The sequence below is a fragment of the Colossoma macropomum genome, unplaced genomic scaffold, assembly GCF_904425465.1.
Source record: "Colossoma macropomum unplaced genomic scaffold, Colossoma_macropomum, whole genome shotgun sequence".
Lineage (NCBI taxonomy): Eukaryota > Metazoa > Chordata > Actinopteri > Characiformes > Serrasalmidae > Colossoma > Colossoma macropomum.
This window is the reverse complement of record NW_023494809.1, coordinates 617501-728131: the sequence shown is the minus strand read 5'-3', so window position 1 is coordinate 728131 and position 110631 is coordinate 617501. Positions and strand designations below refer to the sequence as shown.

The window sequence follows — 110631 nt, the reverse complement described above, 5'->3', positions numbered from 1 at the left end:
CATTTCTCAGCCTAACTACCAATATAGCTGAAGAAAATAAGCAGGAGTCTGATAGAAGTGTGCCTTCCTCAAGATGAGAAACTTCAGCAGGTCGGTTAGCTCTGCTCCTTCTTTCACATTTCTTTTGGAAAGACAACAGGCGCACACTGATGATGTCACAGCCGCTAAGAGATTTTGATTGGCTGATGTGTTTTGTTGGTCTGATGGCCTTATCACAGTTGTTGCCCTCAGGACATCGGTGACTTGGCAAAATCAGGAGTTGCTTTTATTTACACTTAAATATCACTGCTGTCAGAAGACAAACCTCATATCTCATATACATTTTTGATGTAGTTTTAAAATGCCTATTGTCCTTTACATCCTGTGTAAATTTCATGATGAATGGACCGAAACAAATGACCCAAAATGACTTGGAAAAACTCTGGTTCCATTGACTTACATTAAAAGTAAAGTATGTTGTTTCCCTTCTCCTGTAAAGTTAGTATTTTGGAGATACGAGCTTTTCTTCCGACGACAGTGATTTGCTAACCCTGCTGAAAAATCACAGAAACCATTAAAAGTGTCTGTTGGTTTTTGGTGGTGTCCAACAATCTGTAATGTTATTCTGTGTTTTCCTGATGGGTTGATATCACATTGTAATGGTTTAACAGATGTTCTGAATCCACTTGCATCTGATGGTTTCCTAACATAATCTAAACGTGTCCTATAGGAAACTATTGTCTCTACACTGCAAGAAATGGTATCTTGTCAAATAACATTATCTGAAATATAGTCAATAACTCTAACATTTTCCATTTTGAGATGGCTGTGCACTGATTATAAGATTATTTTCCTGATTTCTATTTTTTACTTGTTTTCAGTAACTTTATTAAGTAAAATTATCTCACTATACTGGCAGATGATTTTTCTGGTTTCAAGCAAATTTCTTACAACAAGCAAAATTATGTGCCAATATAGTGAGATAATTTTACTTAATAAAATGACAAAACTAGTAAAAATGTGTAGAAATAAGTTAAATAATCTTAAATTAAGTTTACAACAATTTTAACATTTTAATATTAGATTTATTGACTAATGTAAGATATTTTTACTTGACAAGACACCATTTTTTGCAGTGTAATAGTAATCTTTCATCCAATTCCCAAGTTTTAATCCTAGTCGCTGTTTTTTCAGCAGGGTTCACTTTTTTAATTTGTCACTACCAAACACCAACCGTCGTGTTATTATATTTAAGTCATTCAGTAATCAATTGACTGACTTTATAATAAGTTGAATTCAGCAAATAGACAGCACATTAAAACAGGAGGAGCATGTTCTCTGTACAGGATGTGTCCATAAAAACATTTGCATATGACTATATGCATATTTTTATGGGAGTCCAGTGAGGCTATGAGGTAGTTATAATTTTCTGGATTGTTGTCAGAAAATTCAATTGAAGCTGATTTAATAAATTGAACTGTACATCTTTGGGACTTGCAACTGCATACAGAAATATAAAATATACCCTCTCAGCACCAAGAGATAGTAGCACTAAGGTGAGGCAATGTTGACATTATCCACTGGTTTGATTGCAGCTCTGTTAAATGTATAACTTGTATTTAAACAATGCACATAGACAACGCCCTCATGTGATCAAACATTCTATGGATTGTTTCATAACCAATATAAAATATTAAAAATAACATTAAACCCTCTGCATTTTAATTTTATATACATAACATAAAAAAATGAACATCCAAGTAATCAAACATTATTCATGAAGATTTGCTGATATTTGAACAGCAAATTTGGTTCAAATGTCCAGCCTCACTTCCAGTGTGGTTCAGCTCACAGTCGTATACCATCACATTGAAGCAGATGTTCTGTGTAAATTTTATATCTTGTGTAAATTTGGTTTGGAATTCAGACGAAGTACAGATCACATTAAAAACAGTAAACATAGACAGAGCCCCCTCCCACATTACAGGATGGCTTTATAGCTCATATCCTATTTTGTGACTATGTGTATTCTATGAATTATTTAACAAGTCATGACCTGTTTTGAATATTAAGCCTTATATAAAGGCCTGAGTGCTGTTGGCATCCATTCTGCACCCTTCACTTACAGGTGAGTTCATCTCAGAATTGTGATGCAGCTGAATGTTTATAGTAATTTTGCTAGAAAATAGTGTTTTAGAATATTGTAATAAAGAATGAATATAGTACATTACAATAAATGTGCACAAATCAAAAGACTTAATGTAATATATGTAATTTTGTTTTTTAGAAAAATGGATCATCATATATTTTACCTGCTTGGGATCATTGCAGCGTCTGGTTTCATTGATGCATCTTCCACCAAAGGTACTCATCAGCTTTTCTTTTTAATTTCAGCGTGGTCAGCTCACATGTAAATGCCACCATATTAAACAGCCATTCTGAACTTTATCCTCACAGTCATGTCTTTTTTTCAGATGTGTTAAACCACAAAGCCACAACAATTTTAAAAAAGTTCTATATGTTTTTTTTTCAATTATTTATGGATAGCAGTCTTTCTTTTTCTGAAATTTTAAGGTTTTCTGCTATAAGACATTGTAGCTACACAAAATGCCAGATACATTTCTATCTGAACCCGACTGTAGTCCACAAATCTCTGTCTGAACCAACTGTAACTCACAAAATTCTGTCTGAATCCAAAAGTAGACAATGGTAAAAGCAAACTGACGTGTAAAACATGGATGAATTAAGCACAAAGCCCAGGATTCAGTAATGTAATGAAATGTAATGTGTTGTGACTTTCAATACAAAGAATATATAAAATGTAAAATAATTAATATATACAAATACACTTCATATTTACCTATTAAATTCATCGGAAGTGCAGCTGTAGGTACCTGGTAGTTTTTTGTGTAAATTATGCATGTGCAAAGTATGTACCAGAAAATGTACATATACGTACTACATATTTACCTGTTAAATACTCGTTACTTACCGCACCATAAAACAAAGCGCTACACCTTTACAGTATAGTAATAGCTGAAGCTTTACCTCCCCAGAGGTTCACCTCAACCTAGAACTTGCTTTCCTTTATCTCTTGCAGCAGGTTTAGGGCTTCCCCGGCTCATTAACGTTAATTAATACAGTAGTCGCAGATTTCACCAATCACTGAGAAATGTGAAGACACCCTCATATCTACAAAATAGTAACTTTACGGGAGAAAAAAAAAACTTACTGTTTTAATGTAAGTCAATTGAACCAGACTTTTACTTTCAGGCCGTTTCTTCTGTTCCATTCATCATTACATTTGCACACAATGTAAAGAGCAACAGGCATTTTCACTTTTTTTTAAATCTGAAAAACAACAAAAATGGAGATACGAGGTTTTGTTCTGACAGCAGCATTTATTCAAATTAATGAGTAGCAGAGGGTGGTAGAACAGAGAAGTCCATGATGACACAAAATCAAACAAGATCAACAAAAACAAGCAGCAGCGTAACATCAACAATGCAAGACCAAGCCTGAACAAACACAGGGGTATAAATACACTGAGGGGGTGGGCACAGACAGGTGGAGCAGATAATAAGGAGGCAGGACCAGGGAAGAGACATAGAACAACAACAAAAGCAAATGGCACAAGAAAACAAAAGTCACATGGCTACCATAGAGGGGGAGAAACAGACACACTCAGAGGGACAAAAGGGGGAATCTGTGACAATGTGCTATAATCCTGCCAGCATGTTTCCACTTAGTACCCATGATTCAACCCCAAATTGAACTGCAGGTACCAGCATTTATAGAAAAAAGTTATTATAAGCATATTTTTTTTTAAAAAATCAGTCCATTTGAATATTACCTAATATGATCATTCACTATTAAATTTTAGTATCATTAACCACATTCAAAGAATTACTAGTGCTTTGTGTTGCGCTCTGTTCTGTTTAATCCTGATATCTTCACTCTCTACAGCGAAGCCACACAGTCAACATTCACCCTGGTTACTTTACCTGTATCCTGGGTGCCAAACGATCATGCCTAGGATGCTATAGATGGAAATATACATTCAAACAATGGGCCTGGGTCTCAAAGCAACTAAAAAAAAATAACAACAAAAAAGAGTAATTGAACAGAATCATTTGCACTTGCATTGCTCTTTTCATTCTAGGCAAGAACCTCGCTCTCTATGGAAAAGCCACACAGTCAAGCTTGTATGGCAACCCTTGGGCTCCATTCGGTCACGCCTACAACGCTATAGATGGAAATACTGATTCGAATTACAACCATGGGTCGTGCACCGCCACCAACTCTCAACAAAACCCCTGGTGGACAGTGGACCTTCTGGACGAGTACACAGTGACCTCCGTCACCATCACTAACAGAGGAGACGGCTATTCAGAGAGGATCAACGGAGCTGAGATACACATCGGAAACTCTCTGCGCAACAACGGAAATGACAATCCACGGTGAGAGGACTCAAAGACACACTTTAGCTTGCAAGCTTCATGAGTTTCTGGCGAACTTTGATTTTGTTAATCCGGTAAAAAACCTACTGAAAGCATTAATATACCCTAAATAACAGACTTTATTTTATGATGTCAGCATTAAGTAGTGATTGGCAACTAATAATGATACAGATACCGATATTGAAACACGAAGTACCGCCCGATACCAATCCTATACTTTTCTTTTAAAAGCTACTGTTTTCAGTTCACGCACTTACACTGCAAAAAATAGCATCTTGTAGAGTAAATGATCTTAAATCTAGTCGATATATCCAATATTTCTCCTGTTGAGATTGGTATAAGCCCATTTTAAGATTATCTAACTTACTTACAAACATTTTTTACTTGTTTTTAGTAATTTTATTAAGTAAAATTCTCACAATATACTGGCAGATAATTGTGCTTGTTGTAAGAAATGTGCTTGAAACAAGCTAAGTTATCTGCCAGTGTAGTGAGATCATTTTACTTAATGAAATTACTTAAAACAAGTGAAAATGTTTGTAAATAAGCTAAGTAATCTTATAATCAGTGCACAACCATCTTAAAACAAGAAATTAGATATATCGACTAGAATTAAGATAATCTTTCTTGACAAGATGCTATTTTTTGCAGTGTAAGATGATCTGAAACATGATACTGAAACCCCACAGGAAGAAATACCTAGGTGGTCAATATACTGAGGCCTTTTCTGATTTTGCACTGCAAAAAATGGTGTCTTGTCAAGTAAAATTATCTTAAATATTGTCAATAAATCTAATATGTCTCCTGCCCTGCCCTGCCCTCCAGAGAGAGGTCGTTTTTAAGGGTGTCGGTGCTCAGCTCGCACCTGTGTGATGAGTGGTCACGGCAGCTCCATCTCTCTGCCGCCACACACTGTACGGACACAGCCAAGCAGCGTCAGGCGAAGGCAGCACCCTGATGCCGGCATGAAGTGGTGTGAAATGAAATGTTAAGATTCATCATGATTATCATGATTTTGCTGAAAGACAACATTCACTTTTGATCTGTATGTATTTTGTCGAGCAGGACAGAAGTTGTGGATGATTCCTAAATGGAGCTTAAATGTCTGTGTGTTTTCTACTTTTCAGAGCGGAGGTGATTTCTTCCATTCCTCCAGGAAGATCCTTCACCTTCCACTGGGATAAAAGGTTCTCAGGACGTTATGTAAACGTCATCATACCTGGAAACTACCGGATTCTGACTCTCTGTGAGGTTGAAGTCTATGGATATCCCACTCAGCGTGGTGAGAACAAAACATAACTACACACGTAGAGTCCATGTTTACTCAGAGCAAGAGCACTGATCGTCTACGTCTGTTTACAAATGTAAAATTCACATCTAATTCTGTGGGCATGAGAAGCTTCATCCTACATCAGAGCTTTTATCCTGAAATGGTTAATAAATATGGAACTGTACAAGCTACACTGTCAGATTCCAGTCTCTTCATGATGTGGTTGCAGTGTTAAGCCAAATATGTATCTGCAAGACAGTTAAAGAGTAACTACACCCCACTGTGTTCAGTAACACCACCCCTGGGTCAACTTTGAAAAATGCTCTAAAATGGGTGGGGCCAGCTGGGAGGGCACTGCAGTGATGTTTGGAGGTGGGGCTGCGAGGGAAGCCGGGTGGGCTGGGCTGCTGTGTTTTTAGAGCTAGCGTACGTAGCTACCAGAAAATATGGAGAGAGACAGAATCAAACGGCACTTTTGTATCTGAGAGTCTTATGAGGCGGACGATTTTTCTCCACTACCCTCCCCATCTTCAACGCGGGAAGGAGTTTCTGATCAGGCAGTGCGTCTTGAGCCTTAACAGTATGAGCCGCTGACTCAAACCACCAAAAACTCAATATAGGGCAGAAAATGACTGACAGTGAGCAGCAGAGGCGCTGAACGGTAGAACATTCCTTCTGGTTATCTGTTCAGCTGGTCCATATTCGATAAAATAAAGAAAAAAGTCCAAGAAAGGTTAACACAGTCGGTAACAACGGCCTTTTTACGTTAACCTTTCCTGAACAGTTTCTCTCTCTGTAGTTCCAGTGTTGTTTGCTGTTAATGTCTGTTTAGTGAGTCGCGCGCTGAGGGTCTGAGTTGTGAAGGGAAACGTGAATCGGATGCAACACCGGCAGCTTTATGGAGACTCCCAAGAATCCTCACTTAATCAGACCTTCAGATTATCTACTCATATGCTGAAAACTATCAGTAAATGTGCTAATCATAACATCTTTATTCCAAACTGAGCTCAGATTAACTGGGTTATGTACAGTTGGTACAGACAGCTGGCAGATCTCAGCCTTGTGAGGTGGTGCTGGGGGTGTTTAGCTCAGTGTGTGAGTGCGGTTCTCTCCTCGCTCTCAGCTCCTCTGCTTTCATATTTATGAGTGAGGCGCGAGTGGGGCGTCATCAGGGGCCGGTAACGTTGTTTGACTGATTTGCGTACTGTGCATCCATGCCTATAGCAGAGTTGAACCAGAGGGGGCGCTGCAGAGGTGGAACTGACCACGATAGAAATGATATTATTACAGTTTGGAAAGATGTGCTCACATTTTAAGCAAAGCTCATGTATATTATTATTACAGAGCAGCGCATTTCAGCTGTTAATGAAAAAAGGTCTTGGGGTGGAGTTACTCTTTAAAACAGACCTTCATAAGAAAAGAGTAACATTCAGAAAAGATAAGTGAGGGAATTAAATATTCAGACTTCGCTGTCAGAATGAACCGTGTCTACCTTCATATTCTGACTTTATCTTTTTTGTAAACTGTCTATGAATCAGGTATTTTGTTCTTTTAGATGTAATTAGTGATCTATTTGCTATAAATAAATCAAGAATTTTGACTGTGCTTCCTGTGCAGGAGAGAATTTAGCACTGACGGGAAGAGCTACACAGTCCAGCATTTATGGTACTGGTTTTCCTTTCAACGCCATTGACGGAAACCGAGATGGTGTGTTCTCTCACAGTTCCTGCACACACACGAACCACGACCTCAGTCCATGGTGGAGGCTGGACCTGCTGAAACGGCACAAAGTGTTTACCATCACCGTCTTTAACAGGCAGGAGGCCACTTCTGTGAGACTGAATGGAGCTGAAATCAGAATTGGAGACAGTCTGGACAACAACGGCAACAACAACCCAAGGTAAACTGTCTTCAGGTTTAAGTGACAAAACATTTTTTACTCTTGAGTTGTGATAATAAATGACAAGTTGTCTCAATAAAATGCCAGGTGAAAAATATATGCAACTGAAACACTGTTTTTTATTGTTATTAATTATCAGCTACTGGTGAGAAAACACAAACACAACACACCACTATTCAGGGATGGAATTGTATCACTAATTCAGATTAAATGAATATGTATTAAATTAAGAATAACAACATAAGTACAGGCTTACAGATAAACGCAGTGTCAATTCAAAGTGCTTTACAGAAAAATGAAAGCATTTGATAATAACACAGCTCATAACATCCCTGAGATCCAGCATCTCCGAAAGGCCTCGTGAGGACTGTTACAAAAGACATAAGAAGTGCATTAGAAGTAAGAAGTGCAAATGTGATCATAATCAAGTCATTTCCATACAGCTTTCACCGCTGAACAGCAGCCACAACTGAACTAAACCTCCAAAAGAGTCGATAAAGTTTAGGAAAATATTTAGAGGTCATATGAATCACATATTAAAATTTAGAAGCTGAAGATTAAAGATCTTGAGTGAAATACCAAATAAAATAAAATATATTTAAAGTTAAAATAGTGCTAAGATACAGGGCAGTTAAAGTAAGGGAGGTCATCACATCCTGAAATCTACAGCTTTGAAACACACTTCACGCAAGGACGCGATCACAGATGCTTCCTAACGCGACGCAAGTGCAATCTGAGTGTTACAGCAGGGGGCGCTATAACGACAGCCAAGCCTGTCCAAGTGGTCTTGTTCTGCCGGCACTCCACAGCAGATGAACAGCTGAGTCTCATTCCAAGACGACTTACATAAACAAAGTTAATAAGGTCCATTATGGCCTTTCAGTTCCAGCAGAAGAGCTGAAGCAGCTCACTCTCCTCTGCTGTCCACGTTCAGCTGCTGAGGCTCTTGGAATAACAGTAGATCCTCTCTGATGTGTCCTCTAGCGCCCCCTTCAGTACTGCCACACTAACATAACAATGCACAGTGAGTTTGTACATTTACAGCATTTGGCAGATGCTCTTATCTGGAGCGACTTACAATGTGATCAGTTTACACAGATGGGTGAAGGTAGTGTTAGGAGTCTTGCCCAAGGACTCTTATTGGTTACCCAGGCAGCGGACTGAACTGCAGTCTACAGCATAGAAGGCAGAGGGGGTACCCACTACACTACACCATCAGTTTGTACGGAAGGACCGAGCGTTTGCAGTGCGCTGGCCAAGTGTGGTCATTTGCATTCATGTCCTTGTGTAAAATATGTTTCAGGTCTCACAGCTCAAAATCTGCATCCCATTTATTCAAATTTGGATTTATTAACATTTCCTCTGTAAAATAACCTACTGTTGGTAATAATTCCATCTCTCTTTTCCTGCTTCTATAGGTGTGGTTTGGTCTCTAACGCAGGTCAGACCCCTTCCATATCCTTTGAGTGTAACGGGATGGAGGGACGGTACATCAACGTTGTGATTCCAGGAAGGAAGGAGTTTCTCACTCTGTGTGAGGTGGAGGTGTTTGGAGCTCCTCTGATCTGAAGAACCTCTTGGCCTTTATTTTGCTAATTCTCAGTCAGTTGTTAGCCGTGATTGCACTTCAACTGAAATTAAAGTCTGGAACTTGTTGGATTATTAATTCTTGTTGATTGTAAAGCTGAAGTTTGATTGAAAGCTGGTTGCAGCTCATAATCTCCCATTTGCAGCCTTGGAGACCTTGAGTTTCATCTCTTCCTTCTCTTGTCTCGTTCAGTTGCATCATATTGAAACCTGTAAAACTGTCTGTGAGCACAGCGGCAGAGTTTCACAGCTGCCCTGATTGGATTCTTTCAGCTGTGTCAAATTCTGACAAACTGTATATTATTATGTTTAAACTTATCCCTGTTGTCGGATGAAAACCTCATATCTCCAAATTGGTAACTTTACTTTTAAAGTAGGTTTTTTCCTTCTCCTTTAATGTAAGTCAACGGAACCAGACTTTTTTCCACATCGTTTTTGGGCTGTTTCTTTTGGTCCGTTCATCATAAAATTTACACACAATGTAAAGAACAACAGGCATTTTCAAATTAGGACAAAACCTGAAAAACAAGAAAAATGGAGATAAAGTTTTGTTCCGACAGCAGCGATATATAATATGCAATGATGAATGGCACTGATTGGATGCGATAGAGTAGGGCTGGGCAATATGATAATGATATATTATCATGATAAATTACGTCACATTGCAATATAATATGCTTATCTGAACATATAATGTATGTCGTCAGTACCTGTGGACACTGACCAGCTGCATGATTCATTATAAAGAGAGCAAAATTAGTCCAGTTTAACTGGATTTAGTGACAAATAGTTTTTGATAGTTTTTTTTAAAATGTATCTCTACTGAGTCATTTCTCTTTTTTTACTGGCCAGACATCTAAAAAGATAAATATTGTGTATCATAAAAAATTCTTAAAGTATTGTGATATTATATTTTTGTCATATCGCCCAGCTCTACATTAGAGCACAGGAAACAATACGATTAGATGGGGACACTGCTGTGTCAAAGTGTGTCATCAGTGTGTATGTTCTCTCTGCTTTATCACCACAGAGTCCTCTCACACAATTAACGGCACATTTGGTAAAGATCAGCCAATTTAAATAATGTCCGAACATATGAAAATATGTCTCTGACCTTCTAACGAGGCAAAATTGTTCACAAAAAAAAATTACGAAAAAAACATTTTTTTCCTGTTATGTATTAAGCAGAAGTGCAGCACACAGCAGTGCTAAGAGGCTTTAAAGCCTGCTGACGTGTCACTCTCTCTGAGTTTGGAAGGCTTTGTGGGGCAGATGGGCTGCAAACTCAACCCAACAGACCATATTCCTGAGGCTGATACCAGTGATGTTTGTGGAGGGAAATAAAATGATTCAGAATCTAAAAATCTAAAAAATCTGTACTTTGCATAATAAAATGTGCAGTAAATAAATCTGTTTTGCACAGAAAACAATATATGGACTGAATTCACTCTGATACAGCACAGTTTATCTAAGTCAATAATAAACACTTTTTATTTACCCTTAAATACACTGCTGATAAAATCACAGAAACCATTAAATCACATTAAACCATCTTGTGATTTCAAGGTAACAAAGTTGTCATCTTGATCACAACATAGTTATCATGGTGATTTCAAAATAACAAAAGTCGTTACATAGAAATCGCGAAACGAAATTAAGATGTGATCTCCATATAACAACTTTTGCTATCTCGAGATCACAAGATAATTAAATCGTCATATTGAGATCACAAAGAAATTAAATAACGATGATACAGAGCCCTGCTGGTATAGTATAAATAAAATAATGCATGGCCACAACTTAGTAGAGTGTGGGAATAAGATAATTAAGTCGTGGCCACAACTTAGTAAGGTGTGGGAACGAGATCCTAATGAGGGGCCACAACTTGATGGTGGGAATGAGGTAATTGAGCCTTGACCACAGCTTAATAAGGCATGATCTCTTTCCCACGCCTTACTAAGTCATGGCCACGCATTCGGATCTCGTTCCCACATGTTAATATGGCGTGACCACATGTTATTTTTATTTACATGGGATGTCACCAGCAGGGCTCCGTACAATCCAGCAAATTATAGCCACAGCTTTTGGCCTGTCTGGACCTCCGTAATATTTTACATAACAAGTAATGGTTTGGGAAGCGTTGGAGCTGGAAAACATGAGCCTCTGCACAGCGGGTGAACTATATTACTGCTGTTGTAGTGTAGGGACTACATTTCCCATAGTTCCGTTCGTGCGTGAACAGACCGGAAGCTGCCGGCGCTGGCGCAGCCGTTTGTCCCTGAATGAAATGGGCTGCAGGTATTAACGCCGATCCTCGGTTACTGACGAACAACTGCTTACAAAGGTATTTATGTGTATTAAGGTTCCTGATACGAGTCAGATAAACAAGTGATATAACTTTAGTGTTATGTAGGTTAGCTTCTCTTTCGAATTTCCCGTTCCACCTTAAATGCCGCAGCGGTTACATTCTGGCGCTGCACCATTTAAGGTGGAACGGGAAAATTCGAATAAGAACCCAACGTCAGCCTGGTGTGATCTAACAAGAGCTATTGCTTTAGTAGTCGTTGTAAGCGGTTGTTATATGTTGTTATTTCGTAGTTATTGTAATTATTATTGATGTTTTTACACATTTTGTACTAACAGAGGGTTTTTACTCCTAAGAATGAAGCAGGAATATCAAGACCTCATCTTGCAAGCCTCTTCTGCAGAGAGCCTACAGATCGGGGCCAAGATTCAGACGCTGTGGAGTGGCTATGGTCAGATAGTGAGGGTCCACTTGCAAGGCTGCGACCGTCCATCTGTAGTGGTCAAACATGTGATGTTTCCTCAGGAGTCTAAACACCACCCGGGAGGCTGGAACACAGACATCTCTCACCAGCGCAAGGTCAGGTCCTACCAGGTAGGGCCTCCTCACAGCAGCTCCATCAGGATTTTCTAATTCAGTGCATCATGACATCTCAAACTTCACGACTCATTTGATACAGTTTGGAATTATTTGTGAAGAAACCCTGAAAAAACAAATAACCCATACGCAGGAGTGAAGTAGTGAAATACAGACGATTACAGACGACCCATTAAGTTATTACACAAAATGGTTATGAATGCGTCGCTTGATCCCTGAGACATTGTTTTGTGATAGTTTTATTATAAAGTTTTGGCCAAAAATGTATTTATCACCATCCACTGCTCAGTCTAGACAGTCCACATATGGAAAAACGTCCCATTTTGAATTCACTGTTTTTGTGGGAGTTTTTGATAATGTAAAATATAAAAGATTTTTCAAAAGTAATAGATGAATTCAATCATAGTTATTCATATACAAGGAAAAAAAGGTGGATAAGCAGTTTGGCTGTGTGTGAGTGGCCTTGAGGTATCAGCTGTGACTTGGTGGGCCACACAGATACAGCTGGAGTCTGTTTATATCATGAGACATTAAAATTAGCATTGGGAAAAAAGGAAAAGTACAGTTGTACTAGAAATAAATAAAAGCAAATTCAAATACAATAGATGAAGCAAATAAAGCTTGAAGGCTTAGGCCTTTTATTTTTCTGTTAATCTTCAATAAAAGAGTTGTGCCATTTTTCCTGCCGAGCCTGGTACTGTGCTTTTTTGAGTTCTGTGTCGGGAGCAAAGCTGCGAAGATATTTTTTCCACGACAAGCTCCTGGAGAATCGCTTCAGATTGTGAAAATTTGTCGCAAGGGGTAAATCGAGGTTAAAATCAGGCAAAAAAAAAAAAGTTGTGTAGTTTAAGCCCAGCTTAAGGCAAGCAGCCACTTGGGCCTCAGGCTCAGCATTTTTAGTGATTAAAATGTGAATTGTGGCTGAGGCACTGGGCTATAAGCAGTGTGACCGCTGCTCTGACAATCCAAAAATCAAGGCATGAATCGTCACCTTTCTAATTTTGCCTCTTTCACCAGGTAGAAACTCACTGGTACCAGAACTACAGCACCAATGAGCGCTGCCGGATCCCCGAATGCCTCGCGGCGCAGTCGTTTGGTGACGAGCAGCTGATTGTTCTGGAAGACCTGGATGCTGCCGGTTTCCCGGAAAGGAGAACCAGCGTACGGGATGCAGAGATAAAAGCATGTCTCCGATGGCTCGCCAGCTTCCACGGCCTGTTCCTGGGTGTGTCTCCGCAGGGTCTTTGGCCGGTGGGCACGTACTGGCACTTGGAGACCCGTCCGGACGAGCTGGAGGTCATGAGAGACCAGAAGCTGAAGGCGGCTGCAGGAGAGATCGACGCGGTGCTGAACCGCTGCTGCTTTAAGACCATTTTACACGGTGACGCCAAACTGGCCAACTTCTGCTTCTCCAAGGACGGCACCCGCGTGGCCGCCGTGGACTTCCAGTACGTCGGGGGCGGCTGCGGGATGAAGGACGTGATCTATTTCCTCGGGAGCTGCATGGATGAGAGAGAGTGCGAGAAGAAAGTGCCAGGCTACCTGGACTTCTACTTCTCAGAGCTGAGAGGCGCCGCGAGCGAGAGGGTGAATTTCGCGGAGCTGGAGGACGAGTGGCGAGGTTTGTTCGCCTTTGCGTGGACCGACTTTCACCGCTTTCTTCTCGGCTGGATGCCGGGACACCACAAGATCAACAGGTACAGCAAGCGGCTCGCGCAGGACGTCCTCAGAAAACTCAGTCAGAGTTCGGACAGAGGGAAGTGAAGCATCAAGCAGCTCTACTAGAACATTTTCATCTTCACATAGTGTAAAATGTCTACACCTGTTTAAGGGTTCCTCCCAGGTTCTTTTAAACTTTAAAAGTGACCTCATGTCTCATCGACAATCATGGTTCTCTAAAGAGCCACCCATTAGTAGGGTTTTAAAAGTGCCATCCTGCGTGTGATACTGTATTTAAAAAAAACAAAATAATAAAAAAATTAACCTCAAAAAACAGAAAACTAAACTATAGGAACACTTCAACCTGCAACAGACATTAACTAAGAGTTTGTTAATGCCTATTATATAAATATTAAGTTACATATCCATTAATAAACGGTTTCATTTGAATTGTTAGCCCTTTACTTGGTGACATAAATAATCAATCATTTTGAATAGAAGAAACCTGATCATTACTTATAGTTTGTTAATAATAATTTAGTGATGATACTCAGCTTGAAATATTTAGTTGCAATGCCAACAATTCATGATCAATATGAATAACTGCTTAATAATTGTCCCGTTCTAAATTATGGAGTAGTTATTTTTAATCTTGCATTAAATTTTAATGCTTAATCATATTTTTTTCTTATAAAGTGGTGGACGTGACCTTTCTGAACATAAGTAATCATTAATTAGAACTCAGTGTAGGGACTTGACTTATGTCACCAAGTAAATGGTTAATAATTTAAATGGCAGCACTTATTAATGCACAAATATATAATTATTAACCGTCATTAACAAACTATTAGGTAAATTTCTATTCATAAAGGTCTGTTACTATAAACTATTCATTGCACGTTTCATACATTACAGTGTGTTTCGATGTGCTTTACAGTGCAGAGTTAAAATAACAGGCAAAAGAAGAAATAAATAGTAAAAAAATAACTGCACTTATACATATACCTGATATATATTAAAAACAATACATAAATACATGAAACAAATATACTGTGTATAAATGTAAGTATAACATAAATAACGACTGTTTTGACCAATCAAATTTAAGTTTCTTGCGTCAAATGAATGCACACAGAAACTTAACTAGAGCTGTGATTGGATAGGATGCTCACAGTACGTGGTAAAGAACACTGTGGTTGGTCAGAGGGCTTATTTACGTATTGGAGTCTTCTGCTGTATCACTATTGCATAAATGGTTAACAAGCGATACATTTTGCAGCCCTGACCATCATCACTGTGTGGAAAAGACACTGGACCAGCACTGGGGACTGTATTACTGTACTTTATTTAATAACATTCACTGTGACTCATAAGAAATCACTGTTTTTATTTGTGGTGCGTACTGTACAAATAAAAAAATAAAGCTATTTTAAAAGATGTGTGTTGCTCACATTAGTGAAAAATTTTACCATGGCTAGCCATCTATTATAAGGGTCACTGACACAGAAGGTTTCAAAAAAATATGACGCGTATTTTCTTATCTTAAATACAGTGAGAGTTCTTAAAGCTTTAGTTGCCTGTTTCAGTTATTAAACTATGCTGGTCTGGTTGCTCCATCTGACTGACTGGTTGCGCCGCCTGACTTTTCAGACTAATTTAAAATTAAACAGGATCTACTTTGACACCTGTAGAAATCTTTGTCCTTCAACTTGAGTTTATACTTACATTTTTTTCAAATAAATAAACATTATTATAATAATTGCACATGTTCATGGTTCTCCTGAGGTCAGACCACCTGACATGGTAAACAGAACCGTCCTAATCGCGACTCAAACATCACACTTTTACTAAATCTGTGACCTTGGCACCGCACCATGCAATATCCCGGGCCCTTTTTTGTAAAAGCATGTCAGAATAAGTTTTCAAACAAATTCATGTCAAACTATTTAATTAGAACTTTATATCACTAAATTACCTTTTTTTGATCATTTACTTAATCAGTATGCATGGTTGGACTGTTGCCCCACCTGCCATTTTTATACATTGAGGCAAAAAGTAACTAAATTAAGTTTTATATGGATGTAATGGGGGCGGCACGGTGGCGCAGTGGGTAGCGCTGTCGCCTCACAGCAAGAAGGGCCTGGGTTTGATTCCCGGCCGGGCGACCAGGTTCCTTTCTGTGTGGAGTTTGCCTGTTCTCCCCGTGTCTGCGTGGGTTTCCTCTGGGTACTCCGGTTTCCTCCCACAGTCCAAAAACATGCAGTCAGGCTGATTGGATGTGCTGAATTACCCCTAGGTGTGTGTATGAATGTGTATGTCTGTCTGTCTGCCCTGTGATAGACTGGCGACCTGTCCAGGGTGTATCCTGCCTTCCGCCCAATGACAGCTGGGATAGGCTCCAGCACCCACCGCGACCCAGAAGGATAAGCGGTTTAGATGATGTATGAATGTATGGATGGATGTAATGAAAATTCACAAAAAAGAGGCGTTGTTGAATAACTTGATATGTCATGTATTTATTAAATTATTTTTTGGGAAAATAATGGACACAAAATATGCACATCATGTCAATGACCCATTAACAAACTTGCATTCTACACAGTTATTACAGGTCACAGTTATTTAAGCTGACTACAAAAGTCGTTAGATTTCAGTGTGTTGGGTAAATATAAATAAAATACTTATTAGTTATGTAGCAAACTCACATTTTAGCATGTATGACAGAATAAACAACAAGCTAAAAGCTACAGTTAGCAAAGTAGCTACCTGGCTATCTAGATATCTTACTTTAGCTTGGCTCCTTTTCTCAATGAAAGGGTAAAATTCATCTCTAGTGTTTATTTAGTGCTAAATAAAGACAGAATAACTTTTCTTTATGGTATGTTATGACGACTGAGATACGATAATACTAAAGTTAGCTTGTAAATATTAGCCTGTAGCTCAGTGGGTAGGCCAGCAGTGAGGATTTGCATAATGCAAGCTGGGTATTTTACTGAGAGAATTGATAAATAATGCAAAATATGAAATATGAAAACAAAAGTTGTTAATTCTGTGAAACTGATGAACCTGAGAGATAAAATGCTGTGTAGAATACAAAAAAAAACAGCAAATAGCACATTAAGCTCTAGTTTTTAGGCTGAAAGCCCCGTTTAATATGCACTAGGGTGACCAGACGTCACAGTTCAGAGTTAAAAATGGGGACGTTTTTAACTGTGGATTAAAAAACAGAACCTGAAAGTCCTAAAAAAGACCTGCAGCAGAGCAGACAGGCAGACGTTTCGCGTTGTGGTTGTTTTGGCCAGCAGAGGGTGCTGCTGCTGTCTACTGACCACTTCTACCACTTGCTCGTCTGGTTTTGTGTAAAAGTCAGGCCGAAGCTGTGAAGTGTCAAGTGAGTCCACAACATCACCACAAACGTCTTTTTATAACACAAGGTGACCCAGGAGTTAAAGCAGGGGTGGAGCTACGGGACTGAATCACTATCAGCTGATCGGTGGGCTCTGATTCATACAGGCAGACAGTCTGCTTGAACGTAGCCACCATGAGATCCACAAACAGAGCACCAGTTTAAACTGCATCACTTTATCAGCCGTCCATATATGACATATGGTGTTTGCTGATAGCAGCGTCTCTGTCTGTCCAGAACTGGAGCTGCTCAGGGGGTGTTTAGGGTCTGGATATTGGCCTTTTCTTCACTCACCATAGTAGCTACTGTATGATTTTCTGACACAAAGTTAGTTAGTTCTCAGTTTGGTCAGTCAGCCTTCACCAGAGTTCATTACAGTACAGCAGTTATCATGGACAAAATGCAGGAAACTGGAACTGCCCCCTAAAATGTCCACTGGATATTTTAATGAAGTGTGGACTGCTGAACTGGAAGTGTCCCCATTTTTCATTTCAGAAATCTGATCACCTTTATATGCACACAGGTTCTTTTAATCTAAAAACAAATCTTCACATCATAACAGGCCATACAGCACAGTTATAAACTCAGATTCATTCTAATACCGAACTCACTTTTCTCAACTCTGTCTAGTTTTTGTGCATATAGTTTGTACTGGAATATAAAAAGGTTATGTTTTGGCACCACTAGATGTCGCTATAATGCAGGAAAACTGAAGAGCTTTAATGTGTTCCTGCTGAAGAGCACAGAGAGGTTTGTGATATCATTGGTAGTTGAGTGTGAAAGCTGGCTCAGTTTTGAGGATGGTTAAATAGTTCATTCTTTCATGCGGTTTGGTGTGAAACGTCTCCGTTCTAGATAGACTTACCGAGTCAGAACTGTTCACAGTGGTGGTGATAGGAACCAGACGTCCACCTCTAAAAGCTCCCTCTGTTACGGGGCGGCAGGGAGGCGGACCCAAGTGCAAAAATGAAAACCAGTGAAAAAGGGTGTTAAATAAATTTATTGAGGTAGTGGGATGTGAGTTGTCACGTTAGGGATCAGGTACCCAGAGCCAGGTGGAGTTACCACTGCGCCACCGGGAAGCACAGGTGACCAAGAAAAAAAGGCGGGAAAAACAGCAACAAACAAAGGAAACGCTGAAAGCAGCTCAAACAGAGGCTGAACTAGAAACGTGAAATAAAAGACAATGAGAAAATAAAAGACTCTTCCGCTGTAATTCTGAAGGGAAGGCAGACTTTATGTTTCACTTGTTTACTTTTAGTGCAGCAGACACCTTTAAATGGCTTGGAGCCGTTTGTAGCTCAAGCCTTCTTTTTTTTGAGTAGTTTTGGGGCAATTACTCTCTTTTGTTTCTTCCAGCCCTCTTTTCTTTTTTGTTTTTCTTTTCTTTTTGTTTAAATACCCACCTGGGCTGCGTACCGTACTGGTCACCACTCTACAAAAGTGGGACAAAGAGCTACTTTTTTGCCACAGCCTTAAGTAGAGGAGTCCACAGGTGTGTCAGGTTGGGCCTAATCAGCCCGTGGGCTTCTGGGAATTGGAGTTTCCTGAAGTTATGGCACTTCTGGCAGGCTGGGCACTTTGCCACCGTCGCCCTCTGCTGGTGGCCGGCAGCGCAGGCTGGACCCTTACACCCTCACAGAAACGTTCCTACATGAAATGGTTATGAATTCACTGCCTGATGACTGAGACACTGTTTTATGATAGTTTAGAGAACTTAAACTCCATTCATGGTGGAGGGATACATGCAGGGCGCTGTGAGGCAAAATAGTCCCCAAAGAAAACTGATTATTTCAGATTTTCCACTATTTTCCATCATCAACATTCCATATAGACTCAGAAGACTCGTGTAGGTTCACTGGTGGTTCTGGATAGTAAATAAAATGTCTATATCTGTGTTGTAGTCATGGCGACCCCTGGTTCCTATCACCACCACTGTAAAGACATCTGAACCATTTCACACCAAACCACTCTGAATCTCTCTGATTACACCTCACACTCTGAAATATGAAAATAAACTGACAAATCAGCCATGCAGAACCCTGAGAACCTTTTAGATCTCCAGAGAAGGCCTAATGATTTCTGTGAAATAAACACATGTGTAATGTTTAATTCTATTTCATTTAATAGAATCATTATGTTTCATGTAACCTTTGTAAGTATTGTAATATTACTCTTATGTCATTGTTTGGTTGGAAATACAAGAGCTGAAATCTTGAAACACCCAATGGTAAATAATCCAATCAGGATTGTTCTTTCTGTGGTCTCTATGTAGATACAGCTGAGCTGCTCTACCATTGGTTAGGACTTCAGGAGCTGTACTGAAGGCCTTACATGTTAGATTAACACATTACCAACATAATTAGGAAGCAAATCACCCAATCACACTCTGATTTACAATGGGTGAAGAGAAAATAGGTCACTCTAGTTCTTCTGGAGGTTCTAGATACTGACTGTGAATATGAGTTGTAGTCTAAGCAGGTTCCGGTTAGTTGTTAGGGATGAAAAACGGCGGCAGCAGCTCTATATTAGAACTCTTTACTTAAAGAGTCACTGTAAAACTAACACATACCAGCTCAGATATATGATACTGTCTGTTACAAGTTTCAGATAAAACATACGTAATAATTTTTACAAGCTTTAAATCTTTGTGTTTATTCTAGAATGGCTAACACAGTATAAGAAATCCCATAGGAGCAGAAATTAGCATTATTTCAGACCCAGTTTTGACACTTATGGTCCAAACTGAAGGCCGAGCTCTAATAGTCACAGTTCTGCACTGCAAGATCTGAACAGCATCATTCTGTGGAGGTAAAACATTCAAATGCACTAAAAGGCTTATATATTTACATTTACAGCCTGACTAAACATTCATCCTAAATCAGGGTAGTTTATTCTAAGTTTCTGAGAAGGCAGAAAGAAAACATTCCAATGGTTAAAGGTTATGTAAGTAATGGTTAAAGAGCTCGTTAAGGTAAGTCTGACTGTAGCTGGACTTGTGAGAACCTGTATAAAATAAGATCATTACACAAAACTGTGTGAAACAGACACATCTCAACTTTTGTGATCCACTTAAAGGCCCAACTAAAAGGAAAAATCATTTTCCTCACTTTATTTAATTTAAATAATAGATGTACCATGTAAACATTGTTAAAGTTGTAAAAAAAACTCCCAAATCCAGTCCTAATATGGAAACTAATAGTTTCTCTTGCATCACAAATCAATCCATCTATCAATCAATCAACCTTTATTAAAACTCTGAGTACCCTGAGGGTGACCCTCATTTGCAGTGTAGCCGAGCTTTAGAACAGAGAACAAAGGCATGAAAAGAGTAAAAATCATTGAATGAATCAAACCAGTAAAAAAAGTAAACTAGTAAACAACACTGTAAACAAATGTAAACAAAAAGCAGCACATATGTTACATATATCCACCTGTTCAGCCGTTTGGTGCAGTTTGGCACCGCCCAGTCAGAAAAGAGCTCATCTGCATATATCAGTCTTAAAGACAGAGTAAGAGGTTAGAAAATGTCATGTAGCAACGAATTATGACTGTTTTTGTATATGTACCAAAACAAACGTTATAAACCACATTCAGGAATTCATTATTATTTTTTCATGATATAAGTTGAGAGTGAGCTTTACACAAATATCAGTGCTATGTTATGATTAATATCACCTATATTAGAGAAATGAACACGTGTTTTCATGATACCTTCTTGCTACATCCAAAATGTTTGCAGATACAAAATATTTTTCAATTAAACTCTTTAATTGATCATAATCAGGTATAATATGCATCAATAAAACAGTATTTTTGTTTTTGTTTTAAAGAAAATTGGCAAAAATTATTATGGTATAATGTTTTTATTGTCTATGTCGCACTACTTTTACACACTGAGATGTAATCAGAGTGATTCAGAGCGGTTCGGTGTGAAATGGTTCAGATGTCTTTACAGTGGTGGTGATAGGAACCAGGGGTCGCCATGACTACAACACAAATATAGACATTTTATTTACTATCCAGAACCACCAGTGAACCTACACGAGTCTTCTGAGTTTATATGGAATGTTGATGATGGAAAATAGTGGAAAATCTAAAATAATCAGTTTTCTTTGGGGACTATTTTGCCTCACAGCGCCCTGCATGTATCCCTCCACCATGAATGGAGTTTAAGTTCTCTAAACTATCATAAAACAGTGTCTCAGTCATCAGGCAGTGAATTCATAACCATTTCATGTAGGAACTTTCTGTGAGGGAGCTTTTAGAGGTGGATGTCTGGTTCCTATCACCACCACTGTGAACAGTTCTGACTCAGTAAGTTTATCTAGAACAGAGCGTTTCACACCAAACCACTCTGAACCGCTCTGAACCGCTCTGAACCACTCTGAACCGCTCTGATTACATCTTAACCATGTAATTATGGGTGGAATGTCCCTTAACTGGACACAGATGTGTTTGAAAATAACATACTGCATATTGTTTGCAGCACATCTGTTCTGAGAGCAGATCCACAGGACGTGTCTGGACTCTTCTGAGTGGAAATATTCTGATTGTTTTGTTTTTTCTGGCCTTTGAGCTGAACTCTGGACCAGCGTCTTGGACACAAATTCCAGAAAACAAAGAAAAGGCAATAACGAGCTTAACATGCCGCTGCAGATTAGACTGGAGAAAAGAAAGTGGGCTCAGCAGCAGCTGGAGGTCCAGCAATTAAAAGCATTTTGTCTACACAGCCTTGACAATGAGACACGAGGGGAACAATGTACAGTCAGAAGAACCATGAAGATCAATCAGGAATGAGAACTTAGCTGAGATCCACTCACCATCAGCATTAGCCTGTGAAGATCTGACCATTCAGTTTTGGAATTTTAGTACAACTGAACTGAGTATAATAAAATTATGCACTCATTTCTGTACCAAATTGTAGAAATCTCCCAATAAGAATACATATTTACATATTAACGTGTTGTTTTTATTTTCTATAAAAGCTTTTTATTGCCTCTTTCTGTTATTCTGCTTCTACACTGTGAAACATCTGAAAACAAAACTCTTTAATTTAGCTTTTAATCAAAATTCTCTTTTTTGTATTTTCTGTCTCTTTTTTTGTTTAATTCTCTTATATTATATATATATATATATACATATATATATATATATATATATATATATATATATATATACACACATTGCTGTTAAAGAACAGGAACTGAGATAAAAGAAAAACTAACATTAGTTCTGTTACTGTTAGTAAAGCAGGTATGAAATTGCTCTATAAATACAATTATTATTATTATTATTATTATTATTATTATTATTTACTAATGTGTAACAGTTGCACATTTGTATATTTTGGTGTTTTTTAATGCTGATTCATGAATAAAGAAAATTGAATTGTATAAAAATTTGAGAATTCATCAATTTGTTCTGTCTTTAGCCATTCACGCCAAACAGCACTTACAGAAGATGGTTCTTCAAGGGTTCTTCAGTAAAGAAAATGGTTCTATATAGAACCATCTACAGTACATTCCCCATCATTTCACTATACAAAGAACCTAATATGTGTGCAAAGGGCTCTTTACTTGTTCATGGTTCTGTATAAAACCATTTTCTTTACTAAGAAACCTTGAAGAACCATCGTTTTTTAAGAGTGTAGTTTGATGAGGAAAACCCTCAGCACTTGTTCTGATTGGTCTAAAGTGATATTATTTTGCTTAACTATATCTTTGATGAACATCTAACAGAACCCGACCGATGACCCAATAACATTTTCATACTTTTATTCAAAATCAATTTTGGATTTTTTTATTTGTTTAGTTAAAAATGCAATCAAGAATGATACCAAAGTCCTTATTGGAAAGTCTGTCCACTCTGTGGCTGTCTTGGCAAAACAGCCGGGCAGTTCTTTCAGCCATACAAGACTAGACTCTCTCTCTGAATGAGGAGAGGCCGAAATACTCCAAACTGAAGATGAAATCACCATTTCACCATTTTAAAGTTACTGATAAAATATTATAACAACCTTATAAACAATTTGTAGCATTTGGCTTAATGACACACAAAAAATGTGATTTTCCTGCTGTTTTTATTAAAGGGTGGGACTTTCTATGCAAACAGACAGCACGTTGAATGTTACAAGTCTTCCCATTTATATTTTGACCAGTGACCGTCTCCTCCTCCTTTATAATTTATAACATATCTGGTGATGCAAAATTCATTTTTTTTTGCAGTAAAATTTGATGAATTTTTAAAAATATCCTCAAATTTGTGCTCAGAGCCCATTTAGACCACAGAACATTCACATATGCTTATTAATGAGTTCACCATCATAAGGGCACAAATCAGCAGCTAAACACACAACGACTACAAACTGAAACAGAGACTTTATTTTAAAGAGAGCAGCTTCACATTCAGTCCTGCTGTTATAATGCAGACTTTGGCAGTTTATAACTACTTAATAACAGAAGTTTATCACTAGTTTCATGGTTATGTAAATGAAAATCATTAAATCAGTAACAACAGAATAAAAATAAAAGTTAAACATTTCACACTATAGAATTTTAAGCTATATTTACAAAGTCTATTTTAAAAGCTATCTATTCTCTATAGACTCTAAAGGTCGGCTGTCGTGAAGTGCCAACAGATTCTTAATCACTATTATTAGAAAAAAACATTTAGAAAAACACATCAGTTTCATTCATTCATTCAACATCTGTACAAGCACAAACATGTGAACGTTGTTTTAAACCCAAAGCTTTGAGTGTGTTATGTCTGCATACAGTACTGTGTTCTGCTGTACTGAACAGGGTTCTCTTTTTCACAGTGTTCTCATATTTTCCCTCAGAATCACGTCTTTGGCCCCTGATGACTTTAGAAATATCAACCACTGTTTAACAGAAACAATCATATCTCATTAACAGCAAAGCATAACAATAATCTATCAGCCACAGGTACGGCAGAATGGTTTAGCTTGTAATCTGCAGCACTGGAATTATATTTTAGCATGTTAGCTGTAGAATACCATTGCTTTCCCAATGTTTTTTAATATGAGAAACAGTTTTGACAGTTGAATAAAATTCAAATTTAAAAATTTTATTTTCATTGTAAATTTTAATTTGAATTTTAATATGGTGGGCCAGTTTTCACAGGTGATAATAAAGTTAACATATTGACATTCTAATTATTATGTTTCAGATGTTTTCTCTTCTTGCATGTAATAATTAGAAGGTCAAAAGTGTCATTTGTACTTGTGAAAATGGGATTACCTTAAAATTCAATTCATAGTAGTAAAAATAACGTTCTTTGAATGAATTGGAGTTCTTACTAAATCTGACATGCTTCAATATAATTCTCACTAGAAAAATCTGAATGTTAGAATTAGATTAGTTTTGTTCCAGGTAATTAAAACTGAACTTGCTAGTGAATCATTTTGAAATCTCAGGCCTACTGATATAAATGACTACTAAAACATACATGACCAACTGTAAAAAAGGCAAATCTGAACAAATCAGTCTGTTTTTTCAGGTTGTTCAATATGGAGGATGCTAATGTGTTTCACTTCATTTCACTTCCAATAATTCTTTATTGTACTCAGATCACATTATTAGTATTATTATCAGTGTAAGTTGTGCTGTTGTGAAATAAAGTGGTCAATTTTAAAATACACCTGTATAATTACACAATAAAAGTAGTAACAATTCCATACAGTTGATTTTGAATGTATATTCAAGATGGACATTGTGGACACTTGGAAACCTTCATGGGCTGGACGCTGAGGAACCTGCATTTTAAAATGTGTTTTTAATAGATAGTTTTAATTATAGGAAAGCCTTGATTATTGTTCTTATTGTTTATCATATGTCTGCAGCATGTGTATCTTAAATCTTGGATATTCCAAACTTTTATTCATTACAACCTTAGCTCCACTGTGGAACTCTGGGATGTGTGTAAATACACTATGAGCTGGTTTCCTGGACATGGGTTAAGCCTACTTTTTGTTTAGGCTTAAACTTAATCTGGGTCTGGGAAACTGGCCCTATATGTCCAAAACTATCCAGACCCCTGCTCTTCCAACGATCCTGAAATAAAATGTATTAATAGTGAGTTTGTCTCCCATCTGCAACAGCCACATGAGCTCACCCCAAAGGTGTTCAGTGGAGCTTCATCACTCCAACTCATCCCAAAGGTGTTCAGTGGAGCTTCATCACTCCAACTCATCCCAAAGGTGTTCAGAGGAGCTTCATCACTCCAACTCATCCCAAAGGTGCTCAGTGGAGCTCCATCATTCCAACCTATCTCAAAGGTGTTCAGTGGAGCTCCATCACTCCAAGTCATCCCAAAGATGTTCAGAGGAGCTCCATCATTTAAACTCATCCTAAAGGCGCTCAGTGGAGCTCCATCATTCCAACTCATCCCCAAGGTGTTCAGTGGAGGTTCATCACTCCAACTCATCCAAAAGGTGTTCAGTGGAGGTTCAACACTCCAACTCATCCCCAAGGTGTTCAGTGGAGCTCCATCATTCCAACTCATCCGAAAGGTGTTCAGAGGAGCTCCATCACTCCAAGTCATCCGAAAGGTGTTCAGAGGAGCTCCATCACTCCAAGTCATCCCAAAGGTGTTCAGAGGAGCTCCATCACTCCAAGTCATCCCAAAGGTGCTCAGTGGAGCTCCATCATTCCAGTCCATCCCAAAGGTGTTCAATGGAGCTCCATCATCCCAATCCATCCCAAAGGTGTTCAGAGGAGCTCCATCACTCCAACTCATCCCAAAGGTGCTCAGTGGTGCTCCATCACCCCAAGTCATCACAAAGGCGCTTAATAGTGCATCATCATTCCAACTCATCTAGTGGTGTTCAGTGTCAAGTAGAGGTTTCTAGATACTTTTGGACATATAGTGTATGTGAAGGTGTTTGGTCTCTGAGCCACTCTGCTCTACAAAGGCAAACAAAGAGCAGGAAGTAGGTCAACAACGAAACTGAGAAAATCAACTTCAAAGTCCTGCTGTGGTCCAGCTTAATATGCTGTGTTATAGGTGTAAAAGAGGAAATTATATTTGCTGATACTGTACATTTGTGCTGTATAACAAAAGTACCTACAGCATATTTGGCTGGACAACAATAGATGTTTGAAGCTGCTTTTCCAGTTTCTCTGTTGGCCTAGTTACCGCTCTTTGCTTTTGTAGGGCAGCACTGCTCTCCTATACAGTGGACGTTACACTGCGGCCAGCGTGCTCGCGGACTGGAACTCCACGCTGATGTCTCGTACAAAAGGCGTAAAGAGCTGTGAGGGGAACGCAGCTGACTGAGGACATGAGGAGAAGAGCGATGAAGACCTGGCCGTACACCGGATACTCCTTCACTACTGACCTGCCCTACAGAGGACACAGAAGATCAGGATCAGAATCGTTTTATTAGCCACATACAGAGACTTTGTTCTGCCGAGTGCTCACACAAAAGCAGACAATGTATTTCAAGAAATAACTGCAATAAAATACATTAAAATGTGCAATACTGAACAGGATCAGGAGCAATAAGGAATTCCACCTGTTTGGTGGTACAGACTGGACTCTGGAAGCAACATCAGCAGAATAACTGAGCATCAAGAGGATGCTCAGTTGCCAAGCGTTGGCTGGAGTGGTGTAAAGCATCGCCACTGGACTGGCAGCCTGCTGAATGTTGGTCTAGGTGTCCACATAATTTTGGCCATATAGTTCGCCTCTTTTGAAATTATAGTGTCAAGTATGTGCCTCCTTTGGAATTTCCTGCATTTTTATATAAAGCCGTCCAAAAATATGGTCTGGTATTCATCCAATCTGTTTAAGTTAATAATATGAAAAATTAACGTATTGTTCTTGACCGTGCTGAATACAATATTCAAACATTCACAGTTTAGGTCAGAAAAAGTATGTGAACCCCTACACTAATGACTTCAACACAAAGCTAATTGGGGTCACGGAGTTGGCAAATCTGGAGTCTAATGAAAGGAATGAGGTTTGAGGTGCAGACTAGAGCTCAAACATGTTGAGTTTGCTATTCACAAGAAGCATCTGCTGCTGAAAACCATGCATTGCAAAAAAGAGAATGTTTATGACCAATAAGTGTTGATTTGCATAAAGCTGGAAAGGGTTGCAAAGGATTTAGGTACTGTGTCTATTCCAGAACTGGACACCATCCAAGATCACTCCAAAGGCACAATGTAGAATGCTCAGTGAAGTAAAAAAGAACCCGAGCGTAACAGCTAAAGGCACAGGAAACTGGTTAATATCTCTGTTCTGAATCTGAACAGTCCAAAAAGCTAGCGGAAAAATGTTTTGTGGACTGATGAAACTAAGATTTGCTCGCAAAGAACACACAGCGCTGCACATGGCATAGCAAGATGGAAGTATCATCCCAACAGTGAAACATGGTGGTGGGAGTGTCATGAGGCTGCTTTGGCATGATTGAGGAAAAGTGAATTCCCAGGTTTATCAAGGCATCCTACAGGATCATGTTGGGGTGGCTGTCCACCGGCTGGTGAGCAGGACAATGACCCTAAACATCGAAGGAAATCTACTACAGAATGGCTTAAAAAAGAAAATCCGCTTTCTTTCTGACCCAGTCAGAACCCAGACCCAATAAAGATGCAGTGGAATGACCTCAAGAGATTGTTACTGTTATAACAATTATTGTTATATTGTTTAAGCTTCAGCACATAATCTTGAGACTTGAAGATGACATTTCATGACAAATTAATGCAGAAATTTGGTTATTCCAAAACGTTCAAATACTTTTTCTTGTCACTGTCATCTAAATGTGTGAATATGGACGTAAGTTTACACAAGATATTTCTGAATCTGATCTGAGTCTGATCTGAGTGAGCTCCTCTCTTACCATGTCTTTATTCCAGGCCTGGTAGGTGGGCGTTCCTCCCTGGATGTAGTTCAGAATGTAGAAGACGAAGAGGCTGATGAGGAGCAGAGGGCTGACCGCCACCCACATGATCTTCCAGTACCAGTTCGGCCGCCGTCCCAGCATGTCCTCAATGTCTTTTTCAAACCTGAGAATCAACAGAGAAGAATGAAAAGTGTGCTTTTTTAGTCACTTTGTTATCATAATTGCACAGATGAGGAGATTTCCTCCTCAGATTTCAATGAAATGCCACAGAACAGGGATAAATCATAAAATATGAATAAAAGGTGCCATAGAACAATCTTCAAAAATCACTTTCATTATCTGTTCGTGGGCCCAGGTTTCAAGATCCAGCAAACCTGGCTGAACATCAACGGCACAACCTGCACTCCAGACCTAGAAGACTGAATCATCGGGATCATTTCAGTGAGTAAACCTGGTCGTTATTGCTGGTTGTTATACAAATAAATAATTTATAACTTAATCTTCGAAAGTAACAGATAAACAAAATATGAATTGCATTCAGAGAGAGTTAGTTCAGAAATAACTAATAGTAAGTTCTGTATAATTATGATTAATCGTACAATTTTATAATTAAAGGTGCAAAAAAAGTTGAGTGAGTGAGGAGAATAAAAACAGGCTAAAATATGGTGAGTGTGCGCTGCTGAGACTCGCCCTGTAAAGCCTGAAATAATCATTTAAAAGTCAGAGGCGTCGAGTTTTTCACACTTTATTAAGTTTAGTTAATTATTTATTTTATCGCTTTATTAACGTCACACACACAGACTCTAAAAGAAGGTCCTTCTCGGCGTTTAGACCTCAAATGATCTCAAAATCCACATTAAACTGAACTGTCTTCCAATTAGCAGATTCATCCGTTTGGGGAAGGGGGCCGAAGCGCAACCCATACTACACAATGTATACATAATGTGTTGCATGCAGTTACACATTGCCACCAGAGAGGTCTCCAAATCCCCAAAACTTACACAGTGTAGATTTAAATGAAATGCATTGTGTTCAGGTTGAAGGTGGGGTATTAATAATATTAGTATGAATATCCTTCTGTTTCTTATTATCGTTTACTATTATTCTACAGTTTCACTTAGTGAGCATAGACCTGTACACCTTTCGTTCTTTTGTCAATGTATGCTGTAGTGTTTGTTGAAAGTGCAGTAGTGTTGAATAAAAGTGGACTAAAGGCTGAAAGATCTTATTTTAGAAGAGTTTGTCTTATTTCATGTCGTAAAATAATTGGTGGGACAAACACTGCCTCTTCATGTGTCTTCTGGCATAACAAAGTGCCATATTCTGCCTTTATTTGCTGGGAGAAGACTGTGTAGGTCTGTATTACAGTACAGTAAAGGCTAAGTCAAATCAACTGTACCCAACACCTAACTGGGCTGGATTAGAGTAACGCCATGTTTACCTCTTCAGTCCATAGATGTAGGAAACAGTAACGATCTCTAGAAGCACGATGAAGAGCAGGGAGAACGTGGCTCCGTATTCATTAAACATGGTGAACCAGTAGTTTCCAGAGCGGGTGGTGAAGCCGAAGCCGAGCAGCAGACAGAACAGACATACCAAACCTGGCATATGGGAAATATGGGAATATGTTTTCATTGCATCCATAGACAAGCATTCATTTTACGGTGCATTGAAGGAGAATTAATATGGTGGCCAAGCATATACATATGTGTGCAAACAATGGAACACACTTGGTCAAATGATGTACTCTGTTGACTTTCTGTGTGTAAATAAGTTACCACATCGTCTACAAAGACGCACTTCACAATTTTGGTTTATTTACTGAGTTGAGTATATTAGCCTTAACTGTCACCCCATTTTTGCCTGAAGTTGCACACCCAACGTAAAGGGGGCACTGTTCCCACATACCCTGGGCTACAGTCATGATCTCAGTCTCATTTGAAAGTAAACACTCTCAGGTTTTCAGAATAAATGTATGAATTACTGACTCAGAGTAACAGAGTCCAGAATAGAGGACTTTATTTCCTCCTGACTCTCTGATCTCTAGACTGATCTCTGACTCTTGCCGTGTTATCAGACCACATGTTTTGGGTTATGGTGTTTGATCTGTGGAGAGCAGTGAGGCTCTGAAGGTGAGGACACACAGATTAGGTGGCGTTTGCTCGTTCGGTGCTCATGTTGCAAATGAGACGATCGAAACTGCTGTGAGTAACGGATCATAAAATGGTTTGTGGGCATTGAATCCATTTCAAGCTTTCTGATAGTATATTGCACCATGGGATTGCTAGACAATTTCAGGCATAAAAATGATGAATAAAAAAAAAAAACGGAAGTGATCACTCTGATGGAAGTGTGCCAGTACCAGTCCAGTGATTTTTAAAAAAATAACTAATAAAATATAAAATGTGCCTTAACTTTTCCACAGGCCACATTTTATGATTTACAATTTTCCCAATATGTTAAATTCAGTAAATAAACAGTAGTTGTTTATTAAAATGTGCAGATGTGTCTCTGCAGAAGCGTTTTAACTTATTTTCACTCAAAAAATCAACAACATGGAATATGAGCAGGGGCGCACAAACTTTTTCACACAACTGTATGTATATTGATGAGATGGGACGAGTTTCCAGACAGAAGAATTTGTGGTATGGATACCAATAAAGCCTCAGGGAAAGTGGAAGTAACTGGAACTACTTTCTCCACCACACTGATCCAGCGCCGTAAAGTTGGATACAACTTGTTACTTCATAAGAAGTTCAGAAGACGTTCTGGTAGGACGTCACAGCCTGTATGGTGTGAAGATGAGCCTCCACTCGTTCAGCATCTGCCCACTGACCTCTACTTTAAGGGTATTCTGAGTCCGAGAGCTCAGGCGAAAAAATATTGGAGTAATCATTTATTTGAGCTCCTCTCACCGTTGAGGGTTTCGTTGCTGAGGCTGCGAGCGAGCACTTTGAAGTCTCTGAGTGGAGTAATGATGGCCGTCACGTTTCCCAGCATGCTCCCCATCCCCAGCAGCAGCAGCATTACGAAGTAGAGCACTGACCACAGCTGGGCGGCTGGCATGTTCTTGATGGCCTCACTGTACACGATAAAGGCCAAACCGGTTCCTTCAACAGCCTGATTAACACACAGAACAACACGTTTCGTCTGTACATTAGTCCATAAATATTCTACTAATTCTACTAAACCATTCTAAATAGTCTACTGATGCTTTGATTCTGTTACAGATCTTTAGGAAATGCATCTCAAATTTCCACACAATTCAGCTGGATTTGGATTATTTTGATGTGATTCAGATTATTGAAATACACTAAATATAAACATGAAACAATGGCACAGTATTGGAGTACTGATAAAAGCTACTCAGCAAGCTGGTTTAAAAAAGGCATGAGTGTTATATTTTTGCAAAAAAATTGAGTACAAACACAATAAAATGTTCTCATATTTAATGATGATCAACTCTAGCATTCCAAGATCATCACCTTTTCCAGTTGAACGCATTATGATGCATTTCCACGAAACTCAGAAATCAGAAAATTGGTCTGATGGGTTAGACAAGATCCTTATTGTCGTTTATGTAACTCAACAGTAGTTGGTACATATATGCATATGTTTTGGACGTGGCCCCCCCTCAACTGCTCCCTGGGCACTGTGGACAGGGCTGCCCACCGCTCCGGGCAAGTGTGCTCACTGCCACCTAGTGTGTGTCCACTAGTGTGTATGTGGTGTTTCACTGCGTGGATGGGTTAGATTGCAGAGGTGAAATTTCCCCACTGTGGGACTAATAAGGGTCAATTAATAATAATAATAATAATAATAATAATAATAATAATCTGTGCCCGGACTTTCCTCTTACTTGATGACTCTGAATAATTGTTCTGTATTCGTCAAAAAAGATCTTTTGCCCGGTCTCACTACTCATTTTCGGGACGTTGCTCTTTTGGAATGTACAGTGGCCAGAATAAATAAGGCCAAAATAAGAACTATTGTGTCCTGGTCAAATACTGAGAAAATAACAGAAAACTATGAAAATAATGAGAGCATAACAATCTTTGCTAACTGATATAACTGATATATGTACCAGGTTTATTTATTTAAATTCAATCTATTTATTTATATTTTGCTTTAGTACGTATGTCTTCTCCTGATCATCACTAGCGTCATTATTGATGTTGCTGCTTTGATGTCTAGTAGTGATTTTTGATTCTATACTGTATCTACTGTGAAGATCTATCTTGGGCTTTTTGAACACAGTTCTTATGTTCTATGTGTTTACCTGTTAATAAAATACTGATCACTAAAGGAACATTTGGTCTGATATTGTGACAGTGACCAAATAGCGGATTTCTGGCAATAAAATCAAGTTTGAACAAATTCCTGATAAACAGTCACTCTATTTGTCAGCGTTTGGCTCCCAGCTTGTAGCACAGATTAAATTCGTCTGATTGTATCTCATTATGTCCCCTCATGTCTTTACAGAGGCTGAAAAAAAGACACTAACTAGACTTTCACCCATTGCTGAAATGTTCCTGTAAATCTTTGATTATTTCCAGTAAACTCTCTCTGTGTGAACACAGGCAGGAGGGAGATTCACGTGAAACTGAATTGTACTTGGTAATATATCATTTAAAGCCTCCTGTGGCTGAAACAGGTCGGATACTCGGCCACATAACATCAATCAACACGTCATGGACAGTAAATATTCATGCTATGACTAAGTAAGATGTGGGAATGAGATAATTAAGTCATGATCATGGCATAATAAGATGTGGCATGGCCATGACATAGTAAGGCACGCAATGAGATAATTATATCATAGTTACAACTTAGTAAGACGTGGGCACGAGATAAATTAATCATAGCCATGACTTCAAATCTTAGCAAGGCAACTTAGTAAAATGTAGGAATGAGATAATTAAATCATGGCCATGACTTAGTAAAACATGGGAATGAGATAATTCTGTGATGGTCATAACTTGGTAAAATGTGGGAACGAGATAGAAGTCATAGCCGTGACTTAGTAACACATGCAGCCCTTAAAGCCCACTGTGTTAGTACAGCCCTGCTGATGGTCCAGTGAATGTGATGCAGGAGGACTGCAGGTCTTCACCGTGTCTAGTTCTGCCTCCAGACTGCAGGTCTCTACTCTGGAGGCTATCGCTGCAAACTGCTCTGGCTGTGTGCGGTTCAGCTCTGTGATCCAGAAGCTGATGTTGTCTATATGGACTGCATCTTCAGCCAGGTCAAACGTGTTCAGCAGCAACAGCCTCGTCCTGCAGAGGAGGAAATGAACCACATCAGAAACCTTTCAAAACCAAGAATACAGACAGGAACAGTATGGGTTTCAAAAGAGGCTTCACAATACGAGCAACACCAGTGAGGTACACAGTAAAGGACACAATTCAGTACCTGAGTGGAAGTAGATCCTCTGAGTGAAATATTACTGAAGTCAAGTTATTTAGATTTCAACTTTAGCTAAAGTACAAAATGACTGGCTTTTAAATGAACGTTGAGAGACTTTTTTATAAGAAACTATTCTAGTTTTGTTTCCTGCTGGAGATGCGAGAAAAGCATCTTTAGCTGAGCTAAAGATTACAGCAGAGCAAAGTAAGTCTGAGTTTTTGTTTCTATTATATTTTTAGTCTATACTAGCACATCAGCACATAGATTTACAGCCAATATGGTAAAATAGCAGACATGGCATGTAGTATACTAAGCCATGTTTTTTGGTGTACAATCACCTGTAACTATGAATCTATGATCATATCTATGAAGATAACTAATAAAAATAAAAAGGTCATTAAGAGAAACCAAAATCATAAAGAATCTACAGTATTTATGTTACATTAAACTATGAGTTTCTACTGCTTATTTGAGTTTAAGAGAAGTGAGACTTTACATCCAACAATCATATCACAGTCCGAGTATGACATTACCTTAAAATATTAGTTTGAAATGAAATATTATCAGTCATTGTAATTTTCAGCTCATCAAAATCAACACAAGCCACAAAATTGTGACCCGGCCTCACAATAGAACCTGTCGAGTGCCTGTGCACTCACCTACACACACAAGTAGTTATGCTGTTGAGCAGCTTTCATGTGCATGTAAAAAAAGACGGTTCTTCAAGGGTTCTTTAGTAAATACAATGGTTCTGTGTATAAACATGAACACCCATTTGCATGCTTACAGAGTTCTCAGCATGGTGAAATGGTCCTTCAAGCTGATGGAGAATGTGCGTATATGGCTCTATATAGAACTTTTTAATCATGTAAATGGTTCTCTGAGTTTTCATGGTTCTACACAGAACCAGTCTTTACTAAAGAATGCTTGAAGAACCATCTAAAGAGTGTAGCTTAAGTACTTCAGTAGATGTTCTGTGTAAATAATCTGACTGATTAACTGGAAAAGGGAGGGTGCGTATTACTGTCTTTGTGAATATGTTATAAGAATTCCTTGCGTTTTTTAATCAGTTCCTGTTCAGACAGGAACAGGGACTTCAAAGTTGAATATAGGTGCATGTATGGAGAAGAAGAGGTGGCAGCCATCTTGGGGAGATCAAAGGCTGGAGGGAAAGTTTGCATGGAGCCTCAATGCCAGCCTGAAAGGAATGTAATGCTCCCTTTCCCCCAGTTTCCTTTCTCATTGTTGTTCTTGGATTCATTTTGATGTCTGGGATTAAGCTAAGAAGCCTGGTGAGACCTTTTTGGTGACTTTTTTTGTTGATGATTTTTTTTTTTGCCATTACAGTTTTACTGCTGAACTGCTCTCTATGGAACTGAAGTCTCTCTGAGAAAGTTATGGACGTCTTTCTGGATGTGATGTTTGGTTTTCTACTCATCTAAACCTAATCTGAATGTTTGGTGTGATTGTTTGTTTTTTTGTGGGTTTAAATGGTTATTCTACTCAGTAAAGGTCAAAACTGAGCTATTCTATTGGCTGTTCTGCTTAACTTCTTGATGTTTTTTGTTCTCTATCAGTTTAATAACATTGCAGTGTCTGAATTAGTAGTAACTGTTGTCATCAGTTCAAACTCCCTAATTTTGGGAGAACATCGTCAGCCTCTACTGATTCTCGTACCTCTCCAAACAGCTCTCGTAGTTGAACGTGGCCTTGAAGCCGTAGATGGAGAACGTGACGATGCTGGCGAAAATGGAAGTGCCGCTGTTGATGAGAGACACCACGATGGCCTGATTCTCGAAGTTGTTGTTGTGATGGTTGTAGCTGGCGAAGGCGATGAGGGAGCCGAAGCCCAGACCCAGAGAGAAGAAGATCTGAGTGGCAGCGTTGATCCACGTCTGAGGGTTCGCCAGCTGCTCCATCTACAGAGACGCCAGCAAATAAACAGACGCTTAGAAGAACTACAGTGTTTTCAAAGCTAATCTCTACCTGCTGCATCTGTAGCGAACAATCGATTACAGACAGTAACTCCAACACATTTCCCTCAAATTAGAAAAGAACAGAAAGCCTGTTGACTAGGAGGCTGACAGGTGTTCCAGGTGCTTGCTAGAGTATTCTTAGATGGTTGCAGTGGTATTCCAGGTGATTGCTAGGGTGTTGCTCTGTGGTTGCGGTGGTATTGAAGGTGATTTCTAAGGTGTTGTTAGCTGGTTGCTGTGGTGTCTCACATGGTTGCTCAATGGCTGCTAGGTGGTTGCTATGGTGCTCCAGGTGGTAACTAGATGGTTGCTAGGGTATTGTTGGGTATCTCTGATGGTTGCTTGGGAGTTGCTAGGTGATTGCTATGACATTCCAGGATGTTGCTGTTGCTAAGTGGTTGCTAGAGTATCCCAGGTGGTTGTTGGAGTGTTGCTAGTGTACTTCCATCATGCTGATATAAGAGGGGTGCACAAACTTCTGGCCACTTGTTGTTCAATGGCTGTGGTGTAATAAGATGTTTATATAAAAAAAGAATAATTCAGTTTCAGGATGTTGAACATTCTGCCATTCATTTCTATTTGGGGAAAATCAGACTGAATATTCTGGACTTGGTTTAGTGTCAATATCTTGAAAACTGCAGGATGAGTTCATGAACAAAAACTGAGAAGAAAAATAAGAGGAAAACGGAAGAAGAAGAAACGCTAGTGTTGGACATCGTAATATAATATTTCCAAAACCTTTCAAACCTTTCAGAAATGCAGGGTGGGTGGCGTTTGGGTCCTACCTTTGGTGTGAACATGTACTTCACTCCATTCAGAGCTCCATGCAAGGTCACTCCACGGATCAGGTAGATGATGAGGACCACGTAGGGAAACGTGGCGGTAAAATACACAACCTGAGGATCAGAGAGTCGTTACTTAGTGTCAATACGAAAATGACAACGTCCCCCAGTTTATTTCTACTTAGAGGTGTTTTACTAATGAAACACACTGTTCTTCTAGAACCACTTCCTGAGGAATTACTCCAGACTGTTTTGTGTCAATAGATGATCAAAAATATTAAGTCTGTTGTTTTAGTTTGGATGGGAATTAGATCTACTGGAACTGGAAACACTAAAATATTAGATTTGTATTGCCTTCTAGCTTATGGGGTTTCTTTGTCATTGATTAAATAATGAATTAAAGTTGGATTGAGATGAATTTAACTATAGTGACTGAAGGCAAAAGACCTACGTCACTGGAATTATCAGTTAATCACAAATATGTAGCATTACAAATATTTAACATCAGATGTTTTAGCTCTTTAAAATTGCCAATATCAATTATAAAATGCTAAAAATTGTGCCAATATACCTCCAATAACTCCAGTAGTTTTAAACAATGCTTTGCTTTTCAGATGTCAAATTGCGTTGTTTAGAGTTGAGTACTTTCCCTGATGAAAATGCAGAGTGATTGTGCAGTTTAAAGCAGCTTAAGCAATATTAGCATAGCATATTGCTATGACATTGCTTGTTGGTTGCTATGGTATTATAGGTGGTTGCTAGGAGATTGCTAGAGGGTTGCTAAGCTGTTTCAGGTGGTTGCCTGGGGATGGCTTGGTGGTTGCTATGGTATTGCAGGTGCTTGCTAGAGTATTGCTAGGTGACTCAGTCATCAAGGTCTATTAAATAAAAAAAAAGAGAGACTTATAAATAAGCAGGTTATTGACCTGGTTATAAAACATGAACTCGCACAACGTAAAAATTCTCAAATATGCCTGAATGTTTGGGTTGTTGTTCAAAATAGCATCACATTCCTGAATATGGTTTTAGGGTTAACATTTAACTTTTAACATTATTGGTGTTTTATTGTCAGAATTGGATCTGTGGAATCTTAATCATATGGAGCGATTTATCATTCGAGCCCTAACGAATGCAAACCTTAACATCTTTAATGTTTAGATGCTAATGCTAATGCTAATGATTCTGTGTCCACTGAACGCCGTGATCATGATTTAGACCTGACTAAAAAGGTTTCCTTACCTTTCCTGTGGATTTGACCCCTTTAACGATGAAGAGATAAACGATTAGCCAGGCTAGCAGCAGACACAGCGCCTGGCCCATGTGCACGCCGCCGTTTTCATCGATGGATGACGAGATGTTCAGCGTTTCACGGAAGAAGAAGTATTGCGTGGGTGTGGCCACCTCACACTCCTCCAAATAGGCTGTTTGGTTACTGTTTACAGGACAGTCTGACCATGGCAACACAGCCTGTAAACAAACCCATAGACAAAAGATGAAAAGTGTAATGAAAATATATTAAAATATCTGTTTACATTCTGGAACATACTGACAGAATACGATGTGTAATTTTCATAAGGAAAGCAAAACACATGAGGCAGCTGTTCCATGAGAAAAATAACAAAGTTTAAGAAACACAAATGTGATATATTGAAATTTCATTACAGTAACATTCTGTAAAATATTGACAGCATATTCCAGTGTATTATTTATGTCATGCAGAAATATTAACCTGAAATGAATGGAAAAGATACCAGAAGCTCCAGGCATTGATCACATTGTAATACAGACACAGATACAGTGAGGTTACAACACTGGCGATGCCTGCAGAGAGAGAAATAACTGGATAAAAAGGGCTCATATTTATAATAAAAAGGCATTTAATATTTCCACATTGCACCGTCACACGATTTTAACTTCTGAATCAGATATAAGAGTAAGTCCTTAACATAAACTCTAATGTTAACCTCTTAAATTCTATTTAAACATTCATAGGCAACACTGAATAATAAACAGTAGATATTACATAATAATTAATAGCAGTTACTGAATTTGTAGTAGATACTGAATAATTAATAGAATACTTTGAATAATTAATGGAAGATTCTGAATAATTCATTGTAGATACTGAATAATTCATTGTAGATACTGAATAATTCATAGTTGATTCTGAATAATTCATAGTTTGATTCTGAATAATTCATAGTTAATTCTGAATAATTCATAGTAGATACTGAATAAGGCAAAAATATAACATCACAATACTGAAGGCATTTTCACAACATACAATATTTAGTTTACTATGTCACCTTAATGATTCAGCGATGTGTATATATTATATGTCATATATAGCAACAATATGTAGCAATATAATAATGTGATATTATGTTCTATGTTCTAATAACGTTTATTATCTTTCAGCTTTATATGACGAGGCCGTAATGTCCTCTTTTAGAATGAATAAACACACCTAATCCGCCCAGGTAGGGACTGATGGTGCTCCAGGCTCCGATGCTGCCCAGACGCATCTTCTGCCCAATGGCCAGCTCCATGTAGAACAGAGGAATGCCCTCCACAAACAGCATGATGAGGTATGGGATCATAAAGCCCCCTACAGGCCGGAGAATAAAAACAAATCATCTATCACAATACCTACATTTAGAGTCAGTTATTCATTCAGCCTAATGAGAAACTGTAGAACAGACTCAGTTTATATCACAATACCTACATTTAGAGTCAGTTATTCATTCAGCCTAATGAGAAACTGTAGACAGACTCAGTTTATATCACATACCTACTTTAGAGTCAGTTATTCATTCAGCCTATGAGAAACTGTAGAACAGACTCAGTTTATATCACAATACCTACATTTAGAGTCAGTTATTCATTCAGCCTAATGAGAAACTGTAGAACAGCCTCAGTTTATATCACAATACCTACATTTAGAGTCAGTTATTGATTCAGCCTAATGAGAAACTGTAGAACAGACTCGGTTTATATCACAATACCTACATTTAGAGTCAGTAATTCATTCAGCCTAATGAGAAACTGTAGAACAGACTCGGTTTATATCACAATACCTACAATATACAGTGACCCTAGACTTTAAATGTAGGTATTGTCATATAAACTGAGTCTGTTCTACAGTTTCTCATTAGGTTAAATGGGATTTTTACCAGTCTTCTGTAAAACGTGTCCAACAGTAGCTATAAAAGGGCATGCTTGTGGGCGGAGCCTGGTCAAATTGGTTTAAATGAAGTGGTTTAATGACTGTCAAAGTTGTTCTGCTTGGCCACATCTGAATTATTGAGCAAGAACTTGGTGACCAGTCAACCTCATAAACATTCTGTGAAAACATCGCACAAGTTCAATCGCCCCAAAGAAAAGAGAGAGAGAGAGAGAGAGGAGGGCTGACACAGCCGCTGACCCAAAAAACAGCCTCCTACTGTTCCTGGGCAGTACAAACACTGAGGGCCAGTTTCTAGGACATGGATTAAGTCTAGCCTCGAAATGAATTGCAGAGCTAATGATAAAATGACCACTGAAAATAGTTCTTAGTATTTTTAAACACTTTTATTTTGCATAGTGAAATGGTTCCTCAGATTGATGGAGAATGTGTTGTATATGGTTCTATATAGCACCAAGAAGGGTTCTGCTATTGTTATGATGTCAAGCTTGAAACCATGGAAGAATCTCTTTTGATGCTGTATAGAACCATTTTTAAAAAGGTTCTATATAGAACCATTGGCTTATTCACAGGGCGGCTGGACCCACAGGGGCGAGTGGGAATTTGACCCATCACTTTTTGAAGTACAGGGGCGGCGACCCACCACTTTCACAGACTTCAGGACTTCAGCACTTTCCCTGACCTCCACGGAGCTCACAGCACATGGAACAACTGAAGTTTATTACAACTGTTATGACTGTGATACACATAGACCATAACACAGCACTGCTTCCCTGACAATGAACTGGGTTTGAATACAGCCAGAGGTTCTTCAGGGATGTGAACTGTCTGAGGATGAACCCAGTGGAACACAGGTCAAAACAAACACTAACGAATACATTTAAAGAGACATTCAGCATGACATTAATTACTATTATTATTATTATTATTATTGCTTGTTTTTTTTTCCTATGTTTGCCCTACCACTTTTAGAGATGTGGCACCACCCCTGCATATACAACACGTTCTCCATCAATCTGAAGAACCATTTCACCATGCAAAGAATGTAAACATGAAATGGTTCTATATGGATGACTCTAAATAGAGCTACTCCCTATACTGAAGAACCCTTAAGGAACCATCTATATGAGTGTAAACATCAGTGAGTTTGTGCTGCAGTAACAGCCTCTATTCTTCTGGGAAGGCTTTACACTAGATGTTGAACATTGCTGTGAGGATTTGATTGAGCATTAGTGAGGTCAGGTACTGATGTTGGATGATTAGTTCTGGATCACTCCAACTCATCCCAAAGGTACTGGATGAATGGATCAGAATTGTATGGCTATGTCTGAATAAATGAATATATCTGTGGACATTTTGAATAATGTATCTATCGTAAAATAGTCATTATAGAGTTTTGCTTTCATAGCCAAAATATAGCCAAGATGCAGTGGTTTTGAAAAATCAACAAAATCTACATTTTCAGCCAGTTGTATACAGTGTATTGATATGCAGTTGTGTTGCTCACAGCTTGCTGCATCCTGAGTTGTAATTATGGAGCTTTAACAAAATAAAGAGTAAGATTATATAACCTTTGGAACATTTCAATGTAGTAACAGGCTCCGTTGAGGCAAATGAGAGACCTACACAAGTCTCAAAATGTTCACCGGTGCTTCTGCCCCAACCCACATCCTATCTAGTCAGTGGTGGTCCTGTGGTGGGGGGCTGCTTAAATGTGCAGAAACAGATGAGCTACAGTCTCTAACTCTAAACCTACAGACTGCACCTGTATGGTAGGTGTTAATAAAGTGGAAGGTCGACGTGTTAGTGTTCTCACAAAAACAGCAGATTACAGCACGGGACTGAGTCCGCATTTACTGCTAATCTTATTAAAGAAAGAGGCTTGGAACAATGTTTTTCACCCACCGTCTGCACAAACTGCAGTTTAAAAATAGGGAAAAGAGTGAAAAAGAGTGAACAGTGGCGGCACAGTAAGCAGTCGAGATATTTCCCATCCTCTCCCCCTTTAAAATGATGTTTTTCTTTACTTACAACAAATGTAGTCAAAAAGCCAAGACCTATCTGGTGTGTGAAGTTTGCTTCTTTAGTTTTAGCCCTGAAGCTACAAGGCTAACGTTGCTAACAAGCAATGGAAATCTATGCCACCCAAAAATCGAACACAGGTACTTAACAGATGTACTTCTATTTTTTAGCTGTACTTTTGTCCATGGTTGTAGATAACTGTGAGTCAAACAGTGTCAGAAACCAAATAATCGAGATTATTAGAGATACTGGGCGCAGTTAGCACCATGCTAACCCATGTACATAAGCTTCCATTGCTTGTTAGCTACATTAGCCTCGTAGCTTCAGCCCTAAAACTACATCAGCAAACTTCAGACACCAAACATGTTTTGGCTGATCAGCTACATGTGTTGTAAGGCTGGATGGGAAGAGGTGATTTCACTATTTTTGCCAAATTATCGCTTTAAGCAATTAGAAACCCAAGGCAGCAGCCTCATCCCACAACAGGACAACAAACCATGCCAACATGGATAGTTCTGTCCACCTAATAACAGGTGTACAGGTGACTGTGTTACCTGAGGAACATCAGGAGACAGTTTGGCCTCCATGTCCTGCTTTACTGTTCATCACATGCTACACTAAACTGCTTCTTGAAGAGACACAACAGCAACAAACAGCAAATAGCAAAGCATATCCGACTCTATTACTAGTATTATTGAGTATTAGCAATTTCCAGTGTTATCTATTATATTATCACCCTCTCGACCGTGTGCCACCAGGAGAAATCTGAAAACATGCATTTAACAGAAAATTTCCCAGAAGCCTCAACAGCTAAATCTACTCTCAGCTGTGTGAGTCAGTGAGTCACTCTCCCTTTATTCCAGCTTCCATTCTGTTCAGGAGACTCACTTTCAGTTCCTCAAAGAATCTGCAGACACACCTCCAAAGTTCAGTCTCAGAAGCTGGTTGATGATTTTCTAAAGTAATCAAACACATTCAGTGGTGTTGAGGTCTGGACTCTGGGGTGGTCAGTCCATTGTCCAGCTTCTTTGTTTGATGTGTCCGTCTCCTTTTCTCAGTGAGGTTCTTCTTGATCAGCTACACATCCTTTCAGACCCACAGCGCTGAGTCGTCTTCTCACAGTGGAAGGATGGACAGAAACACCTGTGGATGTTTTCTGATCAGCTTGATTTTCTCCTCTCTCTCAGAGATGAAAGCTTTAAGTGCTGTTTATCTGATGGGGGCAGTTTTGGGGTCTAACAGGTCTTCCAGGTGGTTGCTAGGAGACACATTTTCTCTGGAGCTTTTCTCCAGTTTTGGAAACTTCTGTTTTTTTACTTCATGCAAGTGGGTTGTCTTATATCTAATCTCCTCACAAATATCTCCTGAAAAATTAATAACTTGTACTTAATGGCCATTTTGATTGTAGATGAAATAAATAAAGTCTCTGACTTTTGCACAGTACTGTATATACCTTATTATTGTTTGTGTCAGTCATTGAGATATTATCAGAAATATTAGATGACATTCTTGTTGGCTTTTCTTCTATATTTGTATTTTTACTTTACTGGTACATATTATGTTTATTATGTATCAATATTTATATTGACCAATTTAGCAATTTAAAGGTTCAGTTTCAATTGTATTAGTTATTATTAAGTGCTGGCAAGTCTTTTCCGACTCCTGGTAAAAGTATGGATGGTGTTTCTCCACAACATCTGTCTTCTGTTTGGATCTTCAGGCTCTGAATGGCTGGTTCATGATTCCTCTGGTCGTCTCCATCTATCTTGTAGCTGTTGGTCCTCTTTTATCTTCAACTCTTCCGAGCATAACTATGTTTTCCAGTGAGCTGGTTCTTCTCAGAATGTGTCCAAAGTAAGATCTTCAGTTTGGTTCTCTGGGCTTCGAGTGAGGGGAGAGGCTTGATTTGTTCAGGATCCATTCATTTGTTCTCTTTGCCGTCTGAGGTTCTCTCAAAAGTCTCCACCAACGCTAACATTCAAAGCATCTATATTTTCCTGTCTTGCTTGTTTACTGTCCAGTTATCACATCCATAAAGAACCACAGAGAACCACAGTCTGGACAGTTCTGAACTTTATCTGTAGAGACAAATCCATGCATTTAAAGATCTTTTCAAGCTCCTTCGTCCTCGTTTGGCCGATTTGCGTCCTTTTTCTGAGTGCTGGATCCTCAGTTGTTAATAATTGTATATGTAGTTAACGATTTCTTTCCAGAATAAAATGAATGATGTATTAATTCTTTCTCATTCTTTTAAACAAAATAACATGATTGGGATTGTCTGGTCTACAGGGAACACACTCTAATATGGCATTTTCTGTTTATTTGCTTTTTTAACACTTTAACATGTTGGAGAAAATGTAAAATAAAACATTAAATGTGCCATTTGCCATATTTTGTTTTATTTTGTGTTAAATTCTGTAAACAATCAGTAATTATGTATTAAAACATGCAGAGGTTGTTTTCACTTATTCACACAATCAACAAAAGTTTGCAGGCAGCTCTTCTAATTAGTGTCTGACACACTGTTTTATGATAGTTTTGAGAAGATTTTGGCCTTAAACTCCATTCATGGTGGAGGGATACATGCAGGGAGCTGTGAGGCAAAATAGTCCCCAAAGAAAACTGATTATTCCAGATTTTCCACTATTTTCCATCATCAACATTCCATATAAACTCAGAAGACTTGTGTAGGTTCACTGGTGGTTCTGGATAGTAAATAAAATGTCTATATCTGTGTTGTAGTCATGGTGACCCCTGGTTCCTATCACCACCACTGTAAAGACATCTGAACCATTTCACACCAAACCACTCTGAATCTCTCTGATTACATCTCACACTCTGAATTATGTAGGAAATTTGAAATATTGGAATTCTCCTTTAGTAACCCTGCTGACATGTGGCTTGTATAATCTCCATAGAAAAGCACTGACCAATAGAATGTCTCTAGAGCAGCTGTACATGAGCCTAAGGTCACCATGTCCAATGACCAGCGTGGGCTAGAGGGGTATAAAGCCCCCAGCATTGGGCTGTGGAGCAGTGGAGCTGTGTTCTCTGGAGTGATGGAGCTCCATCCAATACCTTTGGGATGAGTTGGAGTGACCCAGAACTGACCATCCAACATCAGTACCTGACCTCACTAATGCTCAATCAAATCTTCACAGCAATGTTCAACATCTAGAACCCTTCCCAGAAGAGTAGAGGCTGTTACTGCAGCACAAACTCACTATTAACACTTCATTTCAGAAGAAACACTGGAGTCTACAGACTTCTGGACCCATAGTTACTCTTCCAGTATTGGAGTGTTTAGGCTGGTCTTACCTCCTCCATGCATTTGACAGAGATACGGAAAACGCCAGACGTTTCCAAGTCCAACAGCGTAAGAAACACATGCCAGAACAAACTGCATGGGGTTGTCCCACGATGGTCTGCTCTCTTTCTCCATGTTAGTGTCCGGTTAACTCAGGCGCAGGTTCAGGAGGAAACAGAAGCCTGTTGGGACGATCCGGTCAATAAACTGACAAATCCACACAAATCCTGCTGAAAACCTGGCCAGTGTTTAGAAGTCCGAGGCAGAAGGGTCAGTCAGCTAACTCTCAGTGCAGTTAGAGTTTACCAGCCTGAGAGTATTATACTGCTCCAGCACAGGGGGCGGGGCCTCCGCTTTAATTGGCCGAATTTACGCAATTCAGGTGAATGTGTACCCGAGGAAGCTCAGATCACAATTTCTGCAGACGTTGCCATAGATAAGATAAGATAATGCTTTATTATCCATCGTCACGGAAATCTGTCTCACACCGCAATCTCCAAAAATCATCAGGCAAAGGCCATAAATAATAAGAAATAACCAGGCCCTAGTAAAAATAAATCCAGGCCCAAATAAATCCACTTCAGAATAAATAGGTAAATAATTAACTAACTAATAAACGAAATAAATAACTATTAAACCAAATTCACCAAGCAATAAAGAAATAAATCCACTATTATTTACATACGTCTATATATGTGTCAATATATGTGTATGTGTTCATGTGTATATGTGTGTCTATGTGTATATCTTTGTCTGTGTACATATTTGTGTGTACTTATATATGTGTGTGTATATAAGTGTATATATGTGTATATGTGGGTATGTGTGTGTACATGTGTGTGTCTATATGTGTGTATATGTATGTGTCTATATGTGTATATCTTTGTGTACTTGTATATGTGTGTGTGTGTGTGTTTACATGTCTATATATGTGTGTGTGTATATATGTGTGTATAAGTGTGTGTGATAGTGTATCAGTGCCCTCCAGTTCTGTACTGTGTATGAATTGGACCAATAACACTGATAGCAGCAGCTCCATAAACATGGGGAGGTGTGTAGAAGGGAAACAGGAAATCTTATGATTAAACCCTTTATTCACTGACGCCACTGAACTCTTCTCCTCTTTTCTCCTCTGACCTGTGACCTTTGAAACTGTCAAAGCAGACATTTGTTGTGGAGAAATAGTGGAGGCTCAGTACCTGTAACAAACTGAGAAATGATTCTGTGTGTGCTACTTTAGTCACAAATTAGTTTTTATATTTATATTTTATGAGTCATGTTTGTTTGATTTTAACACTGATTTCAGACGCACTTCTGAAATATCAGCTTGGCATTCAGTTCGGAGTTTACAGGTCTCCAAACCTGGATTAATTACAGTCGGAGTATCTAAACCTGGATTAATCACAGTCTGAGTATCTAAACCTGGATTAATCACAACCTGAGTATCTAAACCTGGATTAATCACAATTCAGAGTATCTAAACCTGGATTAATCACAGTCTGAGTATCTAAACCTGGATTAATCACAGTCTGAGTATCTAAACCTGGATTAATCACAACCTGAGTATCTAAACCTGGATTAATCACAATTCAGAGTATCTAAACCTGGATTAATCACAATTCAGAGTATCTAAACCTGGATTAATCACAACATGAGCATTTAAACCTGGAATAATCACAGCCTATGTAAACCTGGATTAATCACAATTCTTAGTATATGAACCTGGATTAATCACAATCTGAGTATCTAAATCTGGATTAGTCATAGCCTGAGTATCCAAACCTGGATTAAGTACAATTCTTAGTATCTAAACCCAGATTAATCACAATTCAGGGTATCTAAACCTGGATTAATCACAGCCTTCACTCTGAGTGATGATGTTGTGATACTGTCAGTGGAGGACTAGGTCAAACATTCCACCTGGACCCCCGATCCTAATCTGAACCCTCACTGTAACCCAGCTGTCTCAGGAGAACCAGGTCAGACTGGACTGGTCAGCAGCAGTGCAGGTTGGTGGGGGGCGTCGCAGTGAGAAACGCAGCTGTATAATTGCGTCAGATCTTGTTTTTGAGAGCGTCCCGCTGACAGAACACCCAAATGCAGCCGTTTGTTCCAGAAGTGTCCCACTGATCCTCCAGAGGTGTTTATCTGAAGCCTCTGCACTCTCCTAATTGTTGCAGTCTGGCTGTTCTGCCCCCTGCTGAGCGGCTGGACCAAAGACTGATGTTATTCTTTTTTTTTTTCCTTTTTTTTTGGACAGATGTGGAATTCAGTGCAAAGGCTCTCAATTTGAGGTCAGCGTCTATGACAGTTCTATTCAGACTCGCTCAAAGCAGTTTGGACTGGTCCACCACTCCGCAGGCCAGAACGACTGAATCTGTTACAGTAAACGTTTTAACAGGTTTTGACATCCTGCTGCTACGGGTGGGAGGGGGAAGAGGGGGTGCAGGCACCGCATGTACAGTGGAATGAGACCCCAGCTGCCCGAAAACATCCACTATCAACAAAGAGCAATTAACTTCTGCTTCATTTCACCGAACTTACTGACCTGACACAGGTCCAGTTAACTGTGGTCCACTGTTTCGGCTACAAACCATGCTTGTACCTTCTGTATTACTGGTTCTCATGCAAACCTTGTTTAGACTTTTCATTTCCACTTATATTATAGAAATTTCAGAAATTTAGTTAGGACAAGTAAACATGTTAAGTTTATCTAGTTTTTGAATGTAAGTATTCCGTAATCACAGCAGAACCCAGAACGTTCTTCAGGTCATTTTAACAGGAAGAACAGCTGCTACTGGAGTCAGGTTATTGTAACTGGTGTTGCTATGATGATATTATAATTTGAGTTTTCTAATGGCTTTAAAATTCATTACTCTTTTACATTTTTACTACTACACTGTAAAAATGATTCAGCGTTTATCTTCAAAGGTTGCGTAACCTGGTTGCCTTAAAATTTTGAGTTCATTGAACTTCTAATAGTAAATTATCAAAACAATAATGTGTTTCACATTCTTTACATTGAAGTTCAATAAACTCAATTTTAAGGCAACCAGGTTACTTAACCTTTAAAGTTAAACACTGAATCATTTTTACAGTGTATTAATAAAGAATTTATTGTTTTAATGTGAATCATTTTTTAGTGGGGTGAATAATTGAACACTTTTTCAATAGAAGATAAATTGACATTTCTAATTGAAATTGAAATTCTAATTATTGAAATTCTAATTCATGTGTTCAAATTGATTGAAAATTCGAATATTACCTGTAACAATGTAGTTCTTAAATAAAAGTGTACTTACATGTAAGAACTACATTTGAACATGTAATTTCAAATTTCACTTAGAAATTCAAATTTCAATCAAGATTTTTTTTTTTATTTGTAAACTTTGAAATGTGAAGTTTGAAATAAGTGTTTAGTGTTTACTTGAATTCAAATAATTATTATTATTAATTCACATTTTTACTGAAGGTAAAAAAAAAAAGAATCCAAACATGTCAAAAGGCAACTTTTCTGAGCAGGAATTACATTTTTGCGTGATTTCACTTTTCACCAGAATTGCAATTTTGATGGGAGGAACATTTTTTTAAGGTGGAAAGAGCCACTTCACCTTTAAAATCACTTTTCTATCTATATAAGCCTGTGTAAATGAGGTGATGAAGTGAGCTGAGTGATCCTTATTTAATCACATTATGCTGGTGGATTTGATCTGTCACGCCTAACTGAAGCTGATGATAATGTTGACCAAATCAAACTGAGCTGCTCAAGACTTTTCCCTAAAAAGTCTCACTCTGTGTGGAGACTAAATCACATGACCTGAAACCTGAAACACTAAATTAGCTGTGGGGGAGTTTTTCCCTCCAGCATCAAACCAGAAACAAAACAGGAGGATCCCAGTCTGCTCCTCTTTATGTGCAGACGAGCTGAGGAGCGCGATGGTGGCTCGGGGTGAACGCTGCAGCTTTAGCAGCATGCTGCTGTTTACCGGACTCGTCCTCCTGTCCGTGCTGGGTGAGTGACCAGAACAGACACAACACAGATCACTGAATAATCGTGTGGATAATTAAACTGTAAATAAGGGCAGATTATGACTCTCAATCTCTTTTTTCCTTCATATCACGCTGATGCAGTTTGATAGAGGTCATGCTCCTTTCAGCTGAGCAGGGCTAGAGGATGTTGCTGTTTGTTTGTTTTCTTTCTTTGGTGGATTTTGTGGTATTTGGTTGCAAACCAAAGTTTGTGTTTCACAAATCTATTGCTGCCTTTTATTGTTTATCTGTGGAGTCAAGAGCCAAGTGCTGCTTAAAGTTGTGCTTTTATGCCAGTGTTGCCTTTGAGTCCACATGATTCCTGCTTACAATTACATTTTAAAAGTCTAAACAGCAAAATATTTTGTGAAAAAAACAAATAAGCAGCTTTTTACTGTCCCCCAGTGGACAATCTGGAATGTGTGTAATTTGAGAAACACACAGCTGTTGCAATGGTACAAAGCTGTGTAGCAGTTTCAGAGAGAAAAATGTTAAACAGTATAAAATGTTTAATATTAAAGAGTCTCTGAAAAAACATGCAAATGATCAAATGAGCTCAGTGAAACTGCTTGTGAATATGAACTATTAACCAATCACAGCGCAGGAGGCAGAGCACTAATAACAAATCACAGTGCAGAAGGCAGAGCACTAATAACGAATCACAGTGCAGGAGGCAGGACATTACTGACAGGAGGTAGGACAGCACTGACCAATCACAGCACAGGAGGCAGGACAATACTGACCAATCATAGCACAGGTGGCAGGACAATAATAGCTAATCACAACGCAGGAGGCAGGACAGCACTGACCAATCACAGCACAGGAGGCAGGACACTACTGACCAATCATAGCACAGGAGACAGGACAGTACTTTTTTTCTGTAAAGCTGCTTTGTGACAACACCTGTTGTAAAAAGTGCTATATAAATAAACTTTGACTTGACTTGACAATCCCAGCACAGGAGCCAGGACAGTACTGACCAATCACAGCGCAGGAGCCATCTATCTATCTATCTATCTATCTATCTATAGTGGCCAGTAAGTGCTTTAGTAGACACTGTAGTGTGCAGTGCCCTCTTGTGGCCACTAGATGGAGTCGCCATTGAGATCTAGCCCCAGCGGTCAGTTGAACGTGTGTTGTTTGGATGAGTGTGAGCAGGTAGCGTGTGAGCTGGATTAGCATGAGAATGGAGTGATGGTCAGCTGCTGTATAAAAGAGAGAGGGGGAGGTTTTTGCCCTCCGTCACTCACTCCAGTGCTCGTGTATCTGTCTCCTGAGCGCGCTCTCTATGCCCTTCTGACTGCGGCTCTGCTGTACTCTCGCCCTCCTTTTCCAAACCCTGCCCCTTCTCCCTCTCCCCACAGACGCTTTGGATGCCATGGACAACCAGGCCACCTTCCTCTACTTCGCCTACGGGAGCAACCTGCTTAAGGAGCGGCTACAGCTGAAAAACCCCTCAGCCCGAGTTCACTGTGTGGCCAGGCTTCAGGTACGGCCTTCACTGTTAGAGACATCACCTCTAAGACTTGTTACATGACTGTTACAGCACCACCCCATGTAAAACAGTAATATATTGAACATATAATAGAACATATTGTGTGTATATATGGATTTTATAATATACTATCAACATATAACAATGCGTTTCATTTCTACAGCAGACTGGCTCTTCTGGGAGAGCATTAATGACAGTTTATTCCAAAGAATATAATAAAATATGTGATGTTTCTTATATAGGAGGTGGAACAGAATGGAAAGGAAGGCTGTTCTCTCCGAAGTGTTTTTACAGGACAAGGAAAAACGTTCTTAACTTTGAATGGCAGTTAAAGGAACCAGATTTCTTTCAGTCAGTTTGGACCATTACTTTTGCTCCCTTCATCATGAAATTTTAACACAATGTAGACACCAGCTGGCACATTCACATTCTGTAAAAAATACACACAAAAAATGACCTACATTGGTTTTTTGCTGTCCAACCCCCCACCCCCCCCCCCCCCGCCTTAAGATTTGAACACAGCAGCTGTTCTTTATTAAATTTCATGCTGAATGGACTGATAGAAATGCTACAAACTGACTAAGAAAAACACCTTTTTGCATGAATTTACATTAAAAGTTCCTGAAACGCAAGTGTACAGTTATATGTATAAATCTCCTCCTTAGCATATTTACTCATATGGCAAACATTACAAGGTCATATTACAAGTTTAATTGATTTTCTACGTGAAAATAATACCATTCTACTGGTTTTATTGGTACATTTTTGTTTTGGATGGCGATTATTCACTTTCTAATATGTTTATTTTGTGTACAGCTCTTGAACAGCTGTAATATACCACCTCCTTTAATGTCCTGCAATGTCTTTGTCCTCTTCAGGACTATAAGCTGGTGTTTGGGAACCATAAGGGTTTGGCGAGTGACCGCTGGCACGGCGGCGTGGCCACTATCGAGCACAGCCCAGGGGACGAGGTGTGGGGGGTGGTGTGGAAGATGAACGTGGCCGACCTGGAGAGTCTGGACAGGTACGAACCCTCGAACTCATTGAGAGACCAATTCAGCTCATTCACATCATCACTACACACAGAGTGGAAGCAGCGTGACTGAGGAGGAGTGCAGTTTATTATGGAAAGATAAATCATGTCTGTATGACTGATCTATGATCTTACACAGATGGTTAATACATTTATAATGTTAATTCTCAGGTGTTTTGTTGCCTTTCAAAAGATGGAACATTATATCAAATGAAAATAATAAGCAATTAAACCTGTTCAAGCGCAAATTTACAGTTATATAAATAATAATATCTTCTCCATAGCATATTTACTCATATGGCAAACATTATAAGGTCAAATTACATGTGATAATAATAATCATTTTCTAAGAATATAGTAACACTTTCTCTACAGGAAGCATTTGTCTGCTAATTTTGGAGCCTAATTTCTATTTGATTGCTAAGTTTAACAGTTTGGAAAACATAAAAGCAAAATAAAACAAAAATAAAATATCAAATGTGCCATAACTTTTATACAGGCCATGTTTTATGTCTTATTGTCTTCCCCGGGACGTTAAATTCAGTATATAAACAGCAACTGTGTATTAAAATGTGCAGTCTGTGTAGAGGATGTGTTCACTTATTTACACTTATTTTACACAAAATCAAGAAAATGTGAAATTTGACGTCCAAACTTTTGCACACGACTGTATTTCAGACACTGAAACAAAAACAAAAATATGTTTGGTCATTTATTTGATACATATACTTTTTTCCTTATGGATCTGTATGTGCACACTGTTGTATTTACATTCCTTCATCTGTTTGTACTGTTTGATTGCTTTTTTTTTTCAATTAAAACAAAAGTCAGTCTGAAGTGATGGGAAAATATCTCTGGAGACACAGTTGACCATTATTTGAAAACTCTGCACCACTGGATGTGCAGAATGCTGCAGGATGGAATGCTCTTCATTATCATTACATTAAATTTACACAATGAAATGAAATAAAAACTGTGTGATTATGACTCAGCCAAATGAGACAAGTAGCTATAAAATCTGTTAAATTTGCTGTAGTGAGTTAGCAAACTGCTTTTAGCGCTAGTTGAACGATAATGGAATATATGGTCACACTTTACTTGAACTCTGCTGCATAACATTGACATAACCGTGCCATAAACATGTCATGGCAGATCACATCCAATGATATAACAGCATCATGCCACTGTTATCAGTAGCTGCCATGACATATGTTTGATGGCTAACTGGAGGTCACCAAAATTAGCACGTGACACAATACTGTTATATTACTGGACATAATCTGTTATGACAGCATGTAACGTCTGCTATGTTTAGAGCATGTTTATGTCAATGTTATGTAGCAGCGTTCAAGTAAAGCACATATATATGTCCACATATACTTCATGTATATGTATATATGTATAGAACGGGTTTCTGTATGTATTTGTGTGTTCAGGCAGGAGAACGTGAGGTTGGGAGCCTACAGCCCAGTGGAAGTGTCCGTGTGGACCCGTGGTCAGGAGTTAAGCTGTCGGACGTACATCATGAACAGCTGCGTCTACGCGCCGCCGTCGCCGCAGTACCTGAAGGTAGAGTCCTTTTTAACGTTGGGTAAATGTTAGCATTTCAGATGTTTCTCCTTCAAAACTGTGTTTTCATCAGCTAAACGCTACCACTATAATATCGGTAGCAGATGTTTAATTGACAATTATTGTTAATTGTATTGAATAATATCTTAAAATGTAGATTTTAAGGTAATATAGATCATCTACAGCTACATTATTGCCAAAAATCTACAGCCTTATGAATGCTAACACTTCTGGGTTAACATTCATAAGGCTGTATGACATAAGCCTTTCATGACAACTGACATAATCTTACATAAACGTTTATAATGGCTAATCAAAGCAACTCAGGTGTCATACTGGCTGCTTTAGTGACAGTTTTTGGAATAAGCCTTTATAGATGTCTATATACTTTAGCATTTACGGCCTTAAAAGCTTGTGCAGGTGTTGTACAGCCTTATAAATGATAAACTTATTTATTTTTTCCCCACTTCTAATTATAATCAGTGAAGTTGTAGGGTGTTATATTCACTTACGCATGATATTATAATCAGTTCATACATTTTCTGCTCCTTATTTGATTCATGTTGAAAACATCGATTCCAGTCTGTTGGTCCAGACAGTCTAGCTTTTTAAGAACAATTTCACACATGATGTCATCGAGTAAAGAGCTCTCCGTTCGGTGACGTTGCGAGCTCCCTCACTCCCACTGCTGCCCAGGAACAATGTTGTGGTGTTTTTTCTGGCGTTTGCCGCTGCTCCCTTTGTGTGGGAAGCACAATGGGCTGCGAGCAGTAACTCGGTCAGTGACTGTTGGGCTCATTCAGTGAAGCTGCCCTCCAAAACCGGTTCTGCATTAAAGTGAAGCATCTGGAATACACATTTCCCTCTCATTTCCCGCAGTGTTCACAGCAGAGGAAGTGATCCTGTCCAGCAAACTGTACATACTCGGCCCAATTGCGCTAAATCAAGCGGAGGACACCATCGTTTCTGTAGGATTCCTCTTGCGTGGCCTTTTATTTCATGTTAAAGGGCCAAATAACTCTAAAAAACACATCCATGTGTGTGTGTGTGAGCGTGTGTGTGTGTGTGTGTGGGGCTTTGTGCGTGAAGCTTTGTGTGTGTATCATGTGCGACGCATGCCATGCAGTGGAGCGCATTGTTCCGCTGTGTGTGGCTGAATGCACATGTTGGTACGTTTCAGCTCTTCCAGTTGGATCCGCTAACAGACTTCAGGTTAAAGGAAGAGTTTGAATAATATTCAGCCCAGACATGTTCAGTGTCTGGAGTTTGCTTCTGTAGTTTTAGCACTGAAGCTACGAGGCTAATGTAGCAAGTAGAAGCTTAAATGGAAGCGAATGTTGATTAATTAGCATGGTGCTAACTGCATGGCCGAATTACTACATACTTTCCTCAAAGCATATAAAGATGTTCAGATCTCTAACACACCTGATTATGTGGTTTCTAACTCTGAATGACTCACTGTTATCTATAAGGACTGCAGTAAAGACACAATCCAGGCTGCAGGATAACTGATGCTACACACTTTTGTCCAGGCTAATCAGGCCTGATATTTGTGATATTGATTATTTTGACTCTGATGATGTAACAGTAATGACGGACTTAACTGTTTAATAACTGATAAGTTAGAACAGTGTAAGAAAACTAAGCCAAAATGCTATAAATATTATCAAAAACTATGAATTCAATTATTTGTATTCAATGTTTCACGCACTGCTGCACTTATTTCTACGATATTCTCAGAGAAGCATATTGACACATTGTGAAGTCATTTATCACAGTAAGTATTGTCATATTACCTAGCTCCACCTTTTAACGTTTCTAAAATAGAATTTATTTGATAATATATGAACCTCAGTGGTTGGGACAGCGTGTGAAATGCTAATAAAAACAGAAAGCAGTGGTCTGTGAATCCACATTTTTAAACATATTTAAACAGGAGCAGAACAAAGACAAGACGTGTAACGTTTTGCCTTGTCAACTTTTTGTAAACATACAATCAACACATTCCATAAAGTTGTTGCAGGAGCAATTTAAGACTAGACACTTCTTAAACATGTGATGTAATCATGCTTGGGTATAAAAGGAGACAGTCCTTTATGAGTGAGGATGGGTCGCCAAGAAAATTTTGCTCTACAATTTCCAAAAAAATGTTTTCTCTATGATTACTATTACTTTTTAGCACTTGCAATGTTTTTTTTTTACTATCCAACCTCTCAATCCCTGATCTCTGCATTGATTTGGCTACATTGTAAATGAGGGTCTCCCTCAATGTACTTCAAGTTTAAATAAAGGTTGACTGATTGAAATGCGTAGGTAAATAATCAATGTTCCAATCAAAAACAATTTTCTTCACCAAGTGTTTGCAAGGATTTTAGGTATTTCATCCACTATGTGTATTACATCATTAAAAGACTTGGGAAACCAAGTCACAAATCTCTGTGCATAAAGGAAAATGCCGAAAACCACAACTGAATGACCTTCAACCCCTCAGACAGCACTGCCATTAAAAATGGTATGTTTCTGTAATGGATATCACCATGTAGCCTCGGAAATACTTTGAAAATAAACACCGTCCATCACTGCATCCACAAATTCAGGTTTAGACTGTACTATGCACAGTGGAAGTCGCGTATCTGAAACCAGAAACGCCGCCGACTTCTCTGGGTTCAAGCTCATCTGGAATGGACTGATGCTCAGTGGAAACGTGTTGTGGTCTGACGAGTCAACCTTTCAGATTGTTAATGGAAATAATGGACATCATGTTCTCCGGACCAAAGAAGTGAAGGACCATCCAGACTGTTACCAGCATAAAGTTCGAAATCCAGCATCTGTCATGACGTGTGTGTGTGTGTGTGTGTGTGGGGGGGGGGTCTTAGTAGATAATCTACACATCTATGAAAGCACCTTTAACACTGAGCACATTCTGGAGCAACATATGCTGCCTTTTAGACTTTGTCTTTTTTAGGCATGTCCATGGTTATTTCAGCATGATGCACCGAGAAACATTCTGCAGGTTTTACAGCAGCATGGCTGAGTAATCAGAGATTGCAGGTGCTGGACTGACCTGTCTGTCTTCTACTAAAAACATGTGGTGCATTATGAAGTGCAAAATATAACAACAGAGATCCTGTATCACAGCTGAAGACTTGTAAAACTGAAGAATGGCAAAAAATAAAAAATCTGCTTTCAAAACTGGATTGGTTGGTGCTGCTAAAAGGACAGGTGATGCAACACAGTGGTAAACATGCTCCTGTCCCAACATTTTAGGAATGTGTTTCAGGCCACAAATTTGGAATGAGTGTAAATTTACAAAAATAAACCAAACAAACCAAAAAAAAAAAAATACTTCCCCTATAATAACACTAATCTCTGTTAGTAATGTTAGCGGTGGCATACACCCACATCCCACAAAGGGTTTAATACTACTTATGAAATCTGTCGCTCAAAAAACAGAGGTTTGTACCGTATTAAAATAACATTTACTTTGCAGTTTCACAGTGAACTTAAAGGCTAACCTGGAGAAGCTTGTTAGCCCATTAGCTCTCTGCTATGCTAGTCAGTCTAGACTGTGTTTAGTATGATCCATGACTACAAACATGCATGCATTCATGAGATCCTGCTGGTGTGGGTTTCCTCTCTTTCGGTGATTCACACAAAAGCAATTCAGCCTGCAATTTGATTGATAATCAGAATACTCTGAAAATAATTGCTAGCTAATCATTGCTAATTCATTGAGAAGCCAAGTGATTAATGTTGTTATTAATGCTATTTTCTACATTAGTAATTGTCACAATCGTAATGCTAATTGGTCGAGGCATCAGCTCCTACTACTTGATAGCTACATGACTCTCGACTACATTTGGGGTGAAGGGTTCAAACAAAAAAAAATTGTTTTAACATTTTTACTATTGCTAGACTTCTAAAAAGGAGGAACTGTGCAGGAAAGTATATCCGGACTGATTTTGGGAGAGAAGTGTTTGAGTATTTGTTTCCTCCTGTCGCCGTAGGTGATAGTGTTGGGGGCGGAGCAGAACGGACTGCCGAAAGACTATCAGGAGAAGCTGAAGGCCATTGAAACTAACAAGTACGAGGGTCCACTGCCTGTGATGGAGGAGGTGGAGCGAGCTCTGAAAAACTCCAAGCAGAAAAAAAAGGGTCGCTCTGATGCTTAAGCCAACAGAGACGTCTGCTCTCAGAAATAATAACTGTATAATTAAAGAAATACGTACAAATAACTGTATAATTATAAAGTATCTACAGTTACAACTTGCATGTAAAAGGAAAAATTAAACCAGCTAATCTAGTAACCAGTAAAGGTTCAGTTTATGTTGTTCTGCCTGGAGAGTTTTTGGTAGTAAAATAAAAACCCACATAATGTTTATTGTCAAAAGAATGTTATTGTGTGATGTACTTATGACTGTTACACGGTTATAAATGCTGATAATCCCTCTCTGATGCTCTGATGACGAGGTAAAAAAGTTAAATAAGGCTTCATAACTTTATAGGCAAGAAAATCTAGGAGTACTTAAAACAAGTAATTTCGCCACATGGTTATTCTGCATGTTCAGGTGAAGTCTTAGAGAACTTTTGTGCTTCTGTCGCCACCTTTAGGTAGATCTGTGTACCACACCCACGATTTAAAGCTCAACAAAAGCTGTGATGGTTTTATTACACTCTTTTTTGGTATTTTATCACAAAAAAATAAATATATTTTTCAAATAATTACTTTAAAAAAGAAGAAGCCTGAAAAAGAAATTAGTAAACATGTAATTTGTAATTAAACTCACTTTTGTGTATTTCTAGTCTATTTTCCAGAGCCTATGTGAACGTTTGCGATGCAGATTTTGCACAGTTGTGCATATTCTATTATTGTATTCATTTATCTATGCTGATTAGCATGATGCTAACTACATCCCTAAATCATCATAATCTTGCCTCAAAGCATGAGGAGTTGTTCAATAATCTTTAATAGACATTATTATGTGTTTTCTTACACTGTATGACTCACTGTTATCTATAAACATGAACCAAGGTACTTTAACAAAGCTAAAAACAGTACCAGCCACCATGAAGCCTGAATTTTGTTGATGTGCTGTGAGGAACACAACAGTAGAAAAATGCTTGATCTTACCAATGATAATAATATTAAAGTGAAAAATTAACATCTGTCCAGCAACAACAGACATAAATTAGCCTCTTTGGCTAACTCTGTCCTATGACGTCATTTCCTGCAAAAAATGTTGTTGCATACATGGTTGTATGGTTGGTTTATTGGTTCAAAAAGCTTCCGTCTCTGTGTCGCGGTTCACGTCACGTAGCCCTAAATATAGATTTGGAAATGAGTTTTTTTTCCTCAAAATAAAGTTTCAAGTGTAGATTTTCACAACATTTCAGCGATCAGTAAACAGTGTTTATCAGTAAACAGTGTTTATCAGTAAACAGTGTTTATCAGTAAACAGTGTTTTTTATCAGTAAACAGTGTTTATCAGTAAACAGTGTTTTTTATCAGTAAACAATGTTTTTTATCAGTAAACAGTGTTTATCAGTAAACAGTGTTTATCAGTAAACAGTGTTTTTTATCAGTAAACAGTGTTTTTTTCATTAGTAAACAGTGTTTTGTCATCAGTAAAGAGGTTTTTTTTATTAGTAAACAGTGTTTATTTATCAGTAAACAGTGTTTTTTATTAGTAAACAGTGTTTTTTCATCAGTAAACAGTGTTTTTTAATTAGTAAACAGTGTTTATCAGTAAACAGTGTTTTTTATCAGTAAACAGTGTTTATCAGTAAACAGTGTTTTTTATCAGTAAACAGTGTTTTTTCATCAGTAAACAGTGTTTTGTCATCAGTAAAGAGGTTTTTTTTATTAGTAAACAGTGTTTATTTATCAGTAAACAGTGTTTTTTATTAGTAAACAGTGTTTTTTCATCAGTAAACAGTGTTTTTTAATTAGTAAACAGTGTTTTTTTATTAGTAAACAGTGTTTTTTTATCAGTAAACAGTGTTTTTTTATTAGTAAACAGTGTTTTTTATTAGTAAACAGTTTATCAGTAAACAGTTTTTTTTTATCAGTAAAGTGTTTATCAGTAAACAGTGTTTTTTTATTAGTAAACAGTGTTTTTTTTATTAGTAAACAGTGTTTTTTCATCAGTAAACAGTGTTTTTTTAATTAGTAAACAGTGTTTATCAGTAAACTGTTTTTTTATCAGTAAACAGTGTTTTTTATTAGTAAAAAGTGTTTTTTTCTATCAGTAAACGGTGTTTTTTTATTAGTAAACAGTTTTTTTATCAGTAAAGTGTTTTCTATTAGTAAAAAGTGTTTTTTTATCAGTAAACAGTGTTTTTTTAATCAGTAAACAGTGTTTTTTTATCAGTAAAGTGTTTATTTATCAGTAAACTGTTTTTTTTATCAGTAAACAGTTTTTTTTAATTAGTAAACAGTGTTTTTATCAGTAAACAGTGTTTTTTATTAGTAAACAGTTTTTTTATCAGTAAACAGTGTTTTTTTAATCAGTAAACAGTGTTTTTTTTATCAGTAAACAGTGTTTTTTATCAGTAAACAGTTTTTTTTAATTAGTAAACAGTGTTTTTATCAGTAAACAGTGTTTTTTTAATCAGTAAACAGTGTTTTTTATCAGTAAACAGTGTTTATTTATCAGTAAACAGTGTTTTTTATCAGTAAACAGTGTTTATTTATCAGTAAACAGTGTTTTTTATCAGTAAACAGTGTTTTCCACTAAAGTCCAGAATGCTTGTGTGGAGAAAGCTTTGTTGACGTTCGTAAACATAGCCGACATTTTCGGTTTCGGTTGCCTACATTGCCAAAATTTTTGAAATGTTACAACATTTTTAGCAAAAATCCTTTGGAAATAAACGTAGCTACAGGTGTTCAGCCTTCCCTTTTTTTTTAGTGGCCAACCACCAAAACATGCTATAATAAGTGCATAATTATAGAAATAACTGCATAATTATAAAGCATTTACAGTTTACAACTAGCATACAAAAGGAGAAATGAAACAAGCTAATGTAGTGGCTAGTAAATATGCAGTTTATGTTGTCCTGACTGGGGAGTTTTGCAAAATAATTAGTACATTTTTGTAATGTCTGGTAGTAAAATAAAAACCCGCAGGATGTTTATTGTCAACAGAATGTAGCTACAGTTCAGCCAGGTTTACTTTGGCATCGCCCCCTAGTGGCCAACTACTAAAACATTCCAAGAGCATGTTAGAAACAGCATGGAACCATCCCAAAGGCATCCCAAGCCCTGCGGCTATCTTCCAAGTCTTCATTTTGGTGACACCAACAATGTGCAGATATACAGAATAAGAGTCCCCAAGGATATTAACAACAAATCAACAAATTTTATTTATATAGGGCTTTCTCAGAAACCTTGAATCAATTAGCTACAAACAAAGGAAATTACTATATGTTAAAATAAACACACAAATAAAGGCACATAATATTAAAGGGAAGTGAAATAAAATACAGTAGGATATGAAATCAGAAACAAGAAAAAGGGCATATAACAAGAAATACAGTAATATATAGGGATTAACATGAAACGCGAGGGAAAGGCAGGTGAGCAGCAGTATGTATCCCTAAAGAGGTGAGGCTTAAGAAGAGGTTTTAAAGAGTTCCGACTGTCTGCTGCTCGGATGTTATCAGGGAGATGATTCTATAGCCGTGGAGCTGTTGGTCACAGGAACTAGTCTTCATTACCATAAGCAGACCACAGACAGCTGACTGCAGGGAGCAGGATGGACAATATGAAGTTAAAGGTTCAGATATATGTGAGCTGTAATACCTTCTAAGTAATTTTTGTGACACAGGTGACTTAAGGTAATAAGTCAAATTTGTGAGAAAATAAGCTGTTAATAATAATAATAATAATAATAATAATAATAATAATAATGGTGTGAAATCCCAAGATAATTCAAACTTTTGAGAATATAACCAGAGGTGTAGCGGGGTGGGGGGTGGGGGGCGTAGCTGTGATTGGCTAATTTACTCAGTAAACTGGATTCACGAAAGTGTCTTAAGAAACTTCTCAGCTTAGTTTTATATTCCTCTGTCTGTAACTGCTGCGCCATTTAAGGTGGAACGGAGAGCTCCAATCAGAAGCTCAGCTCAGCCTCGTGTTTTCAGCGAGGTGGCAGCAGCAGAGAGGAGAAGCAGGAGAGGCGCTCAGGACCACGTTTCATGAGCGACCAGCCATTTTTTAAAGTTTCACTTCCTCCAAAAACAGAGAGCAGAGCGGCTTCGCCGAGTTCGCCACTTTCGAGCGCGCTCCGTCCCGGATCTGAGCTTCTCGGCTGCAGGTTTCACTTTCGCTTTTCTCTCCTGCTCGATCCGGACTGTGTTTGCTGTGATTGAAGGCTGTGGTCAGATCGAGCCCCTGCCGGACTGCGCTGGTCTGTGCGGAGCGTGTTTGGGTGAGGATCTCGGTTTGACGCCGAGCTCGATGGCGGGAGTGAAAGGACCCGTCAGCTGACAGTGCGCGCGTGTCTGAAGGGGCGCGGTGATGGACGGAGCTCCGTTTCTGAGAATGCTGACCAAACACAGGGAGGTTCTAGTGGAGCACGTGAAGAACACGCAGTGCGTTTTGGACAACCTGAAGAGCAATGGCTTCATCTGTAACGAGGACATCGAGATCACACAGCGGGCGGCCACCAGAACTGACCAGGTACTGATCAACTACACGCTTCAGAACATATAAGAGTCAGGGCTGGGCGGTACGGAGCCCTGCTGGTGACATCCCGTGTAAACAAAAATAAAATGTGTCCGCGACTTAGTAAGGTGTGGGAACGAGATCCTAATGCGCGGCCACAACTTAGTAAGGTGTGTGAACGAGATAATTAAGCCTTGACTACAGCTTAATAAGGCATGATCTCACTCCCAGGCCTTACTAAGTCGTGGCAGTGACTTAGTTATCTCGTTCCCACACATTACTAAGTCATGGCCATGCATTAGGATCTCGTTCCCATGCATCAATACGGGGTGGCCACATGTTATTTCACGTGTTATGTGTCACAAGCAGGGCTCTGTATGACAGTATTTATCACTATCGTGATAAAGCTTAATCGTGGTCACGACTTAGTAAGGCGTGGGCACACGATAATTAAAACTTGACCTCATCTTAATAAAGCATGAGCTCGTTCCCAGACCTTACTAAGTCGTGACCACAACTTAATTATCTTGTTCCCACGCCTTACTAAGTTGTAACCACAACTTAACTATCTTGTGATCTCGAGATAATAAAAAAAATTTTTTTAAAGCATCGTGATATTATATTTTCACCACATCACCTGCCTCTGAACAATATTTATCATCAGGATCAATGATGTCACAATGTGCTTTCCTCAGCATTTTGTGGATATCATCAGTATCAATATGATCTTGATCAAAAAGAGCATTGTTAGTGCTGTTTAATGAGATGTTAGTTCAGCACAGTGTGTGAAATCACTGTATTCATAGTTTTTGATAGTATTTTTAAAATGTGGCACTACTTTGTCTATTTCAGCTTGTCAGATGTCAACAAAAATAAATATTGTGCATCACAAAAACTTCTTAAAGTATCATGATATTCAATTGTTGTCATATCAGCCACCTCTAATGTGAATATTATTGTTATGTTGCCATATGTATTGTTATATATACACATGGCTGGCACTAGAAAAAATTCAGTACTTCTAAGAAATATTCCGATATTAAACTTTGCCAACCAGCTCCACCCCCTACAGCCACCTTAGTACAGTAATTGCTCTATGAACACTATTATTAGTTAAAATTTTAATCCATGATGTATGATATTATTGTTTTATGAACATATGTCTCTGACAGAGGTATACACATATACACACTATGTCAGTTATTCACTTACAGGACTATTCTGTACTCATTCTTCATACAAACAAAGGTTAAACTGTATACGTAGTTAAATAACTGTACTATATTATTATTATTATTATTATTATATACTATAGTACTGCGTAACATTAATATCATTGTCTAAATGCTTGTGTGAGCTGATAAACCAATAGGCCCACATTTAATTTCATCATTTAGTGATTTGAGCTTAGAATTTACCCAAACCTTATATCTGTGAATATCTGCATGTATTTATTGGAAGGAGAACAAATAAGCTCCTCCTTCAAAGTTTACAGCACATGTACATGTTAATAAATTGTACATGTGAACAACAACAACGACAACAACAACAACAACAACAACAACAACAACAACAGGTGTTTTCAAAATGTCAAAAAAAAAAAACACAACAAAACGACAAAAATGGAGACACAAGGTTTTCTTCCGACAACAGCGACAAATAAATGACAAATTGTAAACCTTTAAATTTATAATAGAAAAGAAGGCCAATCATGAGTTGGGGCTTGTACAGCATACGTCCCACCCACTTTACTCTTACAGGGCCCAGAGGCCTTACTGCATACATGCTGCCACAGTCAGGATAATGGAGTTTCTTCATTTTTGTCATTTTTTTAAAGTTACATGATTAGGCACTGCCATCTTTACAGTGTGTTACATTTTCACGAGTAATGTTTAATAGAAATACTTCATAATAACTTGGAAAATATTTTGCTCCACTGATTACAAGATTTTGTCATGACAGTATGTACATATATGAAGATCAGACACAGCTGAATCTTTTTAAATGGTCACTGCAGAGTGGAGAACAGTCCACCAGCAGCACATGAGCCACCGTATATAACTACATCTACCGCTGCGGAACTAAAAGGTCAGTGTGTCTAGTAGAGTGGACATTAAGTGGACACAGTGTTTAAACACCGCAGCAGCACTGCTGTGTCTGATCCACCCATGAGAAATTCATTCACGGTGCTGTTAAAATGCATTAGTCACCTGTCTGAGTCAGAGAGACGAGCCCTCAACCTGTCTGAGACGAGACAGTGAGCTCATTACTCCAGCTTTACCGGCTTACACTGAGCTTCAGAGGTGATATATATATATATATATATAAAAAACTGTCCATTGTTTATTCAAAATTATGCAAAACATTAACAGTAAAATACAGGCACCTGTAGTGGACCTTGAAATATTACATGAATACCTGAAATATTCAAAATGTAAACGTCCTCAGGAGCTCTTGAACTAAACTCCTGCCATCCTTTCTCTGCTTCAGTTCATTAAGTCTTGTGCTCTGTAGAATTGAGGTGTAATCGCTGTCCCATAGACTGTTTTTGGGGGGAGGAGAGTCAGAGCACATATGTTGCAGTGCATGCTGGGGACTGTAGTGCAGCACATTGTGAAATGGGCTAATATTAACAGGAAACATATTAAATATAACATATGCCATAACTTTTGCACAGGCCAGATTTTATGTTTTATTTTTAATTTTGAAAAATATGTTAAATTCAGCAATTAAACAGTAATAGTGTATTAAATTGTGCAGAAGTGTGTTCTTTGTAGAGGGAGTGTTTACTTATTCACAACTGGAAAATCAACAAAACGTTATTTTCCATACGACAGACGTTTTCACGATACACAATAAGCATTTTGTTTTTGTGATTTAATGAGTTGATATCCATGATACACCCAGAAAAGCATATTGTGACATAATTTATCACAATTATGATAAAACATCATTATATCGTCCACCCCTAGCCTTTAATGGAGGTCAATGTAAAAAACATATTTGGAGTAAGTCATTTTGGGTTACTTCTGATAGTCTGTTTATCATGAATTCACACCGTGAAATGACAGCCCGTATTATCAAATTATATAAAACAACTGAAAATGACTTTATACGTATATAAACACATGAGCACGTGTTTCTAAACAGGTGCGGAAAATCTTGGAGCTGGTCCAGAGCAAAGGAGAAGAGGCCTCTGCGTATTTCATTCATATTCTCCATGAGGCATACGATGCATTCATTGATCTTCGACCGTGGTTCGAAACTATCCAGTACAAGCCTGCGGACTCCATCAGAGATCTACCTGTGATCAACACAGACCCGAGTGAGTGTGCTGGATCAAAATAATTACAAAATAACCATGAGTCCGCACCCAGGACCGATTCTGTGCTCATTTTGGGGGATGAGCTCATTAGCGCTGGTTTGTTTTCACACAAAAGAATTCCATCCGAACCGTGGATTGATTGCATAATTCCATACGTCACTTTTCTGCGCGCAGGTTTGCAAAATGTTAGCACAGCTTCATCTGTTTGCTGCTTTTGATTATTTTCCTTGGATACAAACGCTCAGGCGGAACAATCGCGAGTTTTATAAGTTGAGGCCATTTGCGTTTGAATGCCTTCTGCGCTCCGTCTGTATGAGGCGTTCCGTCTCCTTCTGTCCGCAGCAGTCGTCTCCTATCGATCACAAAACTTGAAAGAAGAAATGACGCGATGAGTTGGAAGCAAAACCCAGACCACGGGGGCTCCCGGTTGGTGCAACCGTCTAAGCATTGGCTCTCTCATCAGGAGGTCGCGAGTTAGATCCCTGGTGATGCTACAGCCGCCTCGCTCTCTCTGGGTGGGTAGGATGGCCCCCGTCTCCCCCCATCACTCAGCGCAATGCTAGTCAGCGCAGGTGTCTATTAGCTGACGTAAGAGATCTGGTGGTTAGTGTTCTCCTCTGAACGCGTTCAGCTGTCCAGTGATGCTGCGTGAGTGGCAGTTCGAAAAGATGTGGTGGTGCTTCACTTCACAGGTCTCAGAGGTATAGAAGGCCTTTGGGTTCAAAACATGTTTAAATATGCATGTTAACACTTTTACACATATTTTAAGGTTTCTGCCAATGGGAGACCCCAAACCGCACATACATGCATATTCATAAAAGGAATTACTGCACACATTACAACCAGCAACAAAACTTAAAGCCTATGTGTACGTAGCCCCTTCGCTTCATTTGGATTATTCATGATATAGTGAGCTGAGTGCTTATCTATGGCTATGTAGAACCGACCTCATCAGACAGAGGAAATGACGCAAGGGTAACATCCTCTTTAAGCAGGAGGCAGTAAACTTAAACTTTTACAGGGAGTGAAAGTGAAAGTTTTGAAAAATGTCTTTGTGTAACTTTCTTTTTAACTGCAATTGTGCTTCTAGGGATTGCACAACACTTGCTCACACTTTAAACTGTTCAGCAATGCAGTGTATTTATGCATATAAAAATTCTACCAAAATACATTGTTCAGAATATATTTCAAAATAAATTAAAAACTGGATTTTTTCCATTATTTGGTCTGTTTGTTCTGTGTTGTTTGAGCAATAATGCCGCACCAGTAGGTGGCGGTAAAGCATCATGATTCGCCAAGGTTTCCCAGCAGCAACACAATCCGAATACTGAAAATTAGTGTCTTAACACGTTTTTACACGTTAACATGTAAATATTTTGCATGTTAAGGAGTGTTTATGTGTTAACACGAAATTCTGTTATACTCGTTAACATGGAGATTCCAACATGTTTTGAGCCCAAAGGCCTGCTATACGGAGGAAGCCTGTGTTTGCCTTCACCCTCATAGCGCTGGTGGTATCAGGTGATTGTTGGAGTCCTAACTAGTGGGTTGAATTGGATACTTCTAAATTGGTGAGAAAATTGGGGGGGAAAAAAAACACAGACCACCGATTTCAGGAGGACCAGAGATCAATTCTCTGAATTGCTGCTAGGCTCAAAACCAGCTTTCATACTTGGCCAAATGTACTGAACCCGTAGAGCAAACGGTCCTGGGTCCGGAAATACGCACCTGTGTGAAAGCGCCCCAAGTTAACAATTGATGCAGTAACATTCTGATATATTCCCAGTTAGCAAATACAGTGAGAAGCTGAGGAGCGAGCTTGGGAGGGACACTCGGTTCCTCACCTCGTACTCTCAGCGGGAGGAAACTCTTCTGGATGAACTTTACACGGACACTCAGATGGAGCTATTCAACGACAAAGGTGAGAGTCTGGGCTACTTGGGGTGCCTGGACGATATCCTAGGAGAACAAGGTGTCTTCAACCAGGAGGCCGAGACCATTTTTATCACTGGTGACGCCGGTGTGGGCAAGTCCATTCTGCTCCAGAAACTGCAGAACTTGTGGTCAAAAAGGGAGCTGAACACCAGAGCAAAGTTCTTCTTCAAGTTCAGATGCAGGATGTTCAGTGCCTTCAAGGAGACGGATGAGATTTCTGTGAAGGATCTTATCTTCAAGCACAACTGCTATCCAGATGGGGACCCGGACAGCGAGGTCTTCAGGTACATCCTACGATTTCCAGAGACCGTTCTTTTCACCTTTGACGGATATGACGAAATCCAAATGGATTTTGATATGGATAACGTACCAGAGGTGGTTTCACCTGAGGAAAAAACCCATCCACTTTTGGTTCTCATGAACCTGCTTTGCGGGAAACTCCTCAAAGGTTCCCGCAAGGTTCTGACGGCACGCACCGGAACGGAGATCCAGAGCAGAGTCATCCGAAAGAAAGTGGTTCTCAGAGGGTTCTCGCCAGACCATCTCAAAAGGTACATGGCTTTGCATTTCCCCAAGCAGGAGCACAAGGAAGTGGTGTCCGTGCAGCTGGACTCTAATCCCCACCTTTGTGGTCTTTGCTCTATCCCTCTGTTCAGCTGGATCATCTTCAAGAGCTTCAAGCACCTTCAATCCATGTACGACAACTATGAGCTTCCAGACTCTTGCATCACCCTCACAAATGTGTTCCTCTTACTCTCCGAGGTGTTCCTGGGCCGTACCACCAAAAGGCCTGGACTGCTGAAGAGGAGCACACGCAGCACTGCAGAAACGTTCAAAGCAGGGCTGAAGACGCTCACAGCCTTTGCTAAGCTTGCCCTTCTGGGGCTGGAGAAAAGCAACTTCATCTACAGCCAGGAGGACTTGACATCCTGTGGACTGAGCGAGGAGGACCTTCAGGTTGGGTTCCTGAGGCCCGTCGGTCAATACGACGCTTGTGGAGGGGCTGCTACCTTCGAGTTTCTCCACTTGACGCTCCAGACATTCCTCACTGCCTTCTCTCTGGTGCTCGATTCGGACATCAGTCCCGATGGAATCCTGAAGTTCTTCGCCAAGTGTGAGTACAATAAGTCGTCCCGTTTATCCTGCTTCTCTTGTTTGGGAAGGTCCTCACGTGCCAGAGATACAGACCCTTTCCAGACCAATGAGCACTTTCAGTTTACCAACCTTTTTCTTTGTGGCCTCCTGTCCAAAACCAACGCAGCGCTCCTGGAGCATCTTGTACCACCACTTAGCTTGAAGAAAAAGCATGTGTCCTTGAAATCCTACCTGTCTACCAGCGTGAAGACCCATCTCAGGGGGCTCCCTCGGTACCCCAGCACAGACATCAAGGGCAATAAGGTACACACGATGCCCAACTTCTTGTGGATGTTGAGGTGCATATTTGAGACCCACAGTGAGGATGTGGCTCGGCTAACGGCCAAAGGGATCTCTGCGGAATACATCAAGCTCGCCTACTGTAACATCTACTCGGCCGACTGCAGCGCCCTGAACTTCGTGCTGCATCATCGCAAGAAGTCTATAGGAGTCGATCTGGACAACAATAACATCAGTGACTATGGTGTAAAGCAGCTGGTACCTTCCTTCAGCAAAATGACCGTGGTCAGGTAATAAGGAACTGGGCTGGACAAGGTCTTAGTTTGGACAAATGAGGTTAAGAATGTAGAGAAATGTATTTTTCTGTATAATTTAGAGTGCTTTGATGTGAAATGGTTAATTTACCAACTTATTTACCGTGGTGGTGATAGGAACCAGGGGTCATTATTACTACAACACAAATATAGACATTTTTTACTTACAGTTTAAAATATGTTTAGGCCCAAAATACTCTCAAAACTATAATAAAACAGTGTCTCAGTCATCAGGCAGTGAATTCATAACCACTTCATGTAGGAACTTTCTGTGAGGGAGCTTTTAGAGGTGGACGTCTGGTTCCTATCACCACCACTGTGAACAATTCTGACTTGGTAAGTTTATCTAGAACAGAGCGTTTCACACCAAACCATTCTGAATGACTCTGTTTACATCTTAACCATTTAATTATGCAGTTGAAGAAATTGATGGAAAGTGTTTCTTGTTAATAATTCATTTTGGAACACTTCTGTTGATCCATTTGTTATGAAATGTTTATATAGTGTACGAAATGTTTATGTAGTGTAGAGGCCAACTAGCATTTTTAAAAGGTGTAGGAAAGTAAAAACAGTACAAGGTTTGACATGATGGTGACAATTTTTACAGTATAATTTAGTTCTGCACACACTGTCTGATTATCTTTCTCTTTATTAGGTTTTGTGTGAATCAGCTCACTGACAGCAGTATTGAGGTTTTGTCCAGAGAACTCATCAGGCACAAAATCGTCAGAGTTTTGGGGTAAGTTGACACAAGCTAGGCAAGCTTTGATTAACGCGCCGTATATAAAGTAAATGACCCTCATTTCTCTGCTTTATTAAATATAGACTTTACAAGAATCACATCACAGACGTTGGAGCCAAACTGGTCGCTCAGATTATCGAAGAATGTCCTCATCTGATGACCTTGAAGTAACTGTTTCAAAATTCAGTTAACAACTTTCACAACAGTGTAGACTGCAAAAATGTTTGCAGAGTTCATACCAGTGATCAGAAAATACACACATGAAATGCCAAATAATATAGATTGTCTGCAATCCCTGACAAAAACAGTGTACTTAAAGTTCATTTAGTAAGTAAACTTAAGTAACCTTTAGTATATTTACCAAGTATACTTTGTGTAGTAAGTATACTAATATCAGTGTACTAGTAGTATACTTTTAAGTGTACTATTTTAATACTCCTTGGGACTAAACTGGCCCCCATTTTAGTTTATAAAAGTACACTTTTAATTATACTCAGTAAACTACTAGTTTAATGGTTTTTACACTGCAAGTATGTTTGTAAGTTTTCTTTAAATTAATTTACTTACAGTTTACTGCTTTTTTGCACTTTAAAGTTTACCACTTTCTACTTAAGTATTTTTTCAAATTTACCTTTATCTGTACATTAAGTAGACTTGAAGTTAACTAATATGAACACTACAGTGCATTGCACATATACAACTTCACAAGACATACTCAGGATTAAGAACGTTTGTCTTAATAAATCAGAATTTTCAAGCAAATATTGTATATGACACCAAAATATAAGAACATAAAGCTCAAATCCACATTCTAGTTCAAAACAAAACACAAACACACAGTTTGATATTGGAATTTGTGTCCAAAATCAGTCCCTTGCTGCCCGCAAACAGGTTGTACTTCTCCACAAATTACATTAAAGCTCAGGTTCAGTTTGACCCGTGTACTGTTTGCTCGAGCTATTCCACCCCAAACTACTTAAACAAGTATACTTAAACTTTATGTATAAGACAGGAACACTGAATCATCGCTGCTGTCAGAACAAAACCTTGTATCTCCATTTTTTTTGGGGGGGGGTGTATTTGACACAATCTGAAAATGCCTGCTGCCCTTTACATTGAGTGTAAATTTCATGATGAATGGACCAAAAGAAACGACCCAAATTTATTTGGAAAAAAGTCTGGTTCCATTGACTTACATTAAAAGTAAAATATATATAGTTACCATTTTGGATATATATCTCCAAACTACAACCTTGATTGAGATATATATCTTTGATTGATTATATATATATATATATATATCAAAAGATTAAGCACAAATACATGACCAAATAGACTTTTCTGTATGTTTGTCATTATAAGCCAAGTATACTGTAGGGTACTTTTATTTAGTATATTTCTAATAACTACATAAAAAATAAACTGAAAGAATACCAACTTATGATTAGTTTAATTGAAGGACACTACTAGCACACTTGAGTAAACTTCTATAAACTTCAGTTTTGTAAGGGATACTGTATGTTTGTGTAAATATGTTTTTTGATGTGATGAATTGTTTCTGCAGGCTTGGCAGCAACCACATCACAAGTGTGGGGGCGAAGTTTCTTGCCCAAGCCATTCAGAAGAGCAAGTCTATCTTCGATGTGGGGTAAGGCTGTGCTTTTATAGATACAGTCAAAAGTTTTGGCTCCCCTGGTCAAATTATGCTTGGTTGACTTGCATATTTGTTCGGACCAAGTCTTCATCTCATGGTGGTAACATGAAGGGAGAACTTTGAGGGCTGGAGTTTTGGGCAGCGTCTGCTTGGAGCTAGAAGGCCAGACCTCCTCCCACTAGGACTGAAAGATAGAACTGAGGAACAGGGAGGAGATGGGTTGGTTTTGGGATTGCATAAACTTGGAAATGAAAGGTGGAGATGGAGAATTTGTAGGGTGTTTCAGCCAAGTTCACACATGCACTTAATTATGGCATATTTCTGCAAACTGTAGTGCACAGTTCATCTTTATGTACTGAATTCAGCATAAAGATGCAATGCTTTTGGTTGTATTTCCCCCACCAATGTGTTCAATTCGGTAAATTAACAGTAACTGTGTATTAAAATGTGCAGAAGTGTGTCTCTGTAGAGGATGTGTTCATTATAATTGAATAAATCAACAAAAGGAATTTGACCTGGTGTCCACAGACTGTGTCCTTATGAAAGCTGAATCTGAAAATTAGGATTTGAATGAATACGCTGTGGACGGATCCTGAAGGTAACTCGTGCTGTTGTATCTGCTGTAGAATGTGGGGTAACAGTATTGGAGATGAAGGTGCAGAAGCTTTTGCTGAAGCTCTAAAGAATCACCCCAGACTGACTAACCTCAGGTGAGCACGCTTCCTTTTACACAACTCATTCAAAGGTGATCGATAAAGAGCTGAACCCCTTCCTTGTCTGATTAAAACCTGACTGAGAACCCTAGGGGGCGCTCCGGTGTGAGATTTACAGAGAGTGTATATTTACAAAAACGCACCATTAAGCAGCCTTTGGGAGGCCGTGGTAGTTGTTATTTGTTAAACATACTTGTTTATAGTTAAGTAAAGTCACTTTTTCACATCGTTTTAATATAAAAAATTAAAGTCACTCTTTGCACTGTGTCAAAATTTTATGAGCAAATTGAGAAATGCTCCACAATTACTAAGAATAAAATATTGTCAAGAATGTTTTTTTTCCTTCTATTAAAGTTATGAATTTGGAAAGGTTTTGATCCGACCACAACACTAATTTACATACATATAAATGTACATATATGTATGTGTATATATATTTCAGACAAATTTTAAATTAAACAGGCATCTACTTAGACACCCATAGAAACCTTTGTCCTTGAATTTATACTTCAATATAAATTTATGATTCAAATAAATAAACATTATTATTATAATTACACATTTTCATGGTTCTGAGGTCAGAACCGTTCTAAGCACGACTCAAAAGTCACATTTTTTACTAAATTTCTGAAAGGGCTATTGACCTTGCCATTGCACCAGGCAGGTTGCTGGGGGTCTTCTTTATGATGCACTTCTCTTGCCCCCTTTGTCAAAATAAAAGTCCTGTTTTTGGTTGTGCCGACTGACCTTTGAGGAAGTAGGAACTTGGAGATACATTTAATATATATATATATATTATATATATATATATATTGATAAACAAGTCCACCTCCTTGTTTCTACACTCATTGTCCATTTTATCAGCTCCACTTACTATATAGGTGCACTTTGTAGTTCTACAGTTACAGACTGTAGTCCATCTGTTTCTCTGATACTTTGTTAGCCCCCTTTTACCCTGTTCTTCAGTGGTCAGGACCCCCATGGACCCTCACAGAGCAGGTACTGTTTGGGTGGTGGATCATTCTCAGCTGCTGGAGTTTTTAAACACCTCAGTGTCGCTGCTGGACTGAGAATAGTCCACCAACCAAAAATATCCAGCCAACAGCGTCCTGTGGGCAGCGTCCTGTGACCACTGATGAAGGACTAGAGGATGACCAACACAAACTGTGCAGCAGCAGATGAGCTATCGTCTCTGACTTTACATCTACAAGGTGGACCGACAAGGTAGGAGTGTCTAATAGAGTGGACAGTGAGTGGACACAGTGTTTAAAAACTCCAGCAGCACTGCTGTGTCTGATCCAGCACAACACACACCAAAACACCACCACCACGTCAGTGTTACTGCAGTGCTGAGAATGACCCACCACCCAAACAGTACCTGCTCTGTGAGGGTCCATGGGGGTCCTGACCACTGAAGAACAGGGTAACAAAGTATGCACAGAAACAAATTGTACAAAACATTTTGTAAATTTTGTCTTTCCTTTGTTGTCAGTCTTTCGGCGAATGGCATCTCCTCTCGGGGTGGAAGAAGTCTGGCGAGAGCGCTAAAGGAGAACTCCAGCCTTCATATCTTCTGGTGCAGCTCAGATTCTTACAGTGCATTCAGTTCACTTATGAACATTAACCAGATTACACTAAATCACATTAATAATGAATTAATTCATTATTTTCAGAAACACTGTAATTTACACTGTTACTTCAGAATGAAATATTTCCGCTTCATTTTTCTCAGGCTGATTCAAAACCAAATTTCAGACGATGCTGCATCAGACCTGGCCGAAGCTTTACGGAGTAACTCGGCGCTCACTCACCTCCTGTAAGACTCTTTAGGTTATTACACTGACATTTCAGTTAATAATAGGGTGGCTATAGTTTATGAGCTGCTTGTTTTCAGTACGACAGTAGACTCACATATGAACCTCATCTGTGCATTAAAACATGTTTACATTTGAAACCTCTGCAGGTTAATAGACAATCAGCTGACCGCACGAGGGGCCGAGCAGCTGTTTGAAGGTCTGGCCAGCAACACGACCATTAAAGAAATCATGTAAGAGCAAAAATGTCACCCCTGCCTCAAATACTCCATATATTAAAAAGCCTTTCCTAGTATTTTATTCTTCCCAAAACTTATAAATGTTTGTGTTTATGTAGCAAAAAGTCATAATTCATTTCTACACGACCATTTTTAGTCTCTCTTCATCCCTCATAGTTAAACAGGCTGCTTTTGTTACTGCGCCTTTAAGACTGATATATGTAATTAAGCCCTGTTCTGATTGGCTGCCCTGTATTGCGCCTTGTTCAAAAAGCAGTCCAGGCTGAAACACTCCTTATAACTTCAGTGTGAGTGGGCGGAGCCAAACCGCTGTAGGCTGAATAGGCGGAGATATGTAAATGTGTTGGGTTTTGTGACATCACAGAAACGGCGTATTCAATATGACAAGACTTTCACAATGTTTACATACACTCTTAAAAAGAGGGTTCTTCAAGAGTTCTTTAGTAAAGGGAATGGTTCTATATAGAACCGCAAGTTCTAAAAAGATGTATTTTATGCTTAAATTGTTCTCTGCATGGTGAAATGGTTCTTCAGATTGATGGAGAATGTGTTGTATATGGTTCTATATAGAACCTTTTTGAAAATGGTTCTATGTAGCACCAAAAATGGTTCTGCTATTGTGACAATGTCAAGCTCGTAACAATAGCAGAACCCCTTGGTGCTCTATAGAACCATATAGAACACATTCTCCATCAATCTGAAGACTGTTTTCACCATGCAGAGAATAATTTAAGCATGAAATGGATCTTTATAGAACTTATGGTTCTATACAGAACCATTCCCTTTACTGAAGAACCCTTGAAGAACCATCTTTTTGAAGTGGGTACTACACCAAACTCTGTTATTTAAAAAAAAGCAAGGAAAATTAGTTTTCCACAATATGGACGTTTAAAGGGGAATTCCACCATTTTTTTTATAAATTTTAATTCGATTAAGTGGTTCAGATGTAAACAGAGCGGTTCAGAGTGGTTTGGTGTGAAACGCTCTGTTCTAGATAAACTTACCGAGTCAGAACTGTTCACAGTGGTGGTGATAGGAACCAGACGTCCACCTCTAAAAGCTCCCTCACAGAAAGTTCCTACATGAAATGGTTATGAATTCACTGCCTGATGACTGAGACACTGTTTTATGATAGTTTAGAGAACTTAAACTCCATTCATGGTGGAGGGATACATGCAGGGCGCTGTGAGGCAAAATAGTCCCCAAAGAAAACTTATTATTTCAGATTTTCCACTATTTTCCATCATCAACATTCCATATAAACTCCGACACGAGTGGGAAAAATGAACAGAATGTCCTTTTTAATGCTTTATGTTCTCCACAGCCTGAAGGGAAATCAGGTCTCTGAGGAGGAAGAGAAGCAGTTTGAGAGCGAGAAAAGACTTCGCTTTCACTAAGAAGATGGACAGAGGTCAGCCAAGTGCTGTCTTCGTTAGACTGACCACTACAGACCTTCCCCGTCACGTCATCCAGAAACAAAGACACTGAAACAAATAACAATGCATTTTTTTAATGTAATATTTCTGTACAGAATTTTTACATAAATGGAATGATGTTACAACACACTGTCTCTAAATCATTAAAAGCGCTGGCTCCTGCACCTCGACGCTGTCACTGTCTTTGTGTTTCGCAAGCAGGACTGGTGAAAAGGCCTTCAGTCCAGCTTAAATCCACTCAGCTTAGGTAAGCAAATTAGGCATGAAGCTGCCTGACCACAGGCTAGAGAAGGCCAGTACAAGACAATGAAACGTTTGAGAAGGTATATTTAGACTTAAAGGCTCAGATTAGACTCCAGTAAAGCAGCAGAATATACAGTCAGACTCATAAATGTTTGGACACTGACAAAGTAGTTATTACTTTAGCTTTGTGCCACAGCATGTTGAAGTTTAAAATAAACTGGAAAAGTGCATTTTATGAAGAAAATGCAGCGTTATGGCACAGCTTCAGCACTTACAGGTGGTTGCTATGGTATTCTAGATGGTTCCTAGGGTGTTGCTAGGTGGTTGGTACAGTGTCCAAGGTGGTTGCTAGGTTGTTGCTGCATTAGTGGACAACAATCTGGCAGAAAATAATAATAATAATAATAATAATATAATAATAATAATAATAATGATAAGAAGAATAAACTGCAATTTTGCAATGTGCAATCACTAATAATGGATGAGCACAAAGTGCAGATTTTCATTTTAATTTGAAAGTATTTGGTGTAGGAATTACAGCCATTTTCATACATAGCGAAAACCAATTTTAGAGGCTCAAAAGTAATTGGACAAGCTAACAATCAAAGTATGCATGCTCGATTGGACTGAAGTCAGATGATTAACTTAGCCATTGCAGAACATTCCACTTCTTCGTTTTAAAAAAAGTCTTGGGTTGCTTTCGCAGTTCGCTTCAGGACATGACCATCTGCACTGTGAAGAACCGTCCAATGAGTTTTGAAGCATTTGGCTGAATCTGAGCAGATAACGTAGCTCTTTACACCTCAGAATCCCATCACAAAAAAACACAGGGGAACCAGTTCTATTGGCAGCCATGCATTCCCACGCTATAACACTACCTCCACCATGCTGGACAGATGAGGTGGTGTTTCTGAGCACTCCAGTGCATTCTTTCTTCTTTTAAGAAGATACCAAATACCTGATTGGGCCACATCTAAATGTTTTTGCTCTCTTCTATGATGGGTTTATTTTGATTTTTCAGCCTAATGATGGCTTGTTTCACTGGCAGTGAAACTCACTGGACCTCATAATGAGAGTTAACAGCAAGAGATTCCAACAGACATCAATGGTAGTAAGTTATAGTGAAATAATGAAGGAATAACACACATCTGGCCATGGAACAGCTGAGCAGCCAGTTGTTCATTTAATTTTGAGCCAATAAAAATGGGGGGTTATGTATGAAAATGGCTGTAATTCACACCAATTACCGGATTTGGTTGCCGATACTCTCAAATTAAAGCTGGAAGTCTGCATTGAGTATTTTCATTAAATAATCAGCTAAATATGCTGTGGTAAATGGCAAAAATAAAAATAACTGTCGGCATCCAAATATTTATGGAACTGACTAATAATAAAGATCTTACAGCATTAAAGAAAACGCTACGAAACAAACTTGAATTTATTGATTGCTTTATGCAACAGCATGAAAGGTACTTTCTAGTGCAGCCTGTCTATCATGAGTCCACGACAGCGTCCAGCTTTGGAAAGATGAGGAACATCCTGCCCGGAGTTCTGCTAGGAGAAAGCTTTTATCCTTAAACGCTTATGAGTTTTGAGTCATCTTCCCACTTGAAAATACAGTTAGCAGCATTTCACAGCTTGGTTGGCACTTTCCTCATACAGTACTACACCAGGCCATCACAGTAATCTGAGCTAAAGAAACGGCGTCCTTCTTCTCTCGGCTGTCAACGTTATCTTAACGGCCCTGTCCTACAGCCTGACAACCCACACTGTAAACATATACAAAGATGAATCCCTTATTAGTGGCTTCGGTGGAGAATTTGCCCTTATAGACTGAGAAACAAAGGAAAGGTACTTCATGAAGTTAACAGCAAGTCCATGAGAAGCTCTACAACCCTTAGAAAAGGCTTCAGGTTCTTCAAAAGTGGATAACTGGCACTCAAAGGAGCTTAAACACGGATTTTTCTCTCAGCTGAGACTCAATGGCGCAGCAGACGTAGCTACAGAGCCAAACGTGACTTTTTCAAAAAATTTAATCCTGAATAGCACTAGAAAGTTTCACGTGTGTACCAGAAATTTTTATATGAGCACTAGAAAAGGATCACGTGCACATCAGAAATTCACACGAGTGATGGCAAGTTTAATGCGTGTACCATAAACTCTCGTGAGCACTATTTTCATGTGAGCACTAGACAAAATGCACACGTCAAATTTGAGTGCACGTGAGAAATTTTCACGTGGGGAGAACATATCGTGTGTGTTTCTCATGAACCTGTGAATTTGGTGCGCACGTTTCAAAGTTTCGCCTGAAAACAGGAGTTTTTTTGCAAAAGTCCCTTTGTGGGCTCAGAGGGTTTAGCATCCTCCATGGTGGATTAGCATTAGAATTGGGTTAAGGATTCTCTATGGGGGGTTAGCATTAGTTTGGCGTGTTCCATGGTGGATGGTTTACCACAGGAGGTGATATTTAACACTTTTGAAGAGTATAGAATTCAAATTTGGTTAAAAAACTAAGAATATTCCATCTTAGCATCAAACCAGTCCAGCTCTGTGGCTCACAGACATGGAGAACAATCAAAGCAATGATAAGAAAGCCATCAAACGCTTTTCAGGAGCAAAGTCAGATCAAATATCTATGCAGTATAACCAAGACGCCACAGAGGTGCAGAGAACACCTGGAGAGGAGATGTGGAGGCACAGATGAGGGAAACTGGCCGAATCTGGAACAAGTAAGTCATCGGTATCTTGAGGAGCCAAGGGTGTTACCGACTGTGACGGTCAGAGCAGGGCTAGCATTGTCCACACTGAGGTTAGCATTCTCCTTGTTGAATTAAGGCTCAAGATTGTGAAATATTGCACTATTGTTCACATACATATGACAATTATCAGAATAGGCAGCTACACAAACCCATAAACGGTATCAGTTCTAACGTGACAAACACGCGCTGCGGTGGGCCGATCAGAGCGGAGCCACGCCTCCCTGACTGATATTGCTACAGATCTAAAGGATGTGAGAGTGAGAGCCATGGAAACATCTGCGAGTGACAGGGAGGGGGCGGGGCATTTTTAATCTCACTATGGCTGGTTCCAATTCTCTTAAATGTGACTGGTGTAGGATGGGAGGGGCTAAGAAAGGCTGGAGCTCCGCCCTTCCCAGACCAGCCCTTGGGATCTGAAGATGAAGGCACTAGCGGACAGTCGTAGGAGGGGCGTGAGAGGAACACGCCAGCGCTTTTCTGCTGCGTCTGTAGCGCACAGCCGAATTTACACTGACATTAACCGTGACGATTCCCCTGAGCTTCGAAAAGACCAGAAAACTCTGAGTCACAACATAGTTCTAGTAGAAATCATAAATATCTTAATTTTAATATCTTAATAAATATCTTAATTTGTCACGATAATGTTACAATGCAATACAATATGCTTTTCTTAACATCGTCAGTGGCCAACTGCATGTTTCATTATAAAGAGCAAAATTAGGCCTGTTTAACTGGATTTAGTGCCAAATATTGATTAAAAAATCATTTTGTTCACAGTTTTTGATAATATATATTTTTTAAATGCAGCACTGGTTATTTTATCTCTGTTCCAACTGATCAGATGTCTGAGAAATATTGTGATGCATTATGTGCCGTGAAAATATCTTCAATATATTTCAATATATTTCATTTTTGCCATATCGCCCAGACCTTCACATATTATATTAACTTTCAAAGTGGGCTGTATTTCATTCTGACACAAATTCAGAATTTGTTTTTTTATGCAAATCAGTAATGAGATAAAGTGAGGTGTAAACAAGGTTCATTTTTGGACGTTTCCTGCAGGTCACTATGCAAAAGTGATGTAATGTTTACATTGCATTTAATGTATTTCCACTGTGGTGATTGCCTGATTCAACATGAACAACTGGCCAAAAAGGTGCTGATGAGGACCAGCCGATGCCGCAACAGATGACTTGTGAACATGCGCTGCGCTAGTTTTTGTATATTAGCTGATTTGCATATTGCTCAGCATTTGATTGCCGAGTGTGAACGCATGTGGTTAACCTTAAAACGTCCCCATAACTTCAAATTCAATGCCCAGGTCTAAACAGGGTCCTTAGGTGTGAGACACTCCTGTTTTAGGTGGTGTCGTACTATCAACCAACTTTAGATTAGAACAGTTACAAATTTGCATTTGGTCACGTATTTTAAACGTTTACTTGCAGAATTCGGCATCTGGCCTTTGACCTCAGTGAGTTCTGAGTTCAGGGAAACGTACTGAAGTTAGTCACAATCAACTGTACAGTACAGATTCAGCAGGTTGAGATAACGCTGGAGTATTCCTTTAAAAGTGATGGTTGGCCCTGGATGGCTGGGTTTGAAGGGTGGGCGGAGCCTAATATAAGCAGGTTGAGGGACGCTACTTGGGTAGCCCAGTGTAGCGTCTACAGATGGCGCTATGCAGTGTCTCCAAATGCACTGTATTGAAGAATGGCCTCCTTCCCCTTCTTCTGATTGAAGATCTGAGCAACAGTGTCCAGCGTCCAGTTTCAGAAATGTCCTGCAGACCCTCAGTGGCTCTAAAACGGCTCCTGGGTTGCGGTGAAATGATCAGGAAGGAATAACGAGCACAGGCAGGAGTTTCCCTGAAGATTGCTTCAGTTGGTTTTGGCACTCTGGAGTTGATATGGCGGCTGGTGTGGAAGGTACAGTGAGCTCACCCTCCTGTAGCGGCTACAGACGGAGTCCAGCAGTCACACGGGCAAGGAACAGGAGGTGGACTTCACATCGCTGTCTGCTACGAGGCTACGTCACTTTTCACTGCATGTTAGAATCCCTGAAACAAACCAAAAATGGTTGAGAGCAGGAACTTTTACCGTCATCCAACATTTCGAGCACTGTACACTATAAGCCACTTTTCCACTGCAGATATAGCGCCCCCTCAACGTAGCTTGTCGTCATAGCCACGCCACATGCAGCTGCCGTGATGTGAAGGAGACTAATATTGTCCAGAAGAGGCAGCGAGACAGAAGACTGCCGAAAAACTATGTCTGCTTACTCAAAGGTGACACAAGAGGCTACGCTAACCTGGTAGCTAACGTTAGCATATGTATTTAGGGTGACGGTGACGATTCTCTCTGACCAATCAGCTGTCTGCAGTTTTTCCTCGTCACCATTTGGTATCGGCTCAGCTCACCTGGAAGTTATACCAAACAGTACCAGGTAGCAGGTTTGTATGAAGAACTAAAAAAGGCGAGTCGAGTCGAGCCAAGCCGGTACCATGCAGTGGAAAAGCAGCTATACTTTTACTTAATATACCAAAGAGCCTGGATTTTTGTTAGAATCTCAAAATCAAACACTAATGTTTGTACTTATGCTAAAGTTAGCAATAGCATAACATACCCAGTTACCTTGATAACATTTTTAAATGTTAGCTGGGTCGTTCTCCATTTGGAGTAGGAATTCAGGTGGATACATTTAATAAATTCACTTTCATCCCAAAAATAAATAATCTTAATGTGTCCATTAACATCTCCTATTATCATATATTCAAAAAGGAGCTTAATTCCAAATATTTTACAGTCACTGGTGTTGTATGAATATGGTGTAACACCAGTGACGGTGACTCCAGTGACTTTCTGGTAAACTGAGGATTCTGTAAATTGGTCAGGTGTCCTTGTGAACTATTTAAAATTAGTAATAAAAATGATATATTTTGACTATTTTAATTACCAAGTCATTAAAGCACAAAACACCAGGGACACATAGAAGTTATGAGCTGCCTGATAAACAAAATTATTAATATATTAATGAAATATAGTGAGCCAGTGTGACTCGCCTTCTCATGCCTTGAGAAGCTTCCTCTCTGATGAGCCTCGACCCAAAGAAGCAGTTTAATAGAGCTGAACATACTGTGTTAATGTAAAATAAGAGTCCTGAAAACACCAGTGACCAAAATCTCTGACAAATTAGTTTTTTAAATAAAATGCATATTTTTAATTGTAGTATAACGTTAATGATATAAAAAGTAAACATGAATCTGTTTTATACAAATTTCTAAGTTTAAACCGCTTAAAAATACTGTTTCACATTAAAAATGTTGAAAATTGCATTTTGTGATGAGCTGTTTTACAGATGCAGAGCGACTATGAAACAGGATAAAAAAAAGATAAAATCAGAGAATCATAAAGGAAAAGTGTTATTTAATCTTCTCAACTGTGTAAAATGTACACACTGACTTTTGGAGCTGTGCCTCATATTTTAAGCATCTTTTTAGGCCCTGAAACCTTTGTGACATGGTTTCCCCTCCAAACAGAGAATGACCAGCTGCGTAACGTAAAACATTAACGATAATAATGTCGAACAAAAATACAGTGAAGTGCAAACAGCAGCATTTCCTCCAGTATACAGTCAGTATGAACTCGCGGGTCGCCGGGCTTGGATGACATACAGGCATTAAGATGTAACTGGCAGGCTAACGTTTGCTTCGTAGCATTCAGTTTCTCTGTGTATTTACTCAAAATAATTCATTTTCAAACTATTTTGGATCATTTATTTTGGAATTTAAGTCTGATCTGATCAGAGCTGGTTGGTGCTATAGGAGCAGCGTAGTCTTCTACCATCGACTCATCACGCCTTATTTTTTTGCAGTCCGTGTTGGTTTGGGGTGGTTTTATCTGTGCTTTACTCCTGAAAAGGGAATAATAAAAGAAGTGAAACTAAAGCGTGGTGTTTGCCATTTTATTGACGAGTAAAACCATCGAGAGCTCCCCCTGCTGGATGTTTGCAGACATAAGCAATCAGCTTCCTATAGCATTTCTCACAAGTCCTATGAATCAAATGCAGATCTGTTTGGGCTTTTTTAAACCAGTCAAAAAAGTATTTAGTTTTGATAGAACAAAAAACTATTTAGTTTTTAAAGAATGACTAACACTACATTTCTACAAAAATATATGCAAATTATTTTTTGAATAAAGCATTCAGTCACACATGACCTCATAAATGAACTGACTACAAATGAACTCCTACAATCACAATTAGACTTCCTGAAAATAAATGCGAGAGAGTATAATGTAGCGTATTCACACGTACAGGGCATTTTAAAATAAGCCTGCATGATGACGCTTCACTGGTCCCTTTGTTTTCTAAGTTCCTCTCAGATTTAATCATCAGAAGGGGGTTTTTCTGTAAATCCTCGCTCTAGATACTGCAGCACCGCTGTAAAAGGTAGGTATGTTTACAGCAGATGTAGCCATGGTTCCTTTTTTCATTCTGTCCCTTTAAGGATGACGACGTTTTCCGTTTTGTTTTTGTTCCTAGCAAAACACCGTCGTGTCTCGTTTCCATTTTCGTTCCTCAAGCTGGTTTGGAGGCCTGACTGTAAAAATAGTAGCACATTCACAAACACCAACTACACCTTTAAAATAGATGGTTCTTCAAGGGTTCTTCAGTAAAGACAATGGTTCTATACAGAGCCATAAACACTCAAAAAAACATTTGCATGCTTAATTGGTTCTTTGCAGGGTGAAATGGTTCTTCAGATTGATGGAGAATGTGCTGTATATAGTTCTTTTTTTAATGGTTCTGTATAGCACCAAAAAGGGTTCTGCTACTGTTACGATATCAAGCTTGTAACAATTAATGAATCCTTTTTGGTGCTATATTTCACCATGCAAATTGCTTCTTGAAATGTCATGGTTCTAGACAGCATCACTGTTTTACTAAAGAACCCCTGAAGAGCCTTCTCTTTTAAGAGTGTAGGTGGCGATACAGCGGGTACAAAAGTGGAACTAAAAATGGTAGAAGTTGTAGAACAGTCTGTGTGGGAAAACCTTTAGCACCAGACTACAAGCCCAGTTCCACTTCTTATTTTTACCCCTACCCCTTGTTTTACAGTGTCACCTTGTTCCTTGGAACTGAGTTACAGGGTAGTGGTTGAGATCTTCCCTCTGAAATGGGACCCTCAAATAAAAAGAGCAGCACTTCATTAACAGCTACCAGCGCTGCTCTGTAGGCGACCCTGCCAGTCTGCAGTGACAGCAGAGGAGGGTAAAGTTCAGCTCCTCACTGCTGGGCTTTAGTTACATTTAGGGCATCATATGATCTTCAAAGAGGGGGCAATTATTTATTATCACCCACCCCTAATTCTTCAGTGATATGAAGCTGAAGCTGATATTCTCCAGATTCTTGTTTGAATTTTCCCGTTCCACCTTAAATGGAGCAGCAGTCCTGATGCCTGAGGAGCCAGAATGGAACTGCTACACTATATTGCCAAAAGTGTTCACTCACCCATCCAAATCATTGCATTTAGGTGTTCCAATCTCTTCCATGGCCACAGGTGTATAAAACCGAGCCCCTAGGCCTGCAGACTGCTTCTACAGACATTAGTGAAAGAATGTGTCGCTCTCAGTAGCTCAGTGAACTCCAGCGTGGTACCGTGATAGGATGCCACCTGTGCAACAAGTCCAGTCGTGAAATTTCCTCACTACTAAATATTCCACAGTCAGCTGTCAGTGGTATCATAACAAAGTGGAAGTGATTGGGAACGACAGCAACTCAGCCACGAAGTGGTCGGCCACGTAAAATGTCAGAGCGGGGTCAGCGGATGCTGAGGCGCATAGTGCGCAGAGGTCACCAACTTTCTGCAGAGTCGATCGCTACAGACCTCCAAACTTCATGTGGCCTTCAGATCAGCTCAAGAACAGCGTAGAGAGCTTCATGGAATGGGTTTCCATGACTGAGCAGCTGCATCCAAGCCTTACATCACCAAGCGCAATGTAAAGCGTCGAATGCAGTGGTGTAAAGCGCCGCCACTGGACTCTAGAGCAGTGGAGACGTGTTCTCTGGAGTGACCAATCATGCTTCTCCGTCTGGCAATCCGATGGACGAGTCTGGGTTTGGCGGTTGCCAGGAGACGGTACTTGTCTGACTGCATTGTGCCAAGTGTAAAGTTTGGTGGAGGGGGGATTATGGTGTGGGGGTGTTTTTCAGGAGGTGGGCTCGGCCCCTTAGTTCCAGTGATAGGAACTCTTAATGCTTCAGCACCAAGAGATTTTGGACAATTTCATGCTCCCGACTTTGTGGGAACAGTTTGGGGAGTTTGGCCCCTTCCTGTTCCAACATGACTGCGCACCAGTGCACAAAGCAGCTCCATAAAGACATGGATGAGTGAGTTTGGTGTGGAAGAACTTGACTGACCTGCACAGAGTCCTGACCTCAACCCGATAGAACACCTTTGGGATGAATTAGAGCGGAGACTGTGAGCCAGGCCTTCTCGTCCAATGTCAGTGTCTGACCTCACAAATGCGCTTCTGGAAGAATGGTCAAAAATTCCCATAAACACTCCTAAACCTTGTGGAAAGCCTTCCCAGAAGAGTTCAAGCTGTTGTAGCTGCAAAGGGTGGGCCGGCATCATATTAAACCCTATGGATTAAGAATGGGAGCTCACTCAACTTCATATGTGTGTGAAGGCAGACGAGCGAATACTTTTGGCAACATAGTGTAGCTACTGGGACATCAGCACTACTAGTGATTTTTATGCTTATGAAAAAAAGGACCATAATACACTGAAGTGACATTAAACTGATTATCGTGATTTTTGAACAGAGAAAATTCTCACGTTTGTGTGTTTCTTTGGTCTCTTGTTCTCCATCTTTTTCTTTTCTCATATCTCTCTGTTTGGAGTCTCTGAAAAACCTCCGTTTGGAGGGTCATGTAGCCCCAACACTTCACCCCACCCCTCTATCTCAACAAGAGTCGGGACACCCTACCGCTAGATGAGAACAGGCAAAAGGGAGGGGTAGATCTCAGTGGTAGGGGCGAGGGGTGGAATGGGATTTGGCCCAAGACTCAGGGACGGATTGTTCTTTCATTTATGAACAACCTCATTACCTGCGTTAGTCTGAGTTTTAATCTGAAGGATGTTCAGGGCACCATCTGTTCACCTCGAACCACTCATCAATGCACCTGTGTGGAGAGAGTTAACACAGTTAAACTTACTTACACACACCCAGCCAAAGAAACCACCTACTCTGCTTAGCTTTCCCATCAGAGCACGTAGTTTTATGTGTAGAACTTCATGTATTTACAAAAGTGGTCATTTTTCAAATTTCTGTTCATAATCTCTGCAGAGTAGAGCTGCTTCCACATCATGGAAAACCGAATTTTCCTTGCTTTTTTTAAATTATAATTTGCTAAATTATGTAAATGTTAGTTTCAAAGTCTACTATTCACTCCTCAACCCTCACAGTCCATATATGGAAAATAAGCTGGAAAAAAAAGCCCGTTTAAAAATAACTTTGTGATGTCACAAAAAACAATGCATTCACACATTCACCTATTCAGCCTACACCAGTTTAGCCCCACCCATGTACACTGAAGTTATAAGGAGCGTTTCAGCCTTGGACGTTTTTTGAATGAGGGCAGCTAATCAGAACAGAGCTGGTTTACATATATCAGTCTTAAAGGCACAGCAACAAAAACTCAGCCTGTTTGATTGTAAGGGATATGAGCCCTTTAAATTTGGAAAATGTTGTTGTTTGTTAACCCATTTATGTCCAACAACTAGATTTAGTACAGAAACTCATGACTAGTTTTGATTGGTATCAAATGATGAAAGTGTGTGTGGTTATGGGTTGGATGAATGACTTTTATCCACAATCAGATTGGGATTTTCTTTGGCTTCTGTTACGGGACGTCAGGGAGGCGGACCCAAGTGCAAAGATGAAACCCCGTGAGAAAGAGTGTTAAATAAATTTATTGAGATAATGGGATGTGAGTTGGACGATTGTGCAGGTTGGGGTGGTGACCCAGAGCCAGGCTCGAACCACCGGTGGAGTTACTGCTGCGCCGCTGGGAAGCACAGGTGACAGTGGGTAAAACACCTCAAGGAGCGGGAAATAAAAAAGGCGGGAAAAACAGCAACAAACAAAGGAAACGCTGAAAGCAGCTCAAACAGAGGCTGAACTAGAAACGTGAAATAAAAGACAATGAGAAAATAAAAGACTCTTCCGCTGTAATTATGAAGGGAAGGCAGACTTTATGTTTCACTTGTTTACTTTTAGTGCAGCAGACACCTTTAAATGGCTTAGAGCCGTTTGTAGCTCAAGCCTTCTTTTTTTTGAGTAGTTTTGGGGTAATTACTTTATTTTGTTTTTTCCACCCCTCTTTTCTTTTCTTTTCATTTCATTTCTTTTCCTTTTTGTTTTTCTTTTCTTTTTGTTTAAATACACACCTGGGCTGCGTACCATACCGGTCACCCCTCTACAAAGGTGGGACAAAGAGCTGCCGTTTGCCACAGCCTTAAGTAGAGGAGTCCACAGGAGTGTCAGGTTGGGCCCAATCAGCCCGTGGGCTTCTGGGAATTGGAGTTCCCTGAAGTTATGGCACTTCACTGCCGTTGCCCTCTGCTGGCGGCCAGCGGTGCAGCGGTGTGCTGGACCCTTACAGTTTTGGTATAAAAATCTCACTTTTTAGCCACGTGCCCTGCTAAGAAAACCAGCATATCGCTGCTGTCGGAAGAAAACCTCGTATCTCCAAAATGGTAACTTTACAGGAGAAACAAATAACATACCTTACTTTTAATGGAAGTCAGTGGAACCAGACTTTTTCTGTGAAATGTACAAATAATGCAAAGAGTAACATGCATTTTCAAATTATGTCAAAAACTGAAAAACGAGAAAACAAAAATGGAGATGCAAAGTTCTCTTCCGACAGCAGCGATATATTGTGACTGGACGCTGGTATTCTGGTCAGCCAGTATGACCATGCTGCGTGACCAGCTAAACCAGCACAAGACCAGCATGAACCAGCTCTGTGCTGTATTTTTAGCAGGGTGGTTTGATAGATGTGAAAAGTTCCTTCAGATTTATGTTCTGGCAAGTTCAGAGAAGATGTCAGATTTCAGATATGGACACTGACGGTTAACCCGCGATGTACCAGGCTGTGTTACCCTTTGTGGTAGATGCAGAGGCAGGGCAGGCGTGCGATGGTGTCGCCCTGCTGCAGCTCTTCCAGACATATTGCACATTCTCCAGCCTCCTTCGACAGCACGTCCTCTGAAAAGAGAAATATGCAGTGTCTTGTATTTGAGAGATATACAAGTGTCTCAAAGGGGAAGTCCACCAAGTAAACAGAGTGGTTCAGAGCGGTTCAGAGCCGTTCAGAGTGGTTTGGTGTGAAACGCTCTGTTCTAGATAAACTTACCAAATCAGAACTGTTCACAGTGGTGGTGATAGGAACCAGACGTCCACCTCTAAAAGCTCCCTCACAGAAAGTTCCTACATGAAATGGTCATGAATTCACTGCCTGATGACTGAGACACTGTTTTATGATAGTTTAGAGAACTTAAACTCCATTCATGGTGGAGGGATACATGCAGGGCGCTGTGAGGCAAAATAGTCCCCAAAGAAAGTGCAGAGCAGCTAAAGTGAACTGTGTTTGAAAAAGGAACAGAGCAGTGGAGTAAAAACAGCCTGGAGAGTGTACAAAACACTCTTTAAATGACCTAAATTAGCATTAGCTAACATCAGCTACTTGCTACAGGCCAGTTGCTTAAACTGCCTATTAGCAGAACTCATTCTGTGTGATCTTCAAGCAGGAAGTGATATTACAGTGTTACACCATCAGAGAGGAACTCTGTGACCCCACATCAGCCAGTAAACTGAAATACTGAAACGGTGTTGTTGAGTTTGATGAGGCCAGGAATCTGCTGTTTAGTGAGATTTTACAGATCAGTCTGACTGTGAGCTCTACTAACACAGTATAAACACAATGCAGGTCATGCAAACAGGTTTGGTTTGTGGGTCAATTAATATGTAACCCTTTCAAACAGGACACATGGGGCTACTGAAGCCTTTATATGCTGCCCTCCTCACACAAAACACAATGAATTAGTGTTGTTTTTGTGGATTTATAGAAGAAACTATGTGTGAATATATATATTATATAATATATACATTTTTGACGGTTTTCAGTTTTTGACTTGATTTGAAAATACCTGTTGCCCTTTACATTGTGTGTAAAGTTCATGATGAATGGCCAAAATAAACGGCCCCATTGGAATAATGTCTGGTTCCATTGACTTACATTAAAAGTAAATTATATATATACAACACACGCACACGGACAATTTATATATATATATATATATATATATATATATATATATATATATATATATATATATATATATATATATATGTGTGTGTGTGTGTGTATATATATATATATATATATATACATGTGTGGTTACAAATGACTAAGCTAATCCTAATGAGATGGATACAGTTGCACATAGCGGCCAGCAGAGGGTGATGTGTAATCACTGCTAAACAGACGCTCGCTCAGGGGCCCTGCAGAACAGATTCCAACTCTTTAGGATTTCTCTGGAAGCGCGAGGGAGGCTTCCCCTGTGGTTAATAAAAATTCCACCTAATTGTTGATTTAGAGAAGCTGAAAATCTTCTTGTGCTCTCCTAGAGCGCTGAAATCGTGTGTGTGACACACTGGATTCAGAACTTACTGATAGACAAGCCGAATCGCAAAGTTAGAAGCCTGAAAGGGGGTTAAGCAAACAAAGAAGCTGCTCCTCAAAGCCCCGGCCCTGTGGACCCGAGCCAGACCGCAAGGCTTTGTGCACTTCTGGCTGGCAGACTGAAGTTTAGTGGAGTTTGTTGACCTTCGCCAAACCGCAGCCTCAACCGTAGCAGACAGAGGTGTAGTTCCCATTGGGGACGGAGGGACGTGCCCCACTTTTCAACATCCACTTTAATCCCCAACTCTCAGAGTGATCTAGTGAGGATCTGGGGAGTTACACTACACCCATTTCCATAGTAACACTACACCCATTTCCATGGTTACACTACACCCATTTCCAGAGTAACACTACACCCATTTCCATGGTTACACTACACCCATTTCCACAGTAACACTACACCCATTTCCATAGTTACACTACACCCATTTCCATAGTAACACTACACCCATTTCCATGGTTACACTACACCCATTTCCAGAGTAACACTACACCCATTTCCATGGTTACACTACACCCATTTCCACAGTAACACTACACCCATTTCCATGGTTACACTACACCCATTTCCACAGTAACACTACCCCCATTTCCACAGTAACAATACACCGATCTCCATAGTAACACTAAACCCATTACCACAGTAAAACTACACCCATTTCCACAGTAACACTACACCGATCTCCATAGTAACACTACACCCATTTCCATAGTAACACTACACCCATTTCCATAGTTACACTACATCCATTTCCACAGTAACACTACACCGATCTCCATAGTAACACTACACCCATTTCCATAGTAACACTACACCCATTTCCATGGTTACACTACATCCATTTCCACAGTAACACTACACCGATCTCCATAGTAACACTACACCCATTTCCATAGTAACACTACACCCATTTCCATAGTTACACTACACCCATTTCCATGGTTACACTACACCCATTTCCATAGTAACACTACACCCATTTCCATAGTAACACTACACCCATTTCCATAGTAACACTACACCCATTTCCACAGTTACACTACACCCATTTCCATAGTAACACTACACCCATTTCCATAGTAACACTACACCCATTTTCACAGTAACACTACACCCATTTCCATGGTTACACTACACCCATTTCCACAGTAACACTACACCGATCTCCATAGTAACACTACGCCAATTTCCATAGTAACAATACACCCATTTCCATAGTAACACTACACTCATTTCCATAGTAACACTACACCCATTTCCACAGTTACACTACACCCATTTCCATAGTAACACTACACCCATTTCCATGGTTACACTACACCCATTTCCATAATAACACTACACCCATCTCCATGGTTACACTACACCCATTTCCATAGTAACACTACACCCATTTCCATAGTAACACTACACCCATTTCCATAGTAACACTACACCCATTTCCACAGTAACACTACACTCATTTCCATAGTAACACTACACCCATTTCCATAGTAACACTACACCCATTTCCACAGTAACACTACACCCATTTCGACAGTAACACTACACCCATTTCCATAGTAACACTACACCCATTTCCACAGTAACACTACACCCATTTCGATAGTAACACTACACCCATTTCCATAGTAACACTACACCCATTTTCATAGTAACATTACACCCATTTCCATAGTAACATTACACCCATTTCCATAGTAACATCACACCCATTTCCACAGTAACACTACACCCATTTCCATAGTAACACTACACCCATTTCCATAGTAACATTACACCCATTTCCATAGTTACAAAACACCTATTTCCATAGTTACACTACACCCATTTCCATAGTTACACTACACCAATTTCCATAGTAACACTACACCCCTTTCCACAGTAACACTACACCGATCTCCATAGTAACACTACACCCATTTCCATAGTAACACTACACCCATTTCCATGGTTACACTACACCCATTTCCATAGTAACACTACACCCATTTCCATAGTAACACTACACCCATTTCCATGGATACACTACACCCATTTCCATAGTAACACTACACCCATTTCCATAGTAGCATTACACCCATTTCCATAGTAACACTACACCCATTTCCATGGTTACACTACACCCATTTCCATAGTAACACTACACCCATTTCCATGGTTACACTACACCCATTTCCATCATTACATCTATTTCCACTTCCATCGTTACATATGTTTCCCTTGTACACTGCACCCATTGGTTAAACTGATTTCTAATTAAATTCTTTTAATTTTAGCTGTTAATGTCAGATGTGGTAGAAGTGACACTACATACAAAATGCTCTTTAAATGACCTAAATTAGCATTAGCTAACAGCTACGTCCTGCAGGCCAGCTGCTTAACCTGCCTATTATATTACACCATTATATATATCACTCATTTCCATAGTTACTCCATTGTATACAACACCCATTTCCATGGTTACAGTATGACCGTTCCCATGGTTACTTACATCCATTACCAGATAAATAGAGAACATGAAAAATGTAATAAATAATGCTGATGTCTAATAAGATAATATTGTGCTAATTATTTTTAGGTATCGCCCAGCCGCAGAGAAACACACAGAGCCTTACCGTTGTACGTTACTCTGGGCTTCGTTAAACACACCGTAAGGTGGAGCTCCATCTCATCTGAGGAGATAAACTTGGAGCAGACTGGACACTTCACACCTGGACAGAAACACACAGGACAGGCTGAGTTAATGCATCCATCAGATCAGGATCCAAGTGCATCAGTTACAGTTGTTACGATTTTCTATAATCAAATATAATCAAACATAACATTACATTTTTGGTCAAAATATAAACATCACGTCACATTTTCACACATAGGGAAATCTGGCTGTTTGGGATTTATTGTCTATATTCCACTGCAGTGTAAACAGCTGCTGCAGTTACATTTGTGTATTTAGTGTGTTTAACAAAAGTCCTGCGTTATACCAAAATAATCAATCTAATTCATGTGGTGGAGAAATTTAAGATTTCATGATGTGGAGCTTTATTCCTGATTCTGCTGCGCTGCAGTCTTTTTATTAGACCTGAACACGGAGATTCCAGCACATTCTTTCCATAAATTTGTTTCTCTCAGAAAGAAACTGAGAAAGAGCAAGAGAGTGGACGAGTGAAAGTGTGTGCTTGTGAGTGTGTGTGTGTGAGTGTGTGTGAGTGTGTGAGTGTGTGTGTGCTTGTGAGTGTGTGTGTGTGTGTGTGTGTGTGTGTGTGTGTGTGAGCACCTTGGCAATCTGGAATGTTAACACACCCACTGTATGGTTGAAAAGCACTGAAATTCATGGGGATGGTGAAGCCTGCAGCACTCTCACAATTCCCCACAATTCCCTATAAAACTCAGTTACTCCAATTATTACCCCAGCAGTTACTTACAATTCCCAATTCCCTTCACCCTTATTTTCCCATAATTACTCAATTCTAATTTGCAACAATTCCTCATAATTACTCACAGTAACATTCCCCACAGAGTTTGGAGTATCAGAGTAAACTCTGTTGTCCAGGAAACAGAAGTGAGGGAGTCACTGCTGAGTCACTCGACTCACTGCTGAGCTAAAACACTGATAAAACCTTGTCAGGCCTGATACAGAGAGAGAGAGAGAGAGAGAGAGAGAGAGAGACAGAGAGACCACCTGTCCATCTCTGTGAGTTCTGGTGACTCAGATTGTGGGTATCTGAGGTTCTGCTGAGCTGTGGGACTTTCCAGGCTGCGGTCCAGGGAAGCTCCCTGAACTAACAGTCACTGAGTGTCCAGTACTGGCAATAATATTTGAACACTGCTCTCACAGCTCCTCACAGCACTTTGCTTGGATGCAAGTTATTCCCTAAAATGAAATAGTTCTGCATTAACGTTTTGTGTCTGAACGCTCGCTAGCTAACTACCATTAACCCCATACACTTCAGATTTACACATCCTCAGGCTTTTACTCCAGTTATTTATTTATCTGTACGGAAAACAGTGAAAAAATTAAAGAGTTATTAAGTCATATTAGTGGGTAATCAAAGTCCTGAATGTTAAGAGGTTAAGCTAACGTTAGCTAATGGTCAGCTAATGGCTACAGTGCAGGTAACAGGTAAAAAAAATAAAAAAGTTGAAGCTTTTCAATGAAGTGCTATAATTTTCTTTCTGATGGTTCAAAATCAAGTAATCATCAATCACACTGATTATAGCAAAAATGACACATTGTTTACTTGGGCATTAAAACAAAAAAGCCTCTATAATGTTCATATGATCCACACAGTCACTCTGACAGACTGTAATACACTACAGGAAGCGTAGGGGGCGATATGGCTTCTACTGTTTCATTTAAAAAGCCTCTATAATGTTCATATGATCCACACAGTCACTCTGACAGACTGTAATACACTACAGGAAGTGTAGGGGGCGATATGGCTTCTACTGTTTCATTTAAAAAGCTCTATAATGTTCATATGATCCACACAGTCACTCTGACAGACTGTAATACACTACAGGAAGTGTAGGGGGCGATATGGCTTCTACTGTTTCATTTAAAAAGCTCTATAATGTTCATATGATCCACACAGTCACTCTGACAGACTGTAATACACTACAGAACCAGTTTTAGGACGAAAACAGCATCACTCTAGGCCTGGAGGTTCTAGATTTATCACTGCTTGATGCTAATAACACTAGAATCCCATGGGGGCGCTAGCAGAAACAAACACTATTGTAGAAGTGTTCTTTTCCTTGTTTTTCTCCAGGTTTTGACATTTATGGCCCAAATTGAAGGCCTAGCTGTAACAATCATGGTTTGCCACTGAATAATAATCAATAATCAGCCCTAATTAATTACAAAAATAATCATGAGCTGCAGCCCTGATGAAATGCTTCCGTAAATCCATTCTGTCTGTGAGGGTTTTGGGGAAAAGTCAAAGGTACATTAAGGGTTAACTCTAATTTTCTGATGTTTAGACTCAGGCCATGAATTCCAGAACATTCCAGCTCTGCCAGTATCAGCAACGCAGCCGTGTCTCCTCTTCATCGACGATCCAAGTTGCCTCTGTTTAAAGGACTTTAACCTGATAAACACCTATAAAAACTCTCTGGTAGGAAACTGCAGTTATCGAATAGCTTCATATGTAAATACACAGGCCGTCTGGCCAAAATCACCTGCAGGCTGGACGAACCCGACCGCAAGATTTGTTTATAACGTTTATTTTTTCTGAACATCTGTGTTTGAACATCTTGAGTTGCGACAGTCTCGTCTCCTGCTGATGATGTTACAAAACACTAAACTGGCCATCAGTGCTGGTCCAGCAAGAACTGTGGAGATCTTTAATACTTTAAACTGGCTTTATTCTTTCCTGCATACGTACAGAAAAACAGTCCTCACATGACACTTTCCTTCTACAGAAGCTGGAGGAGCTTCAGTAAGTGTGAACATGGCTGTTGAACCTGTGCTGTGCAGTGAGTGGAGAGCTGTTTCAGCTTTTAATACAGATTTTCCTGATATCAGAAATTCAGTTTGAACAAGTACAAGTGTAATTAATACTAGTAAAAAAATTAAAATAAAAAAGTAAACATTCTACAAGTCCCTTGTTGCCCTTATTCACGTGCCTCCGGAAAGACATACGAAATACTCTGCGTCTGATTCAGGAGACAGTCATGCAGTCATCGGTGCGTGAAAACAAGCGCTGGCACATGAGTACCTTATTTACACATCACATGTCTTTACAGCCACGCCCCAATTTACACTCATATACATGAAACAAGCCCTGGTTCATGCAAATGTTTTGATAGTGAGCCAATAAAAGTATTTGCAGCTCTTGAGCCGATGGATGTCCTGATAGGCGGAGTTTAGGGGTTGAGCAGGAGATGCACCATCTAAACCACATTCTCCCTCAATCTGAAGAACTAACCATGCAATGAACCCTTTAATCATGCAAAGGGTTCTCTCAGTGTTCATGGTTCTATACAGAACCACTTTCTTTACCAAAGAACACTTGAAGGCTTTAGGTGTGCTAAAGCCTTGTTCCTAGCAGTCATTATATTTTAGCATGTAAGGCTTTAATTCTCATTGTAAACATTTAGATTTTCCCAGTTCATTTTAGCAGAACACAGTTTTACCAGTACAAACATTTTTTTATTCTATATTTTAATTGTAATGTGGAAATTCAAATTTCGCTTTCTCAACCTGCTCAAACCGCATGCAGCTCTCCATTAAGGTGGTGCAGTCCTGTAGGTGTACACTCTTTAAAAAGATAGCTATCCAGAGGGTTCTTTAAATGGCTCTATCTAGAACCAAGAACACTCACAGAACCTTCTGCATGATTAAATGGTTCTTTGCATGGTGAAATGTTTCTTCAGATGGTTGGAGAATGTTTTTTTGTGCATTTCAGGTAACAGCAATCAAACTGCAGTTGGGTTGTTATTATATACTTTTTTCATATTTCAGAGTTAAAGCCATTTAATGGACACAAGTTGCTTTAATGTCAATATTTAACATCTTTATCCATTTATCATAAACCAAGCAGGTGAACATCTGAAACCTGATCAAACAGCCGTTAATGATCAATATTAATCATCTATAAGATCAGAGCTCTGAAAATCCTCAGGCTGAGTCTCAGACGCCTCACTGCTCCCTATAGAGTCACTGTGAGTTATGAAATTCAGTCTTTTCCACCCAAATATTGGTCTTTGTGTATGAATCGTCTCTCGTGGCTGAATCCAGAGTGGGTCTCTGTGAGACTCTGAGCTCTGCTTAGATCAGTAGCCGTTAGTTTAAGACCTGCTGCTCTTTGTTGGGAGAAGGAATCGTTTAAGATTCTGCCTCAAACGCTTGGTGGCAGTGCTGCGTCACCTGACCCGAATACTGCGCGCTGATCGGCTGAACGGATTTATGGGGTTCTGCTGAAGAACAGCGCTGGCGTTTGACCCGGTTCTGCTGTAAAATGTGAACTTGCGACGCCTCGACGATGAACAATAACGGCTTTAGTGACCGAACGTGTTCTGGGTTCAGAGCTGAGTGTCAATAACTCACCACAGTCAGCTCCACTTTAAAGGAGGCAGTTTGTCGTTTATGCAAACGCATTCTTCATATGGTTCTATACAGAACCTTTTCAAAAAGGGCTCTTTGTGGCACCAAAAGGGTTTTGCTATTGTTACAAGCTTGACACTTGACCTTTTTCGTGTTATAGAGAGCCATAAACAGCACATTCCCCATCAGTCTGAAGAACCGTTTCACCATGCAAAGAACCCTTCAATCATGCAGAGGGGTTCTTTGGCTGTTCATGGTTCTATATAAAACCATTTTCTTTACTAAAGAACCCTTGAAGAACCATCTTTTTTAAGAGTGTAGTTTAGGAGTTCTAGTGTTTGTTAGCAGTGTTATCCTCACAGCTTCCGCAAAAACAATGTGCAGATTTGATTTTTCACTGAACCGTTTATTAAAATCACAATATATCATTCAGAAACCACACTGTACTGTGATGATCTCATGAGGTTTGGCCTGTGTTGCCTCTCAGCCCAGGCCGACTAAATCTCCTCTGAGTATTTGGTCTTTTATTGATTAGCCCTGGATCTCCCAGCTGCCCTGAGTGTGTGTATTGGCAGGGATTCCCGGGGAGGGAGGGGTCAGAGCCTGCGGACAGCGAGCAGGAGGATATTTCACACACAGAGAAGGAAGATCAATAACCCTCACACCTGATGCTGGAGAAGAACGGCCTCATGGGAAGGAAATCATTACATCTGCAGCAAACAGCGCGTAAACAAAAGAGAGAGCGAGCGAGCTCAGATTCCTGAGGTTAGAGGTGGGGCTGGGCAAAATGATGAAATATTATCATTATTGTGATAAATTCCATCCTGATACCTGTTTCTGAGTACGAGATCTGGATGTCTAGGACACTAAACGCCTGCATGTATCAAAAATAACAGATTTGGACCAGTTAAAGAGCCTGTAAACAACAACAACAACAACCAGAGTACAGTAACTGCATACTAACAGAGTTTACTGGATGGCAGCAGATTATGATATCATCTTATTTTATTTTTCCTCCTGTACCTTCTCAACTAGTTTGTTTTTGTCAAGAAATATCATTGTACAATTTGTTTTAACTGGTTAAGATGTAAACAGAGGGGTTCAGGGTGGTTCAGAGTGGTTTGGTGTGAAACGCTCTGTTCTAGATAAACGTACCGAGTCAGAACTGTTCACAGTGGTGGTGATAGGAACCAGACGTCCACCTCTAAAAGCTCCCTCACAGAAAGTTCCTACATGAAATGGTTATGAATTCACTGCCTGATGACTGAGTTTTATGATAGTTTAGAGAACTTAAACTCCATTCATGGTGGAGGGATACATGCAGGGCGCTGAGAGGCAAAATAGTCCCCAAAGAAAACTTATTATTTCAGATTTTCCACTATTTTCCATCATCAACATTCCATATAAACTCAGAAGACTCGTGTAGGTTCACTGGTGGTTCTGGATAGAAAATAAAATGTCTATATCTGTGTTGTAGTCATGGCGACCCCTGGTTCCTATCACCACCACTGTAAAGACATCTGAACCATTTCACACCAAACCACTCTGAATCACTCTGATTACATCTCACACACTGAGTTACGCAGAAATACGCTTGTTTCTTAGAGGAGATCCAGGGTTTGCGATCACTGCTGAATCCAAATCAGTCTCGAATGTTAGAATCAGCGCGTTTTGGCTGAGACGTCCTGCCTGTGTGGAGCCGCGGAGACTCAGACTGGGGAGCAGAGATACTCTAAAGTGTACTGTGTTTGAAAGAGGAACAGTGCAGTGGAGTAAAAACAGCCTGGAGGCCAGGAACATGTTCCTCTTCTTCCAGTAAATGCAAATAAAAGGGGAAAAAGATGAGCGAGTGCATGATGGGAAATGTGGAACTGAAAGCTTAAAGCTGTACACAAAGGAACAACAGTTTAAAAACAAAGACGTTTTGTTTTTGGGGGTTTATTTTCATTACAGGATCATTGGAGTCAGATTTCGTTTCTGACCGACGTCGTTCGGAACCATCTGTATTGAACACTGATCTGTATTGAGTCCTAAACTCCAAAAACATTCTCATCCTTAAACCTTAAAGCTCCATTTGATTATATCTACACAACCATAATACTCCATTGACTTTCTGCTAATTTACAACTGACATTTAGTCCTACGCTCCTAAAAAATGTTTTTTCAAGGGTTCTTTAGTGAAGACAATGGTTCTATATATAACCGTGAACACTCCAAGAATGTTCTACAAGGTTCTATATAGAACTTTTTGGAAAATGGTTCTATATAGTATCAAAAAGGGTTCTGCTATTGTTACGATGTCAAGCTTGTATACAATAGAAGAACCTTTTTAGTGCTATATTGACCCATTTACTACACATTCTCCATCAATCTGAAGAACCATTTCACCATGCAGAGAACCATTTAAACATGCAAGTGGTTCTCTGAATGTTCATGGTTCTATATAGAAGCACTGTCTTTAATAAAGAACCCTGGAACCATCTTTTTTAGAGTGTAGTTGGTGTTGAGAGCTCATTGTGAATGTGCTGTTGTTTTACAATCGGGGCTCCAAACGAACTTGAGGAATAAATATGACAAGACATGAACGGCGTTCTGCTAGGAACAAAAACAAAACGGAAAACGTCGTCATCACTAAAGGGACAGAATGAAAAATGTCCACAAGTGCCAGTACTTTTGAGTGACACCTGCTGATTGATCATTCAGGAGCAGAGCTCAGTGACCTGAACGGCTGTGTATCTTAAACGTTATGACCAGTTCTCCCAAAACTCCCCAGGGACGTACCTGACGGGACTCTTATCAAAAGGAGCGCCATAACATGAAAATAACATGCAAATAACATGCAAATCTCGGCGATACTCCGTCCACTGCAGACGACATTTTCCATGCTGCATCTTGCTTTACTAGTCTGAAACGCCTTTCTCATCAGCCAATCACCTTTCAGCAGGCTGTTGACTTTGAGTGGTGTCAGAAACTGAAAAATACATCTTTTTTATGTAAACCGAACTAAAGCAGTCAACAAAGGTAGACATATCAAAAAAATATACCTGATGAGAACAGAATCTGTCTCAGTGAGGCACACATGTAGACCAGACAGCACACGGACTATCAACAAGTACTGAGGTAAGAGAAAAGTAAAATACAATATAAAAAATAGAAAATAAAATAAAGAGAAATCATCAAAAACAGCCCCTGTGAACGGTGAGCCTCTGTGTGATCTATGTGTGCTTTAAAAAAGCGGGATGTGTGTTTTCTGGACCTCACAAACAGAGTGAAGTCATGGTCACTAGCTGACCATCTAGAATGAGCGCCTGAATAAGCTCTAGTGGTCGTCAGTCATTACACAACTAGGAAACTACACAGCACGTTGGGGGGGGGGGGGGGTACTAGAGCTACCTCAGAGCTATATTATCACTAACACTATCACAAGCTACACTACAACTAAACTAACATTAGAACTAACACTAGATCAAACACTAACACTAGAGCTAAAACAGAACCAACACTAAAAGTAGAACTAACACTAGATCTAACTCTAACACTAGAGCTAAAACAGACCAACACTAAAATAGAACTAACACTAGATCTAACACTAACACTAGAGCTAAAACAGAACCAACACTAAAACTAGAACTAACACTAGATCTAACACTAGCACTAGAGCTAAAACAGAACCAACACTAAAACTAGAACTAACACTAGATCTAACTCTAACACTAGAGCTAAAACAGAACCAACACTAAAACTAGAACTAACACTAGATCTAACACTAACACTAGAGCTAAAAGAGAAACAACACTAAAACTAGAACTAACACTAGATCTAACACTAGCACTAGAGCTAAAACAGAACCAACACTAAAACTAGAACTAACACTAGATCTAACTCTAACACTAGAGCTAAAACAGAACCAACACTAAAACTAGAACACTAAATCCAACACTAAAAATCCAACACTAAAACTAGAACTAACACTAGATCTAACACTAGCACTAGAGCTAAAACAGAACCAACACTAAAACTAGAACTAACACTAAATTCAACATTAACACTAGAACTAACTCTAGAGCTTAAACAGAACCAACACTAAAACTAGAGCTAACACTAGATCTAACACTAGCACTAGAGCTACACTAGCACTACAACTAACACTAGAGCTACACTAGAGCTAAAATAAACACTAGATCTTACATTAACACTAAAGCTATAACTTCAACACTACAGCTACACTAGAACTAACTCTAGAGCTAAAACAGAACCAACGCTAACACTAGAACTAACTCTAGAGCTATATTAGTGCTAAAACTAGCTCTAAACACTAGAGCTGGTGCAACATTACCTAGTAAAAGAAACTTCTACACAGGTATGTTTCTCCTCAGTGGATGGCAACATATTAGTTTGTTGACGTTACTTTAAAAACAGAGAAACATCCTTCGTTGTTTTTGACTACAGATTCCCGTGATACTCTGCAATGAATACCCGAATAGTGAGTTCAGTATTTACCTGGAACGATTAACTGATTTGCTTAACTGGTGCTTTTGCCAAATAGACAGCAACCAGACAGCAGTCATCGCACAAACCAAACACTGTCTGTGTTTACATGCAAAGATTTTTGCCAATCCGATTGAATATAATCCGATTACAGATTCAGACTGAGGTGTTTATATGCACACTATTCAACAATTTGATGGAAAATCTTCGTTTACATGCTCACTACAAGTAATCCGATGCAAAATGACGTGCATGCGTGGAGTAGCACTTGGAGTAAATGTTACCATGACAGCGAACATCATGTGAGGTCTGGTCCACGTGAGATGAGTTTCCAGTTGGCGCGCTGGAGTTTTAATTGCTTTAAAATGATGTCAGACTCAGGAAAACGTCCTTCACATGTCCTTATTAAAGAAGGCCGAGAGGAAGACGTCGTGTTCTGAGACACATAAGCTGGACGTCCGTCCCACCGCCGTCTTTTAAAGATCAGAGCATAAACTTCGTCTCCTCTGCAGACCAGTTTCTGCTCCGCCATGTTGAACGGTATAAACTCTCACTATGACACGACAAACATGATCAGAACGGACTTAAACTTTCCGATAGGGAATGTAATCAGATACAGGCGTTTACACGGATATTATTCTTCTATTTAACGGATTATTTACAGGATTACCCACCTCGATCAGTCAGATAGAAACTGTATTCCGAATGGCCTCAATCGGACTAGACTATTCCGACTGAGCTATTAGTCGGATTATTAACGGATTATCAGACTGCATGTAAACGTGGCTACTGTTTTCCTTTAGTGATGACATGCAAGGATTAAATTTATAGACAAGCGATTTCCCTCCAGGAATTTAATTTTTTGCTGGAACACATCTGATTTGTGGTAAGAACACAACCTTGTGGGAAGGAATCTGATCTGATGACCTTCTGTAGCCGCTAGCCAGTAAAGTACGGCGTACTGGCATGGCATTTGGTTGGTGTTAGAGAAATCATGGTCTCCAGAGGTCAACTTGAGTTCAGAAACACCCACAGATCATTAGCAACCAGCGATTTGAGTGACAAGAGGAGAAAAATCGCCGCCGGTGTGAGCGCAGGGTAAATCATCCAGCTGTCGCTTTAAGAAAGTTTAATCTCCAACCTGTTTAGCTGCGCAAATCTGTGTAAATCTGAGACTAATAATTTAAAAGCACTGATCTCAGATCTGCTAAGAGATTCACTACAGGCTCACAGTGCTTGGGCCCCCGATGGTCACCGTTTGTAGCTCATCACAGGCCCAACAGTAGAATAATATTCATACAGTTTGTCTGGAACATAAAATATTCATCCTGAAGCTCATGTGAGGGCTTGTAGGAGAAACCATGTGATCTGCAGATGCTACTGGTCCCCCCACCCCCCCACCCCTCCAGTCAACTATATTAAAAGGCCTAAATCTCCCTGTGAGTGAAGGCGACGCTCTCTGGATACGATCTGAATATAACATCAGCCCCACCACAACAGAGCAACAGCATGGGGGCAGATTTGAGAACAAGACTGTATTACCATGACAAAGCTGGGGCTACAAGGCTAATGAAGCTAACATGTAATGGAAGCTTATATTCCAACAATTAGCACGATGCTAAATCATCATACACGCAAATATCACACACTTGCCTGAAGTGGGCAATAGGGAAAGTAGAGGGCAATGAAGGGAAGTAGAGGGCAATAGGGGCAGTAAGGTGACATTAGGGGACAGTAGAAGGTAATAAGTACAGTATAGGGAAGTAAGAGACACTGGAGGGCAGTACGGGTCAGTAGCTGGCAGTAGGGGGCAGTAGAGGGCAGTATAAGGCTGTATGGGGCAATATGGACAGTAGGGGAAAATAGGCACAGTATATGGAAGTAAGGGACACTAGAGGGCAGTGTGGGGCAGTAGAGGGTAGTATGGGGCAATACGGACAGTAGAGGGTAGTATGGGGCTGTATGGGGCAATACGGACAGTAGAGGGCAGTATGGGGCTGTATGGGGCGATATGGACAGTAGAGGGTAGGACAGGGCTGTATGGGGTGTTATGTACAGTCAGGGGCAAGAGAGGGCAGCAGAAGGCAGTAGGGGCAAAAGAAGGCAGTAGAGACAAAAAGCTGCAGGAGAGGGAATTAGAGGACAAAAGGGGGAAATACGTACAGTAGGGGGCAGTAGGGGGTGGAAAGAGGGTGGTATTGGGCTATATGGAGCAATATGGAGAGTAAGAGCAATAAATGGTTAGTAAGGGCTGTATGGGGCATTATGGGCAGTAGGGGTCAGTACAGACAGTAAGGGGCACTAGAGGGCAGCAGAAGGCAGTAGGGGCAGAATGGGGGCAGTAGAGCCAGAAAGCTGCAGGAGAGGGCATTAAAGGGCAGAAGGGCCAGTACATACAGTAAGTGCAGTAGAGTGTAGTGTGGGGCAGTAGGGGGCAACAGAGGGCAGGAGGGGGTAGTAGAGGGCAGTAAAGGCATCAGAGCCCACAATTTTATAAACAGTTAACTTGTGGCAGTTAACGCAATAAATCATTCATGATTCATTGAAATCACAAGCTTAACTTAGGTCTCCTTCCTGACTTTCACAATAAATCATAACAACAATGAACTATGATGACACAGACGGGATTCAGCCAGGATTCAGTGACTGGACCCCTTTAAATCTCAGGCTTATGATATACTGACACGTATTATTCAGTAACTACAGGAACTTCAGTGCAAACTAGCTGAGCTATTCGTAGGTTATAGAAGCGTGTAATAAAACTCGGCGGGTCCTGGTCATTTAAGGGGTTAAGCAGCAGAGTGAGCAGATATAAGAAGAGTCCACCAACAGAAACTACTTTCGGTTCTGCGAAAACAGTTTCCATTTGACTAAGTGTTCAACGGAGACCATGAGGGTTCTCCTTTATTCAGCTGGTTGGGACTGAACGCAGTAGAGAGTTGGATGATGAGTTGTTTGCAAACTCATTGAAACATTTAAACATGCAAACATTTAAAGTAACCCTAAAGCTGTAATTTATACCATAAAAATGATTTATTTTGCATAATAAATTCTGAACCCTTTCAATTATCTTGGGGGTCAGTTTGACATCATTCAGTATTTAATGACTGACATCTTGTTTTTGCAAAGAAACATGGCTTCATTTTCACGTCAGGCCCGAACGGTTCTAGCCATGGAGGGTAACCAGTTCGCATCAAATCACTTTTAAATCTAATCAAATGACGTTTATTGTTACATCACATTTACACAGGTGCAAGGTGAGTGAAAATCTTAGGTGCCAAGACTCCTTGTAAAATTTAAATACAAAATATATATATATATATATATATATATATATATATATATATATACATATTTATTTATAACCGTTGGACAAAGTGTATATATATATATATATATATATATATATACTTTGTCCAAGAGTTATGTTAAAATGTTTGGTGAATCCTCGTACCAGATCACGACACTCACAATACAATTTAAGATAATGGGCAAGATTAATTAGTGACAGTGCAGTATATCATTTATTGTCAGTGCACCTCATTAGCTAAATATAGTCAGGAAGCCAGACAGCTAATCAGCCACTTAGGCTGCTTTAGGCTCCTTTATTAGTTGCATTAAATAAAAAATGATGATTAAATAGTTAATCAGCACTATTTATATGACAATTAATCCGTCAGCTAAAATTTCATGATGCTGACAGTCCGAATTCAAGTCCTCGACCCGCAGCGCTGCTGTTTTAGCTGTCATAAACAGAGGAAATGCTAATTTAACCAGCATCTCATGACACTTGTAGTTTCTTCTCCACTGGCTATAAATAAACACACAGAACGCAGACTGTATGATACGCAGTCAGTCAGAGAACTACTATCTTTCTTTTGTGGTTTAACTGTTTAACTGTTTCAGACGAGTTAGCCAGCGTGCTAACTGCGATGTTAGCCTTGCTTTAATGAAAGGTAAACAGTGCAAAGCTAAGGATTTGAATAATATATGAATAAAACATGAAACTCCACTCTAACCCTAGCACAAGTCTTCATGTTCAAATTAGTTCAATGATTATTATTTTTTATAGGTATTTTTAAATTCTTTTTATTTATTTATTTGCTTATTGTATTAGTTGGTTCTTTTGCTTTTAATTTGCTGTCATTATATATTTTATTGCTATTTGATGCCTGTTTCTTATTTGAATTTTCATTTTTTCTGTATAAAGCTTGCTATCTAGCTGATTTTTATTTGTTTTAGTTGATACATTTTATTTGAACTACATTTAATTTCTGTTTAACTTGCTACATTGTAAATGAGGGTCACCCTCAATGCACTTCTTAGTCAAAATAAAGGTTGATTGATTGATTGGCAGATTGATAGATTACAGCAGTAGCAGGTCACCAACTCTGAAGTTTGGGATACTTCCTCATTATTGTTTATGGTTGGCGAGTAAGCTAGCTTGCTAACTGTACCAACATGGAGGGTTTTTGTCGGCGATCTTACAGTTCAGCCATTTCGGAACAGGATGCAAAGTCTAGTGTGTCTGTGGCTTTAATGAAAAGGTGCCAAAAGAAAAGAAGGTCCACCAGTTTCAGCAGAGCTGTGAAATCGAGGCCTTCACATTATTCCAGTTACTGGATTACAAGCAAATTACAAACCACCTCCAGATGTTTTCTGCACTGTGCAGATGCCTGTAGGCACATCCCAAACGCCCAAACTCACAGTCCACAACACGAAACTACACACAGTAACAGCTTACAACAACATACAGGCCTCAGACAGCACTCCTACATTTACTGAACAGGGCTAAACGGAAGCCGTGGGCGGTAAACTGCACCATCTGCGACGGCACAGATCAATAAAAACCCGTTTCACTTCCAAAAAGTGTCCGATGATCATACTGGCAGCTGCAGGACGACACGTGGCTGAAGATATTCCCACACAAAAGGCCGAAGGTCACGGGAGTCTCATGTTTAGCAGTGCATCACGCGCATACCCGGCGTGTCCAGGCCTTTCCCATAGCTCAGATTCCTTATGGGAGCCACCAGCTCCACACTGTCAGTCCTGCAGACTGGAATGATGGGAATTCTTCCTGTTTACGTAAAACAGAGAGCCTGGTCTGTTTCTGACTGACATCAGGAATCCTGGACCATTTCACTTTCCTAATGAACCGGAAATCCACATGCGAGTGTCTCTTATAGGGTCCGCAGCGCGGAGAACCCAGTTTTCCACACTTGTTTTGAAAGGGGTCGGTGTAGTTTGGAAACGAAGCCCAAGGTTAGTCTGATTTGGATTCATCGTGGTTGTGATGTCACAGCCGTAAATACATTTACACATGACCACCCATTCAGCACCACATCAAGTAAGCCCCTCCCATTCAGCCTTCAGCAGTTTTAGCCCCTCCCAGTCAGCCTACAGACGTTTAGCCCCTCCCAGTCAGGCTACAGCGGTTTAGCCCCGGCCTTTCAGTCTACAGCGGTTTAGCCCCGCCCATTCAGTCTACAGCAGTTTAGCCCCACCCTTTCAGTCCCCATTCAGCTACAGCAGTTTAGCCCCACCCTTTCAGTCCCCATTCAGCTACAGCAGTTTAGCCCCACCATTCAGTCTACAGCGGTTTAGCCCCGCCCATTCAGTCTACAGCAGTTTAGCCCCACCATTCAGTCTACAGCGGTTTAGCCCCACCATTCAGTCTACAGCAGTTTAGCCCCACCATTCAGTCTACAGCAGTTTAGCCCCACCCTTTCAGTCCCCATTCAGCTACAGCAGTTTAGCCCCACCCTTTCAGTCCCCATTCAGCTACAGCAGTTTAGCCCCACCCTTTCAGTCCCCATTCAGCTACAGCAGTTTAGCCCCACCATTCAGTCTACAGCGGTTTAGCCCCGCCCATTCAGTCTACAGCAGTTTAGCCCCACCCTTTCAGTCCCCATTCAGCTACAGCAGTTTAGCCCCACCCTTTCAGTCCCCATTCAGCTACAGCAGTTTAGCCCCACCTATTCAACCTACAGCAGTTTAGCCCCGCCCATTCAGCACTGACCACCTCCTCAACTGCACACACACTTTCCCTGGAACTTACACATAGCACCAGCATGCAGCCACCCCCCACCCCCCCTACATAACCCCCCCAACCACCCCCCCCAACAAAACCCCCCCAACATAACCCCCCCATAAACACTGTCCAAACACCCCTAACATTCACTGTGCAGCAGAGTTTTGATCCTGCATTTTTCACCCAACACCTTCAGAATTTCACCCCCAATGCTGACCGAGGTCATTAATCTGGACGCAGCAGTACAGCCTCATTTACAGACTGTACTTCTGTAGCTGCTACTTTCCATTACAGCCGTTCCTGAACTGCTCTACTGTCACAACACTGTCCAGACTGCAGCCTCTGTCTCCTCTGCAGGACGACCTGCTTCAGGACCACAGAACCCAGAGCACACTGTTCAGATCAGGACACAGTCGGGCTTCACAGGCAGAGAGGAAGATCATCGATCTATGGATTATCAAATCTGTCCTGTCAGCTTCATAAAACACCTCCTGGAGTCAGATCACCCAGAATCAACCGCACATCAAAACAATAATGATGATGATTATTATTATTACTGCTGTTATTATTATGATTATATATGGAAAACATATAATAACAATAACTATATGACGATTTGTTAAAGGCTTAATGTCCAACCATTCGCCCTTTGTGCTATCAGCATTGCTTAAAAGATACAATAATAATAATAATAATAATAATAATAATAACACAACTAATAATAAAGTAAATACTGGTATTACTAATATCAGTGATGATAATAACAAGAATGGTGATGATAATACTAACTATACTGCTGCTATCGCCACTACTATGACTACTAATATTACAACTACAAATAATAAAATAATAATAATAATAACTTTCATCATTATTATTATTAGTTTTAAATGAGCAATATAAACAAAGCAAAGCATGATGGGAGAGAGGCTCTGAGAGGCTGTGTTTATAAGCTCCATCGCGGAATAACTGTGGTCTGGTAAAGTGGCCGGTGAGTGTGGACAAAAGGGAGGCGGAGCTAATCACCTGGACATGAAGGTAAAAAGCCCGCAGCTCTTACCTGCGAACAGGTGAGGCGAGAGGTGAGCCGGAAGTGACCCGATCAGGAGTCCCGCCCCCCCAGAGCCCCCTGCTCCCCCTCCGCTGCCGCCGGACCCCCGCCGCGCGGGCACGCGCACGCTCGCTCCAGTTCCAGCTCCGTCCGCGTGCGTGCGCGACGGCGGCGGCAGGTCAGAGCCCGAGTACGCGCGCGCGCGCCCGTTAGCGGCGTTAGCCGGGCTGCTCGCCTTGGCGCCCATGATGCCGCCGCTGTTTGTGGCTTTTCAAACACAGAGGAAACAAAGTAAAGATAAAAACCGCAAAAAGCCCCACGCGCGCGTATTTCATGTGAGCTCGTGCGCTCGGTCGGGTCGCGAGGAGCCTCGCTCGCGCTCCGCCGCCATGTTGCCCCTCGGTGGGGTGGGAGGGGTCGGTGGGGTATTAAAGGTAGTTCGGTTCGTCGCGCGCTCGGTAATAATTAAAATAAAAAAACCGCCCCGCACGAGAGAAACGGAGGCGCGAGCGAGAGAGAAGGGGGCGGGGCCCGGCTCTTCCTGACGTTGCATGACGTCAGAGCCTAACGGGGTAAACACAGCGGCGTCGTGGATGGAGGGGAAAATGGTTTAATATTTCACACCCGTATTCGGACAAACACACCCGCATTACGTCAGACTCTCCCTAGAGTTCTAGAGTGCCTCGCGTCCCTGTTTTAGCCAATCGTGGCGCAGGAGGGGCGGGGCTCTGCGCCCCCCGGAGCGCCGTTAGTGCGTTAGATGTGTTTTTGCAGCTACTATTTTTCACAATAGCAACTCCTTACTTCCTGTAACAACAACAACAACAACAACAATAATAATAAAAACAACAAGAATAATGATAACGACACTAATAATACTGCTGCTATTGCTACTAACAAAAAATACTTTCAGTACTACAAATAATAATAATAATAATAATAATAATAATAATAATATTGCTGTTATTATTATTATGAAACTATTGCTACTACTACTACTACTAATAGTCAAATTAATAAAAATGATTTTAAAATATTTTATAAAAATGTTTATCAATATTTTATTTAAAAAATTAAAAACTATTAATACTGCAGTTGCTACTACTACTACGACTAATAATAATAATAATAATAATATTACCTGTGCTGTCAGTAATATTTTTTAAAAAGTAATAATAATAATAATATAATAAAAATAACTGTCATCTTTATCATGGCAGAAGGGGCGGGGCTCTGTGCCCCCCAGAACGTAGTTACTGTTGTGTGTATGAACTGTTAGCCAATCCAAACGCAGAAGAGGCGGGGTTTGCCGGAATACGGGCGTAAAAAGAAAACGGCTTTGGTGTGAACATGCAGCCCTGTAAAGTTAATAAACACATTTTTAAATCACTTTATAACTGAAACTTCTACAAACACAGAGCACGTGATAGCTAATAAGCAGACACTGATTATTAAAATGATTCAAATCGCATAGTTTGTGGTAACATTCTATTAAAAGTTAAACAGCAGCGCCATCTGCTGTCCATTCTTAGAACTACAAGAGCTCAGCAAGTAGTTCTGCACACTTGTAAGAGAAAAAGCACTTTCAGAACACAAAGCCTCCGTGGGAAGGAGAGAAAGAGCTGAGGAACATGGCAACTGACCGGCCTCACCGCACAGAGGGTCAGAGGAAGAAGAGGAAGAAGAAGAGGAAGGTGGGAGGTTGGTGTGGGTCAGAAAAGGGAAGCAAGCTGGTTCCTGTGTGAGCTTCTCTCTTCATGCTGGCTTATTTAAAAGCACTGAGAAAAGCAAGTGAGACCACATTTATAACATGTCTATAATTACAAATTAATATCCACTCATCTTCCCCAGATATGTTTACAGTACAAAATCCCTATGGGTAATACTACTACTACTACTACTACTAATAATAATAATAACATGTTCCTTATGTATACTATATGTAAATATGTATATGTAATAATTATGTGGCCCATTTCTGTATGTACGTATGTAAACACACATATGAAACATATGTGAACATAATGATAAACCCCTCATCTATGATATGCACTTGCCTATATGTAATAATAATAATAATAATAATAATAATAATAACAATAACAATAATAATAATAATAATATCAGTGCCCTGCGATGGACTGGCGACCTGTCCAGGGTGTATCCTGCCTTCCGCCCAATGACAGCTGGGATAGGCTCCAGCACCCCACCGTGACCCAGAAGGATAAGCGGTTTAGATGATGGATGGATGGATAATAATATCAGTACTATACATATTTAAGTATGCAAAATAACTGTGTTCAGAATATACAATGTTCTATTTAGAAGTATGAGTTCTTTATAGAACCATTTGCATATTTAAATTGTTCTTTGCACAGTGAAATGGCTCTTGAGATTAATGGAGAATGTATTGGTTCTATTTATTCTATATAGCATTGTCAAGCTTGTGTACAATAGCAGAACCCTTTTTGGTGCTATGTAGAACCAAATACAGCACATTCTCCATCAATCTGAAGAACCATTTCCCCATGAAAAAAGCCATTTAAGCTTGAAAAACAGAACCATTTTAAAAACAGCTTAAAACAGAACCATTGCTTTTACTACAGAACCCTTGAAGAACCATCTTTTTTTAAGTGTGTATTTTACATTTGTAAGTACATATAAATTATAATATGTTCCTCATACATGTTGCTCCTGTACTTTATTCCTGTTTTTATTATTGTTATTATTATTATTATTATTACAGTCAGAACATTTTTATTTAGTGCAATGCAATGTTTAGATGAAGCACTGTTAGACAGGATCCAGCAGATGGCAGCACTCACCCTCTCCAGCCTGCAGCCTGTCCATCCACACATCATCTTCAGCTCTTTTCCAGTCAATGAAAATCAGCAGCGTTGAAGAGCAGAGAAAGAACAGCGCTCCTCCTACAGCTGCACACGAGCGCTGACCGGGGCAGCAGGACTGCAGCTAATGATTATTTAGATGATCAATTAATCTATTATCCCATTAATCAACTAATCTAACTATTCTGCTTTCTTCTGTTCGTCTCTCTTTACCACTGAAATCATAGAAAATTCTATGATCTGTTCTACACCGGTCAGGCGTAACATTCTGACCACCTCCCTGTTTCTACACTCATTGTCCATCTTATCAGCTCCACTTACTACATAGTCTCACTTTGTAGTTCTACAGTTACAGACTGTAGTCC

General features: G+C 39.6%; 7 protein-coding genes across 8 annotated transcripts in view; 5 read left to right on the top strand and 2 right to left on the bottom strand.

The window, feature by feature from the left end:
* LOC118798499 overlaps window positions 1-1632 on the top strand; it is a 7971-nt gene extending 6339 nt beyond the window's left edge. Inside the window, exon 5 of the mRNA XM_036557875.1 lies at window positions 1616-1632. Coding sequence (XP_036413768.1) covers window positions 1616-1632 — 17 coding nt within the window. The remainder of the gene's footprint in view (window positions 1-1615) is intronic.
* Window positions 1633-2055: 423 nt separating this feature from the next.
* LOC118798696 lies at window positions 2056-9333 on the top strand. The gene is made up of 6 exons (XM_036558194.1): window positions 2056-2107; window positions 2267-2343; window positions 4142-4439; window positions 5567-5721; window positions 7327-7609; window positions 9028-9333. The coding sequence occupies exons 2-6, from the start codon at window positions 2271-2273 to the stop codon at window positions 9176-9178; spliced, it is 960 nt and encodes a 319-aa protein (XP_036414087.1). The 5' UTR covers window positions 2056-2107; window positions 2267-2270; the 3' UTR covers window positions 9179-9333.
* A 311-nt stretch (window positions 9334-9644) lies between these two features.
* On the top strand, window positions 9645-15194 carry pkdc (protein kinase-like domain containing). Of its 2 annotated transcripts, none has more exons than XM_036558193.1 (3): window positions 9645-11538; window positions 11855-12095; window positions 13116-15194. In XM_036558193.1, the coding sequence occupies exons 2-3, from the start codon at window positions 11859-11861 to the stop codon at window positions 13860-13862; spliced, it is 984 nt and encodes a 327-aa protein (XP_036414086.1). In that variant the 5' UTR covers window positions 9645-11538; window positions 11855-11858; the 3' UTR covers window positions 13863-15194. The 2 variants fall into 2 exon arrangements, with proteins under 2 accessions (XP_036414086.1, XP_036414085.1); XM_036558192.1 differs by having other exon boundaries at window positions 9645-11540; window positions 11858-12095.
* A 10258-nt stretch (window positions 15195-25452) lies between these two features.
* LOC118798889 (sodium- and chloride-dependent transporter XTRP3-like) lies at window positions 25453-45022 on the bottom strand. Its single transcript, XM_036558500.1, has 11 exons — window positions 44719-45022; window positions 38662-38802; window positions 37924-38015; window positions 37434-37661; window positions 36198-36308; window positions 35114-35355; window positions 33144-33306; window positions 30946-31150; window positions 29472-29631; window positions 28028-28193; window positions 25453-26529 (listed from the first exon to the last, which is right to left on the bottom strand). The coding sequence occupies exons 1-11, from the start codon at window positions 44840-44842 to the stop codon at window positions 26356-26358; spliced, it is 1806 nt and encodes a 601-aa protein (XP_036414393.1). The 5' UTR covers window positions 44843-45022; the 3' UTR covers window positions 25453-26355.
* A 3551-nt stretch (window positions 45023-48573) lies between these two features.
* On the top strand, window positions 48574-57183 carry ggctb (gamma-glutamylcyclotransferase b). The gene is made up of 5 exons (XM_036558798.1): window positions 48574-48719; window positions 50101-50225; window positions 51110-51255; window positions 52701-52833; window positions 56841-57183. The coding sequence occupies exons 1-5, from the start codon at window positions 48644-48646 to the stop codon at window positions 57003-57005; spliced, it is 645 nt and encodes a 214-aa protein (XP_036414691.1). The 5' UTR covers window positions 48574-48643; the 3' UTR covers window positions 57006-57183.
* A 3712-nt stretch (window positions 57184-60895) lies between these two features.
* nod1 (nucleotide-binding oligomerization domain containing 1) lies at window positions 60896-75208 on the top strand. The gene is made up of 11 exons (XM_036558101.1): window positions 60896-61513; window positions 64649-64823; window positions 66610-68422; window positions 69102-69185; window positions 69272-69355; window positions 70753-70836; window positions 71469-71552; window positions 73048-73131; window positions 73288-73371; window positions 73519-73602; window positions 74933-75208. Exons 1-11 carry the CDS (start codon window positions 61352-61354, stop codon window positions 75003-75005), a joined length of 2811 nt encoding a protein of 936 aa, XP_036413994.1. The 5' UTR covers window positions 60896-61351; the 3' UTR covers window positions 75006-75208.
* Window positions 75209-75259: 51 nt separating this feature from the next.
* znrf2b (zinc and ring finger 2b) lies at window positions 75260-107948 on the bottom strand. Its single transcript, XM_036558102.1, has 5 exons — window positions 107430-107948; window positions 91421-91516; window positions 87219-87324; window positions 85160-85234; window positions 75260-80105 (listed from the first exon to the last, which is right to left on the bottom strand). Exons 1-4 carry the CDS (start codon window positions 107665-107667, stop codon window positions 85177-85179), a joined length of 498 nt encoding a protein of 165 aa, XP_036413995.1. The 5' UTR covers window positions 107668-107948; the 3' UTR covers window positions 75260-80105; window positions 85160-85176.
* Between the last annotated feature and the right edge of the window lie 2683 nt (window positions 107949-110631).

What these genes read in the sequence shown, in the direction of transcription:
- ggctb (XM_036558798.1), top strand. Translation starts at nt 48,644, where the DNA reads ATGGTGGCTCGGGGTGAACGCTGCAGCTTTAGCAGCATGCTGCTGTTT. An exon ending in ACTGTGTGGCCAGGCTTCAG is followed by an intron (nt 50,226 to 51,109) that starts GTACGGCCTTCA and finishes TGTCCTCTTCAG; the next exon opens with GACTATAAGCTGGTGTTTGG. An exon ending in GACCTGGAGAGTCTGGACAG is followed by an intron (nt 51,256 to 52,700) that starts GTACGAACCCTC and finishes TTGTGTGTTCAG; the next exon opens with GCAGGAGAACGTGAGGTTGG.
- znrf2b (XM_036558102.1), bottom strand. Translation starts at nt 107,667, where the DNA reads ATGGGCGCCAAGGCGAGCAGCCCGGCTAACGCCGCTAACGGGCGCGCG. An exon ending in CTCGCCTCACCTGTTCGCAG is followed by an intron (nt 91,517 to 107,429) that starts GTAAGAGCTGCG and finishes GTTTCTGTCCAG; the next exon opens with GTGTGAAGTGTCCAGTCTGC. An exon ending in CTCTGCATCTACCACAAAGG is followed by an intron (nt 85,235 to 87,218) that starts GTAACACAGCCT and finishes CTCTCCACACAG; the next exon opens with GTGCATTGATGAGTGGTTCG.
- LOC118798889 (XM_036558500.1), bottom strand. Translation starts at nt 44,842, where the DNA reads ATGGAGAAAGAGAGCAGACCATCGTGGGACAACCCCATGCAGTTTGTT. An exon ending in TCCCTACCTGGGCGGATTAG is followed by an intron (nt 38,016 to 38,661) that starts GTGTGTTTATTC and finishes CTCTCTCTGCAG; the next exon opens with GCATCGCCAGTGTTGTAACC. An exon ending in CAGCAACGAAACCCTCAACG is followed by an intron (nt 29,632 to 30,945) that starts GTGAGAGGAGCT and finishes CCCATATGCCAG; the next exon opens with GTTTGGTATGTCTGTTCTGT.
- pkdc (XM_036558192.1), top strand. Translation starts at nt 11,479, where the DNA reads ATGAAATGGGCTGCAGGTATTAACGCCGATCCTCGGTTACTGACGAAC. An exon ending in ACGAACAACTGCTTACAAAG is followed by an intron (nt 11,541 to 11,857) that starts GTATTTATGTGT and finishes TTTACTCCTAAG; the next exon opens with AATGAAGCAGGAATATCAAG. An exon ending in GCAAGGTCAGGTCCTACCAG is followed by an intron (nt 12,096 to 13,115) that starts GTAGGGCCTCCT and finishes CTCTTTCACCAG; the next exon opens with GTAGAAACTCACTGGTACCA.
- nod1 (XM_036558101.1), top strand. Translation starts at nt 61,352, where the DNA reads ATGGACGGAGCTCCGTTTCTGAGAATGCTGACCAAACACAGGGAGGTT. An exon ending in CGGCCACCAGAACTGACCAG is followed by an intron (nt 61,514 to 64,648) that starts GTACTGATCAAC and finishes GTTTCTAAACAG; the next exon opens with GTGCGGAAAATCTTGGAGCT. An exon ending in AAGTCTATCTTCGATGTGGG is followed by an intron (nt 70,837 to 71,468) that starts GTAAGGCTGTGC and finishes TATCTGCTGTAG; the next exon opens with AATGTGGGGTAACAGTATTG.
- LOC118798696 (XM_036558194.1), top strand. Translation starts at nt 2,271, where the DNA reads ATGGATCATCATATATTTTACCTGCTTGGGATCATTGCAGCGTCTGGT. An exon ending in TGGATATCCCACTCAGCGTG is followed by an intron (nt 5,722 to 7,326) that starts GTGAGAACAAAA and finishes CTTCCTGTGCAG; the next exon opens with GAGAGAATTTAGCACTGACG. An exon ending in AACGGCAACAACAACCCAAG is followed by an intron (nt 7,610 to 9,027) that starts GTAAACTGTCTT and finishes CTGCTTCTATAG; the next exon opens with GTGTGGTTTGGTCTCTAACG.